This window comes from Hyperolius riggenbachi, chromosome 2, assembly GCF_040937935.1.
Source record: "Hyperolius riggenbachi isolate aHypRig1 chromosome 2, aHypRig1.pri, whole genome shotgun sequence".
NCBI classification, from domain to species: domain Eukaryota; kingdom Metazoa; phylum Chordata; class Amphibia; order Anura; family Hyperoliidae; genus Hyperolius; species Hyperolius riggenbachi.
Window position 1 is genome coordinate 232,303,762 of NC_090647.1, and position 144,179 is coordinate 232,447,940.

Here is a 144,179-nt window from a genome sequence, read left to right on the forward strand (position 1 = left end):
ACAGGACTCAGGAGGACCTTTTGCGGCCCTAATTGTCATGAATCAACTTTAAATCCTTTAACGGGAATCCGTTATGGGGGGCAAAGATGACACCACATTCCTTTCACGAGAATCATATGGAGGCGGGCAAGTCTGCCATTTGTGAGTGACCCCGGGTAATGGCCGGGGAATGAGGGATGGAATCCGGTGTGGAGCCTGAGCAACGGCTACCACTGCACATCCAAGGAGGGCAGCAGGCATGCGATACTTTGAGGCCCTAATTGTAATGAATCAACTTTAAATCCTTTTAACGGGAATCCGTTATGGAGGGCAAGTCTGCCATTGTCACCACGGGGAATGAAGGTTAGATTCCGGCCCGAAGTGGGAGCCTGCTGAGACCCATGCTGTAGCTGCCCTGACTGTGCTTTGCAGACCAGGCATCTGTGGTCAGATGGACCCTTGACCCAGCGGAAGACAAACCAAGTCGAAAGCATTTGCCAAGAATGTTTTACGGAGGGCAAGTTTTTTTGCCCATTTTTTAAATTGTTTGAAAATTATAGATAGTTGTATTTTTAAATTGTTTAAAAGTGTATCCATTCAAGTGCAAGTTATGCACTGACTGCCAGGTATAATGTGCAGTCACAGATGCAGTGAAAGGTATGCAGTGACTGCAAACAGCCGTTTGTGTAGTGACGGCCGTGCTGGACTGGTGCGCACCATGACGAGAGTGCAGGTGATGGTGGCTTTTAAGCCCATATGCTCGCCCGGCTGATGTAGCTGAATGACAGAACAGTGAATGTCCAGCTGATCAAATTTGGTCTGACCACAATGAAGCAACGACCTTATTATCTTTTGTGTGCCACCCCCACCCAAGACACTCAAATAGCCAGCGGTCATTGCTTCATTGTGATGCGCAAGCCCCTTCACCGCGGCAAGGTAATGATCACGAAGGGGGATGGGCACATGTACACGCACCAGAAAAATTAGTGTAGAGGCCGCTGCTAGCAGCGGCCTTAAAAATTCAGGAATCTGCCTAGAGTCCTGGACCCTGTTGGTGGTGGCGGAGAAGGCAGTCAAGCGGCCTGCAGGCAGAGATGCTGTGTGTGGGGACTGACTTAGTCTTCGGTCGTGCAGTAGCCCTCCGTGATCCATTCCTCATTCATTTTGATAAAGGTCAGGTACTGAACACTGTCGTGACTTAGGCGACTTCTCTTCTCAGTAACTATGCCTCCAGCTGCACTGAAGGTCCTTTCTGACAGGACGCTTGCGGCAGGGCAAGAGAGAAGTTGTATGGCAAATTGGGACAGCTCTGGCCACAGGTCAAGCCTGCGCAACCAGTAGTCCAAGGGTTCATCGTCGCTTTTGGCAGAGTCTACATCCACACTCAAGGCCAGGTAGTTGGCTACCTGCCGGTCCAGGCGTTGGTGGAGGGTGGATCCGGAAGGATTATGGCGAGGAGTTGGACTAAAGAACGTCCGCATGTCCGACATCACCCTGAGATCGCTGGAGCGTCCTGTCCTTGCCTGCGTGGACTTGGGAGGAGGAGGGTTACTGCCAGTGGTACCTTGATTGCGTTGTGCAGCCACATCACCCTTAAATGCATTGTAAAGCATCATCGACAGCTTGTTCTGCAAGTGCAGCATCCTTTCCGCCTTTTGTTGAGTTGGTAAGAGGTCCGCCACTTTGTGCCTGTACCGAGGGTCTAGTAGCGTGGCCACCCAGTACAGGTCATTCATCTTGAGTTTTTTGATACAGGGGTCCCTTAACAGGCTGGACAACATGAAAGAGGACATCTGCACAAAGCTGGATGCAGACGTACTCTCCATCTCCTCTTGCTCTTCCTCAGTGACGGGACGCAACTCCTCTTCCTCCCCCCAGCCAAGAACAATACCACGGGAACGTGGAGCAGCAGAAGCCCCCTGTGATGGCTGCCGCGGTTGTTCTCCTTTTGCCGCCTCTTCCTCCTCCACAGAAACACCTTCCTCATCATCACCATCATCAGAGTGTGACTCCTCCCCTTCCCCACACGACTCCTCTTCTTCCTCCTCCTCCCCCCTCTGTGCTGCCGAAGGTGTTGTGGAAACATCGGGTTCGTGTGTAAATGGCTCCCACGACTCCTGCTGCCCTAACTCTTCTTGTTCATGCTCCTCCACATCTGTATCCACCACTCTACGCACGGTACGCTCCAGGAAGTAGGCGTAGGGGATCAAGTCGCTGATGGTGCCCTCATCGCGACTCACCAGTTTGGTCACCTCCTCAAAGGGCTCCATGACCCTGCATGCATTTGGCATCAGTGTCCAGTTGTTGGGCCAGAACATCCCCATCCTCCCAGATTGTGTCCTTGTACTGTAATTGTACAGGTACTGGGTGACGGCTTTTTCCTGGTCTAGCAGGCGAGAGAACATCAGCAGAGTGGAATTCCAGCGAGTCGGGCTATCGCAAATCAGGCGTCTCACCGGCAAGTTGATTCTACGCTGAATCTCAGCAAAGCATGCCATGGCCTTGTAAGAGCGCCTGAAATGCCCACACAACTTCCTGGCCTGCTTCAGGACGTCCTCTAAGCCTGGGTACTTGGACACAAATCTTTGCACGACCAGATTAAGCACATGTGCCATGCAGGGTATGTGTGTCAGCTTTCCCAAAATAAACGCAGCAATGAGATTGCTGCCGTTGTCACACACCACGTTGCCGATCTCAAGCTTGTGCAGGGTCAGCCATTGCTCCACCTGTTTGTTAAGAGCAGCCAGGAGAGCTGCTCCAGTGTGACTCTCCGCTTTCAGGCAAGACATGTCTAACACTACGTGACACCGTCGTACCTGGCATGCAGCATAGGCCCTGGGGTGCTGGGGCTGTGTAGCTGGAGAGGAGATGGCGGCACCAGCCAAGGAGGAGGAGGAGGAGGATGACGACAGCGAAGTGGTGATAGCAAGTGGAGAGGAGGTGGCTGGAGGCCTGCCTGCAAGCCGTGGAGGTGTGACAAGTCGGTCCTCTGCGCAGCCACGTACTCCCTGCTTGCTGCCATCGGTCACCAGGTTGACCCAATCGGCTGTGTATGTAATGTAGTGGCCCTGCCCGTGCTTGGCAGACCAGACATCCGTGGTCAGGTGGACCCTTGACCCAACGCTGTGTGCCAGAGATGACACCACTTGCCTCTCAACTGCACGGTAGAGTTTGGGCATGGCCTTTTGTGAAAAATAATTGTGGCCTGGTATCTTCCACTGCGGTGTACCAATGGCCACAAACTTACGGAAAGCCTCCGACTCCACCAGCTTGTATGGTAATAGCTGGCGAGCTAATAGTTCCGCCACCCCAGCTGTCAGACGCCGGGCAAGAGGGTGACTGGCAGACATTTGCTTCTTCCGCTCAAATACTTCCTTCACGGACAGCTGGGTACTGCTGTGGGCAGAGGAGAAGGAACCGCTGAAGGAAAGTGGCGGTGTGGAGGAGGGTGGCTGTGAAGGTGCAAGGGAGAAAGTGGATGAAGACGATGCACCTGAAGGAGGAAGAGGAGAAGGCTTGTCTTTTGAGGGGTGCTGCTTTTCCTCAGGTGTTCTTGCCATAGCTGTTTGTGCCTTCTCTCCAGGTGCCTTCGTAAGGCACTTGTCCCTACTTGAGAGTTGGCCTTTCCACAGCTCAATTTTTGTTGGCAGAGACAACAGATGGCTTTGCTCCAATCTGAGACACACGTGAAAACATTTCCAAACCGCTGAGCCCCCCTGGGCTAATGGCGCTACGGTGGCATCAGCAGCTGACGTTGAAGGGCATGTTGGCTGGCTGGCCATAGCTGGCGATACATGGCGCCGGACACTGCCCCCAGCTGTTTCTGAGGATGAGCTCCCTCTGCTTCTATCATGGAGTCGTCTCCTCCTAGTCCTCTCTGACTCCTCCTCTGAACTACCCCCCTGGTCATCTCCTCTACCAGGAACATATGTGGTATCCGTATAATCGTCATCATAATCCTCCTGGCCAGCTGCACTTTCCTCAGACACCTCCTCAACTGCACCAACTTCAGGTGTTTCACCCCTCCTCCCACGTTACGTCCATACTATCGCCACCTAACTCAGACATAGGAGGTGGTGTACCTGCTCCTTCTTCTTGTTGTTGCAGTAGTGGCTGTGAATCGGTGATTTCACCACCACCACCAAATAACTCCTGCGAAGTGTCAAATGCAGCGGATGTGGTGCTTGTTGTAGCGCTGGTGGCTGCGGGAGATGAGGTGTTCTGTGTTAAATACTCAATCACCTCCTCATGATTTTGGGAAGTGATGGCACGTGCCTTCTTCTGAGCACTGTATTTTGGGCCAGGTCCGCACGAAATCACAGCAACACCACCTCGCACAGACCTGCCGGGTGCCTGGTGGCCTTCCTCTGGGTCTGCCTCTACCTCTACCTGGTTTGTCCATTTTGTCCATCTCAGGGGGATGCTAGGTATATGCAGTGAGCTGGGTTCACTGAACAGTAAAAGGTACTTGGATGCAGTGAGGTGGGTTCACTCAACACAACAGGTAGTATAATGCAGTGAGCTGGGTTCACTCAACACAACAGGTAGTAGGATGCAGCGAGCTGGGTTCACTGAACAGTAAAGGTACTTGGATGCAGTGAGGTGGGTTCACTCAACACAACAGGTAGTATAATGCAGCGAGCTGGGTTCACTCAACACAACAGGTAGTAGGATGCAGTGAGCTGGGTTCACTGAACAGTAAAGGTACTTGGATGCAGTGAGGTGGGTTCACTCAACACAACAGGTAGTATAATGCAGTGAGGTAGGTTCACTCAACACAACAGGTAGTAGGATGCAGTGAGCTGGGTTCACTGAACAGTAAAGGTACTAGGATGCAGTGAGCTGGGTTCACTGAACAATAAAGGTACTAGGATGCAGTGAGGTGGGTTCACTCAACACAACAGGTAGTAGGATGCAGTGAGCTGGGTTCACTGAACAGTAAAGGTACTAGGATGCAGTGAGGTGGGTTCACTCAACACAACAGGTAGTAGGATGCAGTGAGCTGGGTTCACTCAACACAACAGGTAGTAGGATGCAGTGAGCTGGGTTCACTCAACACAACAGGTAGTAGGATGCAGTGAGCTGGGTTCACTCAACACAAAGCTAGGTATATGCAGTGATGACGAGGTGGGTTAAGTCAACACAACAGGTAGTAGGTATATGCAGTGAGCTGGGTTTACTCAACACAACAGGTAGTTATGTGCAGTGATGAGGTGGGTTAAGTAAACACAACAGGTAGTAGGATGCAGTGAGCTGGGTTCACTCAACACAAAGCTAGGTATATGCAGTGATGACGAGGTGGGTTAAGTAAAAACAACAGGTAGTAGGTATATGCAGTGAGCTGAGTTCACTCAAGACAACAGGTAGTTATGTGCAGTGATGAGGTGGGTTAAGTAAACACAACAGGTAGTAAGATGCAGTGAGCTGGGTTCACTGAACAGTAAAGGTACTAGGATGCAGTGAGCTGGGTTCACTGAACAGTAAAGGTACTAGGATGCAGTGAGGTGGGTTCACTCAACACAACAGGTAGTAGGATGCAGTGAGCTGGGTTCACTGAACAGTAAAGGTACTAGGATGCAGTGAGGTGGGTTCACTCAACACAACAGGTAGTAGGATGCAGTGAGCTGGGTTTACTCAACACAACAGGTAGTAGGTATATGCAGTGAGCTGGGTTTACTCAACACAACAGGTAGTTATATGCAGTGATGAGGTGGGTTAAGGAAACACAACAGGTAGTAGGTATATGCAGTGAGCTGGGTTCACTCAACACAACAGGTAGTAGGTGTATGCAGTGAGCTGGGTTTACTCAACACAACAGGTAGGTATGTGCAGTGATGAGGTGGGTTAAGTAAACACAACAGGTAGTAGGTATATGCAGTGAGCTGGGTTCACTCAACACAACAGGTAGTAGGTATATGCAGTGAGCTGGGTTCACTCAACACAACATGTAGTAGGTATATGCAGTGAGCTGGGTTTACTCAATACTACAGGTAGTTATGTGCAGTGATGAGGTGGGTTAAGTAAACACAACAGGTAGTAGGTATATGCAGTGAGCTGGATTCACTCAACACAACAGGTAGTAGGTATATGCAGTGAGCTGGGTTCACTCAACATAACAGGTAGTTATGTGCAGTGAGGAGGTGGGTTTAGTAAACACAAAAGGTAGTAGTAGGATGCAGTGAGCTGGGTTCACTCAACACAAAGCTAGGTATATGCAGTGATGAGGTGGGTTAAGTAAACACAACAGGTACTGGGTATATGCAGTACTGGGTAGTACAATGTGCAGCTCCCTGTCACACACCCAGGTAGTCAGTCACTGAATGTGCTGGGCTGCTGGCAGTGGCACACACACACTATCAATTAGCAAGGCTGTGCATGCAACAAAAGTGTCAGTTTGAAACACAGTAAAAAAAATAAAGTACAGGATGAGCTCTGAAAAGAGCTAGGTTGCTATAAAAGCAATAACAATCAGCCAGGAGCAAACTAAGCAGCCAAGAACCTAACTAATCTGTCCCTAGAAGAACAAGTCTGCAGCAGCTCGCCCTAGTCTGTCTAATAGCAGGCACACGAGTGAGTGTAATGGCCAACGGACCCTGCCTTATATAAGGGGGGGTGGGGCTCCAGGGCTTACTGTAGCCTGAATGGCTACAATGTGCCTGCTGACTGTGATGCAGAGGGTCAAAGTTGACCCTCATAGTACATTATGGGGCAAATCGAACTTCTGAAAAGGTTCGCCTGGCCCAGGCGAACGCGAACCCCCAATGTTCGCCTGGAACCGTTCGCTACATCTCTACCCCTCACTTCAGCAAGGAGGAGTTAGGGCTCACACACCTCTTTGGAACATGAGATGTGCCAGCCCCTTCTCATGGACACAGGAATATATCTGAATCATGATAGGTATTCCATCTCCAAAACCGTACAGGTTATGTTAACCTCCCTAGCGTTCTGGACAAACTGAACTCGTCCAGAGACGCTGGAGGGTGCCGCCGAGGCCCCGCTGGGCCGATTTTAATAATGTTTTTTTTTTAAAACACGCAGCAAGCACTTTGCTTGCTGCGTGTCGGAGACGATCGCCGCCGATGCGCTGCTATCCGTCGCGTAACGAGCGCCCCCCCCCCCCCCCAAGACCCCGTGCGCTGCCTGGCCAATCAGTGCCAGGCAGCGCTGAGGGGTGGATCGGGTCTCCCTGTCGCCGACGTGCATCGCCATGGTGATGGGGGAAGCCCTCCAGTAAATCCCGTTCAGAACGGGATTTCCGGACGGGCCATTGCGCCGGCGGCGACCGAAGGGGAAGGAGGGATGCCGCACAGAGGGGACAATCATGTAGCTAGCGCTAGGCTAGCAACATGAAAGATAAAACAAAAAAAGTGCAAAAAACGTTCCCGCAGCCGCAGGGCCGTGGGAATCGGAATGCCAGGCAGGTTAAATCTAATAACATTTCTAGGTCGATCAGAATTTATTGATAACAATATCAAACTTGAGGGTTCAGACCCCTGAGGTATTAAACGGTTTCTATAAACCTTACGCTAGATCTGGGAGTCTGATTGGTAAGAAAACCTCTCAAAACCAGCATCCTGCGGAATCTCACAACCTGTGCAGATTTGATGGGCATAGAAATTTTGTATGCCTTGAATTATGAAGCAAATGTGTAGAAAATATGGATATTGGGGATTCCTGGGTCACAGGTCAGCTACTTCCAGGGAACCTTGATAAGATCTGTCCCTACTGCTGCTCTGAGTGAAAGTGTCAGAATTGCAGACACCATTCCCCCAGAAGCTTGGGCTTTACGATTTATGTCAGGCAGAAACTAGATTGATGGCATCATCACACAGCAGGGGGACTATGTCCTTCCAGGGCCTGATAAGGGACCAGGGCTGAATTAGCTGCTTCTGGCCTCTTTGTTGTAGTTTGAAAGCTACAAGTAAGGAAACATTTGCTAGCATTTGACTAGGAAGAGGGGAACTGTGTTAACCCCCAGCTGCCCTGCTCTTTCCTAAATGAAGCCTTTCTCCTATCTACTGTCACTTTTTAATACTGGCTACAGACAAAATTTTATAAGGCTCCAACTACTTTATTTGGACGAATAAACGTTTATTCGTCACAGCATAGGATTAAAAAAAGAAAAAACTTTTTTTCTCACAGCAAACGATTGAGGTCCGCACAATCAAGTAGTTTTCAAATCTTTATTATCAAAAAGTTAAAACATAATGCTATCAGTAGCTAGCTATTGATCGCATTATGTTTTAACTTTTTGATAATAAAGATTTGAAAACGACTTGAAGATTGTGCAGACCTCAATCGCTTGCTTGGCTATATATACTCTGGCGGTACCCAGAGGGAAGGTCCAGCACATCTAATCCCTTTTTAGGGATCTGGCCATTAGAGTGCGGTTCCACTACAAACAAGTGCCTCTTTTTCTCACAAACTCTATACCACACATTTAGGTATCAAAAACACATTTTAAAGAGGAGCTGTTAGGTATAAGGTCTCAGAGAAAATAAACACATATATCAGTAGCTAAAGATTGGCTGTACTTACATTACATATGCATTTCACTGTCCACGTTTGGATTTCACAGAATTTGTATATAGTATATGCAGAGATAGATGCTCCTGACAGCTCATGGCAGGCTCCATGTTTTTCTGTCAAATGTGTCGTCATGTCCTGCCTGCTTCCTGATCACAGATAAGCTCCTACTTGAACAACACAGTGTGCAGTGAATATTAATGAGCCATTTGGCTAGGAACAATAGCTGACTCCTGCAGAGTACTCTGCCCCGAGATTTATCAGTGCTACACAGCTAGACTGATTACAAGCTTCTGTAACGTCTCATTAGCAGCCGAGGGGAGGGCCCCAGAATGCTTTGCAGTTTAGCTGCGGCTTGCGTCTTTATGGGTCTATAACAGACTTGCTGATAAGCACACATCAAAGGTAACTGAGATTTTTATCTTCACTAATGGCTTTTGAGCTTCCTTCTAAACTGTTTAACACAGGAGAATAGAGGTTTAAATTAGCTTCTGCAGCCTGACAGTTACTCTTTAAAGAGAACCTGAGGTGGGTTTCTGCAATCAATATTAGGACACAGAGGCACATTCTGCATAAAATCACCAGCCTCTGTGTCTTTTTATTTTGCCTCCGGCCACCCCTCCATTATAAAAACCGCCAGGCTAGCCACACGCAGATTGTCACTAGTCTGCCGTTTACCTTCAGGCTGCCACTCACTGCTGCTCCCCTGCCTCCTGTATAGCGCGCCTGAGCCCTTCACTCCCTGCCTCTGTAAGCTTCCTCCAATCGGCTTACAAAGGTTGAAAGCTGTGCTATACAGGAGGCGGGGGAGCGGTGGTGAGGGGGGGGGGGGGTTGCGGGGTGGCTAGAGGCAGGATAAAAAGGACACAGAGGATGGTGATTGTATGCAGAATGTGCCCCTGTGTCCTAATATTGATTGCAGAAACCCACCTTCTCTTTAAAGAAAACCCCTAAACAATCTCAGGTGGAAAGCAGGGAAAACTGGTACAATCTGTAAGTCAATTTTATGACCAAAATTGGTTCCAGTTTGGCCATCTTGGTTCAGCTTCATCATACTGTGCATTTTAATGTAGAAAACCACCTATTGTATTTTTCATTAATTACAGGCAACTGATTTTGCCATGTGGCCAGCTAGAGCCAACCTTTGTCATCTAAAAGTGCCCATCAATATTACAATCTTGGCTGCCAATCTTACCAAATCTACGTAAACTGTGGGAGTACACTTTAGGTTAGAGGTGCCCACGCTATTACAGAATTTGAGCTACTTCAAAAATTAAGAATTGAAAATAATCTACCAGGTAGAATCTACTTACAGACAGGCGCGGCACTTCCATTAAGGCAAGGGAGGCAATTGCCCCAGGGTCCTTGCACGATAGTAGCATTGGTATCTCACCTGTTCCGGCAGCTGGTGTGCAGCTACGTTTGTTCATGCTCCCTGTCCTCATCCCGCTGTCTGCCTCTTGTGACCTCCGCATGTCATTACGCTTATGCATAACTTGCGCCACAACACAAGAATCAGGCAGCGGGAAGATGATAGAGTGCACCGCTCCAACAGGTGAGATACAATGCTGGTATTGCTCGGGGAGCACGTGAGAGTAATGGGGGTGGGGGGGGGGGGGGGGGATTGGAGGGTGGCAGCTGGCTCGGGGGATGAATTTGTAGTGCCAGGTTACCTTTGCCCTGGCACTGAAGGTGGCCATTAATGACACAATTCTCCAATTCAATGATAATATTGATCGAATTGATCTAGTTTTCAGATTGATTCCATTAATCTGATAGAATTGGATAGCATTCTGTTAATGGACCTGAATGATATCTCAATTGTATCATTAACGGCCACCTTAAGCTATTCAGGTCAACAGCATTCCCACGTGCACTGCAATACTATTTGGATTGCATCTTCTATGCATAGGAAGAAACAGATATCTGTGTCCTAGCTCAGTGACATACAGGGGGGCAACGGCTGGATAGTGTACTGGTTAAGGGCTCTGCCTTTGACATGGGAGACCAGGGTTCGAATCCTGGCTAGGTCAAGTACCTATTCAGTAAGGAGTTCAAGGCAAGACTCCCTAACACTGCAGGGTGGCCTCTTGAGCGCGTCCCAGTGGCTGCAGCTCTTGAGCGCTTTGAGTCCGACAGGAGAAAAGCGCTATACAAATGTTCAGATTATTATAAACTGCACAATATGGGAGCCCCCAAAAAAATCTTTGTGGCCCGCGTCTGCCATGTTCACTCCCCTATGATAATCCCTAGCATCAGGCATGCTATTCCTCTGAGAGCATAACAAAATGAGGTCTCCTCGACTTTCACCCATAACAGTGTCACCATCATGACTCCTCCGACAATCAAGATGAAGCACTCAGAGTTCTTTCAACTCTTATCAGCACAGACCTGAATTCTCCTCTCTTCTCCATAGCAGACTGACACATCCCACGAACATCTGCATTGCAACCACACTGTCCCCCTGCCACACAACAATGCCCCACATCACTTAAAGAGAATCTGTACTCTAAAATTCTTACAATAAAAAGCATACCATTCTCTTCATTATGTTCTCCTGGGCCCCTCTGTGCTGTTTCTGCCACTCCCTGCTGCAATCCTGGCTTGTGATTAACAGTTTTAGGCAGTGTTTACAAACAAAAGATATGGCTTCTATAGGCTGAGAACAGCTTACTGTGTGACTCATGCAGAGCTTGGAGAGGGTGTGTATAGCTTCTGCCAATGACAAGCAGTGCTGCACATTCCACACATTCCAGCCTCAGCCCGACAGAGGAAAGAAGATAAGATTTATTACAGAGACAGTGCAACTAGAAAATGCTGCAGTAAGACAGACCATATTAGAACAGGCATAGGAACTTATAGGATAGAAGAAATAAGGCTCAAAATTGTGTTACAGAGTCAGGGAAGGAAAGAGCTCAGTAGCTGTGATCAGCCATACCACCCCTTCAATTAACAGTGGAGGGGGAGGTAGTGGAGTGAACAACAGTAGGCTGGACTGCTGCAATTATGTACTTTAAAGGCTTGTAACCTTAACCCATCTCTCTGCTCCGAAAAAGCCAATTGTCTGTTGAAAGTGTAGAAGGGAGTGTGTGTGTTGAGCTGTTGTGCTGTGTTTATGGAGCATTACACTTATGTTTTTAGATGGTTTTAGTGTTGGTCTTACAATTTATTTGAATATAGATTGCACTTAGCTTAGACTATAATGATGTTGCTTCTTTTGTTCTGGCAGCCGGGTTTAAATGTGCCACACTGAACTTAGTATAATGAATACAAGGTTGCTGTATTTTGTTTTTAAACTCTGTGTACTGAGCAGATTGCTCTGCTTTTTTTTTTTTTTTTTTTTTTTTACTGGCACAAAGTTTTTTTTATTGACCTTTGGTGTCAACATGTCTTCTAATCCTTGTACATCCCCCTTTGTTGTGTCTCCATTTATTTTCTATTTTGAATGTTGTTTTCTAGTCCATATTTATAAGAATATTTACCATTAGTAAAAACTTTAAAATGATACCTGGAGCACATTAAGACCTATACTTATACATATCTAGTATATGTAACATTGTTACAATATTTCATACCATTGGACACAAAAAAAAAACCAACCTAAATACAGGCTATTGTGTTGCTATAAAGGGTAAAGACACTAAATAACAGTCCTAGCAAATTGGCTACACAACATGCTACTTGTAGTACACAAGTACAACAGAGGCTGTAAGCAGTGGATCGCTTCTCGGCCTTTTGGCTAAGATCAAGTGTAGTATCTGTTCTTGAAATTTTTGGGGGGACCTGGAGGGATGGCACTGTGGCAGGGTGTCCTTCCTGGTCGTAATTCCCAGGGACTGATAGAATGGATCTATACCATGGTCGAGGCTGAATGGCTGAGGGCTTTGCTTAGGCGTACTGCCCCTGGAAGTGGCGCTCCAGGTGCACCTGAAAAAACCTGAGATGTGGCAGGTCTCAGGCGGAAGTAGGGTGCTTTGGTCTGTACTGCCCATATGCATCGCTAACTAACGCAGCCCCCCGGCCTTTTGGCTAGGGAGAGTGTGGAATTTTTATCACTCCGGCCGCAAGGTCGGGGCCAGCTTGCTGGCACCGGGGACTTTGGTTCCCACCCGGCTCCCTCTCGAGGGAGCCACCCGGACCATGTGGGATGCCACATGGCCAGGCCCTTTGGGTAACCACTGGGCACAGTAGGGGTCCTCCTCGGAGGACTCCAGGATCCTTCAACCCCTCGGGTGTTGGAGGATGCCACCCCCTGAGCCGATGGCAAAGGGGGAAGGTTCCCTTCGGGAAACAACCGGAAGGGCCCTGCTGTATTGTGGGGCCCGTGGCTACTCGTGCACGTTTTGTGGGGGTGCTTTAGGGCACTCACGCTTTTTCCGTGCACGGGGCTAATAGCCTTGCTGACCGGGACTCCTGTTGCATGCAACAGGAGCCAAGACAAGCTAAAAAAAAAAAAAAAAATTGATTCCAGGATGGTTTGACCTTGAAGAACAAGGCAATAGAATGTTGCCCTTGCTTCAGGAAATGAATGTGTAGACATAATGTCACTAGACAATATAATAAAATAGTGCAACACAAAAAGCTATAAATTAGGTTTTCCTGGCTTGGTTCAACTAAAATGTTCTAAGGACTATGTACTTTCTATATGAATTCATATTAAATTGCAGAAATTGTTTATGGCGACAAATGCATAAAATAAAAGCATTCCTGTATGGCTACAGCTATGCAACTATAATATGGATTTTTTATGAAAAAGTTATATTAAATATTTACCAGTTGTACAGGCAGGTCAAAAAATTAGTCCATATATATTTGGACAGTGATACAATTAGCTTAATTTGGCTCTATATATATTACCACAATGGATTTGAAACAAGATAATTAAGATGTAATTGAACAGTGGATTTTTAGTTGTAAATGGAATAAAATAAGTATACATACAAGAGCCGTCTATGATTTGCAGAGGTTTTTATACATAGTGGCCCATATGCAATTTACTTTTTCACCTCCGTTTTTTCCTAGGTGATAATTTTAAACTTGTCAATAAAATGCCTTTCAAGCCACCAGAAAGCAAGAAAATACTCAAAATAATTTTGAAAGTACTTTTTCACCTACTTTTTGGTACTCTTTTAGTTGAAAAGTGCTGGAAAGATATTTTGAATCGAAGAAGAAAAATTATCTCCTAGGAGAAAACTCAGGTGAAAAAGTAAATTGCATATGGGTATGTTGATTTTCAGGGTTTAAAATTCCCTATTTAGTAACAGAATCCCCAGGTATGTATAAAAACAACACTTTTTTTTTTACTACATCTCTGGTACACTTCAATGTCAGCACACATTATACACGGATACTCTGTTAATGTGACATTAGCTCATAAAAACTGAATGTCATCCAGAACTCAAAAGAGCATATTCAATGATTCAACTCTGCTGCCTCAAAAAATAAATCTGGGAGTGTAGTAAAATGCAGTGCATCTGGCTTCTTTTCCTCTGCCTCCTTATATTCCCGCTGAGTCTACTCTTTTTTTTTTTTTTTACAACGCACATCCTCCTTTGGGACATTGGGAAGTTTAATTTCCTAATAAGCCACACAAGGAATGTTATACTATTTTATCATATACACCCATGGCTGAATTTGATCCACAGGCTTCAACAGAAGCTTGGAACACAACATGAAACACAACAAAAAGGAGGTGGGAGATCAGGCGAGTTTACACAGCCTGTGCCCCCCTCCCCCCCCCCCCACCACAATCTAGAACAGAAAGGCCTACACTTTTTCAGCTTGGGAGCTGCATAGAAAATTATGAATTGAAAATGATCTACCATATAGAATCTACCTACAGATGCAAGCCACAACTGCAGCACATGCACAGTGGCAGTTCATTAGTGATTACCACATGCCACCAGTCAGTTAGAGTCCTCCTCAGTAAGCCAAATAGACCAATGCTTGACCAAACAGTCTCAATATCATGCTCATTGTCCATCAAATCTGTAATCAGCATCTTCTACTACACTGCTGTGCATAACTGCGGGACAGCATATCACACTAAGCTCATCCAAGTCAAAGAGATTGAGCATGATGTGTACTTCACTCAGGTAGGTGGTGTGGGATCTACCAGTAGCTACCTAATGAGTACCCCTGCTCTAGAACAATTTAGCTTTTTCGCAAAATCATTCTCACTCATCCCAACTTAATAGAACTCATAAAATAATATTATACATTTTATTTAAATTAGAATATTTTAAAACGTATTGGATTACATGAGTATATACAGGTAGTCCCTGGTTAACGAATGAGATAGGACTGCAGGTCCGTTTTTAACCTGAATCTATCCATAAGTCAAAACACTGTGCTATCTATGTCCCCTGTACCGCCTCTGTTCCCCGTGCCTTCAGTGTCCCCATCTGCCCTCAGAGTACTGAAGAAAAATATTTTACCAGTTTTTTTTTTAAATTGACATTCTCAAAGACAAAGTTTTTTTTTTAAAAAACTCCCACAGAATCAAATTTCACATTTTCAGGCCGTATCAATGAGTCCTAATTCGGAGACTACCTATATAAGAAATACAGATGGCCAATGAAATGTAAATAATTCTGTTCAGCATGCAAATTGCATGCATCTTGGAATTGGGCCAATCAAAAATCAACAGGAAATTAATTCCACTAGTCCAATTTCAAATGACATACAACTTGCATAAAATTTGCACACAAACTGGAATTATTTGCATCTCATTGACTATCTCAAATTATAAATGATTTTGCCACTGACTGCAAGTATTAAAGAGAACCAGAGACGAAGCACCCTCATGTATTTTATTACATTTATCAGTGGGAATATGACAGTAAACACCTACCCTGCTTTTAGTTTCATTCTTATCTGCTTACTTAGTCTATTAGCAGCTGTGAGAAGAATCCCCGACTGGCTCAGTCTAGGTTAGACCTGGAATCATTACAGCTGAGTCACTCTTCAGTGGAGTCTTTTCAAGCCCAAGCCTTTCACCTCCTGGCTCATATTTCCTGCTTTGCATACTGAGAGCTGTAATGACATGGGAGGGGCTGCTCCTGCTGAGAGAGAAGCTCTGAACCAGACAAGTGTGGCTGCAATATGATCTCTGTGTGCACTAGATAATGATGATGACTGCAGTTTCATTCCTATGAGAGACACTTCCTACAGGCAGCTGCACATCATACCAAAATGAATGCACACAGATGAAAGGCTGCAGCAGCCTTTCTCATATAGCCTAGATAGCAGCCTAGTCAGCACATCCAGAACAACTCATAACCCGGAAGCAGAAGGGATATGAGCCGGCGGCCATATTTGATTTTTCCTGGAGCAATAATGGATAAAAACCACGAAAAATTGCACACCAGAGCGGCGAAATGATCAGGTAGAACATTTATTCTTTACAAGCTATCGACTGATATGTTTATTTTGTGTGAAACGTTTATCTCGGGTTCCCTTTAAGGCATTTCTTGCTAGCAACAGTTACATAGCACTGGCTCCTAAATAAGCTTAAAGAGGAACTCCAGTGAAAATAATGTAATAAAAAAGTGCTTCATTTTTAATCATAATTATGTATAACCAGTTCGGCCTATCTGGACGAGCTTCCTCGTCCAGATAGGCACTGGTGCTGCCGCCGGCTCGTGCGCGCGATCGGGCGCGCCCCCGCGCGCGCTCCCGCTGCCCGCCGCTAGCCCCCCGATCAGTGAATGGGAATATAATTCCCATTCACCGATCTAACTTCCCCGCAGAAATACCGACGCTTTCTCTCCAGAGAGCGCGGTATTTCTGCCCCCAGGAAACAACTCCTCAGCATTTTAGTTCCTAGATGCGAGCTGGTTCGCATCTAGGACTTTTTTCACTGTGGCCATCTTGTGGCCAAATAGTAAACTGCACCCACATACATTTTTGATTAAAAAAAACCATTATTTTACATTTAAAATTAGCAGTTTCCCTCCCACACCAAAAATTACCCACATACACTTTTTTTTATTTAAAAAAAAAAAAAAAACAATTAAAAAAAAAAAAAACAACAACATAAATAGTTACCCAAGGGTCTGAACTTTTTAAATATGCATGTCAAGAGAATATGTTATTATATTATTTAAAATTATAAGCTTATAAATAGTGATGGACGCAAATTGAAAAAATGCACCTTTATTTCTAAATGAAATATCGGCACCATAAATTGTGATAGGGACATCGTTTAAATGGTATAATAACCGGGACAGATGGGCAAATAAAATACATGCGTTTTAATTACGGTAGCATATATTAATTTCAAACTGTAATGGCCAAAAACTGAGAAATAATGAATTTCTTCCGTTTTTTTCTTATTCTTCCTGTTAAAATGCATTTACAGTAAAGTGGCTCTTAGCAAAATGTATCACCCACAGAAAGCCTAATTGGTGGCGGAAAAAACAAGCTATAGATCAATTCATTGTGATAAGTAGCAATAAAGTTATAGGCGAATGAATGGGAGGTGAACGTTGCTCGGATGCATGAGATTTTCGGACCGCGGCGCTGAACTGGATAAATGATTTAGTCAATGTTTGCTCATTGTAAAATCTTTCCTCTCCCAGATTCACATTCTGACATGTATTACATGGTGAAATGTTTACTGTGGGCAGGTTATGTACCTGTTTCTAGCTGTTCTGGCCTTGCAGACAGTTGTAAACAGCCATTTCCTGTCTGTGAACATTGTTACATTGTGGCAGTTTGCCCAGAGTACCGTACGGTACCAGAGCCTCTTGTGGGAGGGGTTTCAGCACAAAATCAGTCATACAGCGCCCCCTGATGGTCTGTTTGTGAAAATCATATTTCTCATGTAAAAGGGGGTATCAGCTACTGATTGGGATAAAGTTAAATTCTTGGTCGGAGTTTCTCTTTAAAGAGACTCTGTAACAAATTTTTCAGCCTTAGTTCTTCTATCCTATAAGTTCCTATGCCTGTTCTAATCTGCTCTGGCTTACTGCAGTCTTTTCTAACTGCACTGTCTCTGTAATAAATCAATGTATCTTTCCTCTGTCCTGTTTGTCGGGCTAAAGCTTGATTGTGTGGAATGTGCAGGGCTGCTTGTGATTGGTAGAAGCGATACACACCCTCTGCAGGCCCCCTGCATACTCTGAATGACTCACACACTATGCTTAGCTGAGCCTATTAGAAGCTGGTTAGTTTGTTTGTAAACACTGCCTAAAACTGTTAATTACAAGCCAGGATTGCAGCAGAGAGTGGCAGAAACAGCACAGAGGGGCACAGGAGAAAATAATGAATAGAATGGTATGCTTTTTATTGTAAGAATATTAGAGTACAGATTCTCTTTAAGTCTTCATTTACTTACAGACCCCAGAGTAAACCGCATGTTTAATCTCATAACAAAGATAACTTTATTTAAATAATGTGGCTTAGTTTATGATCCAGTTAAGGATCTCAGTTTTATCATGAAAAATAGTAAATAGTAGTAAAGGCTAGAAAACATTTTCCACTGAATAAGAAATGTAAATATTAGTAAAAAAAAAAAAAAATCTGGAATACATCAGGAAATATATTCATATAAAAAAAGGTATTTAAAAAAAAAAAACCGGGTCAGTAGTATAAAAAAAAAAAAAAAAAAAAAACCTGAGAAAAAAAAAAGGAAAAAGGCAACAAGACTGACAAAGTTCACCTGAACCTTTTATTTTTTGATAAAGTGGAAAAAGTTACAGGCTTACAGTCTTCCTGAATTGCGCTTTAGACAAAAAACCCAGCATTAGTTACCTGGTAACTTCCTTTTTAGTAACCTCCAGGACAGGTCCACCATGAGACGACATAGGCTCCTTCCAGGAACAGGAAACGTCCACTTAGAGCACTCTATAAATTTTAAACTAACACCTCTAAACCCCAGTAAAAAAAAAAAAAAAAAAAAAAAAAAAAACAAGAACTGTTTCAGGTATATATATAAAAAAAAAAAAAGTGGTGTTAACCATATACTCCCTGTATAAAAAAAAAAAAAGCGGTGTTAACCATATACTCCCTGTATAAAAAAAAAGTGGTGTTAACCATATACTCCCTGTATCAAATACAATCATAGTGTACATAAAAATTAGGGTGGGTTGCGGACCTGTCCTGGAAGTTACCAGGTAACTAACGCTGGGTTTTTCCAGTAACCTCCAGGACAGGTCAACCATGAGAAGATAAGCAAGAATCTTACCAATTTTAGGGTAGGCCGACTGCCTGCAACACTTTTCGTCTGAAGGATTGCTGTCTTGCAGACATCAGATTCAGACATCAGGAAGAGAAAAAAGAAACACCGGGCACCTTCCGTCCCGTTTCTTTATTGCAGCGTATACATCACAGGTTGCTTGACAATGGTGCGTCCATCATTCAAATCATACGATGGTGGTGTGATGAAGGTGGGGGGGGTGCCGGGCACCAGATGGGGCTTGTGACGGCCGTTTCTCGTCTCGCCGGACGCTTGGTCACGCTGCGCTCCAATAACCAACCAGGTTATTGGAGCGCGTTATTGGAGCGCAGCGTGACCAAGCGTCCGGCGTGACAAGAAACGGCCGTCACAAGCCCCATCTGGTGCCCGGCACCCCCCCACCTCCATCACACCACCACCGTATGATTTGAATAATGGATGCACCATTGTCAAGCAACTTGTCAAGCAACCTGTGATGTATACAATGCAATAAAGAAACGGGACAGAAGGTACCCGGTATTTATTTTCTCTTTCTCTTCCTGATGTCGGCATTCATAGTCTCTCTTCACCCAAGTCCGATGTGCACACGTCCCAGCAAGTGAATGCAGGAAGCTCCGGTGAATTGGTGAGAGTTTAATTGTCCTATCACTCACACTGCTCCTATAATTTGTAGGGAGTGCCACTCGGACTCTATTTCTACTGACTCATTAGACATCAGATTCACCCTGTAATGACTTGAGAAGGTGCTAAGGCTTGACCACGTCACCCAGGGGCGTTCCTAGGGTCCTTGAAGATTGGGGGCACCTGTGGGCACAAGGCGAGGGGGGCATGCGGCGCGCGCAGCGGCAAAAAAATGGGCGTGATCATACCGTGAGTGGGCGTGGCCAAATTTACATGAACTTAGCAGCGGTGTAAGCTACAGATAGCCGGCCTGCCCATCAAAATATTAGATGGAGCCCCATGTCCTTTATTTAAATAATTGACAATCAGTATAGGCATAAATCAAAGATGTATACGCACATACAATTTTGAATGGTCAATCACTGACCAATTTTACCAACCCCATGCAGTAAGTGGGCCAACAAACAATGAATTTGATGAACAGAGCTAAAATTGGCTAATCAAAATTGTATGTGTGTACCAGGCTTTACAGCTAATACTGTACATAATGAAAGTAGCAGGGATAAGCACACACTGCAGCTAGTTTACTATCAGTACAGGCACAGAGTAACAGCTTATACAGTACATACTGGAGGTAGCAGAGATCAGCACACTATGCAGCTAGTTTACTCTCAGTACAGGCACACAGTAACAGCTTATACAGTACATACTGGAGGTAGCAGAGATCAGCACACAATGCAGCTAGTTTACTATCAGTACAGGTACAGAGTAACAGCTTAAACTGTACATACTGGGGTAGCAGAGATCAGCACACACTGCAGCTATCAGTACAGGCACAGAGTAACAGCTTATACTGTACATGCTGGAGGCAGCAGAGATCAGCACACAGTGCAGCTAGTTTAGTATCAGTACAGGTACAGAGTAACGGCTTATACTGTACATACTGGAGGTAGCAGAGATCAGCACACTGCAGCTAGTTTAGTATCAGTACAGGTACAGAGTAACGGCTTATACTGTACATACTGGGGTAGCAGAGATCAGCACACACTGCAGCTATCAGTACAGGCACAGAGTAACGGCTTATACTGTACATACTGGAGGCAGCAGAGATCAGCACACACTGCAGCTAGTTTAGTATCAGTACAGGCACAGAGTAACAGCTTATACTATACATACTGGAGGTAGCAGAGACCAGCACACACTGCAGCTAGTTTAGTATCAGTACACAGGCACAGAGTAACGGCTTATACTGTACATACTGGAGGTAGCAGAGATCAGCACACACTGCAGCTAGTTTAGTATCAGTACAGGTACAGGTACAGAGTAACGGCTTATACTGTACATACTGGAGGCAGCAGAGATCAGCACACACTGCAGCTATCCGTACAGGCACATAGGAACAGCCTAGACTGTAATGGGACATGGAGGATGGGGCTCAGGCACAGACACACACAATGGGGCACAGACATACACACATACATACACAATGGGGCACAGAGGCTGGGGCACTGACAGACACACCACACACACACTGGCAGAGTAAACAGTACATTACTACCTCCTCCCTGGTCTGCAGTCTGCCACGCACGGGGTTATCTGCCGCCTCCGCGGCTGCATCCTGCCTGTGTCCGGAGTCCGACCTCCAGGCTGGCTCTGGCAGTTCTCCCCCTCACTCTCTGCAGCAGAGGCTTCTTCTTAGTCCCTCTTGGTGGCATGGCATGCGGAGGATCAGCAGAGGATCAGCGAGGGTCAGCGGGCACCGGCCGGGCAATTCAAAACTGCACTACACGTGCAGGGGGCGGAGCTACTCACGCTCTCTCCAGCCCCCTGCCTATTCATTCAATCTCACGCCCCCTGCCTGGTGCTCCTGATTGGGCAGGGGGCGGATGGACAAGGGGACCAGCAGTGCTTCTGAGCGGCGAGCACCGCCCACAACATGGCGGCCGCCGTATTGTGTAAACGGCGGCCGCGCAAAGTAAAAACATTCGTGGCACTCCCGTTGGGCACCCCAGAGCAGTCATTAGGGGCACCCCAAAGCCATATCCGTGGCACGTGCCACCGATGTGACGCTAGCGACGCGCCTGACGTCACCGCTCTGCAAATTTCTTCCGGCGTAGCACCCACTCTGTAAGCCCATGAAGTGGCTGCTACCCTAGTGGAATGGGCCCTTACTGTACCTAAGAGACTAGATCCTGTCATTCTATAAGCCTCTTCTATACATCTTGTTATCCATTTGGCTATTGTTCTCTGACATCTTCATGCCCTTATTGGACCCTGAAGAATTGATAAATAGAGCTCTAGATTTTCTAAACTCAGCAACTCTTTCTAAATAAGCTATCAGACATCTTCTGACATCCAACGCTGGTTCTGAATGATAAGAAGGTAACAATTTGTGTCCTGTGAAATTGTCACAACTTTAGGAAGGAATTCTTCACAATGTCTTTAGTATTACTTTATCATCAAATATGATACAGAATGGTTTGTCACAACGTAAGGCTTCCAATTCGCTTACTCTCCCTGCCGAGGTAACCGCTATAAAAAAAAAAAAAAATTGTCTTCATTGTCAATCTTAAGGGAACATCAGCTACAGGTTCAAATGGTTCTTTTAAACTTTTCAGTACTAATGATCAATCCCAAGTAGGAATCTTTTTACTCACAATCGGTTTCTTTCTCTCTATAGATTTGAAAAATTGAATAATAATGGGGTCCCTTGCTAACCTATTTAGAAAAGTCAATAATGCAGCTACTTGCACTTTTAAAGCAATCTTCTCCACATCTTCCTGTAGAAATTCCAGGACCGTTGGCAGTATCTCTCCTGAAAATCCTGATTGCTCCAGCCATAGGTTAAACGTTTTCCAATATTTCAAATATATTTTAAGTGTCACTTTCTTTCTACAGTCTATTAGTGTAGTGATGACTCTCAGAAAGACCTCTCTTCCTTAGGGTAGACCTCTCAGAAGCCAAGCAGACCGGTTTAGATTGGGTATGCAATCTAGCCTTTTTTCCGACTTCAGAGTTAGCAACTTCTTCTGTGGAATTCTCCATGGTCTGTCTAACCTCAGGTTTAGAAGAATTGGATACCAACTTCTTCCTGGCCAATCTGGAGTTATGATCAATATTGTTCTTGACTGCCTTAATTTTTGTAGTACCCGAGGTATTAGCTGAATTGGAGGGAACGCGTATGCGTTCTGGAAAGTCCAGTTCTGACTGAGTGCGTCCACTGCCTCCGCTCCTATGGGATTCAGGGAGTAAAACCTTCTGCATTTTGGGTTTGCCCTGTTTGCAAATAGGTCCATTTGCGGACAACCCCATTTCCTGACTTGACTTCTGAATATTTTGTCTGGAACTTCCAACTCTGAATTTGACAGTCTGTCTGCTCAGAAAGTCGGCCATGTTTAGCGATCCTTTCAGATGAACTGCTGATAATGATAGGAAGTATTCCTCCGCCAAAGATAATATCTCCATCATCAGTTCTAGACGTTTCCTTGATGATTTATGTATGCCACCGCTGTAGTATTGTCTGTTCTCACTTGAACCCCTGTATCAGGGATTCCTTTATTGCTCTCAGTTCTATGTAGTTTGAGGACTGACTTCTTACTATCTTTGGCCACAGACCCTGAAACATCTCTCCCTCTAGATGAGCTCCCCATCTGAGTAGGCTTGCGTCCGTCGTGAGGACTCTTGGGTTTGGAATACTTCACAGCCTGCCCTCTGTAGAAATTCTTTTCAACAGCCACCACTCCAGTGACCTTAGGACCGTGTCTGGGCATTTTAATAGTCTTTCCAGATCTTCCTGTGTTTTGTTCCAATTCTCCATCATCCAAAAATGAAGCTCCCTTGTGTGCAAAGCCCATTGTATCGCTGGAGATGTTGATGTTAGAAAACCTAACACTCTCACCACTTCTCTTATTGTTAGAACTGGATCCCTTAAGCATTCTGATATTATACTCTTTAATTTTGACACTTTCTCCTCTGTTAGGTATAGTCTTTCCATGTCTGAATATATCAGAACTCTGTGAAACTGTATCCTGGATGATGGTTGAAATACCGACTTGTCCCAATTTATTATCCATCCGAGGACCTGTAACTGTTCCAGAACCCTCTGGGTGTTGTCTTTTGCCTGTTGAAGGGAATCTGCTACTACCAGTAGGTTGTCCAGATACGGAATCACCAGAATTCCCTGAGTATTAAAGTTCTTTATCACTTCTCCCATCACCTTTGAGACCATACGTGGTGCTGAAGATATTCCGAAATGCTGAATCTATTTCTCTCTCTTTATTGTTAATCTTAGAAACTTCTGTGATGATTCTCTTATCGGAATGTGCCAGTAAGCATCCCTTGAGTCTATATTCTTTGTCACACATTTGGGGGGTTAACAAGTTTCTTACAGAGAATATAGATTCCATCCTAAATCTTAGATAAGATACAGAGGGGTTTAAAGGTTTGAGGTTGAGGATTAACCTGAACTTCCCCGACGGCTTTTTTACATGAAAATCGTTGCATAAAACCCGTTGCGTTCCTGATATGGAGGAACAGGAATCATCACATTCTCCTCCACCATACTGTTTATAGTTTCTTCCAAGGCTTCCTTTCTTTCTTTGTCTCTTGGTAGAGGAGTAGTGACGAACCCATTTCTCGGAAGAGCCTGAAACTGAATTTTGTACCCGTCTTACCAGATTGAGGATAAAATCGTTCCTGGATATTTTTGTCCACTGGGAATAAAATCCCGTTAGACGACCCCCCAACTTTTTCTCTGGCGTCATTTTTTCGCTTGTGTTTCTGGGTTACGAAAAAATTATTTTTCGCTCCCTCTCTATTAATAGCCCAAAGCTATCTCTTTTGTTGAGGTCTCTCTCTATTATCCTGTCTGTTTCTTCTGAAAAATCTTTTATCCTGAACAAAACTTCTTCTTTGGAAAACCCTTCCTATTAGAAGTTCTTTCCAATATTTCATGTAGTTGAGCCCCAAATAGTAATTCTCCATCAAATGGTATGTTACACACCCTTGCTTTTTTTTTTTGTAATAAAACTTTATTGAAATTTTTTTTTCCATACAAAAAACATATAGAATACAGACAAACAATCTGAACAACATTACATGGAATTGCATTACCTAAGATGTACCCTCTGGGGTCACTTATGGTTAAAAACCACGGAACCTAGGCACAACTTATAAGAGTGTTAACGGTATATGCATCTCTTTATGGTACAAGAACGGTAGTTCTTTCAGAGTAGGAAGAAGGGAAAGCAAGGAAAAGAAGAAGATAGGAAAGGGAGGGAAGGATAGGTCTAGACAGGAAAACCACATAGGACAGGGGAGGGACAGACATACTTGTCCATGTTCTTCAAACAATTCACTGATGTGATTACCGATAGTATAATATTATAGAGGAGGAACCTTACCAAGACCACCATTTGTACCGGTCTGAGGATCATCATTGAGGGGTTATTGATCTAGGGTTGATGTCACAGTTAGATAGCCACACCCTTGCTTTTGAGGCCTGACTGCCATCCCAGTTCTTTATCTACAAATTACATCTAGCAGTATTGATCAAGGCTGCTGTTCTGGCATTTACTCTTATATTCTCAGCTGCTGCATCAGTAATATAAGCTGTGGCCTTAGATACATCTAATAACCTACAAGATCTCCTTTTTAGATGCTCCTCAACATCTTCAACATTTTTCACCCATAATGCTAATACTCTCACCACATATGTAGTAGCTGCAGCCTGTCTAAAATTTGCACCTGCAGAGGATTAAGCTTTCTTTAAAGCAAATTCGTCTTTCTTATCTTGTGGATCCTAGGAGATACCCCAAACCTTCAAACGCAAGTTCGTTGTCTATTAACCTGTGAAAAATCTGCGTCTAATCTAGGGCAACGATCCCACGTCTTCACATCATTCGCAGTAAAAGGAAATCTTTTAATAAAACCCTTGGACATAACTTTCGGTCCGGATACTTCCACTGACTCAAAATCGTAATCTTAGTGGATTTGTGTACTGGAAACGTGAGAGGTTCAGATGGTTCCACTCCTTGATATAAACTTATCATGGATTGATAACTCCTCTGTTTTGTCAGGTTCAATTTTAAAAGTATTATTGATTGCTAGAATCAGCGGTTCTGTCTCATCAGCAGGTAATCTAAATCTCAAACTTTTCTTAGTATCCGACTGACTCTCCATACTTTTAACTGAAGAACCAGCATATATATATGTGACTCATCACATATATATATGCAGATTAACAAACCCTGAAATCAGATGCCAACCCATATACATATACAGAAAAATTGTCACTGCAGACTTTAGACAGACGCTGAAACAGGGATGCTGGAATACATGCCATATGTATAATATCTATCTCTATCTATCTAGCCAATAAAGATCAGACTTCAGCAAAGACGCGGCTCTGGCTCATACCATGTAGGTCCCCAAGCCACTAGCCCGTCCACTTACCTTTCCAGGCTCCTGTTTAGCGTCCATCCTGCTCCACTGATAAACGAAATGCCGAGCCATGCGGGTTTCCGGCGCCTCTTCACCTGCGCAACCGGAAGAGACATCACAAAGGGTGGAAGTGATCCGACGAGACACCGCAAGGGCGCCACCATTGTGGGCAAGTCCAGCCAACCCTCCGGAGGCTCTGGGACAACCCACTCGCCACTTCCGGCACGCTAACGGCCACGGCCTCAGCCTCTCGGGAATCATGGACGCCTAGCGCTCCTCCGGGATCCACCGCAACTAGGGCAGTCTTCTCAGCGCCAGGAGAAGGTAAAGACCACTTCTCCTGCCAGAACACAACACCTACTCCAGGCTGGTCCATCATGAGTCGCCAACCTAGTCCTTGGCACACCTGGCCTGACGGACCGGCGAGCAACAGAGCTCACTTGTTTCCCTGGAACAGGAAACGTCAACTGGGGTTTAGAGGTGTTTAAAATTTATAGAGTGCTCTAAGTGGACTTTTTCTGTTCCTGGGAGGAGCCTATGTCGTCTCATGGTGGACCTATCCTGGAGGTGACTGGAAAAATGGCAACTCTACAGTGAAGGCAGGTGTACCTAGGAAAGCTTTTCTTTTATTGGTCAGAAGAGGACAGTCCATTCACTACTATCTCTGGTGAAATCAAGGTCTGGGATTTGGAGACCTCAGCATAACTAGGACTGGAAAGTTAGAGAAAAACTCTACAATAGGGACACAGACTGCTGTAACAACTTAACAGAGGTTCTAACCCCTTCCTTCATTATTCAGAGTTGAGATGCTTGCAATGGATCTCCAGTTCTTCATGTTATGTTTTTGGATAGCATCAGTAAGGATTGGAACCTAAGCATGTACAGTGGAACAGTGGAACTGATGGAAAATTTCAAGCCAATTTTATGCTAGAGACACACCATACGATTTTCGGCAGATAGATAGCTCGATAGATAAGTTTCGTCATGTCATTATTTCTGATCGTTTTTGTGTTTGATTTCTCGTAGAAGTCACTGGAAGTTGATAAGAAAAAAAGAGAATCGAGCGGAAAATTGACGAACGGAAAATCGACCGAAAAAAAAAAAAAGTGTGTGCGTCTAGCATTAACCTACTTGCCGTTCTGATTCCCGCGGGTTTTTTTGCATTTTTTTTTTAATCATGTAGCTAGCCTAGCGCTAGCTACATAATGCCCCCCTCCCTGCGGTGTCCCTCCCACCCCTCCGATCGCCGCTGGCGCACTCGCACATAAGGAAATCCCGTTCTGAATGGGATTTCCTTTAGGGCTTCCCCCGTCGCCATGGCAACAATCGCGATGACATCATCGACACCGTGCCGTCAGCGGGAGTCCCGATCCACCCCTCAGCACTGCCTGGCACTGAGTGGCCAGGCTGCACATGGGGTCTCGGCAGGGGGGGGCCTCTAACGCGGCGGGTAGCAAACGAATCGGCGGCGAGCGAAGGTACGGGATTTAAAAAAAAAATTATGTAAATCGGCCCAGTAGGGCCAGAGCAATCCTCCGCGGCGGATTACCTAGAGTTCAGCTCGGGATAACCGGCAAGGAGGTTAAACAAGCCTATGCAGCTTGCAAATGGTCTAATGAAATGCAGTAGCGGATGATGTTCCATTTCTAAGCTGTGTCCATAAATGTAACAAACAAACATTGCTTTAACTTAAAAGGAACAAGAGAGCCATATTTATGTTCTTTTTAAACAATAGCGGTTGCCTGGTAGTCCTGCTGATCTCTTTTGTTAGTGCTGTCACACACATGAAACAAGAAATAATCTGCATGCCTGTTCAGGGTCTATGGCTGAAAGTATTAGAGGCAGAGGATCAGCAGGAAAGCCAGGCAATCTGCAATTTTTAAAAGGAAATAAATGTCAGACTCCATATCCCTCTCACTTCGGGATCTCTTTTAAAGGGAATCTGAAGTGAAAAACTTATGATATAAGGATTTGTATGTGTAGTATAGCTAAGAAATAAAACAATAGGAGCAGAGACATGAGTCTAATATTGTTTCCAGTACAGGAAGAGTTAAGAGACTCCAATCGATGCAAAAGAGCCACTTATCTCTGTGACTTTCAAAATCGCAGAGAGCTCTGTCTTCTGAAGTTTATTATCTCAACTGTCATTGTATTTTCTTTTTCTCTGCAGAGAAGGGTTCAATAGTTCACTAGCCTGCTCTGTAAAATCACTTAGAATGCGAATTGTAGTGTATAAACTGCAAATATTAGAGAATGATGCAAAGTTATATTTAAAGAAAAAAAAAACGATAAAATAAAAAAATATGAGAATATTTTCTTTGCTACTAATGTTTTAGTAATTATCCATACTACACAACTTATTCATTATATCATACATTTTTTTCACTTCAGTGTCTATTTAAATTCTTATCATCTAAGTGCCTGAGCACACTTACACTTTAGATTCACTTTTCAGAAACTGATCAATGCTAAAGACTGAAAAAAGTGGACAGATTAGCTCTAGTATGTATTGTTTGTATCACCAGCAGATCGATTTCCTTTAATTTCCTATAGACATTAAAATAAAACAAACTTTCAAAATGGGGGGGGGGGGGGAAATACATTTGATGTCAGTCACCAGAACCAGTCCCTATTGATCCTGCATCCCCAGCCCAGTCTAACAACAAAAAGGAGTTTGGAAATCTCTCCACTCTTTTGGTGCCAACTGTTGCAGTGCCAGAAGAACAGGAAATGAGGCAAAGACTTCCTAATATGGACAAAGAAAACAACAAAATCCGGCTCACCATCCTATACAAACCTAAAATTTGTAACTGGATTTCCACTTACCTACATCATGTTTATTCACAGAAAAAGATTAGCAAAATAAAAGAAAAACATTTCAAATATTGTATGAAAATAAAAAGATTTCTGAGGTAATTCATTTTTAAATACACTGGTAAAAAAAAAAAAAAAAAAAATATAGGCACATGTGAAAATAATGTGGAAATTCTAGGCAACATTAATTAAAAAAATGTGGTTAGGTTAATAGTGGTTAAACTGTAGTACAAGTATAGCCTTCATGTGATGAGACTAAAAAAATAGAAGCCATAAAATACAGTGCATTGTTCAGGTCTTACATACAATGCAGAGTACTGCACTTATCCAGAGAACAATTTCATCCTTACAGTCTCATGGGGAATAATATCCTATTTATATATTCTCAAGGAAAAACACAATTTAAAAGTCTGTCCAAAGGCAAAATTATATTGTGCTTAAAAAGTCTTCATTTGTAGTAAAAAGGAAAAAAAATTTAGAAAATCTAGATCATTTTATTTAGCACAGGTTGCCCCTCCATGGGGTATAGTGGCTACAGAGGCACAAGTGGCAATCTCTTCATACTGTGGAGGTGGCTCATTGGGACTTTGCTGAGGTTCACTGACTCTCACACCCCTCTCCCCAGTGGCCTCCTCATAGGAAGGGGGAAGATCGCAGTTCAAAGAAAATCCTGCTGACAGGGTATCTGAGCGCACATCGTAATCGATAAATCCACCGGGATTTCCAGACCTATCAAAAGCATCTTCCATCGTGCACAAGATGTTGGGATGCTGCTGAGAATGACTGGAAACTCCATCTCCTCTCTCGGCTGTATCTTCCCTGGCACCTCTGGGGGCATACGCAGTCCTCCAGCATGCTTTACTCTTAAACACACACTTCCATAAAAGCAGAAGAACCAGGATGACAATGAAGAAGACTGTGATTAGAGGAAAGGCCAGGTAAAATGGGTACCAGTTTGTGTCAGTGGCAGAGTCCCCATGTCCTCTGGTGTACTCCTTCCAAAACTCTTTCTAGAGGGGAAAAAAAAAATGTAAGCATTCAAAAGTACATATAAGACAACGCTGTGAATTAGGTGCAGACTAAAAAGCAGAACCAAGTATGAAACATCACAGAGAAGGAGGCCAAAATGAACCACAAATGTAACTATACTTATCGAGTGATATCACTGGAGTAAATGTGTCCTACACAATATAAAGCCAATGTCATGCCTAATGTAGACACCCAGAATATATTGAAAGTGCGCCTTTTTAATTTACAGAAATCACCAATAAATGGTATATTTACTTCAAGGTTATTACTTAAATTAATAGCTGGTACTGCTATAATTTGTCCAGTGAAAAAGCTTTTTCATAAAAAACGGCAAAGTGCCAGACTACCTTTCTCTGCCAACATTACAAGACTGTAAATACTTATGAGAAGAAATAATGGGAGGATCAGGTTCTAGCCTGAAAATCTACTAGGATGGCTGAGAACACTAAACTAGGATTTATTTAGCCCAGCTAGTGAGGATATTGTAAACCTTCAATGTATCTTCACTGTACAGGAACTCTGAAAAGACAGCTCTGGAGTTCATGAAAGTTCCTGTACCATGCTAATTTATTTACTCAGCAGGTACCTGCTGACATAATAGTGGATGGCTGTCGTCATCATCATCATCATCATCATCATCATCATCATCATCATCAAGGTTGTATGAATAGCTCAGATATAATGAACTATCAAACCTAGCACATGGGTTTTGTATTTGTTTTTTTAACCACCAACCCCTAAGTGTTTTTACCCTAACAGACCAGAGCAATTTTCACCTGTCAGCGCTCCTCCCTTTTATTTGCCAATAACTATCACTACCTGTAACAAGAAAACTATCTATACCTTGTTTTTTTTGCCACCAATTAGGCTTTCTTTGGGTGGTAAATTTGGAAGTGCAAGTTATTAATATTGTGTATGTATGTGCCTGTATGTGTAATTATACTTTTTGGCCACAAGATGGCGCTAGTGAACACTTTCCCGTTTGATAGGAAGTGTTTATTTTTATTTTTTTTACATTTAACTACACTGTGACTGCTTCCTGCTTCATGAATGGACATGGCTGCTGATCGCGGTCACGTCCATTCATTCCAGGCATTGAGATTGGGTAGAGGACTGCTCGGTCCTCTTCCCCAATCACTGAACACGGAATCCCGACAGAAACGGGGGTGGGAGCGGTGCACACACGTGCGAAGCAGAGGCGGGAACGAGCAATTTATTAAAAACGTCCTGTTAACAGGCCCAAACAGGATGTTTTAATAAGTCAGGGTGCCAATAACTGGTAAAAAGGTGAGGTTTTTTTTTCTAAAAAAATGATAATTATTACTCAACTGAAAATGTTCAGTCTAGTAACAATGTTATTTTATTACTACACCAAATACCCTTTACTGCTAAGAGGTTTCCTCTGAACCCCATCATACTGTGCACAGCTACTGGGTCATACTAAAGCAATGCTGACTGGGGATAGCCAATAAGATGCTTAGAATTGTGAGTACATGTAAATGCACAAAAGCAGTTTGGGAAATGGAGCAAACCATCTCCTGGAGCATCCCGGATGTTGCCCTCAAACAGGATTGGGCTGTGTTCTGTACACTTTGTTGCGAACCTTGGCTATGGTAAATGTACCTGTTCTATAATAAAGTGGATAGAAGCTAAGGTGTGAATGAACTCTTGTTCCTTTAGCAACAATTCATTCCTTATCTCCAGTTGTAGATGCTGGTACTGAAACTTTCTATCTCAAAATGTTTATTCAAAACTTAATTCCCTGAGGCCAGTTTCACACTAGAAACCAGCGTTATAGGTTTGGCGAGATCAGATGATCGCATCGCACCCAAACGTTAATAGCCTTTTGAGATTTCCAAGGCAATGTACCGTAATCTCTAATCTAGCTGCAAGCCATAAGCGAGGCTCTCTAGCGCTCACTTCCTGTGGCGGAAATACAAAGTGCACGAAAGTGTATTGAAAAATGACGTGACCGCCAGATTAAAATATCTGCGGGGCCATAGACTTATATGACTTCTGTCGCCGATGACGTGCTGTGGTCGTTGCCTTAAATCTGGTACTTACAGCACATCGCACCATGGGAGGTATGAAAAGCCCCATACGCTTTCACTGCTTTAGCGTTACCCTGAGGTAAAAAAAAAAAAAAAAAAAAACAGCAACGCAGTGAAAACGTTCCAGCGTCAAAGAGGCCCAAGTCTGAAAACATGGTACTGAAACTCTCAGTCCCAGATCAGATATTGCTATAGTACAAGGGTGGGACTTCCAGAGACAGTATATTTATGAACGGTTTCCTGAAGCAATTCAGCTGATATGAGCCAAGTACATCAAATTTTACTCTTTAGAAAATCAGGCAAAGTAGTTGGAAAATGCAGTTTTCATAGACGGTTAAAGGTCATTTGTTGAGCCCTATCTAGTAATGATACCTGAGCATATGAAATAACATATTACCTACATTTTAAGTGGAATTTAGTTAAACTCTAAATAATAAATGGAAAAAGTCACAGAGGCATCATATCAATTCTAAACACTGAATTCAGACTTGACATTGAAAATCACAATCTATGTAATGACCACAAGGTGGCATTCTGGTGAAAGAAGAATAAAACCTCCACAGCAAAACATAGCTGCTCAGATCCCAAGAATTGTTTTGCAGTGAAAAAAAAGAAAAAAAGAAAAAGAAAAGCTGAAAACATTGTTGGAGGCAGAAAAGTTATGCTGGGAATACACGGGTCGATTCTGGCGTTCCATTCTGTGCCCAATCGTTTTTGCTGCTCGATTCTGCGGCAGGGCCGGATTTCTACTTTTTACCGCCCTAGGCAAAATGTCAACCTCCGCTCCCCCCCCCCCTACTATACTAGGGGAGAGGAAAAGAAAGAGCATAAGATTGGAGAGTGGGGAGTGGAAAGATCGGAACACAGGATGGGGGAGGAAAACGCAGGGAACACAGGATGGGGGAGGAAAACGCAGGGAACACAGGATGGGGGAGGAAAACGCAGGGAACACAGGATGGGGGAGGAAAACGCAGGGAACACAGGATGGGGGAGGAAAACGCAGGGAACACAGGATGGGGGAGGAAAACGCAGGGAACACAGGATGGGGGAGGAAAACGCAGGGAACACAGGATGGGGGAGGAAAACGCAGGGAACACAGGATGGGGGAGGAAAACGCAGGGAACACAGGATGGGGGAGGAAAACGCAGGGAACACAGGATGGGGGAGGAAAACGCAGGGAACACAGGATGGGGGAGGAAAACGCAGGGAACACAGGATGGGGGAGGAAAACGCAGGGAACACAGGATGGGGGAGGAAAACGCAGGGAACACAGGATGGGGGAGGAAAACGCAGGGAACACAGGATGGGGGAGGAAAACGCAGGGAACACAGGATGGGGAGGAAAACGCAGGGAACACAGGATGGGGGAGGAAAACGCAGGGAACACAGGATGGGGGAGGAAACCGCAGGGAACACAGGATGGGGGAGGAAACCGCAGGGAACACAGGATGGGGGAGGAAAACGCAGGGAACACAGGATGGGGGAGGAAAACGCAGGGAACACAGGATGGGGGAGGAAAACGCAGGGAACACAGGATGGGGGAGGAAAACGCAGGGAACACAGGATGGGGGAGGAAAACGCAGGGAACACAGGATGGGGGAGGAAAACGCAGGGAACACAGGATGGGGGAGGAAAACGCAGGGAACACAGGATGGGGGAGGAAAACGCAGGGAACACAGGATGGGGGAGGAAAACGCAGGGAACACAGGATGGGGGAGGAAAACGCAGGGAACACAGGATGGAGAGGAAACGCAGGGAACACAGGATGGAGAGGAAACGCAGGGAACACAGGAAACACAGGATGGAGAGGAAACGCAGGGAACACAGGATGGGGAGGAAAACGCAGGGAAAACAGGATTTGGGGAGGAAAATACAGGGAACACAGGATGGGGGAGGAAACCACAGGGAACACAGGATTTGGGGAGGAAACGCAGGGAACACAGGATGGGGGAGGAAAATGCAGGGAACACAGGATGGGGAGGAAAATGCAGGGAACACAGGATGGGGAGGAAAACGCAGGGAACACAGGATGGGGAGGAAAACGCAGGGAACACAGGATGGGGGAGGAAAACGCAGGGAACGCAGGATGGGGGAGGAAAACGCAGGGAACACAGGATGGGGAGGAAAACGCAGGGAACACAGGATGGGGAGGAAAACGCAGGGAACACAGGATGGGGAGGAAAACGCAGGGAACACAGGATGGGGAGGGAAACGCAGGGAACACAGGATGGGGAGGGAAACGCAGGGAACACAGGATGGGGAGGAAAACGCAGGGAACACAGGATTTGGGGAGGGGACAAGAGGCATAAAGAGAGATGGGAAGAGAAAACAAGATAGGGAACAGGAAAAAAAGAAAGAAAAAGTACATAAAGTGGGACAAATAGGAGAGGAAAACAGAGTCATTAGGAATTAGCAGAAACGCTGAGACAGGACATTCCTGAGAAGGGGACAAGTCAGCTTATCTAAATTGCAGCTATCTGTCTGCAATTATTACTGCTTCCTTACTTGTACATTCACTTGTCCTCCGACTAGTCCCAAGCAAATGTTCCGTCCCCAGCAATAGCCCTTGAATCTCCCGGCAGTGAGGAACGTCACACAAGCAGCTCAGCAGGGAAGTAGAGGAGGCGGGCGGAGCACGTCGGGAGACTGTGAGATGAGCTGCAGCCAGGCAACACATGTGTAAGTTGCCCGCTGGCTCCTGGCTCTGCCCGGCCGACTTTTTATTCCATCATCACCGCTGCCTGACTCAGAAGCCAGACCCAGCCATCCATCCAGCCTGCTCGCTGCTATGAGCACACTTGCAGGGCGGCCGTGGATGGGTACTGCGTACTGCACTGGTGGAGGAGGAGGATTGCTTCTGAGGAGGCAAGAGAGTGTGCGGCTCAGCGGCTGGCAGACGGGCGGCAATGAATGGAAGCGCGGTCAGGGCTTTTCACGATCTACAGCCCAATAGGCTTACTGCCCCTCACCCGCCCTAAGAAAGTAGCATTTATCTGGCGCCCTAGTCCCCGGCCTCGTCTGCCTTGCCAGAAATCTGTCCCTGTTCTGCGGGCGATTCTCTTATCTTCCGCTCGTTTTTCTTATCTTTTTCCATTGTCCTCAATGCAGAATCAAGCACAGAATCGATCGGGCGGGCGATCGGACATGTCGGAAATTATCTATCGAGCCTTCTAAATGACTCAGAATCGAGCCGTGTATTCCCAGCATTAGTTTTAGGATTAATAAATTGTAAAAATGTCCGGTATTTATAAAAAAAAATAAAGTTTGGTGTCTTCATGATCTGTACTAGATGTTTATTTTACACTTCACAATACTTTCTATAGGCCCCATGCTGAAAATATTGGGATATGCTGTGCCAAACATTTACATTTTGGGATAGCTCAACACACTCTACATACCAGATACCATGAGAACTTCTTACCAGAAATTTTCTAAACCCCTTAAAGGACAACTGAAATGAGGGGGATATGGAGGCTGCCATATTTATTTCCATTCAAGCCATACCAGTTGCCTGGCTGTCCTGCTGATCCTCTGACTAATATGTTAAGCCACAGCCCCTGAACAAGCATGCAGCAGAACAGATGTTTGACAGTCAGATCTGACAAGATTAGCTGCATGCTTGTTTCTGGTGGTGTTCAGACACTTCTGCAGCCAAATAGATCAGCAAGGCTGCCAGGCAACTGGTATTGCTTAAAAGGAAATAAAAATGGCAGCCTCCATATTTGTCTCACTACAGTTGTCCTTTAATCAATACCACTTTCTGGTAAGCTGACTGCCAAGGTCAATTCACACATGGCACTCTTCTGGGGATTCTCAGCAATATATACATTTATGGGGCTCAAAATCTATGAAGGCCAGCAAAAAAAAAAAAAAAATTTTCTTTTTCTCCTTGTCACCTGAAATGATCAATTTTGGTGAAGTGTCCAGACACGAGACACCTTCAGAAACTACTTGACCAACTGCTTTTGCAGTCCAACTGGCCACCTCCTTCCCATCCATCTGGCTGTTCCATGGCTAAACCCTGTGATTCCTATAAGTTGTGCTGCTTCACACCAATAAGCTCACGTGTGTACTTACGGTTTTCTCGTCGTTCTCAAAGGCTTCCCTTGCCTCTTCGTAGTTGCAAAGCTCCTCCCTGCACTCACGCTCAATATTACCTTGCTTGATCTCTTCTAAGAAGCCATTAGCTCTGGGGAAACGCTTTAAAACAGTATTGGCCTGCTCTTCCGATAGAAACACTGAAAAACAAACAACATTTGGTAAGTAGAAGAAAAAAAAAAAAAAAAAAAAAAAAAAAGTGGTCTCTAAAAGGAAGGGAAAAGTGCTAAAAAAGGTAGCTTGATGAATGATCTTTGAACTCCTTATACAAAATAAAGATCTCATGCGGATATCTCAGAATAAATGGTACACAGTATTAAAAGATACCTGAAGCGAGGATATGAAGGCTGCCATATTTATTTACCTAAAGAAAAAAAAAAAAAAAAAAAAAACTAAACCTAAATTATAAATTACAGTTTAAAGTGAACCAAGCACCATTTTTAGAACCCAGGAAATCTCAATAGGACGACATTTCAGGCAGATAAGGACTGCTGTAATTATTTTATTACACACATTAGCAGAGAACGGCAGAGAACGAACAAAATCCTTCATCCGCGGGGGTGGAGGGTGGGGTGTTTGGAGAAAAGACTGAACACCATACTTTAAAGAATTTGTAAAAATAGCAACTGTGCCTTCTGTACTTTCCCCTGGATAAATAATGGGCAGCTAGAAGGGTAGGGAGGACCATGGCAGCTCCTACAGCTATTAGAAACCAGGACAAACTGCAGAAAAAAAAGTGGTGCCTGGTTCCCTTTAAACCTAATAAGTTGTCAATATATAGTAAAGTGTACATGAGATGAAAGACCTCTCAGGTACCATACTTACCTGGGGCTTCCTTAAGCCCCCTTAAGGCCACTCAGTCCTTCAGTCCCCTTGAGGATCATGTCCCCTGTAGTACGGCGCATTAGTCTGGCCAAGTGGTGCTTCGTTATGACCCAGCTGCACACACTCCGTCATGCTCCTGCGGCTGGGAGCATTCTGCACCCTCAGCCTGGACGCTCCTTGGTCAGGCTAACGTGCCATACTGCAGGGGACAGGGGACACCCAAGGTGATGGAGCGGCCTCAAGGGGGGCTCACGGAAGGCCTAAGTATAGAACCTGAGAGGTCTTTCATCTCAGGTTTACTTTAAAGAGAATCTGTATTGTTAAAAATCGCTCAAAAGTAAACATACCAGTGCGTTAGGGGACATCTCCTATTACCCTAATCTAATTTCGCCGCTCCTCACCGCATTAAAAGTGGTTAAAAACAGTTTTAAAAAGTTTGTTTGTAAACAGACAAAATGGCCACCAAAACAGGAAGTAAGTTGATGTACAGTATGTCCACACATAGAAAAATACATCCATACACAAGCAGGCTGTATACAGCATTCCTTTTGAATCTCAAGAGATCATTTGTGTGTTTCTTTCCCCCATGCACTGAAGTTTCAGGCTGCTCTTTTCTTCCTGCAAACAGCTTTGCCCTGGTTTGTAATTCCTCAGTATGTGAAAGCCCAGCCAGCTCAGAGGACGATTTATCCAGCTTGTAAAAGATAAGAGAGAAGAGAGAAGCTGCTCTAATCTAAATAACACACAGGCAGTGTGCAGAGAGGGGCCTGGAAGGGTGAGTTCATAGCAGAACCACAACACTGAAGAACTTGGCAGCCTTCCAGACACAGGCCGACAAGTCTGACAGGGGAAAGATACATTGATTTATTACAGAGACTGTGATAGCAGAAAGTGCTGCAGTTAGCCAGAACACATTAGAATAGCTTTTGGAACTTGTAGGATGATAAAAAACAGGATGCAATTTTTGTTACGGAGTCTCTTTAAGCATACATAATAAAGTATGATTTTCTCACCCACAGCGTCCGTATTCTACATATGGGCTTGAAACCCCAGCACCCAGCCATTCTGAAATGAGGCCCTGACAATTTTTGTTCTTTCCTGGCCATGGGCGCAAAGGATGCAGGGGGACCAATGTTGACTCCACCTCCTCCATGTCCTGCTCCCAGCTGACACCCACTGTAAAGAGATGTAATCTGATCCAGGCAGGCAGAAATCTGGGATAAGAATTATAGCATCTTGTCTCAGATCTCTTATCTTTATAATCACTCTGCTCTGCTTCTCACTCAGTCTCCTAGTGTTGTACCAAAACAAGCCTGGCTCTTATTTATTTATTGTACTTATAAAGCGCCAACATACTACGCAGCGCTGGACATTAGTTTAGGTTACAGACTATACCCTCTTTCCCTGAAAATAAGACCTACCCTGAAAATAAGCCCTAGCTGAAATTTTGTGCATGCTTGAAATATAAGCCCTACCCTGAAAATAAGCCCTAGCGGAAGTTGAAGAGGAGGATGAGGCAGCCAGTAAGTGGGGACACAGTGGTGCAGTGCCAATCCTGTCATCCCAGCACACAGCAAGGTTATCAGCTGTGTGCAGGGAAGACAGGGCAGGTGCCTGATCAGTACAGAAGCATACTTTCAAATCCATGAACATCACAGTACAAAAGGAACAGGAAGTGTTCTGCTGAGAGACACAAATAGAAAATAAGCCCTAGTATATCTTTTAGAGCAAAAATTAATATAAGACACTGTCTTATTTTCGGGGAAAGACGGTATTTAGGGGTGACATACAGCAAAATGGCAATACATGAATACAAGAAAGACCAGGTCACACAGCACAGTATGAGTACAAGGTAATGCTTAGTCAGTCACTGGATGGAGCATGGAGATTAGGCAAGTTAGGTTCACTCAGATGCATAGCATGGGTTCACAGTAATGGAGGTGCATGATCAGGTAAGGTCATCAGTCCAGCTCATAATCTGTACAGAGCATGTGCGGGATTTCTTTGGCATATTTGCATGACGGGGAGGGTACAAGGCGGGGGAGGACATAATCCTGGATGGGAGGACACAATGCTGATTCGTGTACTTGCAAGGCATCAGTAAGAGGAGAAAGATAGAGGTGCTACTACAAATAGAGGTGTGTCTATTCTAGACATTATGAAACTTCGTCTAACTGTACAGTGCATAAACATACATAAACATTATACGTATATATGTATTGGCATTCAACTTTCTATTTTTTTGAATGGAGGTCGTCTTTAAGCAATACCAGGTGTCTGGCTATCCTGCTGCCTCTAATACTTTTACCACAGACCCTGAACAAGCATGCAGCAGACCAGGAGTTTGTCATTTTTGTCAATACTGACAAGATAAGGTACATGCTTTTTCAGGTGTGTTATTCAGACACTACTGCAGCCAAATAGATCAGCAGGACTGCCTGGCAACTGATATTGTTTAAAATGAAATAATTTTATACATATAAGTAATGAACAGAGCTTTTAGACCAAAAGAAGGCAAAGAACTAGGATTTGTAGAAACCTATTCATATGACATTATATAGGGCTGACATTTTTCACAGCTGAAAACTGTATGTTCAGCAACGCAAGCTGAACAATTCATGTCACAAATGGTCTATTCACACCATTTTTCAGCATCCAGAAATGCATCAGAACTGACAGCCCATGCTTTGCTAGTCTACACTTATCAATTGAAAAAAAATGCATTGCGTTAATGGCCACAATAAAATGCACTGATTACAAACAAACACCCCCAATGGCCTCAATTCACTAACCTTAACTCCTGTCTTTAATAACTCTTCTGAGCTGTTTTACAGTTATCACAATTACATCACCATGGTGATAACTGTAAAACAGCTCAGAAGCGTTATTAAAGACAGGAGTTAACCACTTCACCCCTGAGGGGTTTTACCCCTTGAACACCAGAGCAATTTTCACCTTTCAGCGCTCCTTCCATTGGTAATTCGTCTATAACTTTATTATTACTTATCCCAATGAAATGAACTATATCTTGTTTTTTTCGCCACCAATTAGGCTTTCTTTAGGTGGGACATTATGCCAAGAATTATTTTATTCTAAATGTGTTTTAATGGGAAAATAGGAAAAAATGTGGGAAAAAATTACTACTTTTCAGTTTTTGGCCATTATCGTTTTTAAATAAAGCATGCTACTGTAATTAAAACCCATGAAATGTATTTAACCATTTATCCCGGTTATAAAACCATTTAAATTATGTCCCTATCACAATGTTTGGCGACAATATTTTAATTTGGAAATAAAGGTGCATTTTTTTCAGTTTTGCATCCATCCCTAATTACAAGCCCGCAGTTTATAAAGTAACAGTGTTATACCCTCTTGACATAAATATTTAAAAAGTTCAGTCCCTAAGGTAACCATTTATGGTTTTTTTTTATTGTATTTTTTTTTTTTTGAATTACAAAAAAAAATAAAAAAATTGGGGAGTGTGGGAGGTAATGAGTTAATTTATTGTGTAAATGTAATGTTTGTTTATGTAAAATGCTTTTAGGGTGTAGTTTACTATTTGGCCACAAGATGGCCACAGTGTGTTTGTTTACATGCGACCTGTAAGCGTCCTTCCGGACGCTTACAGGAAGCAGTAGGAGGCTGGAGAATCACAATGATCGCGCTGTTTCTAATAGAAGCAGCGCGATCATTGAGGGGGCTTAGATCAACGAACGGGAATGGATTTTCCCGTTCATTGATCTCCGTGCGAGCAGGCGGCGGCGTGCACGAGCGGCGGGTGCGCGCGCACGAGCGGCGGGAGCGCGGACAGCGGCGGTAGCGCGGAAGGTACGGATTTCTCCGTCCCTGGTTTTTTAGGGGGGAAAAAAGGGACGGAGAAATTCGTACCGCGGGGGTTTAAGTGGTTAAGGTTAGTGAGTTGAGGCCAAATGTCTGGAAAAATGATGACAGTTTTCTTTAACCATGATGGGTCAGGACCAAGGACCAATTAACCTACCACACAAACAAGGGGCGAAAGAACAAACTGCTTGCATAGAGTGTACGGTACTCATCCAGATTCAAATGTGGGACTTAAGCCATGAGCAGCTATCTTCTCAGAAATGATATGAAAATGACGTGAAAGCTAATAGGCTGTAGTGTACTATAAATCACTAAGACCTACTGCCTTTTCTTGCTTAACAAACCCACTGAAATAGCTAAGCGGATCCGAGATGAAAAACTAAATATAACAAGTGACTTGTCTATATATCTTATCTAAAGTTTAGATAGTTTACACAGCAAATCTATCTTCAAACCGCTTCAACAGTATATTTAATATTTTTTCCTGTGATACAATGGGAGCAGACATGTTTTCTGCTTGTCACTATTACACAATTACACACACAGGCAAGCTTATCTGTATCTAGGCATGCTAATCTGCATATTCTGTGAAAACTCCACTCTTATCTCCTCCATTACGCAGGCAACTGATCTGTATCTGCACTGCAGCTCTCAGATTGTGAAAACTCTGCCTCTGAAATCTATAGCTAGTAACACCTTTTTCACCTGCCCAGACTGAAATCCCACAATCCCTTGCAAGCGCCAAGGCACTCTGGAGAAGCTGTGGGTGTGGCTTGTTTAGTCTATAGGAAAATAGGGTATTAAAACAAAACAAGTATTTGGCTTGAGGAATGCCCTATAAACTATACGTAAGGAACACAATTATGCAAGGAGTAAAAGTTCATCTCGGATCCACTTTAAGGACAACTGAAGCGAGTGGGATATGGAGGCTGCCATATTTATTTCCTTTTAAAAAATACCCGAAGTGACATGTGACATGATGAGATAGACATGGGTATGTACAGTGTCAAGCACACTAATAACTATACGGTGTTCCTTTTTTTTCCCTTTCTCTGCCTGAAAGAGTTAAATATCAGGTATGTAAGTGGCTGACTCAGTCCTGACTCAGACAGGAAGTGACTACAGTGCGACCCTCACTGATAAGAAATTCCAACTATAAAACACTTTCCTAGCATAAAATGGCTTCTGAGAGCAGGAAAGAGATAAAAAGGGTCAAAAGTTCATAGATTTTAGCACTGGCATACTTCAATGAATGTGTCTATGAGCAAAAACAATAAAACAGTTAAAAAAAACTTAAAAAGTAGATTTAAATAAACTAACCTAAAATTTAAACAAATAAACTAAATAAAACTGTGGAATATCTTAAAAAGTCATGTTTAGGAGAAGGAAGATAGATAGAATTGTTTAGTAAATTTTTGCATTGGGTGCCCTTTAAGCAATACCAGTTGCCTGGCTACCCTGCTGATCCTCTGACTATAATGATTCTAGCCATATATCCTGAACAAGCATGCAACAGGTGCTTCTGGCAGGGCCGGCCCTAGACTTTTTGCCGCCTGAGGCAGACTTAGGGGGAAAAAAAAAAAAAAATTACCGCCCCCCCCCCCCCCCCCCCTCAAGCCGTGGGTGGGGGGCCACCGAGCTGGTGGGGGTAGCAGGCAGGAAGGAGGTATTGGGCAAAGCGGCGGGGAGGGGGGGGGGGGGGGGGTGTCGGTCCCCGCCTCCCTCGCCTGGGTCCCCCGATCTGCGCTCCCCCTCCAGCTTTAAAAAAGAAAAGTAGCAGCCGCTACTAGTAAGAGGCAACGGGCGGGGATCACTCACCTCTTCCGCGTTCCACTGTCGTCACTTCCTGCAACGTCGCCCACTGTATTGTAAGTGGACAGCGTTGCTGGAACACTGAAGAGGTGAGTGATCCCCGCCCGTTGCCTCTTACTAGTAGCGGCTGCTACTTAACTTTTTAAAGCTGGAGGGGGAGCGCAGATGGGGGACCCAGGTGAGGGAGGGAGGTCCGAGCCTGGCGGACTGACTTGACCAATCAATTGCTGAGAGCATTGTTCTTACCCGCTCTGTGTTGCTCCATCATGCACTACTCTGTGGGCACTCCTCCCCGCTACATAGCAACAGAACAGGCTCACATGTCTGTACAGCCCTGGCCTTGTGCTGCCACCCAAGAGATTGAGGACCAATTTTTGTATGGTGGGTGACAGTCCTAGTGCAGTGTATGAGGCTTTAGGGATGTATACACAATCCATGTATACAGAGAAGGTCTATAGCTGTACTGTACAGACATCTCAGGATCCTTTAATAAGGAAAATGTACCAATCTTTTCAATGTCTATTTCAAGGCAATTTGCAGAGACATAAAGGTTCCCAAGCGCATGTATGACAAACATGTAAAGTTAATGGCTGTAAAATTATCGAAGACCTTGCTGAAGAAAAAAAAAAACAAAACAAAAAAAAAAAACAACATCAAGCAGACACAGAAATGAGAAAGGGGGAAAAAAGGAAGCAGCAGCAGAGACAGAGCATATGAAAAGTTCATCTCCTGGAGCTGATACTAATTCCTACAGACAAAGGCTCTCCATCCCCAACACTGTGCATTCCACTACAGTGAAGTCTATCACCAGAGGCACACTGAGCTCACCAGAGGAAATTCCGCAGCTAAAAATAACACCACTGCACTCTCCTTTTGTGACATTTCTTGGCAGGAGGTAAAAGGGTGGTACGAGGACATTGCACAAATACGCTGCTACAATGGAACAATGGCCACAAAACATTTTAGCAAACTTTATCATAGCCTTTTTTTCCCTCCCTGGCAATTATTGCAAGGTAGGAGACTGCAGCAGGCTACTGAAAGAAAATAATAATGTACCATATGTCTGCATTGGATAAAAGTTTAGAAACATGCACTCTTGTTGAGCAGATGCTGTTGCCATGGTTGCAAGGCAGCATAATTTCATGCATTTGCCAAGTTCACACATCACTGCTGGTTACGGCTGAAATGTAAATATAAAACTTTTATTTCATGTGCCAATAGCATGCAGAGACAGAAGAATTTTGCATGTTCCAAAAACGGCGGACTTGGCTGAAATTATAGAAATCACATCAGCAAAAGTTTTTAATTTTCTTTTAATGAAGTGTAAAAAGGGGAAAAAGGGGCATGAAGAAAACACCCCTCTTCAGAATGGAACAGGAGTTGTTTTAGTCACATGGTGGGATTTCACTGCATAACAAAGGCTGAGGGCTTTTACAGTTCACTGAATGTACTCAACAATTCGGTGAACAAAAGAGGTTTTAGCACCTCAGCTCTTTGAGCCTTTGCAGTATTTTTAGCTCACGTTACACATCGAAAGCAATTCCTGCATCTTGATGTATTTAGGAAGCCATTCTATATATAATCACTTTGCAAATGAATATAAATGCTTTTCAGAAGAGAAGGCAAGTGTCCTTGGAAGATGTGTAGTGTAGAGGTGTTACACTGATTTCTCCAGACAGGCTTTTTTCCAAAGCATTATGTTACTAGTCTGCTAAATAAGGAAAACTTAAGGACACATTCAGAGGCCTGTCTGATCTCCCTAAATTGTACAGATATTCTCTATGCAGAACTCTATTATGGCTATTGTGTAGACTGCATGGTGATTGCATTGCATTCAATGGTTTTAATTATGTTTCATACACTGTATGTGCTAGTACAGTATTGGATATTAAAGCGGTTTTAAGTAAAAAGGAGTGGTGCTGGACAGACTTTTCTTCTGTCCTTTCACAAGAGAAACTCTGTAGCTGCGACAATTGAATTAGACCTAATGCTGAACAAGCCCTTCCAGCGCTAGCTAAATCATCTACGACCCAAGTCTGTGGAGTCGAGGAGGGGGATCCAGCCGCCTGTCTGTGGACAGGAGTAACAGGTGCAAGCGGGCCTAATCCGGCCAGCAGGCCATAGTTCTATGTTCTCCAAGCACATCAAGCTTTGTCTGATACAAAGTGCTGTGGCATTTTAAAGAGAACCCGAGGTGGGTTTGAAGAATATTATCTGCATACAGAGGCTGGATCTGCCTATACAGCCCAGCCTCTGTTGCTATCCCAAACCCCCCTAAGGTCCCCCTGTACTCTGCAATCCCTCATAAATCACAGCCACGCTGCTGACAAACAGCTTGTCAGAGCTGGCTGTGTTTATCTCTATAGTGTCAGTCTGCTGCTCTCCCCGCCTCCTGCAGAACTCCGGTCCCCGCCTGCATCCCTTCCCTCCCCGCTGATTGGAGGGAAGGGACGGGGGCGGGGACCAGAGCTATGCAGGAGGCGGGGGAGCAGCCGAGACTGACACTCCAGATGTAAACACAGCCTCACAGCATAGCTGTGATTTACGAGGGATTGCAGAGTGCAGGGGGACCTTAGTGGGGTTTGGGATAGCAACAGAGGCTGGGCTGTATAGGCAGATCCAGCCTCTGTATGCAGATAACATTCTTTAAACACACCTCGGGTTCTCTTTAAGTACTTGCAAACAGAAATCCAACACAGAGGATCATTGAAGCAGTTTGAAGCCTGTTTTATACCTGGGGATATACCTGGGGAAGGAGGGGGAAGCTTTGTGGTGTGATGCACCGTCCCCCCCCCCCTCGCATCGCCAAAAACGTGTGCTCCGAGAGGGTCATATGCATAGTGCCGCTCCCCCAGCACTCCCTTCGACACCCGCAACTACCCCTTGCGCAGGAAGCACGTCACTGGGAATCCTGGCCTCCCTGTCGTATTCATGTCTTCCGCACAACAAATTTAAAAATTATGCAATGGCCATAGACTTTATTCATTGCATTGGCGCATAATTTGCATGGTAACGCAAAGTTAACTCTGTGGCAGGTCGGCAGCAAATCTGATGCGTCCGGTGCAACGCGGTAAGTGTACTGGGCCCCATACACTTTCATTGCTGTTGCGTTACCCTGTGTGCAGAAAGAGTAACACAAAGAGCGTACAAGTGTAAAAGAAGCCTCAGTATACTGACATACAGATTACCCCCGTTATTCTGTATGCAGCACGGTGGCTTAGTGCTTAGCACTGGGTCCCCGGTTCGAATTCCAGCCAAGTCAACATCTGCAAGGAGTTGTATGTTCTCCCTGTGACTGTGTGGGTTTCCTCTGGGCACTCTGGTTTCCTCCCATATCGCAAGAACATACAGATTAGTTAACTGGCTTCCCCCTGAATTGGCCCTAAACCACTATACATACACTACACCAGGGGTCCCCAACCTTTTCCGGCCCGGGGACCACTCTGACCAAATTTTTCTCCGGGGACTGCGGGGGGTGTCCTAGAGGACAGTGTCGGATTACGGGGGGGGGGGGGGGGGGGGAATTGCGAGGGCTGGGGTGCGGCCGCATAGCTCTCATAGTTGCCCCAGGTACAGCTAGCATAGTGCCCCAGGTACAGCTAGCATAGTGCCCCAGGTACAGCTAGCATAGTGCCCCAGGTACAGCTAGCATAGTTGCCCACGTACAGCTAGCATAGTTGCCCACGTACAGCTAGCATAGTTGCCCACAGTATAGCTAGCATAGTTGCCCCAGTATAGCTAGCACAGTTGCCCCAGCATAGCTAGCACAGTTGCCCCAGCATAGCTAGCACAGTTGCCCCAGCATAGCTAGCACAGTTGCCCCAGCATAGCTAGCACAGTTGCCCAAGTATACAGAGAGTGCAGATTAGGCACGTTGTATTTTTGAGGAATCATTTTATTATTGAACAACCACCATGTTCTCAATGAACCCAAAAAACTCATTAAAGAGACACTGAAACGAAAAAAAAAAAATATATGATATAGTGAATTGGTTGTGTACTATGAATAATTACTAGAAGATTAGCAGCAAAGAAAATATCTTCATATTTTTATTTTCAGGTATATAGTGTTTTTTCTAACATTGCGTCATTCTCCAATATGTGCAGATTACACAACACTCAGCATTCAAAATGATTCTTTCAGAGCAGTCTGTGAACTAATGACCTCTCCTCTGGCAGGGAAAAAGTAATTAGTTCACTTACAGTTGAGATAATAAAAGTCAGATAACAGCCCACTCCACAACTTTGAAAGTCATAGAGATTAATGGCTTTTTTGCATAGAGATAACAACTAGAGTTTCTTAACTCTTGCTGTACTGGAAACAATTAGACTGATATATCTAATCTTAATGTTTTATTTCTTAGCTGTACTACACATACAAATCATATCAGTTTTTTTTCGCTTCAGTGTCTCTAATGTCAAAGCTGAATATTTTTGAAAGTAGTTTTTAGTTTGTTTTTAGTTTTAGCTATTTTAGGGGGATATCTGTGCAGTGTTCTCCCCAGAATATTTTTCCAGCCGGGTGGCATAAAAAAGTAGCCGGGTGGGGAGGGTCACACTGGGTTCAAGAGGGGGGGGGGGGGATAAGCTAGGTACTACTGGATGTGTGGGGGACAGGCCAGGATAAAAACAGACACACACACACACTGTACACACACACTGTACACACACACTGTACACACACACTGTACACACACACTGTACACACACTGTACACACACACACACTGTACACACACACACACTGTACACACACACACACTGTACACACACACACACTGTACACACACACTGTACACACACACACACACACACTGTACATACACACACACACACACTACACACACACTGTACACACACCCTGTACACACACACACACACACACACACACTACACACACCCTGTACACACACACACCCTGTACACACACACACACACACACTACACACACCCTGTACACACACACACACTGTACACACACACACAGTACACACACACACAGTACACACACACACACTGTACACACACACACACACACACACACACACTGTACACACACACACACACACATGGAAAACACACACACACACACTGTACACACACACACACCCTGTACACACACACACACACCCTGTACACACACACACACACACACACACACACTGTACACACACACACCCTGTACACACACACACCCTGTACACACACACACACACACACACACTGTACACACACACACACTGTACACACACACACAGTGTACACACACACACAGTGTACACACACACACATGGAAAACACACACACACACACACACACAGTACACACACACACACCCTGTACACACACACACACCCTATATACACACACACACCCTATATACACACACACACACTATATACACACACACACACTATATACACACACACACACTATATACACACACACACACTATATACACACACACACACTATATACACACACACACACTATATACACACACACACACTATATACACACACACACACACACACACACACACACACACACACACACACACACACACTCTCTCACACACACTCTCTCTCACACACACACACACTTTTAAGGGGGCCAATCATCCAGCATGAAAGTTCTCTGCTATGAATATTAGAGGGGAGGCTGCTGGATCATCTGCTTTGTAGTTTATAATGTAATAACTGCAAGCATTTTCCAAGTTTAGCTAAGATTGCACCTAAACTGCTTTTTTATTTTGTAGAAAGGAGGTCAGTAATGTCACCTTTTTTTATAATCTCAGCAGAAATCTGCTGCAACGTTACAGCTCTCCTCTCCACGTCTCACTAGTCATTAGGGAGGTCAGTACTGTGCAAGAGTGTGAAGCTAATCTAGTGCTGTCTGAATATAAAAGGCATTTAGCACAGCAACGGCTGCGAGACAGCCCCCCTCCCCCGTAATGACAGGAGACTTGCCGGTTGGAATGAATAGAGACAGGCGTCCAGCGGTACAACTTTATCTCTCCTGCTTAACTTCACAGGACCTTTCCCCGCCCCTCCATTACTCTACACTACGAAGGGAGCTGGGGAAGAGGGTGGAGAGAGCGTCCCTGACAGCGAGCTGGCTGCACAGACACAGCCGCTGCTGCTGTAATGATTCAAGAGGAGGAAGTAACTTTGCTACAGACCAGGGCAAGCGGCAGCCGGGCGGGAGGGCAGGGTCAGGTGGGCGCTCCGCCCAGCTGAAAGGCTCTGGGGAGAACACTGTCTGTGTGTGCAGGTGACTATTACTGTGCATAATTATTAGGCAACTTAAAAAACAAATATATACCCATTTCAATTATTTTTACCAGTGAAACCAATATAACATCTCAACATTCACAAATATACATTTCTGACATTCAAAAACAAAACAAAAACAAAATCAGTGACCAATATAGCCACCTTTCTTTGCAAGGACACTCAAAAGCTTGCCATCCATGGATTCTGTCAGTGTTTTGATCTGTTCACCATCAACATTGCACAGTGCCCCAGTATAGCTAGTATAGTCCCAGTATGGGTAGGTAGTGCCCCAGTATAGCTAGTATAGTGCCTAGTATGAGTAGGTAGTGCCCTAGTATAGCTAGTAAAGTACCCAGTATAGAGACAAAACAAACACTTATATAGCGCTTTTCTCCTGGCGCACTCAAAGTGCCAGAGCTGCAGCCACTAGGACGCACTCTATAGGCAGTAGCAGTGTTAGGGGGACTTGCTTAAGGTCTCCTACTGAATAGGTGCTGGCTTACTGAACAGGCAGAGCCAAGATTCGAACCTAGGTCTCCTGTGTCAGAGGCAGAGCCCTTAACCATTACACTTTCCAGCCACAGTATAGCTAGTATAGTGCCCAGTATGGGTAGGTACTAGCGCCCTAGTATAGCGCCCAGTATAGCTAGTATAGTGCTTAGTATGGGTAGGTAGTGCCCCAGTATAGCTAGTATAGTGCCCAGTAGGCGAAGGAAGTGCCCCAGTATAGCCATCCCCGCGGCTGCTGTGACAAGGCAGGAAGCAGGAGAGAGCACAGCTTCCTGTAGCGGCGATGTGTATCACCGTTACTATAGGAACCGCTCTCTCTCCTGCCTCATCACAGCAGCTGCGGGGCGCGCTGCTGTGAATCAGTTACACAGGCAGGAGAGGGGAATATAGAGGAAGCGGCCGGAGGGGGGGGGGGGGGATGGGTGTGGGCGACTTTTGTGCAAGAGGACAGTCCCGCAGCCCAACTACAAACGTCCCACGGACCAGCAGTGGGCCGCGGACCGGTGGTTGGGGATCCCTGCACTACACGATACATACATAGACATATTACTATGGTAAGCATTAGATTGTGAGCCCCTCTGAGGGACAGTTAGTGTCAAGATAATATACTCTGTACAGTACATAATACGTCGGCGCTATATAAATACTAAAAATAAATATTTATGTCCTGTAAAGAGCAAATGAAAGAATAAGGCACATTTTAGACAATGATCACTCCGAGAGAAAAAAGTTACATTGTAAAAGCTAAACAAATGTCTTGAAATACATACATACATACATACATACATACATTTTTTTTTTCAAAAATGAATAAAGGGGTGTCTATTTGTTCTGTTAATTTGTTTGAAAACTTTAGTTCTGCTTCAAAATGCAAATTTATCTTTTCCTTGAAATAGTCTCTCACTGTATTACTGTATTCAAACAACTAGCTGCTACACATGACTCTGAATGCAAACCATAAGGGGGAGGGGGAAGAAGTCTCAAAGAGGGTTATTTGTGTGGCACACTCCAATATTGTCACAGAGGTCCCAGTACAACACTCCCATTCACTGCTGGCATGAGTTGTTTTTTTGAAGCCCTCTGGCACATGAATCCCATTTTCTCTGGACAAAGATCCCCAGGGCTTATCACATCACATAGCAGAGGGTGATACAGCAGATTCTGTGCCAGCACACAAAGCCAGCACACAGCTCTGACAGCCTGCCATTGTGAGGGGAAATTGTTCAGCTGGGGGATTTTCTAGAGCAGATTACAAAAGTTCAGCCATTTCAAATAGAAAAAAAAAATCCCACCACAACAAACAGAAATCAAATGAAATAAATGCATAATGGTGAAGGAAAGTTTGTTTAGTGGATTCAATAATGTTTATTTTCAGGTACGCTAGTGATATACCTGATCATTGAATTTCACATAAGCAGAGACAACGTAACTTCAGATCACACCAGCTCAACAGGTTTTGAAATGAAATGCTTAGGTTTGGCTTCATTGCATAAAGTTAGCCATACATCTAGCAATTTTGCGTGGCGATTGACCATCCAATTCCATAATTTTACTAAATCAGAAGAGAATCAGTGCCGCAACAAGCATGGCTGTCCGATTTCAGGCCAAAATTAGTCAAATGCATTGATAGGACATGCGGATAGTAGAAAAAAGGTCTCTGTATCGTGTTAGCCAAACAAATTATGTAGGTAGGAAAAAAAAAAAAAAAAATAACAGTCTTGTAAAAGTAATACCTTTTAATGGCTAACTGATAAAGTTAAATGATGCAAGCTTTCTGGGATCTGGTCCCTTCTTCAGGCATATTTCCAGATGTTAACTGAAGTAAAAACACTGATGCAGGTAAGTAGTAAACACAAAGATGACAGATGTGCTGGTTACTGTTTAGCAGTTAACTGGCGTGAGAACAACATATGTGGCAACCCCCTGGCCATTGTCTCCCCAAGTGTAAAATACCCCCCCCTCATGTGCAGTGTAAATTCTCACCTGTCCCGCTGGCATGACTCCCAACCTCCTCTGCCCTCACCCCATGTGTCAGCAGATGTAGGTGACATCACGCACCACGGTGCTCGTGATAATGACACACAAGGGGATGATGGCAGATGAGTCCAGGAGCCGTCCCATCAGGACAGGTGAGAATGTGCACTGCACAGGCAATGTGCAGTGCAATAGAATGAGAATCACAGCGCAATCGCCCCACAAAATGCTGCATGTGTGAATTTATCCATAGGGATACATCGCTGGCGATCAGCAAAGCGCTGAAAGATCGCAGAAAGATAGATGGATAGATAGGTCTGTCTCATGGTCAGTCTGCCCATACATTGCTAGATGTATGGGTATCTTCATAGCTATGGGTGCACAAACTACAGGAGGGAAAAAAAACTACCACAGGACAACAGCACCACTTGGCTTTCTGGAGTTTAATGCCCTGGTTAGCCTCCCATTTTATTGCATATGATCAGAAATTTACATTAATGAGCAGTGGATATCTATTTTTTTTAAATCTATAATGTGCAGCTGTGCTGGTACACAGCTTCAGCAAGCATCTCTGAGGTGGATGGGGGTCAGGGAAGCCACAGCATCACCCACAGGCTTCTACTGGGGCAAGTATGGAATTTAATTTTTTTTTCCCGCCACAGGTTTGCTTGAACATTTTCTATTACCACACTGGGAAGGGTGTGGAAAGGGTAAATTCTGTATTACATACTGAGCAGAAAAAAGCATTAATATTATTAACTAGACCGCTATGATGAGACTGCTTCTAGCACTGCGACACTACATTTCTGCAGAGTCCGAATTCTTACAGACTGCTTAGCTGCACCCTTGCCTGGGAACACTGGGCGCCATTTAGTTGTTGTGAAATAACTTATTAAAAATGTCTTGCCATGTATAGATCTGAACGGAGTGGATTTTGTTTTTTGTAATTAACAAAAGCGGAATTTTACTTTAAAAAAGGGAAACTCCAGATATAAAAGAATAATTCTTTTGTTTAGTGTCCTAATATGTAGCCATCCATCACCTCACATTGCCGCACAACTTAAAATTCCAACCTGGCCTCCTATGCAGAACTTGTGTCTGCTTTCTGCCTAGGTCGCCTGGATCCAGCAAAAGTAACGTAAAAATCAAGGAAAATGAGGGGTTGGGTGGCATATGCAATAAATTCAACCAAACAAGTCTATTTATAAAAATACAAAAAAAACTTTAATTACTTTTTCAGAAAACATTTAAAAAATGTCACATGTAATGCAACCAGACACTCAGCACAACCACAACTCACATGTCCGCATACAGCCACTCCTAGCTGAGACCACCTAATGGTGGTGGATCCAGCAAAAGGTCTGATACAGCGAAGAAGGTAATTTGGGCGCAGGTGGTTCAGGGGTAAAAATGGGCAATGCATAGACTGCAATGTTAATGCGGCCTGCAGCATTTTCCGCGTCCCTAAAACACGATGTACTGGATATCATATGCTAATAGACATAGTGGCAGTTATTAGGAACCGACAGTAGTCGTTCACCACACCCATTTTCACAGGAAGAAATGGGAGAGAGGAATGTATCATTCTTCTGTTTGGTCTGTTCTGTCCCTGGCCTATGAAACTTAAAAAAAAAAAAAAAAAAACTGATGCAAAAAGGATGAAAATGCACTAGGACTGTGCATATTCTCATCCGGCATATGCGTGATCCCAGCCTTACTTTCCTTACCGCTCTGTAATCTTATATGCTCACCTTTAGTCATGTATAATTATTGTTTTACTGTTTTTATTAACAGGGTTAAACAGTTCCGTCAGCTGCTAAGCAACAACCATGTCACTAAAACAAAAAATGAAGTCACTAGACTAAACATAATAAAACATGAAAACATGCACAGCTTTGCTGAGCTCCCAAGCCTTATGACATCAGCAGAACAGACGGATTTCCAGCATAGACTCTGATGTGTACTGAAGGGACCTCAAGCAGCATCACCTTTAGGGCTCGTTTCCACTATCGCGAATCTGCATGCGTCCAACGCATGCAGATCCGCACATGTAATACAAGTGGATGGGCCTGTTTCCACTGTAGCGTTGTTGAGGTGCGTTTTTTTCAGCGTGAAAAAACGCACAAAAGAGCCAACGATTTCGCCTGCGTCGGGAATCCGTGCGAATCGCCGCTAATGTATTTAATAGTAAAAACGCATGCGTTTGTTACATGCGTTTTTACCCGCGATTTCGCGTGCGATTTCGCACCTTTTTCAATTTTATTTAGCCCTGGCAGTGTCATGGTTAATTTCGCATGGCACCCTGCCATGCGAAATCGCAGGCGAAATCGCGGGTAAAAACGCATGTGGAAACGCATCCGCATGCGTTTTTACAAGCGTCGGAATGCGGCCGAAATCGCGTCGCAACAGTGGGAACGAGCCCTTACTGAGAATCAGCTTCTCTCTGCGCTAAAGCAGAAGAAAATGTGTTTTTTTCAAATCACAAAATATTCTCCCACTACAACAGCAATACTCTCCATACAAGAGTCCTTTAAGACATGAAGTATGTGTATGTAAAATGTAATATTTCCAATTTACCACTTTCTACTACAAGGTAGAGTTTCTGAGCAACAAGTCTGGAAGAAGAGAGTTACTAGAAGGCATCAAAATATGCAAGTTGGGTTAAGGTTTTGGCTTTTATCAATAGTGACTGGTATGCACCTTGGCAGTGCACAACTCTGGTTAGCCTAATGCTGGAAATACACAGAGCGATCCAGTGGCTCGATTACCCGCCGGATCGACTCCCGCCGTGTCCCCGCGGCCGCCCGGATCGATTCCCGCTCGTCCCCATGGGCGCTTCCTTATCTTCCGCTCGATTTCCGCTATTGTCTGCCCGCGGGTATCGAGCAGGGAATCGATCCGGGCGGTGATCGGACCTGTCGGAAATTATCAACCGAGCCATCAGCGGCTCGATTGATAAAGAAAGATGAACCGTCTATGCCCAGCATAATGCCTAGTACACACTATACACTTTTCTGTAAGATTTTCCGTTAGATTTACCTGCCAGATAGATAATTTCCAACATGTTGGAAATTATCTAACCATCTATCTGCCTAGCAATTAAGCATTGTTCTACTCAGCAGGAGATAACCAGAAGACAATGCACCCGAGATAATGACCAGTCTCTACCAGTACTTTACAGAAAATAATCTAATTACAGAAAATCTTACAGAAAAAAAATCGTACAGAAAATTGTATGGTGTGTACTAGGCATAACAGAAGATGACCTATACAAATACTACTGTACCTTCTATGATATCCCATACCTCATGCAGTGATAGAGCTGCATCTATACAACACACAGCTGTAAGGGAACATATCACACCGATATCAAACATCACTATATTACAAGACCCAGAAGACCATGAACCCTTTCTGGAGAAAAAGACACACACACACACACACACACACACACACACACACACACACACACACACACACACACACACACACACACACACACACACACACACACACACACACACACACTTCTGAGCTCTATATACTGTAGTCAATTTCATGCAAATGAATTATATAACTGGGTGGACTATGAATGGTGTGCTATAGGTTTATATGGGAAACTGAGGTAAGACAGACATACATGAAGGCTTTTCCTTTTAAACAAAGCACTTTGTCTGGCTGTCCTGCTCATCAACCGCCTCTTATGCTAGGCATACACCTAGCCAATTATGCGCCGGATCGAGCCGCTGGCTCGATGCCGGAGCATCCCCGCGCGGATAGATCCCCGCTCGTCCCCACCGGTGCTGCACATCACCCGCTCGATTCCCCACTATTGTCTGCCAGCGGGGAACCTATCTGGCAGGTCATCGGACCTGTCGGATATTATCAATCGAGCCATCAGCGGCTCGATCGATAAGGGCTGAAATTGCCGTGTATGCCCGGCATAATACTTTTAGCCATAGACCCTAAACATACATATGCAGATCAGATGTTTCTGACATCCTTGTCAGATCTCACAAGATTAGCTGCATGCTTGTTTTAGGTGCAACTCAGACACTGCTGATCATAAAGATCAGCAGGATAGCCAGGCAACTGGCATTGTTTAAATAAAAAAATATAAATAAATATGGCAGCCTACATGTCTCGCATGGTTTCTTTTAAAGGGCAACTGAAGCAAGAGGGATATGGAGGCTGCCATATTTATTTCCTCTTAAGCAATACCAGTTGCCTGGCTATCCTGCTAATCCTCTACTTTTAGCCATAAACCCTGAACAAGCATGCTGCAGATTAGGCGTTTCTGACATTGTCAGATCTAAAAGATTAGCTGCATGCTTGTTTCTGGCATTATTCAGACACTACTGCATTCTAATAGACCAGTAGGACTGCCAGGCAACTGGTATTGTATAAAAGGAAATAAATATGGCAGCCTCCATATATTTCTCACTTCAGTTGTCGTTTAAAGGGAACCTTAAGTTAGAGTTATATGGAGGCTGCCATATTTATTTCCTTTTACACAATACCAGTTGCCTGGCTGTCCTGCTGATCCTCTGCCTCTACTACTTTTAGCCATAGACCCAGAACAAGCATGCAGCAGATCAAGTGTTTGACATTTTTGTCAGATCTGACAAGATTAGCTAAATGCTGGTTTCTGGTGTGATTCAGACACTACTGCAGCCAAATAGATCAGCAGGGCTCCAAGGCAAAATTGCGACGCAAAATTCCGATTTGGGTTTAGAGTGTGAACTAGCCCCAAGTAAAAATAGGTATGAGCAGGCCCGGGTTTAAATCACAGGAGCCTATAGGCCCAGATGTCCTGGCACCTTAGACTTTGCCCTCCATGAACCTACAAACACCCACCAAACCGCACATCAAGTGTGCTGGCTGGCCCAGCTGTCACTTCTCCCTTACTCGTCAGAGGTAGCTACAGGTGACCCTTAGTATTAGGTAGCCAAAGCTAAGCTCGGTAAGTATCCTAAATAGCCAGAGGTGCCCCGACAAAGGAGATCTGGCCAAGGGAATGCAGGGACCTGGGTGAGTGACCTCATTTACACTCCGCTCGGGAGTAAGGAAAGGTGGAAGGGAGGTACTTAGGGAGGGGAGTGAGCCGCCTTTCCATCATAAGGCGCCTGTAGACATCGGCCTACAGTGCCTTATGGTAAATCCAGCCCTAGGTATGAGGAACATAAACCTGCTAGATAGACAGTAGATATAATTTGGGTGACGGTTAATGCTAATATTTGATATCTTTATTTTACTTACCACTATCCATAGTTCCACAATTGCAGAATGAGGAGCCTAGAAAATGAAAAACAGAATGATTTATGAGAAAAAGAACATACAACTAGGGATATACAAATCAATACACATTTACTGCACATTTCAAGCAGAGGGATAAACCTATTATCACTGGAAGGGGGTTCTGTACAAGTGCAATGCTGTGAAAAGCCAGCAAAACAGCCAACACAAATGCAGTCACTTCCCTGAATTGAGCCTGACTTCCTTCTATTATTTCATGGTGAGAGATCACAGTGTGTTATCCAGTACCTTCTTCACCACTGCAGCAACAGCTTTTCTTCCAGACCCTAAACATATCCCAGCAGTCCAGGTGTCAGGGACATTTTCTGATTCAAATGTACAAAAAAAAAAAAACACTTTCATCCTCTCCAAAACAAGCCCATACATAGAAATACATATGCATGCCACATCTGAACACCTGCATATAAATGTGACAGCAGCAATGAAACAGAAGTAGGACAAGCATAATAGTTCTGTACACCCCTAGCTTCACGCCTCAGCTGCTACTGCTTAAAGAGGAGCTGTTAGGTATAGGGTCTCAGAGAAAATAAACACATATATCAGTAGCTAAAGATTGGCTGTACTTACATTACATATGCATTTCACTGTCCACGTTTGGATTTCACAGAATTTGTATATAGTATATGCAGAGATAGATGCTCCTGACAGCTCATGGCAGGTTCCATGTTTGTGAAGCCAAATGTGTCGTCATGTCCTGCCTGCTTCTGATCACAGATACACTCGTTCTTGAACAACACGGTGTGCAGTGAATATTAATGAGCCATGTGGCTAGGAACAATAGCTGACTCCTGCAGTGAAACTCTGCCCCGAGATTTATCAGTGCTAGCTCTGGACTGATTACACAAGCTGCTGTACCGTCTCATTAGCAGCCGAGGGGAGGGCCCCAGAATGCTTTGCAGTTTAGCTGCGGCTTGCGTCTTTATGGGTCTATAACAGAGGTTAAGATAAGAACACATCAAAGGTAACTGAAATGTTTATCTTCACTAATGGCTTTTGAGCTTCCTTCTAAACTGTTTAACACAGGAGAATAGAGGTTTAAATTAGCTTCTGCAGCCTGACAGTTACTCTTTAAGTGACTGCTCTCCCTCATCCAGCCAGTACAAATGGACACTGCTCATTGGAGAGATCAAACTAATAAAGCTTGTGTTTGCAAGAACTGTTTCGAGGGCAAAAAAATGACGTTTTACCGCTAATACTGCCAGTGTGTTAATCTATGGGCCTGCACTCATGTACACTTTTACGGTGTGTCGCAGTTGAAAGTGGTTACTTTAACAACCTAAATTGCTGCAACCCCAGCTGTGGCAATTTTTTCACAGCAAGTTGGACTTAATGGGCTTTATTCACAAAGCGGTGCTAACCCAGTAAAAGACTTTAGGCGTGATATCCATTGCACCACGCTGGTGAAAAGCCAGTTTAGGCGTGATAAGTTTAGATCGCGCGCAAAGTCCCGCACGCAAAGCAGCACCATTAAACTCTATGCGAAGTGCACCAGACTTTGCTAGCGCAAAACTTTTGATCAGCTGTGCACTGTGGTGCTAACCCAGTGGGTGCTTAAAGAGACACTGAAGCGAAAAAAAAAATATATGATATAGTGAATTGGTTGTGTACTACGAATAATTACTAGAAGATTAGCAGCAAAGAAAATATTCTCATACTTTTATTTTCAGGTATATAGTGTTTTTCTAACATTACATCATTCTATAATATGTGCAGATTACACAACACTCAGCATTCAAAATGAGTCTTTCAGAGCAGTCTATGAACTAATGACCTCTCCTCTAGCAGAGGAAAAGTAAATAGTCCAGGAACAGTTGAGATAATAAAAGTCAGATAACAGCCCTCTCCACGACTTAGTCGGAGAGCTTAATGGATTGTTTGCATAGAGATAACAACTGGAGTTTCTCAACTCTACCTGTACTGGAAACAATTACACTGATGTATCTGATCTTAATGTTTTATTTCTTAGCTGTGCTACACATACAAATCATATCATCATTTTGTTTTCGCTTCAGTGTCTCTTTAAACTTATCACGCCTAAACTTATCACGCCTAAACTGAGTTTAGGCATGATCAGGGGCTTTTCACCAGGGTGCTAACTGTTAGCACCGCTTTGTGAATAAAGCCTAAAGTTTAATGTGACAGTAATACAGAAATATCTGGGCTTCCTCCAGCCCCAGAAGCACATGCGAGCCCCTCGCCATCCTCCCGTGGTCTGCCGTTCAGCCGCAATCAGCCCTGGTAACTGGCTCAGTCTGGGTCGTCTCCACATGCGCGAGGGATTCAGACACGCTTATGGGGCTGAAGGAAGCCCCGGGTAAGTATCAAATCTTTAGCTATCGCAGTCTTTGGTTTACTTTAAAGGGGAACTGAAGAGAGAGGTATATGGAGGCTGTCATGTTTATTTCCTTTTAGACAATACCAGTTGCCTGGCAGCCCTGCTGATCCTCTGCCTCTAATACTATTAGCCATAGCCCCTGAACAAGCATGCAGCAGATCAGGTGTTTCAGTGGTTCAGACTTATAAGTCTGATCTGACAAGACTAGCTGCATGCTTGTTTCTGGTTTTAATCAGATACTACTGCAGAGAAATAGACCAGCAGGGCTGCCAGGCAACTGGTATTGATTAACCTCTTGCCGACCGCGTCACGCCAGTAGGCGTGGCCGCGGCGGCAGCCCCAGGACCGCCTAACGCCAATTGGCGTAAAGTCCTGGGGCTCTGTTTTGCAGGAGATCGCGCGCAGGCTGCGCGCGCATCTCCTGCTTGGGGGGCGGAGCTCCGCCCCGCCTTCAGTCTCCGAGCGGCTATTGCCGCTCGGGAGACCGGTAGACGGCGTGATCGCCGTCTATTTACTTTGTGCAGCGCTGCAATCAGCAGCAGCGCTGCACTGGGGACAGCCGTGTGACACGGCTGTCCCCCTGGGGGACAAGAGAGCGATCGGCTCTCATAGGCAGAAGCCTATGACAGCCGATCGCCGTAATTGGCCGGCTGTGGGGAGGGAGGGAGCGAGGGAGGGAAGGGGTTTAAAGGAAGAGGGTTTTTTTTTAAAAAAAAAGGCAACAATAATATTTATTAAAACAAAAATAAACATGGGGGGAGCGATCAGACCCCACCAACAGAGAGCTCTGTTGGTGGGGAGAAAAGGGGGGGGGAATCACTCGTGTGCTATTTTGTGCGGCCCTGCAGCTTGGCCTTAAAGCTGCAGTGGCCTTTTAAACTAAAAATTGCCTGGTCACTAGGGGGGTTTAGCCCTGCAGTCCTCAAGAGGTTAAAAGGAAATAAACATGACAGCCTCCATATACCTCTCTTCAGTTCCCCTTTAAAGCAAACTTGAGCGGTAATAAACTTAAAAGGTAACCTTAAGTCAAAAATAAAAAATGAGTTTTACTCACCTGGGGCTTCCCTTAGCCCCCTGCAGCTGATCGGTGCACTTGCAGCCTCGCTCTGATGCTCCTGGACCCGCTGGCGGCTACTTCCGGTTTCGCCGTCACCGGCCGTCAGACTGGGAACGCGAGTGATTCTTCGCGTTCCCAGCTACAATAGCACCCCCTATACTGCCATTGCGGCCTTCCTTGCCGCAATAACTGCATAGAGGGTGCTATTGTAGCTGGGCCCCAAGGGCCCATCTGAACCAAGCCTAAAGGCGCGTACACACGCCATACTTCAGCAAACGACGGGTCCGTCAGACGCTCCCGCTGGGCGGACGGTCTGCCGACAGTAGGACGTGTGTACACGCTGTCGGCAGACTGATAAGACCGTTTCTGAAAGATCCGCTGAGCAGATCTTATCAGTCTGCTGACAGCGTGTACACACGTCCTACTGTCAACAGACCGTCCACCCAGCGGGAGGGTCTAACGGACCCGTCGTTTTCTGAAGTATGGCGTGTGTACGCGCCTTAAGTGATCATCCGGAACAACAAATATTGTCCATCGTTACATAGCTGAATGAAGCATGCAGGTAATATCTGATCAGAGTGATAACGAGAAAAGCTAGGTTTTCATTGGAAGATATATCACTGGATGCATCTTCCAGCGTCGCTATGGGCAGCACGGTGGCATAGTGATTAGCGCTCTCGGCTTGCAGTGCCGGGCCCCCGGTTCGAATCCCAGTCAGGTCAACATCTGCAAGGAGTTTGTATGTTCTCCCCGTGTCTGTGTGGGTTTCCTCCGGGCACCCTGGTTTCCTCCTACATCCCAAAAGCATACAGATAAGTTAATTGGCTTCCCCCCTAAATTGGCCCTAGACTACAATACATACACTACACAATATGGACATATGACCATGGTAGGGACTAGATTGTGAGCTCCTTTGAGGGACAGTTAGTGACAAGACTATATATATATACTCTGTACAGCGTTGCAGACGATGTCAGCGCTATATAAATACTAAATAATAATAATAATTATCTTAAGTGTACCTGACATGGGGTAAAAAGTTCTAGTTTACTTACCTGCAGATCCTTCCTGCCCTCATAACCTCAGATCCTGCTGGTCTGCCCCTCTGAAAGCTCAGGGATTGAACCAGTTGCAGGCTACTGCATCTTCGATCGAGTTCACATGCCACGCTAGCTCTCAAGGTAGGTAAAAGTTTATACAGGCATGCCTTTACTTTTGATCCTGGAGTATTACTTAAATAAGATATATTGTTGAATAGCCAAGTAAGTTAAAAAAGCATAGCAGCATCAAACAGCCAGTTATAGAATTTGGTGCTCATGAAATATCACTAAAATCATCAAAAATAACCTTTTGAGTACTTTGGTGCTATTCCATGATTGTGTCAATCTTTACTAACACTGTTGATCCATTTTGGTCTAGTATATTTGCATGACCTTTATAAGGGGATTCATTTTTAACATATACCTTTATAGTGCGCTTGAAAAGTCGTGTACTCTCTTCTGTTTACTGCAGGACTGTCAGTGTCTCATAGTTTATAAAAATGTATTTTATGGATATTCATTTAAAATAGTGAAGGTGCAGGAAAGCAACATACCTTTAGTGCTTGTTCACACTATGAGCGTTGCGTATATTTTTAAGTGCTGACGATTTCTGAAATCACCCTAAAAGCGCTTGTGCAATGATTTCCTATGTGAGTGTTCACATGTGCGCGTTGCAATTGCGTTCCGCTCCCCAAAGCGTTACCTGTACCATTGTCTGGGCAATTTGGCTATAATGGAAGGCAGTGTTCTCCCCAGGCTCTTTTACCTGCATGCTCCACATGGCTAGTTTTGGTGAACACCAGCTGTCATCGGCTCACCTCCATCTCCATTGTAAGCAGAGTTGTGCAGAAAAGCTCCGGCCTTCCATTCTTATCTCACCCCACCCGACTACTTTTTCATGCAACCGGTCTGGATAAAATTTCTGGGGAGAACACTGGAAGGTATACGGAAATCGCAAAGCACTTACAAAAGTGTTTTGTATAGCGCTTTCCTGAACGCTTTCCTGAATAAATGCATAGTATTTATTCATTTATGGGTGAAAGCGTTCACTTCCTGACAGTGAAAAAAAGAATCGCTCCGCAAAAGCGCTTGGAAAAAAGTGCTTAGAAAGCTTAGGGAAAGGCAATTAGAAGAAAAAAAAAAAAAAACACAATAAATCACTCAGTGCTTGAAATAGCGCTGGCGATTTATAATGTAAACATATCCTAAAAGGATACATCCGGGGTAAATCTTCAAGCCCCTAGAAGACTATTAGGTCACACGCCGTACTTCCGTTACGAGACAGGCCTCCGCTCTCCCCTCCGGAGCATCGTGTCCCTCTGCGCATGTGTGGACGCACCGCTCACGATCCCATCGCTTGGAGCACTCTGCACTTGCAATACTGACGGGACAGGACTAGACCGGAAATGTATGACACATTGGCAACAGATGCAAACTGTCAAAAACCGACAGTATTTTAAATCTGCGCACGGTGATTATTTTTAACACATTTTGAATCACTGACCCAGAACAGCATAAGAAAAATTAGTGAGGAGATGGGAAGGGCACCAGCTCAACTTTCTCTCTGGGAAGAGAACAGCTCCTGTGCTTCATACAATGTTGCAGGGGAAGCAGACAGGAGAATGGCAATATCCCAGTGCTGAGGAAACAACTCTCACTGTCCTAACAGTTCTATACTTTGTGCAGTTATCTGGGTCATGTGACTGGCCTTTCCAAAAGAGATCTCCGGAAAAGCTGCATCAAGTAGGAAAATTGTGCGCCCATTAACACCCTTAAGCCCCATCTACACGATACGCTTCTTTGTGCGTTTCGATTGCAATTCTATTTACGATCCGATTAAATCCGACATGTCGGATCGGGATTTGATTCAATGTAATTCGATTTGCCATTGTTTTACAATAGCAAATTAAATTGAATCCCTGTCGGATTTAATCGGATCGTAAATAGAATCGTAATCGAATCGCACAAAGAATCGTATCGTGTAAGGGCTTGTTCACACTATCAGCGTTTGATTTTTTTTTTTTAAGTGCTGTGATTATGCAAATCGCTCTAAAAGCGCTTGTGTAATGATTTCCTATGACATTGTTCACATGCAAGTGATTCGGTTTTATTGAAGTCACAAACACGCTACATGTACCATTTTCTGAGCGCTTTAGCTCAATGGAAGGTATAGGGAAAAAGCGCTTTGTATAGATTTCCCGAGCGCTTTTATGAATAAACACATTGGCCTCAATTTACTAAGCTTTATGAAACACTTTATCAAAGGTTTGATAATTTACCTCATGGCTAAAATCTAATTTTGAATTCACTAAAGTGATATAGATAGATAGAATGTTTTATCGATAAAACGTTCAATAAATCTATAACACCTTAGTGAACTCAAAATTAGATTTTACCCATGAAGTAAGTTATCAAACGTTTGATAAAGCTTAGTCAATTGAGGCCATAGTATTTATTAATTTCCGGGTTAAACAGTTCACTTCCTGACTGATGTCAGGAAGTGAAAAAAAAAATCATCGCTGAGCAAAACCGCTTATAAAAGCACTGCTGGCGATTTAAAATGTGAACAAGGCCTTACAAACAATGAGGCTGCAGAAGGGCTACAGTCCACCCTCCACATTCCTCAGTGCAGGTTTCCTTTAAATTTACCTGACCTGCCTGATAAATGTCTAGTGTGTGCACATATTAACAGGGTTTGTCAAATAATATTTACAAAGGGCTGTTTGAACTATGTCAACACTGAGTAACCTGCAGTAAATAGGGCCAGGCAAGCCTTCCGTTATGTTTAACATATAATTGTCAAACTGCCTTAAAGGGACTCTGAGCACCTCTCATGGCTATGCCTTTAAAGAGACTCCGACCAGTACTACAAAGTACTTAAAGTGGACCCAAACCAAACTTTTTTTTATTCAAAATATTTAGTTGCACCACTGACACATACAAAGATAAATAAACAACTCCTTCAAGCCTATGAGCACTTCAGTGCATGCTTTTCAACCTCTTTTCATAACTAGGGTTATACAGGTGGCAGCCATTAGCAATTCCTCCTTTGCTGGACACCACCTACTCCACCAGTTTGCCAGATTCTGTCCCGGCAATATGAAAGGAAGGGAGGGGTTCCTCCAATAAATGTAAAATATGTTATATTTGTCATCATGCAGCTGAAAAAAAGGCTGCTATTATAATTTAGAAAATAGATTTTATTTCTGAAATCTTGTATTTTTAATTTGGGTCCACTTTAAGCCCCATCTACACCATACAATTTTTTTGTCCTATTCGATTCATTGATTCAATCCGACATGGCCGATCGGGATTCAATTCGATTCAATTAGCCATTGCAAAACAATGGCAAATTGAATCGAACTGAATCAATGAATCGAATAGGACAAAAAAATTGTATGGCGTAGATGGGGCTTAGTATGCCTTAAAGAGACACTGAAGCGAGACTAAATCTCGCTTCAGCTCTCATATATAGCAGGGGCACGAATGCCCCTGCTAAAACGCCGCTATCCCGCGGCTGCACGAGGGTCCCTGACCCCCCAACCCACCCCCCGCATACCTTGGTCGTAAAACTTGGTCGCAGATTAGCCCTTCCTAGAGGCAGGGCTAACGGCTGCAGCCCTGCCTCACAGCGCGTCTATCAGACGCACATCGCCGCCTCTCCCCCGCCCCTCTCAGTGAAGGAAGACTGAGAGGGGCGGAGGAGAGGCGGAGATACGCGTCTGACAGACGCGCATGGGGCAGGGCTGCGCCGGTTAGCCCTGCCCTAATGCGGAAGCGCTCCCCCGCATTACGGAGGGGGTTTGGGGGGACAGGGACCCCCCTTAAGCCGCGGGATAGCGGCGTTTTAGCAGGGGCACACGTGCCCCTGCTATATATGAGGTCTGAAGCGAGATCTATTCTCGCTTCAGACTCTCTTTAAGGGCATACCCATGAGGTGCTCAGAGTCCCTTTAATGTTAGGAACCGGAGAAGGTAGGCTAGGCATACATGTAAAAATGGCATCAGGAAATGTAAGCGCAGGATGTAGCAGCTCACCCTGCACCTGCAAAAGTCCTGGTGGCTTTCATCACTATTCCCCCTCCAGGCCACCATGGACAGTGGGGAAAGATGTAATTCGCGGCCGAATTACGGCGTTTTAAAAGTAAGCAGAGGAGAGGGGAGGTGAGGGTCAGGCAGAGGAGAGGGGAGGTGAGGGTTAAAGGACGGGTGTTCGCATCAGCTGGGCCTTTTCACACCACAAACTGCAATAACTAATGCTTAGTGCAGGGCTGTGGAGTCGGTACAAAAATCTTCCGACTCCAACTCCTCAGTTTATGAAATCACTGACCCCAACTCCGGGTACCCAAAATTGCTCCGATTCCAACTCCATCTCCACAGCCCTGGCTTAGCAATCACATTTTTTTGGTAATTGCATTTGTGATTCTTGTTCTGGGAATGAGTGCATTCATTCCTGAAGTGCTTTTGCGTTTGCAACATGACTGCAATGCTGCAGTGTGAATGCTCCCATAGAGAGACAGTGTAATAGTGATTTGCTGAATGCCAGCAATCAGCAATCACAGAGCGAACATCCCCCACCAGTGCGAACACAGCACTTTCAGTGGTGATTTATGTTTTCTATGAATCCTGGCAATTCCTATAGAGCTTTGTTACTAAAAGCCTATGGGAGCCCACATGAGCGTTGCAATCACAGGGCAATGGCAAAAGTGCTGCATGCAGCATTTTTACAATTGCCCTGGAGCAACTGCATTTACGCCAATAGTGGCAAAATTGTAATCACTCTGGAATTGCACGGTACTTCAGAAAATCGAGAAATCGCTAGTTATTACTGAATCGCTGGGAATCGTGAATGATGCTGCAAGTGTAACCTGGCTTAAGTGTTTGTCTTTGGGGATCAAAGGTTGATGGGCTAATACGTATGTACCTAGAAATGCCGTACAGCCCACCAACTCCCTCCCATAAATAGTACATCGGTAGCACCAATCAGCAAACAGGTGGCGATTCTGGTGCCTTTCAGCTGTCTGTATTGAAAAGCCCTAAGCCTAGAAAACCTAAAAGGCCTCAAAAAGTCACCATCTACGAGGCCTCATGGAAGAAGGGACCTAGACTAAGGGCCCATTCACACTAGGGCAATTAGCGGCCATTTGGCGCTAATCGCAAAAATGCTTTTTAAAGCACTAGTGCAATAGTAACTATATGGCAGTGATCTCACTGCCGCAGATCGTGGGCATTTCACGATTAGCGGCAAACATGTTACATGCAGCATTTTGACGATTCGTGAGCATGCTATAGAAGCACTAATTGTGATCACTCATCTAACGCGGATTTGTACAGTAATTTTACCGAGGTAATCGCAGTAAAATCACCCACACAAAACGCTGGCGCTTGCCGCACTTGGCTTTTTCAAGTGTGAAAGGGCCCTAAGGGTGCTTTCACATTGACACATTGCAATAAAACGGCATAGCAACCACAATGTGATTATATTGCAATGGTACATTCACAGTGCAGCAGAGTTTGTTAATTACCTAGGAAGAGGGACGCTTCTGGATAGTCGAGAGACCCCCTAGCTTCACCTCAACCCCATCGTTGCTGTGCATTGACCCTCTAAACGTGTCTGACAAGAGCTTGAGGCCACACTCCCCCGTAGTCCAGGGAGCAGCTGCGTGCTACTGCGCAAGCGCAATTATTCAGGTAGAGTAGTCGCGCTCATGCAGGAAGAGGAACAGGGCTGTGAACTGTCAGGCCTCTTTCAGATGAAAGGCTGAACTGCAGACTTGTCAAGCAGCTCAGCGTCCCATCTGCCGGCCAAGATGCAATTCTGGTGCCAAATGGCAGCAGTTGTAACACTGTGTGTGTGTCAGTGCTCGATTCTTGCTTCAGGTGTACTTCAAAGGGACTCAGAGGTCTTAAATGAAAAAGATTTCCTGCAGCAGGAAGCCCCAGGTATGTATACAATCTTTTTAATTTAAGAGCTCTGGTATACTTTTAAGAGGTCTAAAAAAAAATATGTTTAACTATCACATTTGAGTACCTGTATAGGTTTATTCAAGTCCTCAATCTTATATTTTGTTTCAACAATTCACTTCACTTTAAAGGAATATAATCCTCCTATTACATGGGATATCAGGCAGTACAATGGTGACATTAATGACATTAGTTTATGTTTCTCAGCCGTATGGGATTTATACACTGCACGCATGAGAAAATGACAGCTAAAGTAAGGCCTGGTTCACATGGGCTTCTATCGGTGTTGTAAAAGAGCAAAAAAAAAAAAAAAAAAAAAAAAATGCATTTGGCATTGGTTCCCATCGTTCATTAACACAGGCACATAGAAGCACAGATGGGAAAAGCCGGCGCAGAAGTAAAAAAAAAAAAAAAAAAAAAAAAAAGCGATGTTCATTCATTTGAATGGACAGCACTTGAGTGACAAGGGCCATGACCCTTGTTTATCTCTGGTTTAATGCCCCTGTGAACTGGCCATAATGGAGAGATCAAAACTCAGCAAACTTACACAAGGTAAGTGTGTCTCTTTATTTGGTATCCCCCTACCTCCTGGTATCTCCCTACCTCCATTAGTTAAGGTGGCCATACATCTGTCGAACCGGGTAAAGATCGGTGCCCCCAAGAGCATGTCCAATTGACGATTTGACCAATTTTGGGCCAAAATTGGTTGAATGCATCAACTGGACATGGGGAAATCTTCGGCCAATGTGGACTATAGGGTGCGCAGAGGTAACAGCAAGCAGTAATCACAGACTAGTGCAGTGAAAACCCCAAGCACCACCCCCAAGTATTAGATGTACCCCCCGATGGCAGTGCATTTATACTTCACCTGTCACACCGTCCCCCAAGTGTCCACTGCTGTGTCCACAAGGTACTTCCTCATTGGTGCCCCACTTGGTTAAGAGCGTTAAAGCACGTGGAGCGTATGTGTAAAGAGGCGGCATCACAAGGCAGATTCCCAATCGGCCTGCTGTTTATTGCAGCCAACAGATCTCTCTCTCATTGAATCTGATTGGAGATAGATCTGTCAGTTGGCCGCCAAAATTGCTAGATGTATGGCCACTTTTAGGACTAGTGTACATTAGGGCTGCACGATTTTGGGTAAAAATTGAAATTGCGATTTTTCTGTCAAAAATTGTGATTTCGATTTTTTTCACAATTTTTTTCCAAAGCTTTAGCACTAAATGCACAATGTACCCCTGAGCTTGAACAATAGTGTGTGGACTGTGGGATCCGGCAGGGGTCCCCAACCTTTTCCTGCCCAGGGACCACTTTCTGACCAAGTTTTTTCTCTGGGGACCGGGGGGGGGGGGGGGGGGGGTGGCATCCTAGTGTAGTGTACAGTGCCGTGCACATCGGGTTTTGGGGGGAGGGGGGGGGGCTTGGGTGTGGCGGCATAGCTAGCACAGTTGCCCCAGTACAGCTAGCACAGTTGCCCCAGTACAGCTAGCACAGTTGCCCCAGTACAGCTAGCACAGTTGCCCCAGTACAGCTAGCACAGTTGCCCCAGTACAGCTAGCACAGTTGCCCCAGTACAGCTAGCACAGTTGCCCCAGTACAGCTAGCACAGTTGCCCCAGTACAGCTAGCACAGTTGCCCCAGTACAGCTAGCACAGTTGCCCCAGTACAGCTAGCACAGTTGCCCCAGTACAGCTAGCACAGTTGCCCCAGTACAGCTAGCACAGTTGCCCCAGTACAGCTAGCACAGTTGCCCCAGTACAGCTAGCACAGTTGCCCCAGTACAGCTAGCACAGTTGCCCCAGTACAGCTAGCACAGTTGCCCCAGTACAGCTAGCACAGTTGCCCCAGTACAGCTAGCACAGTTGCCCCAGTACAGCTAGCACAGTTGCCCCAGTACAGCTAGCACAGTTGCCCCAGTACAGCTAGCACAGTTGCCCCAGTACAGCTAGCACAGTTGCCCCAGTACAGCTAGCACAGTTGCCCCAGTACAGCTAGCACAGTTGCCCCAGTACAGCTAGCACAGTTGCCCCAGTACAGCTAGCACAGTTGCCCCAGTACAGCTAGCACAGTTGCCCCAGTACAGCTAGCACAGTTGCCCCAGTACAGCTAGCACAGTTGCCCCAGTACAGCTAGCACAGTTGCCCCAGTACAGCTAGCACAGTTGCCCCAGTACAGCTAGCACAGTTGCCCCAGTACAGCTAGCACAGTTGCCCCAGTACAGCTAGCACAGTTGCCCCAGTACAGCTAGCACAGTTGCCCCAGTATAGCTAGCACAGTTGCCCCAGTATAGCTAGCACAGTTGCCCCAGTATAGCTAGCACAGTTGCCCCAGTATAGCTAGTATAGTGCCCCAGTATAGTGCCCCAGTATAGCTAGTATAGTGCCCCAGTATAGTGCCCCAGTATAGCTAGTATAGTGCCCCAGTATAGCTAGTATAGTGCCCCAGCATAGCTAGTATAGTGCCCCAGCATAGCTAGTATAGTGCCCCAGCATAGCTAGTATAGTGCCCCAGCATAGCTAGTATAGTGCCCCAGCATAGCTAGTATAGTGCCCCAGCATAGCTAGTATAGTGCCCCAGCATAGCTAGTATAGTGCCCCAGCATAGCTAGTATAGTGCCCCAGCATAGCTAGTATAGTGCCCCAGCATAGCTAGTATAGTGCCCCAGCATAGCTAGTATAGTGCCCCAGCATAGCTAGTATAGTGCCCCAGCATAGCTAGTATAGTGCCCCAGCATAGCTAGTATAGTGCCCCAGCATAGCTAGTATAGTGCCCCAGCATAGCTAGTATAGTGCCCCAGCATAGCTAGTATAGTGCCCCAGCATAGCTAGTATAGTGCCCCAGCATAGCTAGTATAGTGCCCCAGCATAGCTAGTATAGTGCCCCAGCATAGCTAGTATAGTGCCCCAGCATAGCTAGTATAGTGCCCCAGCATAGCTAGTATAGTGCCCCAGCATAGCTAGTATAGTGCCCCAGCATAGCTAGTATAGTGCCCCAGCATAGCTAGTATAGTGCCCCAGTATAGCTAGTATAGTGCCCCAGTATAGCTAGTATAGTGCCCCAGTATAGCTAGTATAGTGCCCCAGCATAGCTAGTATAGTGCCCCAGCATAGCTAGTATAGTGCCCCAGCATAGCTAGTATAGTGCCCCAGCATAGCTAGTATAGTGCCCCAGCATAGCTAGTATAGTGCCCCAGCATAGCTAGTATAGTGCCCCAGTATAGCTAGTATAGTGCCCCAGCATAGCTAGTATAGTGCCCCAGCATAGCTAGTATAGTGCCCCAGCATAGCTAGTATAGTGCCCCAGCATAGCTAGTATAGTGCCCCAGCATAGCTAGTATAGTGCCCCAGCATAGCTAGTATAGTGCCCCAGCATAGCTAGTATAGTGCCCCAGCATAGCTAGTATAGTGCCCCAGTATAGCTAGTATAGTGCCCCAGCATAGCTAGTATAGTGCCCCAGCATAGCTAGTATAGTGCCCCAGCATAGCTAGTATAGTGCCCCAGCATAGCTAGTATAGTGCCCCAGCATAGCTAGTATAGTGCCCCAGCATAGCTAGTATAGTGCCCCAGTATAGCTAGTATAGTGCCCCAGTATAGCTAGTATAGTGCCCCAGTATAGCTAGTATAGTGCCCCAGCATAGCTAGTATAGTGCCCCAGCATAGCTAGTATAGTGCCCCAGCATAGCTAGTATAGTGCCCCAGCATAGCTAGTATAGTGCCCCAGCATAGCTAGTATAGTGCCCCAGCATAGCTAGTATAGTGCCCCAGTATAGCTAGTATAGTGCCCCAGTATAGCTAGTATAGTGCCCCAGCATAGCTAGTATAGTGCCCCAGTATAGTGTCCAGTATAGCTAGTATAGTGCCCAGTATGAATAGGTAGTAGTGCCCCAGTATAGCTAATAAAGTGCCCAGTATAGGTAGGTACGCCGTACGGGACTCGGGGGGCGGATACAGTGGCAGAAGCAGTGTATATATATATGATGCTAATGAGCCGGGCAGCGGAGAAAGGCGAGTCCAGTCCGGAGCGGCGCTTCACACACAGCTTCTCCAATCGCTGGATAGCGATGGTATGGCGGCAGCGGTAGGCGGAGCTGTACTAGAGCGTACAGCTCCGCCTACCGCCTCCGTCATTCTATTGCTATCTAGCGATTCGAGAAGCTGTGTGTGAAGCGCCGCTCCGGACTGGACTCTCCTCCCTCCGCTGCCCGGCTCATTAGCATCATAAATATGCACTGCTTCTTCCACTGGATCCGCCCATCGAGTCCCGTACGGCGTACCTACCTAGAACTGTGTGCCGCTGTGCACTGGACGCGCCTTTCCCGCCCCCGCTCATTTAAAACCGAAAACCGCTGGATACAGACGATCCCCAGATCGTCTTCACAGGAACCGCGGTTTCGGTTTAAAACCGAGAAATCGTGCAGCCCTAGTGTACATGGACCATAGTGAAAATACACTTCAGCATGCAAAACAATGGCTTTCATATGGTCCAGAATAATAAAAAACAAAATGCTGGCACACACATTAAATTCTAATTGGATTGGCCAATTTTACCACTGCCATTTAGTATGAGAGCTAACCTACACAATTTGTTCATAAACTAGTATTCAGAGGGCTCTATTCATAAAACCTTACCGCAAGTTTTCCGCTCAAAACAGCGGATTTTCCCGTCCATTTAGCAAAGTGGGCATTCATAAAAGCTGTTCCCGCATGAAAATCTACAATCCCCCAGCAGAGCGAGAAATTTCCGCCTTCTCCAGTGTTTTTCTAGATTTATCTAGAAAAAAGTAACAAAATGGCCATTCATGAAGTTTAGAGGAAGCGGTATGTGGACGGGAAATACCGCTTCCTCTGATTTTGCGGATTACATACAAGTGAATGGGACAGACCTCCCAGAGAGAGCAGCGCACGGAGGGACTCTGCCGGCTGAAGTGTTTCCGCATGCCTTCCGACAGCTTACCGCCAGCCTTCAGCGGGAGATCTCCGCACTTGCATCGCAGCTTTCAAGATTTCTTTGAATGACCACCCAGAAGTGTGAAATACCGCTGCGGTATTTTCCCTCCAGGAGTTTTCTCGCAACAACTTTTTTATGAATAGAGCCCAGAATCTTTTAGCCCTCACACTTCATGGAATGGGTAAAATTAGGCAATCATTTACCAATCAAGATCAGATGCGTGTAAATGAGGGGCACCTTAACTGAAGGCAGGGTGCCCCCATCCCAAGTTTGTTAAATACCTGTGTGCATGACCAATGCCAGATCCAATTAAGTGGTTACAGAAAACTGACACTATACAAATCCGACTTTATTTCAACTTCGTAAAAGCTTAAAAAGGTGCATCGCAGACAATTGTGAAAAAGGCAGTGAGGGAAGAGGAAGGCAACAAGCTAAAGCCTGGTTTACGCATCCAATTTTGACTGGTCAATTTTACAGACTGTGCAGGTAAGCTCTCATACTACATGCAAGTGATAACGTTTAACGCGTGTTCTGGCCTAACAGCTGTTTCGCAGGGCAACCGCTTCATCAGAGCACAAATGCAAATAAAGAAGTTGTGCACAAGCGGCTTTGTTGTACTGGGAATATGCTTGCTCATACAGAGTAGCCATGAGTGCATAGCTATTCGGAATCGAAATTTAAATTAGCCAGCATTCAACACAGGAGACGGGCTTTTACTTACCCATGCCGCTGCCTGCATCCGATGCGCTCTCCTTGCATTCCACATCACACCCACACTTCCGGAGCGTGGGAGTGATGTGGAATGTAATGTGGAACACAAGTGGAGCGCATCAGATCCATGTGGTGGCATTGGTAAGTAACCCCCCTCCTGCGGTCAGCGCTGGTTAATCTAAATTCTGATTCCGAGTTGCTATGTACCGGTAGCTACCCAGTATGAGCAAGCCTAACTGGGAATGCACGGACCATACTCGCAAATTTGCAGTATAGAGAAGCTCATCCTCAGAAAGGAACGCGGCCCCCAGAGCGTATAGTCCTTGTCAGACATGTTCAGTAGGACCTAGCCCAGGAACGGAGGGCTCAAGCAGTATTGGAGAAGCCTATGAACTATCCAGAGGCTTCCTACAGCTGAGGTTAAGTATCTTATATTTATTTCCATTTTTCCCTTGAGGATCATTATGAAATAGTGGTAACGCCAGTAATGCAAGCATATTGCATCATTGATCAGGACACCATCATCTTAAAGGGAACCTAAACTTAGAGGGATATGGATGTTTCCTTTTAATCAATACCAGTTGCCTGGCAGTCCTGCTGATCTCTTTGGCTGCAGTAATGGCTGAATCACACACCTGAAACAAGCATGCAGCTAATCCAGTCTGACTTCAGTCAGAGCACCTGATCTGCATGCTTGTTAGAGAGACAAGATCAGCAGGAGAGTCAGGCAACTGGTATTATTTTATAAGGAAAAATCCATATGCTTCTCAGTTTAGGTTCTCTTTAACCACTTCAGGACTCAGCCTTTACCCCCCCCCCCCCCCCCCCCCTTAAGGACCAGCGCTGATTTCGCTGATCTGTGCTGGGTGGGCTCTACAGCCCCCAGCACAGATCAAATACCAGGCAGAGCGACCAGATCCCCCCCTTTTTTCTCCACTAGGGGATGATGTGCTGGGGGGTCTGATCGCTCCTGCCTGCGTGTGGCTGGCGGGGGGGGGGGCACCTCAAAGCCCCCTCCACCGCAGGATTCCCCCTCTCCCCCCTCCCTGTCCCAGAGATCGGAGGCTGCACAGGAACGGATCTGTCCTGTGCAGCCTCTAACAGGCTCCTGCCTGTCATGTGACAGTGATCCCTGGCCGCTGATTGGCCGGGGATCGCTGATCTAGTACAACGCTGCTACTGTTAGCAGCGTTGTACAAATGTAAACAAAGCGGATTATTTCCGCTTGTGTTTACATTTAGCCTGCGAGCTGCGATCGGCAGCCCGCAGGCTATTCACGGAGCCCCCCGCCGTGAATTGACAGGAAGCTAATTAGCCTGCAGCCGGCGACGCAGATGTGCGTCGCTGGTCCTGCAGCTACCACTTTGCCGACGCACGTTATGAGTGCGCGGTCGGCAAGTGGTTAAAAAGACTCTGAAGAGAGTTAAAAAATGGCTTTTTAGCTTATAAACATGGGCTTGCCCCAGCTAAAACGCCGCTATCCCACGGCAGAATGAGGGGTCTTTACCCCCCAAATCCCCCCTGCAAAATCCACTACCAACTTGGTCGTAGATTTTGCTGCTCATGAGGCAGGGCTAATGGCTGTAGCCCTGCCTCCATGCGCATCTGTCAGCGGCGGATCTCTGCCTTTCCCCGCCCCTCTCAGTGAAGGAAGACAGAGGGGTGGGGAGAGGCGGCGATCAGCGCTGATAGACACGCTGAGAGGCAGGGCTATAGCCGTTAGCCCTGCCTCCAGCAGGAAGCGATCCCCGCACAGTACAGAGGGGATTTGGGTGGTAAAGACCCCCGTTCTGCCGCCGGATAGTGGCATTTTAGCTGGGGCAAGCATGCCCATGTTGATTATAAGCTTAAAAGCAATTTTTTTTAACTCACTTCAGACTCTCTTTAAAAAGAGATTAACACACCTGCACCTTGCTTACGTCTGGTACACAACATGCACTTTCCCGTCAGATAGAGGGGGTCAAATTCATTATTTCCGAAAAGAAGAATCTGATTTCCATTTGTTTTTCTTAATGATTTTGTATAGAAGTGATCAGAAAATTGTCAAAGTGCTAGTGCTATTTTACCCTATGCCAGTGATCTCACTGCCGCGATTGGCACCGATCACGGGCGTTTTGCAATTAGCACCAATCACAAAACACGTGACATGCAGCATTTTGCCCTAACTCTGGAGCAATTGTGGTACAGTGCTTATAAAGCGCTGACCACAATCTCACTGAATCCTGGAAGTGTGAGCAGTGATTTTACCACGCTAATCGTGGCAAAACCATCCGCACAAAAACAGCACTAAGCGCTACCGTTTCGCGATTTATAGTGTGAATGGGTCCAACAGTTTGCAAAACTCAAATCTCTATATCTTTTCTTTAGTAAAGACGCTCATACATTACTTGATTTGCAGCATCAATATCCAGCAGATTCAATGCCGCAATGTGGCTGCCGATCATAATTTTGGTTCGATTTCTTGCCAAAAATTGAGCCAAACTATTGATCTGACATGCTGGAAAGATATCGCTTGAAAGGACTCAGTCAGCAGCATTCAATTTCCCAATGACAGACAGACCCCTGGTCAGTCTCACCCCATGTGTAACCCCCCCCCCAAGCAATGTAATGGGTGCTAGTCTGCTAGAGCAGGGCTTTTCAACCCTGTCCTCAAGTACAACCAACAGTGCATGTTTTGCAGAAAACCACCAACATTCACAGGTGAGGTAATTAGTGTCTCAGCAGAGCTGATTAACTGCCTCTGTGGATTTCCACAAAACATGCACTGTTGGTGGTACTTGAGGACAGGGTTGAAAAGCCCTATGCTAGAGGACCCAGCAGGAAACCTCATAAAGGAATGGTTCTCCAATCACAGCACAATACATTCTGATTGGCTAAATAGTGTGAGTGTAGTTTACTAACCACCTATTGGAAATCAGTTTGAGAGGGTGACGTCCACCTATTCACATTGGGTGATTTTCCTATGAGGTTTCCTGCTGAGTCCCCTAAAGTATACTAACTCCATGTAATGTGTACACCCCAGGCTCCCCTATCCGCCAACGCATCTCCTCCAGTGTCGTGATTATTCTCTATTTCACTGCAGTGCCACAGGGTACAGACACCAAATTGCACTGACAGACGATTTAGGACATCGGAAGGGAGGAACTGGGGACCCAACAAGCAGCGGCATTTCCAATAGATTTCATGCTGAAATCCGTGTGTGGACAGGTAATTAATCCTTCTGATCAGATTCAATCAGAGAGGGATCTATCAGATGGCCATCGAGTAATGTATGGCCATTTTAACTCAGGCACACTACCTTTAAAGAAAACATCTAATGGTACAGTACACACTATGCAATTTCCCAACAGATTAAGTTGCATCATGAGTACATGTCCAAACTGTTCCCAATTAAGAACAGGATCTATTTTTAGATCATTACTTCACAAAGCGATCGGGAGCAGATCACACAAGTCGGGATTATTCTGTGCAACTAGTCAATCTAGCGGGAAGTTACACCATGTGCACCTAGCATAAAGTCTAATACAAAATTGTTGCAAACAATGATAAGCAGATACAGCTATATTTGTAGTTTTGTTTCTAAAATATAAAGTCCGTTTTGCCAACGTAAACTAAAAGCTGAAAGCAGCACCATGTGACTTCAGTGCAATTAAACAGAAAAGGAGTCTCCACAAAATTGTTAAAATATTTATGTTGATATAAAAACAGGCGTTTAAAACAAGAGCCATTAGCAGACAGGATCCCAGGGATTTGCTTGCCTAGTTATGTCCGGCTATGGAACAACACTGCATCCACCCAACCGTGTCATCTCACAACACCACATGAACAACACAATTAATTAACTGTTTAGTAGGACATCCCTATCTGAATGACTGCAGCATAGGTTTATTAGCACAATGTATCCATAATACGCTTCTTATATAATACAGGAGGGAGACAGCAGCAGCCTTGTGTCCCCATGTTGTTTTGCTATATGTTTAGATGTATAGCTGGAGGGGGATTAAATACTTCTACAAAACCATCAGAATATACTGGATTAATTGGTATGGCATAATCCCGCCACTTACATAATGTATAACATTTTTTCATCAATAATTTTAATTATATTAATTATTTAGCTTTTGTAATTAAAAGTAAATAGCTAAATATTGCATACAGGAGGCATTCCACATATCCCCACGAGCTGGTTATCAGTGTGGGAGGCGATCACTGCTGCCATCAGAATACCTGAACGGGCCTCTGTCTCCCGGCTAGCGGATCACACAGTTCAGCTCGGGCTCCGGACTCTTCCCTCTGCTGCTGCTCCGTCCATGAGCCGAATCCCAAACTGATGCTGCTTCTACTGCTGGGAGGAGGGGGCTGAAACTACAAATCCCAGCACCCCCTGCGGTGAGCAACAGCCTTCAATCGCAAGAAACTTTATTATACAAATGTTAGTGAGTTACTTGCTGGGAAAAGGATGTAGAGCTGGAAGCTTTGTACTCTACTTGTTGAATGGATACTTGTAATAGCAGAGCAGTTCAGGGGTTGTGTCCAGTGATAGCAACTGTCAAAACATTCAGTCAAGAAAGAGATTTATTTCCAGTCACTGGTTCTATGAAAAGAAACTCCTTGCAGCAACGCTCTGCTACAGAATACTTCCCTCCCTTCAGCTAGTAGTATGATCCCAAACCTCCCCCTCCTTTTTATCCCACCAACATACAGGCTGTGTGGGCTGCAATGACCAGTGACTTGTTCACACAGGAACAGCCTGCTTGCAGGGAAGGGTTGAAGCCTTGAAACGTTTCTTCTATGACAGCATCATAATAATCTGAACATTTGTATTATTACGCTTTTCTCCTGTTGGACTCAAAGCGCTCAAGAGCCACAGCCACTCAGGGCGTGCACAAGAAGCCACTTTGCAGTGTTAGGGCCCTTTTCCACTTACAGCGATTGCAATGCTGAATCGCAAAACCGCACTTTTTTTAATCGCTAGGGTTGGCACTTCAACATTTGAATTGCAGTAGGTTTTTTCCAGTACCACGATTCGAATTTTACGAAAGCGCAATCGGGTCTCGGATCGATTTTTACCGTGATTTGCAAAATCGCGATCACTTTAAAAATTAGTGACAAGGCGCAATCGCTAGAGTTTAGCCATTGTGATTGCTAGCCGAAAAGGGCCCTTTGGGAGTCTTGCCTTGAACTCCTAACTGAATAGGTACTGACCCTAGCCAGGATTCGACCCCTGGTCTCCCATGTCAAAGGTGGCGCCCTTATCCATCATTTGCACAATCTGCTCTGCTTTGAGTTTTGTTTGTGATGTTTACAATTGTCTCCTGTCATTGCAGAAATAATGAATGCCATACACTGGCAGATATTCTCCTGACATGCTTGTCTTATCAGAGCTAGATCTGTCAAATGGAGAAGGTCGGGACTCTGTGTTTTTTCCCATGTAGAAGCTGGCCCTATTTTTAACAATAGAATCTGCTTCCCGTGTTTCTTGGAGCTGCAAAAAAACAAAAAAAACCAAACAAAAAAAAAAACATAAGAGCGCGAGGGGTACCACCAGGGGCGTAGCTAGAAATGACTGGGCCCCATAGCAAAACATTTTTAGGCCCCCCCCAACCTTCCAATCCCACAAAGCATATAAGTTAACCAGACATGGGCGCCACTGCACCCCCAGCATATAGGTTAGCCAGACATGGGTTCCACTGCCGCCCCAGCATATAGGTTAGCCAGACATGGGTGCCACTGCCCCCCCAGCATCTAGGTTAGTCAGACATGGGTGCCACTGCCCCCCCAGCATATATTTTAGCCAGACATGGGTGCCACTGCCCCCCAGCATATAGGTTAGCCAGACATGGGTGCCACTGCTCCCCCCAGCATATAGGTTAGCCAGACATGGGTGCCAATCCCCCCCCCCCCAGCATATAGGTTAGCCAGACATGGGTGCCACTGCCCCCCAAGCATATAGGTTAGCCAGACGTGTGCCACGGCCCCCCAGCATACAGGTTAGCCTAGGGTGACCATATTTTGATTTCCAAAACTGAGGACGATCACAACAGCATGTGGGCATGGTCATGGGTGGGGCCAAATATACAAGACCTTAGCAGTGTGCTGTCCAACTTTGCGGGCATGGAGGGCCATTTTTTTTTCCAGACCACATGGTGGAGGGCCGGCCGACCACAAAATGCAATCTTATTGGCAGCAGATTTCCCCACAAAATGCAATCTTATTGGCAGCATATTTCCCCACAAAATGCAATCTTATTGGCAGCAGATTTCCCCACAAAATGCAATCTTATTGGCAGCAGATTTCCCCACAAAATGCTATCTTATTGGCAGCAGATTTCCCCACAAATGCAATCTTATTGGCAGCAGATTTCCCCACAAAATGCAATCTTATTGGCAACAGATTTCCCCACAAAATGCAATCTTATTGGCAGCAGATTTCCCCGCCCAGCCCCCATCGGCCCCCTCGCACCTCCGTCCACAGACCACAGCAGCCATACTTACACAGTCCTGCAGCTTGCCTAGTGTGGTCGGGTCGCTCCACTCCTCCTCGGGTGACGCACAGATGACGGGTCCAATCCAGGCCTCCGGCTCCAGGGCACGCTCCTCCACTCCAGCTCCAGTCGCACTCGCAGCACAATCTGAAGCAGCTAGTCCGCGGTCCGCTCCCTCTCCGTCGCAATGTCACTCCCCCTTCTTCCTCCCTGGCTGGCTGGAAGCCCGGAACTATAGAGTAATTGTCGAGCTGGCCACCAGGGAGTATCAATGCATTCTGGCTGGAAGTAGTCCCCCTCCTCACACCAGTCAGTCACCAGCCACTTTAAGAGATGAGGGGGGCTGGGGGGGGGGCGCTCTTTTATAATTATCAGGGGGGAAAGGCCCCGCGCCGCCGGTGCGGCATTATAATAATTTTTTAAAAAAAGTCCTTTGAGCTACGGGCCCCCTGTGACGTAGGGCTGCCGCGGGCCCCATAGCAAACGCTATGGCTGCTATAGTGATTGCTACGCCCCTAGGTACCACTAGACACCAGGTACGCTGTATGGGGAGCAGGGCCACTAGATACCAGGTACACTGTATGGGGGAGCAGGGCCACTAGACACCAGGTACGCAGTATGGGGGAGCAGGGCCACTAGACACCAACTACAAGGTATGGGGGAGAAGGCCACTAGACACCAGGTATGCGGTATGGGGGAGCCGGACCACTGGACACCAAGTACAAGGTATGGGGGAGCAGGGCCACTAGACACCAGGTACGCGGTATGGGGAAATAGGGCCACTAGTTATCAGGTGCGCTGTATGGGGGAGCAGGGCCACGAGACACCAGGTATGCTGTATGGGGGAGCAGGGCCACGAGACACCAGAGGACACCGCCGCTCTGCACAACTTTGCTGTTGCCTCCAGCCGCTTCCAGCTAAACCCCATTGGTAAAGGAACTTATTTCCGGAACGCCGCGCCGTCTGGGTAATATAGTAGTGCCTCCTCTTGTCACTGTGATTTTTATGGACTGATGTTTGCTGCATTTACGCTGTACATTGCTTTAGATTTGTACAGCCAGTAGATGATGCTTTCCTTATTGTTCATGTATCATTAACAGTATGTTATTATAGCATGTGCTATACATCATTGTACCTGTGATTACATATCATACATTTGGCTGTACACTGATGTTGCACATAGTTTGTACAGACCACTTTTCATGTCTTTTTGTATGACTTGCCAGTATCTTTAATACAAACTTTTTTGCATCGAATATACAAGGTGTGCATGTTCTTTTACTTCCTACTGGAACAGGGCCACCAGACACCAGGTACATGGTATGGGGGAGCAGGGCCACTAGATACCCGGTACACGGTATGGGGGAGCAGGGCCACTAGACACCAAGTACATGGTATGGAGGAGCAGGACCACTAGACACCAAGTACATGTTATGGAGGAGCAGGGCCACTTGGTACCAGGTACACTGTATGGGGGAGCAGGGCTACTAGACACCAGGTACGCTGTATGGGGGAGCAGGGCCACTAGACACCAGGTACGCTGTATGGGGGAGCAGGGCCACTAAACACCAGGTACACTGTATGGTGGAGCAGGGCCACTAGACACCAAGTACGCTGTATGGGGCAGCAGGGCCACGAGACACCAGGTATGCTGTATGGGGAGCAGGGCCACTAGACACCAGGTACGCTGTATGGGGGAGCAGGGCCACTAGACACCAGGTACACTGTATGGGGGAGCAGGGCCACTAGACACCAGGTACGCTGTATGGGGGAGCAGGGCCACTAGACACCAGGTACACTGTATGGGGGAGCAGGGCCACTAGACACCAGGTACGTTGTATGGGGGGAGGTCACGAGACACCAGGTATGCTATATGGGGGAGCAGGGCCACTAGACACCAGGTACGCTGTATGGGGGAGGCCATGAGACACCAGGTACGCTGTATAGGAGAGGGAGGCCATGAGACACCAGGTATGGTGTATGGGGGGAGGCCAGTAGACACCAAGTACGCTGTATGGGGGGAGGCCACTAGACACCAGGTAAGCTGTATGGGGGAGCAGGGCCACAAGACACCAGGTACGCTGTATGGGGGAGGCCATGAGACACCAGTTACGCTGTATAGGGGAGGTCATGAGACACCAGTTACGCTGTATAGGGGAGGAAGGCCATGAGACACCAGGTATGCTGTATGGGGGAGCAGGGCCACTAGACACCAGGTACGCTTTATGGGGGAGGCCACGAGACACCAGGTACGCTGTATAGGGGAGGGAGGCCACGAGACACCAGGTATGCTGTATAGGGAAGCAGGGCCACTAGACTCCAGGTACGCTTTATGGGGGGGGGAGGCCACGAGTCACCAGGTATGCTGTATGGGGGAGCAGGGCCACTAGATACCAGGTACGCTGTATGGGGGAGCAGGGCCACTAGACACCAAGTATGGGGAAGGAAGGCCACGAGACACCAGATACGCTGGTGCCACTGGAGCAGGGCCACCCGACACCAGGTATGCTGTATGGGGGAGCAGAGACACTAGACACCAGGGGGGTTGCAGTGGACCAGGTCTTTTCAGCGCAGCTAGATTTGGGCGCAGCCGGCGCCACCATAGAGTGTGATAGGAATTAAATCTATAGCGGCGCTCAGTGAGTAACGTCTGCACCGTCAGACGACGGAGCCGAAGTTGCTTTTAAAACACAATAATTCGGCCTCCAGCAATCGCTGGAAGACGAATTATATCATTCCCCACTGTCCATGGCAGCCTAGAGAGCACCCCCCAGCGTGAACTGACTTTCGGTGTCTAATAGACGCCGTGTCAGTTCACCACAGCAGCAGCGGCAGAGCAGGGCTACGGTAAAATGGCGTCCGTAGCCCTGCTCTGGAGACTTTGAGTCTGCAGTGCAGGGCTTTCGGGTGCCACTTTCCCGTAGACCTGCTCTCAGCGCGGGAGTTTCAGTTGCTGGCTGCAGAGGATCGTGGGAGCTGCGTGCCGGACGGAGGCCAGGACAGGAGCTCTGCTTCAGGTGAGTACATTTTTTTTTTTATTTATATTAGCAGGTGTCAGTGGTGTATGTTCTGGCCAGGTCTGCTACATAATTGCACATATTTTCTGGCCAGGTCTGCCACATGATTGCATGTATTTTCTGGTCAAATCTTTCACATGCTTGCATGTATTTTCTGGTCAAATCTGCCGACATGATTGCATGTATTTTCTGGGCAAATCTGCAGACAAGATTGCATGTATTTTCTGGGCAAATCTGCCAACATGATTGCACGTATTTTCTAGTCAAATCTGCTGACATGATTGAACTATTTTCTGGGCAAATCTGCCACATGACTGCACGTATTTTCTGGTCAAATCTTCCACATGATTGCACATATTTTCTGGTCAAATCTGCCACATGATTGCACGTATTTTCTGGTCAAATCTGCCGACATGATTGCATGTATTTTCTGGTCAAATCTGCTGACATGATTGCATGTATTTTCTGTGCAAATCTGCCGACATGATTGCATGTATTTTCTGCTCAAATCTGCCACATGATTCCACATATTTTCTGGTCAAATCTGCCACATGATTGAATGTATTTTCTGGTCAAATCTGCCGACATGATTGAGCATGTTTTCTGGTCAAATTTGCCGACGTGATTGAACGTATTTTCTGGGCAAATCTGCTCACATTACGTGTATTTTCTTGAGAAAACCTGCACAATTATGTGAATTTGCTGGGGAAAGGGTCACCAAAACTTGGGCCCACTGTCTTTGCGTTTGCACTTTTAAAGGGAACCCGAGGTGAGAATAATATTGAGGCTGCCATATTTATCTCCTTTTAAGCAATACCAGTTGCCTTGCTGCTGTGTTGGTCCTCTGCCTCTAATTCTTTCAACCATAGACCCTGAACAAGCATGCAGCAGGTCAGGGGTTTCTGACAATATTGTCAGAACTGACAAGATTAGCTGCATGCTTGTTTCTGGTGTAATTCAGTTCACTACTGCAGCCACATAGAACAGCAGGGCTGCCAGGCAACTAGTATTGTTTAAAAGGAAATAAATATGGCAGCCTCCATATCACTCTCACTCCGGGTTCACTTTAAATTACAGTTAGCTCCGCCCTCATCCGGTCATGGCCACGCCCATTTTGCAGCGGCGCGCAAATTATAGCTACACCCATCTTTTTGCTATGGCACGCAAATTATAGCCACACCCATTTTTTCCCGCGGCACGCAAATTATAGCCACACCCATTTTTTGCCACGCTGCGTGAATCATAGCCACACCCATTTTTACCACGACGCTAATTGTAGCCACACCCATTTTTCTGCGGAGCGCTTAGCGCGCCACGGGTCATCAGCACCTGCATAGCACCTGCCCAAAAAAATCCAGGAGCCGTCAATGCTGGAGGGGGAATAGTAATTAACACCGCCGGTAACTTGTGCAGGAGCAGGAGCAACCATATACCGGCTGTATCCTACTCTCAAGTCTACCGGCACAAATTTCAAATGAATGAGGGGGCAGGGCCTCTAGACACCAAGTATGCTGTATGGGGGAGGAAGACCACTAGACACCAGGTATGCTGGTGCCATCGGAGCAGGGCCACTAGACACCAGGTACACTGTATGGGGGAGCATGGCCACTAGGCACCAGGTACATTGTATGGGGGAGCAGGGCCACTAGATACCAGGTACACTGTATGGGGGAGCAGGGCCACTAGATACCAGGTATGCTGTATGGGGGAGCAGGGCCACTAGACACCAGGTACACTGTATGGGGGAGCAGGGCCACTAGACACCAGGTACATTGTATGGGGGAGCAGGGCCACTAGACACCAGGTACACTGTATGGGGGAGCAGGGCCACTAGATACCAGGTACGCTGTATGGGGGAGCAGGGCCACTAGACAGCAGGTACACTGTATGGGGGAGCAGGGCCACTAGATACCAGGTACGCTGTATGGGGGAGCAGGGCCACTAGACACCAGGTACACTGTATGGAGGAGCATGGCCACTAGGCACCAGGTACATTGTATGGGGGAGCAGGGCCACTAGATACCAGGTACACTGTATGGGGGAGCAGGGCCACTAGATACCAGGTATGCTGTATGGGGGAGCAGGGCCACTAGACACCAGGTACGCTGTATGGGGGAGCAGAGCCACTAGACACCAGGTACATTTTATGGGGGAGCAGGGCCACTAGACACCAGGTACACTGTATAGGGGAGCAGGGCCACTAGACACCAGGTACACTGTATGGGGGAGCAGGGCCACTAGACACCAGGTACACTGTATAGGGGAGCAGGGCCACTAGACACCAGGTAATCTGTATGAGGGAGCAGGGCCACTAGACACCAGGTAATCTGTATGCGGGAGCAGGGCCACTAGATGCCAGGTACGCTGCATGGGGGAGGGGACCTCTAGACACCAGGTACGCCATTCATGTTTTTAGAAGTACCTCATTGACCAACCCTAGTGAATTCCTTTTGAGGAACAAAAAATAAAAAAATGTGTCAAAGCCTGGAATATGCACTCACCTCTACACAACAGCTTCTGACTGCCATTCAAGGGGCACAAGATTAGGAAGGTACTGACTAGTACCAGCACGAATGAGTAATCAGCTGTAAGGTAATTGATCATTACTTTCTGAATCTGGTTAGTCCCATGCAAAGCTTGAATTCTGCCCAGGTGAGCTCCACTTCCTGTGGATCAAGAAAATCGGCTAACGTTACACTGTCAGCTAATCCCTACACATTGCAACAGATTTCAAAAATGAGTGGCTTCTGAAAATGGTCTCCATTCACTAAAGGCAGTTCGGTAAAATCACTTAGGTTGGTAAAATACCGCATTTAGTATTTTACATTTTTTTTTCCCTAAAATTCACTATAGATTTTCTGCATGCGGTAGAAGTTCGGAAATTTATGGAACAAACATGGTTGAGGGCTGATGCACACCTAAAAGTGCTAGCGTAATTGCCAAAGTTCAGCGTTTTTAGAAGTGATTTTTCTAAGCGATTCTAGGCATGTGCCAAGCAATTTTCTAGTCAGGGCTGCTGGCGTGTTGCTAGCATGGTCCCTGCCTCGTGACCTCCCGTCCACATGCCCTCCATCCCCACTCCCTGCCGGCTTGCCTGGTCTCTCTCCAGCTCCTGGGTGCCTATCGAATTGACAACAGCCTAGCCTGCGGCGTTCAAGTCGGGCAGATTGCTGCAATTACAACAAACTGCATGAGTCATCTCTTCAGCCATACCTAGCAGCACACACGCATGGACCTACTGATATGGGATCTCTGGACACTCCTCAAGCTGTGAGCTTCAACTAAGGGGTTGAGATACCTGCAAACTTATCAGCCAGGAGCTAACTGGACTCCATTCAAGCTGCATCTGGAGTGGGTACAGTATGGTTTTATTCTGTGCTCATATGCTTATATGCTTCTGCTGCAACCTCCTTTCTTTAATTGATCTGGGCTTCGCTTGCTAATCGCTTTAACTGGACTGTCCGTTTTTGTGTGCTGCTTCATCTGGATTTTTCATGCACTTTTGGAACATTGACAGTTTGCTGTTTGGCATAGCTGTTTGGAGGACACTCTGTATAGGAGCTTTCCCAGGCCTACATCTGAAAGTTTTTGGGATCCCTGATCACATTAGGTGATCCTAGGTAGTGGTATGTTTGTATGGTTGGATGCATGTGGAGTGAGGCCCTTTGACAGTGTGTACCGGTGCTTTTTTAAAACTTGTTCAAATGACATTAATAAATTTTGTATTTTTTCACTTAATTTAGTTGGTGTTGATTTATGACTTATGCTCCCCAAACCCCCTTTTTCCTTTACTTCTACGTTTCAATTTTCTAGTTATGCCTAGCAATATTTGGAGCGTTTTGTGTAGGAAATTTTAATTTTTTTACAGCTTTTGTATAAAGAAAAAAAAACTTGGAGCATCACTCTGTTGTAGTGCTTTTTAGAGCGATTTTACGCTTTCCATTGAGGCTGAATTGAGGCTGAATCGCCTCAGAAATGCTGCAGGACCCACATTTGCGTTTGGGAAAAAAAATCACATCGCTCTAGTGTGATCCATCCCATTCAAATACATTATCCAAGCGCTTTTTAAAGCGTTAGCATTCACAAGCCCTGCTCAGTAAGTAAGTCTCACTTACCAGCTGTGGAGCAGGTGGGCAGTTAGGGTCCGTTCTCACTTGATTCTCGCTCAAGGCAAACCGCTAGCGTTTTTTAAAAACCGCTAGCACATGTAACACTATGGTTAACGTGTTACATGCAGCGGTTTGCCTGCGATTAGTGATTAGCGATCGCGATTAGCATGCATAGCACCGCTAATCGCGACCGCTCCCAAACCGCTGCAGTGTCCAATGATTTTTCCATGTTAATCACAGAAAAATCACTCCCGCAGAACGCTGGCGGTAATTGCCAGCGTTTTGCGGTTTTAGATGTGAACGGACCTTCAGGCAGGAAGCTGTGAGTCAGGGTTTACTATCCAGTGCATCCTGACATCCCTTTAGATGTGCTTCAGCCACCAGGGGGAGTTCTTCTGTATAACAGTATACATATTTTCACATTTAAAAGGATGCAGAAAAGCCTCAAAAAATGTCTACTTCATCTGCTCTGCCAGAGTGAAATCCCCCCTTCCCGGGTCTTGGACCAAACCAGGATGAGAAGCAGGACTGTGTGGCTTTCCCTGTTGGCTGCCCTGCATTCCCTGTTGGCTGTCTGTCAATGTTACTGCATGCAGAGAGTGAGTTATCAGCTGGTCAAAGCTGCAGAAAAATACTGAACCCTTTTGCTTGATTTACCGAATGCGTTATTCCTTGTGAAGATGTGACATTTTTAGAGGTATTTACCTCAGTAGTCAGTAATTTTCATTTTCTATGCCGTAATAGGTTTTTTTTTTTTTTAAAGAGAATTTTTATAAATTTTTTAAGCAAGTAACAAATCATGTCATTTCAGAAGGTTTAGTAATTCAGCTGGCTTACATAAATGCATTATAATTACTGTGACATCAATCAGAGCAGTGACTAAACTATCTAGATACATTCAATAGTTATTGAAGAGATATGTCTAAGGAAAGATTTACATAAATCAGAGGTATATTGATTATAGAATCAGTATTTGATGCGTTTCCAGCATAAGTATCACCATAATTAAGCTTGTATAAGGTCCTGTACAGTGGCTGTGATGTTAAGATTCGGGATAATGGAGTCTGTTGCTTTTACCCATCTATTCCATACTTTGTCAAATTTTTGAAACTGGTTACGTGATTGATATGTGAGTTTGTATAGTGGTAAAGCATCATTAATCAACTTTTTCCAGTTGGTTAGGGAAGGTGGCACAGAAAGTTTCCAATTAAGTATTATTAATTTCCTAGCGTAGTATAGGAGTATGCGGATTAAGGACAATTGATGTTTATTACATGGAATATCTCCTATAATCCCCAGTAGGCATAATTTTAGGTCCAAAGTAATTGGTAGATTTAAGGAGTCCCCCATGAAGTGCAATACTGACTTCCAGTATTGATTGACCATTGGACAGGACCATACACAATGTATGAAATCTGCATTACTCAGTTTACATTGAAAGCATCCACTACTCGACATAGGTTGCATTTTAGAAAGTCTCAATGGGGAGAGATATGCCTGGTGGAACCATTTGGTATTTATTAGTTTGTCCTGGGAAGCAATAACTGTTTTAGTATAAAAATCCATATGTTCCTCCCAGTGTTCTGTTGTTATCGTAGGATCAGCTATTAGCCATTTTTCTCTAGTAGCATATGGTTTACAGGCGGTATTATTTGTTATCAGGAAACTATAAAAGGTAGAAATCTGCTTGGATTTGTCTTTGTTTAAAAGTAGTTTCTCTAATTCTGATGGGGATAGTGTTACATTTACTAGACCAAGTTGCGTTTTCAGGGCATGTCATAGTTGGATCTAAGAGTTAAAAAGCTTTTGAATACACCCTTTGCGTATAATTGTGAGAGGTATTTAATGTCATATTTGTACCAAAAGGCAATATCTGGGATGGTGGATAATTCAGGTAGGTTTTCACTGCCCCAGAGAGGGGAACTAAGAGATACATACTTCACTGGTTCACCAAGCAGTTTTCTAGTTCTCTTATATATCTTGATGGTGTTAAAAATTAAGGTTGTGCCTATATTCTTATTTGGAATGTTATATCTGTATATTGCAGCACATAAGGCCACATATGATCCTGCTATGTCCGCTTCTGTCGCCATACTGGAGTCCGATCTATCTCCACTAAGCCATCCCTGGATAGGGAGTAATTGTGACGCTAAGAAGTATATATAGAAATTTGGTATTGCAAGGCCTCCCAGGCATGTAGGAAGTTGTAATTTAGATAGAGAGATTCGGGGTACAGAGCCTGACCATATAAAGGTTGTCATAATGGAATCGATTCATTTAAATATAGATTGCGGAATCCAGGTTGGCGACATCTGCAGCACATAGAGGATTTTTGGAGCCATAACCGTTTTGATCACGCAGATTCTTCCAATTGTGTTTAAGGGGAGTGAAGCCCATTTTTTAAGTTTTATTTCAATTGAGTCTATTAGTGGTAGAACATTGGATTGAATAAAGGACACTGGAGGGGGGTGCACCGATATGCCCAAATATTTAAAGTTTGTTACTATCTGGAGCTGTGAGTTCTTTGTGGTCATTTGCGAATCAAGGGTGTCTATAGGGAATAAATAGGATTTGGACCAATTTATAGATAATCCCGATATATGTTTAAATTTGTCATATATCTCTAAGGTGGCCTCCAAAGATGGCCCCGGGTCGGCAAGATAGATTAACATGTCATCCGCGTAAAGAGATATGCGCTCCTCTATCTGATTAATTTTTAATCCTCGAATGTTAGGAGAGATACGGATGGCTTGGGCAAGGGGTTATTGCTATAGCAAAGAGAAGTGGGGAGAGGGGACAACCTTGTCTTGTTCCTCTAGTAATATGAAAGGAATTAGAGAGGGCTGCATTAATTTTGATTTTAGCTGTGGGTCTATGGTATAGTATCCGGAACCATCTTTGGAACCCCTCACCAAATCCAAATTGTTGTAAGACTGCATTCACATATGGCCATTCTATTGAGTCGAATGCCTTGTTGGCATCTAAAGATAGTATGACTCTTGACTTGGAGTTCTTATGGGGACAGTTGAGATTTGAGAAAAGGCGTCGGATGTTCAGTTTGGTGGAACAACCTGGTATGAAGCCCGTTTGGTCTGGGTGAATTATAGAGGTGATGCAGGAGTTAAGTCTAATAGCTAGAATTTTTGTGAGAATTTTTATGTCAGTATGAATTGCGGTAATAGGTTTAGCAAATTGGAATTTGGAAAGGTGATTGGTAAAATCAGCTTTTTTCAGCATTACTGAATGCAGTGATGCTTAGTGAATTACGGCCAATGTGTGAGTCGCAATGCATGGGACTGCATTGCCATTCATTCGTAACATGGGGGTAACGTGCGTGTTGTCTGGTAGCACATGGATTGGCTTACACTATTATGATGGAATCCAGCACACCAGGGAGCTACCATGCACCAATGTGAATGGAACCATTGCAAAGGATTTCTGTGTGGTTGTAAGAAACCGCTAGCAAAATCAATAGTGTTTTGCAGAAGGGTTTTGTTTTTTGTTTTTTCTTACGTTTGAACCATGATCACTCCAAAATCATAGAAAAGCACTGCATGCATAGCATTTTTGTTTTCTGCAAATTGCTTTAAAATCGCTGCAGAGCTGTGCAGTGATTCCTATGGCGAATGCACTTGCGTTTCCCTGACGCTTGGAAGCGCTCTACAGTAATCTGTACTGCACTTCTGATTTGGGATTCATGGTGTTTATTATATATATACAACTTCATTATACTCCCCAGGCATCCTTCTTCCGTCCATATTCCTGCCCCTGCCCCCTAAAGGAAGAGGTCACAGGTGCTTCTCTGACCAATCAGAGAAGCGCCTGTGAGCTCTTCCTTTAGGAGGCGGGGCATACGGATGGAAGAAGGAAATACAGAGACCCGGTAAGTATAATAACATTTTATTAAAAGGTGATTGCTCAGCCCCTAAAGCTCTGTATAATCACTTTGATAAGAAATTTATGCAGCGCTTATATACTATGCATTGAGCGCAAACGCACTCAAATGTGCTGCATGTCCTGCGATTGCCATTACCCCTAACCACAATAATGGGTTCCCCCTCACTTACTTACATTGGCAAAGCGTTTTTGGAAATTGTCGGCGATCCCAAAAAAGCTGCCAAAAACACTCTAGTGGATTCCTACCCTAAGTTCAGTCTGTAGCCCCACCCCCTAAAGGAAGATGTCACAGGTGCTTCTCTGATTGGTTATAGAGAAGCACCTATGACCTCTTTAGAGAGCGGGGCTACAGACGGAAAAAAAAAGTTAAAGAAAAAAACTTGAATAGCAAATCAGAAGCACTGTACAGCTCCTCAAAGCGTCAGGGAATTATAAGCACAATCGCCCTAGGAATCGCTGCACACAGCACTGTGGTGATTTTAAAGCGATGCAGCAATTCCTAGTGGGTTGGAGACCTAAGGATGTATTCACACTATGCATGTTGCCTAGGATAATAATAGTGCATGTGAACTCACTGCCCTTACAACTGTATGGACTTATTTACCTCAACATAAATGCAAAGATGTGAACATGCACTTAAAATTGTATGGCCAGCGAGTCATGTGCTGTTATTGTGAAAGGCAACGAGCATAGTGGGAATGCACTCTAACTCACATTATAATGCACCGCAACGTACATAATGGGGACACACCATAACGCTACTTTTATGTTCTGCACATCGTGACAAATAGGACTGCAGCGCAATGATGTGGCAATGCATACAGTACATAAAAATATTTGACTGCTCACTTCGCCTGGTAAAGGCACAGCATGCTGCACGCCATTTGCTTGGCGATCAACAAATGCAGTGTGAAAGTGGTCTAAGGCCTAAGAAACACTGCAGAGCACTTTACAGGCCATCAGCGCTGTGCCTGCAGCTTTTAAAAAAAGCTCCCATTAATTTTCATTGAAATTGCTGTAAAAATCGCAGCCATTTTTATGCAAGTTAATGGGAGAATCTTAAGAATGCAAACACAGCGCTGACGGTCAGCAAAGCCCTTTCCAGTGTGTCTCAAGCCTAAGGGTGCATACACACCTCCAATTCTGATTGGCCAGATTTACCAATTCCATGTAGTATGAAGGCAAAAAGATTTTGAGTACTGACTAGATTGTGTAGGGAAGCTTTCATCTTACATAAGTGTGGTAGAATTGTCCAATCAAAATTGGTAGTGTGTGCTCACCTTAAGGCTAGTTTCAAAGTTGGATGTTGTGTTGTGATGTGATGCAACATTAAAGTTGCAATGCAAAATTACAACGCAACGCGCATTAACGCTTAACATTGCATACATTACCATTGCATACATTATTAGATACAGTGAAGAATACAAGCAATGAAAAGTATGCTTCCCTGTATCTGTTAACGTCTGCGTTTAGAGGTAATGCACGCATTAACGCAACATTTACAACGCGACATTAACTTCGCACTGTGAACGGCACATAGCCTTAACATTGCAGTGCGGTAAACTGCATTATAAGACTTTATAACACAGGACAATAATGTCCCACTGTAAACCTAGTCTTAAAGCCTTGTACACAATTTCATTTATGGTTGGCCAATCACTGACCAATGTTACCACCTCCATGTAGCGTGAGGGTTTAACTACACAATCTACTCATAGTATTCAATATCTGTTGGTCGTCATGCTACATGGAGGTGGTAAAATTGGTCAGTGATTGGCCAATCCTAATTGAAAGTGTACAGCAGGCTTTATTTAGTCTTTGATCTTCTTTTCCCAAAGTTTCTTGGCTGTCTTTTTTTTTTTTTTTTATTGTGAATTGCAATACCACTGACATTTTCTGCAGCTCTTTAGTGAGTATACTAAATAATTCATGTCACTAACTGTCTCTCAGGGAAAGTGCAGGAAAGATTCCTGAAAACAATTCTGAGAAATGAGATGTAGGCAACCAAGACAGTCTAGTGTAGTATATTTAGTAACGTGAGTTACCATAACAACGCTTGCAGCACTCGAGTACTGTGGGTCGCACTAATTGCGTACTCGCGGTTCACTGCTGGCGGTACTACCACTAAGATTGCCGTGTCCGCACAGTAATATTACCACTAGTTAGTGCATCAGGCCCCTTGTGTCCTATTATCAGTATATTTGTTTCCAACTAGCAAATAAGTGCATGCTGGGCTCGGCACAGATAGGTGAGTGGGAAAAGTTGTGCAGGCAGACGCTGGGGATTGGAAGATAGGCTTGTGGGCAAAGAATGTGGGTGTGGTTGGGTGGAGTTAATCTACAGCATGTTTTTTTTTTCTTTATTGAGATATAGAAATGACCATAGCAATTTCACTGCCATGGACTGTTTGTCACACATTGCAGAAGGGTTAACTGACACTGTGCTTTAATGATTGCTTGAAGGCCTCTGGTATTTTTAATCTAATGCTCATCTTAACAATGACTTTATCAGCCAGGCAAAATTTCCTTTTAAAGCAGCTATTGATTGTGCTAAAATTACACAGCATGTCCTTTTGCATTTAGCAGTGACTGTTCATTATTTTCTCATCTAGAGTTACATACTGAGTCTAGAAAATAGTATAATCATATCTTTTCAGTGTGGCAGATTATTTACATCCATTTGGTCTAATCATAATTTCTTTAAAGTGATCCTAGGGTGCATATGCATAAGTACTGCCAGGACTTAATCACTCAGGCAACAGTTCAGGGTTGAGGGCTGTACAGATGTGTCACTAGCCTACAAGCTGGCAATGCATTTTGTTGCTATGAAGAAGGCTGGACGGATGGCACATGTCAGAGTGGGAGGGATAGAGGTTTTTAGGCCACCATAGTTTGTTTTATTTCTGCAGGACATTAGGCTGAATTATAGCATGGCTTTTGTTTTTACAACCTAAAGTCATAGAACAAGGTATATATTCAGGGAAACAGCAGTGTGGTGCTTACAGAAATTTCACTTTGATTGGGCAGAATGGTTAGCCTATTGTTCCTAGGGGACACCCCCTCAGTGTCAATGAACCTTCTTGCAGGTATAACTTTAGCTCCTTGTGGCCCATATGCAATATTTTTTTTTCTCCTGAGTGATATCTTAGGAGATAATTTTCTTATATTTAGTTAAAATAACTTTTCAGCGTTTTACAATTAAAGTACCCAAAAGTTGGTGAAAAAGTACTATCACAATTATTCTGAGTATTTTCTTGCTTGCTGTTGATGTAAATGGCATTTTATGACAAAATAAGAAAATATCACCTCCTAGGAGAAAACTCAGGAGAAAAAGTGATGTGCATATGGGCCTGTACCTCTACATATCAAAAACATACAGGGAATATGACAGGTGCATTATATTGTGAGCCCATTTTGAGGGACAGTGAGTATTGTGCATTATTAAATGTATTTGGCAATTTGCTGCATAATATTAACATTAGTAAATGCAGGAAATAAAAATAAAAACATAATACATAGCTACAGTTATACATATATACCCACAGGGATTTACAGGAAACCAAAGGAGTGTCTTCATTACACTGCTGACCATTACTTTTTCTCCCACTCCTTTAGCAGGGAAAGAGGCATAGCTTTTACTGCAAATCTGTTTATAAGTCATGTACTAAAGACATTCTATTATTTACATTCCAGTAATAAAATACATTTCCATGGAGACTGCCTCATGAATTCTGTCTGGTTTAAAATTCTTTTTCTTTAAAGGAATACTGTAGGGGGTCGGGGGAAAATGAGTTGAACTTACCCGGGGCTTCTAATGGTCCCCCGCAGACATCCTGTGCCCGCGCAGCCACTCACCGATGCTCCGGCTCCGCCTCCGGTTTTCTTCTGGAATTTCAGACTTTAAAGTCTGAAAACCACTGCGCCTGCGTTGCCATGTCCACGTTCCCGCTGATGTCACTAGGAGTGTAATGTGCAGGCCCAGTATGGTCTGTGCCTGCGCAGTATGTTCCTGGTGACATTAGCGGGATCGAGGACACGGCAACGCAGGCGCAGTGGTTTTCAGACTTTAAGGTCTGCAATTCCAGAAGTAAACTGGAGGCGGGGCCGGAGCATCGGTGAGTGGCTGCGTGGGCACAGGATGTCTGCGGGGGACCATTAGAAGCCCCATGTAAGTTCAACTCATTTTCCCTCGACCCCCTACAGTATTCCTTTAAAGCTAATGGAAATTTTAAAGAACACCTCCACCCATAGTTGTAAGTCTTGGTAAGATGATGAAATGTGGATTCATCCATGACCCCTACTGGATAGACTTTTTGAAGATCTTGCTGCCCTCAGCATTTGACAGCTGTAATTGTAATAGATTGCAGCTTTGGAGTGCGCCCTCTAAGCCTCTAAGGTAGGGATGTCAAACTCACGTCCTCAGGGGCTAATCTCCTCATACATTTTAATTGATAAGACCTGGAATCTACTACCATCACTTTTTTTATTATTGATTTATAAAGTGCCAGCATATTCTGTGGTGCTGTACAAAGTAAAAAAACAAACATGGATACACATAATACAGACAATCACAACTCACCCCTCATTGGTTCTGAAGTAGCGTCCTGCCCCCAGAGCCGGTCCAAGCAAGAAGAAGGGGTCGGTCCAAGCAAGAAGAAGAAGTAGCGCCCTCCCCCCAGGGCCGGTCCAAGCAAGCAGAAGGGGCCGGTCAAAGCAAGAAGAAGAAGTAGCGCCCTGCCCCCAGGGGCGGTCCTAGACTTGCCGCCGAGCTGGAGGGGGTAGCGGGCAGGAAGGGGGTATTGAGCACAGCGGCAGGGAGGGGGGTCAGACCCCCCCTCCCTCACCTGGGTCCCCCATCTGCGCTCCCCCTCTAGCTTAAGTTCAGCAGCAGCCGCCGCTATTAGTAAGAGGCGGGGATGACTCACCTCTTCCGCATTCCAGCGTGCATTCCATTGCCGTCACTTCCTGCAATGCTGTCCACTTACAATACAGTGGGTGGCATTGCAGGAAGTGACGACAGTGGAACGCACGCTGGAACGCGGAAGAGGTGAGTCATCCCCGCCCGCTGCCTCTTACTAATAGCGGCGACTGCTGCTGCTGAGCTTAAGCTGGAGGGGGAGCGCAGATGGGGTACCCAGTTGAGGGAAGGGGGCGTCCGACCCCCCTCCCCGCCGCTTAAGCTGGAGGGGGAGCGCAGATGGGGGACCCAGGTGAGGGACCTCCCCGCGACTGTGCCCAATACCCCCTTCCTGCCCTCTTATGCTATGCCGCAGGTCCGCTAGAGTGTGTGTGTGTGTGTGTATATATATATATATATATATATATATATATATATATATATATATATATATATATATATATATATATATTATTTATAAAGCACCAACATATTCCATGGCGCTGTACAATGTAAGAAAATAAACAAGGGATACATAATGATACAGACAATGATATACATCACATATGAACACTGATACAAAATACAGCACTGCTGATTACAATTGCAAATTTAACATGATGACTAAAATGTATAAATGTCTAACAGAGTGCAGCAATTAAATTAATAACATTCCATGACACAAAAGGGTGAGAGCCCTGCCCTTGCGAGCTTACAATCTAAAATTATAACATAATTTTTTTTAGATGTGACGTGGTAAACTTAATTGGCTGGCACATTCAAGAGCCACCTGAGCCTCCCAAAAATGGGGGGAATACAGACTAGGGCCCTTATCCAATTAACTTTTTCTGCTGAGTTTGCTCCCAGGAGATACGTTTTCATCTTATCTAAAGGTGGCCCTATACTTATAGATTTGCAGCAGATTCGACCATCAGATTTCTGTCAGATGCCTGTCAAGTCGAATCTGACAGGAATCTATCTGATGTGTGCCACACACTAGGAACAGATTTCCAGTAGATTTCAGAATGAAATCTATTGGAAATCTATCTAAATTAGATTAGATCCAATGCTACTCTATGGGCCATCGATCTGCTGCCAGCTGCAGATCGACCTAGATTTTCCATCCTGTCAGATAGATCCCATCGATCGAATTCGGCTGCAAATCAGTCGATCAATAGATTTGATAGAATCGATTTCTGATCGATCAATTCCATAGAATCGATCAATTGATCGAAGGCTGAAATCGACCAGTGTATGGGCCCCTTAAAAGTAACTTAACAGCACTTAGCAATTGAATAAGTAGATAAAAAGAAATAAACTTAAGGGGCCCATACACTGGTCGATTTCAGCCATTGATCGGTCGATTTGCGGCCAATTTTGATGAATTTGATCTATCTGACAGGATGGAAGATCTAGGTCTATCTGCTGCTGGTAGCAGATCCATGGCCCATAGAGTTGCATTCGATCTAATGGTCCAATTATGCATTTAGATCGATTTCCAATACATTTCATTCTGAAATGTATTGGAAATCTGTTCCTAGTGTGTGGCACACATCAGTTAGATTCCAGTCAGACTCAACTTGACAGGCATCTGACAGAAATATACTGTATCTGATGGTCGAATCTGCTGAAAATCTATAAGTGTACGGCCACCTTTATTTTGACTATTTTCTTGCATGTCACCTTAAAGGGGACCCGAGACGAAGCTCTGGTTCAGAGAGAGGGAAGCCTCAGGATTCTACTGAGGCTTCCCTCTGTATCCTCTATTCTCCCAGTGCCAAGTGTGGACACATCAGAGCCACGCCCTTTTTCTGTATGCCCGTCACAATGGAGGAGCACGGCCCGATAAGATTGGTGACTATTTGTTGTTGGCAATCTTCTGGGGGGTCCTAGCTAGGGGAGACAGTAGAACGCAGAGGGTAAGCCTCAATTAAATCATGAGGCTTCCCTCTCTTTAGGCAAGTATCTTTTTTTATACCCAAGCTTTGGCTTAGCTGCACTTTAAAGATATTTTATTGGTGAGGTTTGAAAACATTTCCTTGGAGAAAACTCAGGAGTAAAAAGTTAAAAGGATATGGGTTTATGTGTTGAGAACATAGGATCTACATCACACCATTATCTAATTAAAGGACCAGTTTCGCAAAAAAAAAAGGCAGTTAAAATCCGACAGTCCATCTCATCATGGGGGATTTTCCAGGTTTTCTTTGTTTTCAACAGCATTTCCTGAAAAGCAGTTTAATTGCCAAAATAGTAAGACACCACTAGCCCAAAACCTGTCAGTTCTGTCAGATTTTAACTGCCTAATTTTTTTGCAATAGTGGTCCTTTAAAGTATCCCTGACCTCGTTTTTTGTTAAAATTAGTTGAATGCTTTTTTCATTATCTGTGCTGTTTAATAAGAGTCACAGCTCAATCCTCCCCCTTTATTGCCCCCCCGTCCCCGTCCCCCCTGCTTTGCTCAGCCGCAATGCAGAGTTGAAGCATGGGCGGGGAGGAAGTGTCAGTACTTCCTCTTCTCTGCTCGTCATTAGCAACACCCCCTGTACTTGCCACTATTAGTTCCTATCCACACAGCGCACTGCAAAACTGCGCTGTGTGCTGTCCTGAGATAATTCAGCTCAGAACGATAGTGTACTAATACAGCTATTAGTACATTATTATTCTGAGCTAAATTACCTCAGGACCGCACATTCAGCGCTGCTTTTCAGTGCGCTGTGCGGATAGGAACTAATAGCAGCGAGTACAGGGCGTTACTGATGACGGGCAGAGAGGAAGAAGTACTGACACTTCATCTCAACCCATCCTCAAAGTTCTGCTCCATTCAAAGATTTCTCCTGAGTAGAATGGGGGATGGGGGGGCGCTAAAGGGGCAGGAAGGCGCAGCAAATAAAAAAAATCCAATAAATCAAATAAAACTATGCTGTTTTAAAGGAGGGTCAGTGGTATTTTCTAATGACATTAAGAGTAACTTATTTTTCCCGGACTGTTGCAAGGAGTAAAATTTAATGCAAACAGTGAATCATGCTGAAAGTAAGGACTGATTCCAGTCAAAACATTTATGTAGCCGGTGTTGCCTATTTTGGTAGCATGATGAAGGGTTTGAACCTCCTTAAAGAGAACCTGAACTGAAAATTAAATGTCAAAATAAACAAACAAGTCATTCTTACCTCCTGTGTAGTCTACCGTACTCATCAATCTCTTTCTCCTCTCCTGATTCCTGTGTGTCCACTGTGATGAATGGAATTCTACGTCCTCCATTTTGAAAATGGCCATTAGCCCTAACAGCTTCCTGGACAGCACACTGCTAAACTGTAATATAGTCCACTTGAGCCATAGGGAAACATGGAAATTCCCTTGCACATTCAGTTGTAACTGACAGCAGCTGATATATAACTGACAGCAACTGGTATATATCAGTTCTGACAAAATAATGTCACAACTGGAAGGGATCACTGTAAGAAGCAAATGGTGAGCTTCTGAGAGGAACTGGCGGTGAGGTTAGTATGTAATATTCATTTGCAGCTACATCGTGTGTTTATTTTAAACAATTTTATTCAGTTCAGGTTCCCTTTAATGTTTAACTGCCATTTCCCATCCAGAGGAGCAGCAGAGTGAAAGCCCTGAAGGTTCTCCAGACACGATGTAGGAGAGAATCTCCCTAACACAAACTGTTTTAAAAGCTCCAAAGAATCTCTAAGGCAGGGAACACACTTAGTAGGATTGCATATGTTTTCCATTATATGCTAAAGGGAAAATGCATGTGATTCTGCTAAACGTGTTCCATGCCTAACCATTTTCTACACTATTAAAATGAATTGTATTTTTCTTTGGATAATGAAATTTAAACATTTTCTTTCCAGAAAAATTGAAATTCCCTGGTCCTAAACTCTGCACATCCTCAGGGTTAGAAGTGCTACCAGTGAAGAAGATGCCAGGTACCCCCTACTTTGCTCTCCTTCACATTCCTCACCACTCTCTACACAGTACTGCAGGATTAGGACATGTCAGGAATCGATATTGCTACATTGTATATGTAATAGATGTAATATAGTATATGTAATAGAGCTCTAAGGTCCGGTTCACATTAGCGTTCGCTGTCCGGATTCGCCTGATCGGATCCGGACCGTATACTGTACAAACGGAACGGACATTCGGCATAGCAATGCAAAGTCTATGCGGACGTACACATGCGTCCATTCTGTACAGAACGGAGCCAGATCGGATCCGGACCGTATACTGTACAAACGGAACGGACATTCCGCATAGCAATGCAAAGTCTATGCGGCCGTTCACATGCGTCTGTTCCGTACGGAATGGAGCCAGATCGGATCCGGACACTTTTCCAACATGTTCTATTTTTTGGGTCCGGATCATCCGGCCGACGCACCCGGACCGGAGCCTGACTGCACCATCCGGAAATAGAAACCAATGGGAAACGGAAAGCACAGAACACACTGGCTATAAAAACCTGACATTCTACCCCACTTCCTATGCGTTTTCTAGCGGCCATTTTGGATGGGGACACATGGGCCCAGCATTTCTGGAGTGGAGCAGCAGTGACTTTGTGCTGGAGCTGTTTGGCAGTATGTCGGACGTGGAGGTGAGGCCCTACACAGCGGAGGACCTGATTCTACAGGTGCACCTTCTGCTGACCTCCCAGACCCCAACAATATTATATAGTTTGTTATCTCTTTTACCAAACGGATCCGGATCGCAGCCGTATTCATACCTGATGAATACATATGCAAACGGACCGGATCCGGATCGGAACAGTACGGTTCCGATCCGGATCCAATCCGATCCGGTCCGTTCTTTACAGAAACACAAGTGAGAACGGGGCCTTACAGAATCTGTACTGCTTTGTTCAAGAACTGCTTTTTTTAATGTTTCCTCATATAACTGTTACCAACGATGTCTCGATTATAACTGAGTTCCAAATGGTGAAATAAATGCAAAATGTAGTCAGGGGATCGCAAGCAATAAAAGAGTCACTCCACTCCTGTTCAAATATCAATGCAAATAGCTGAGCTTCCACATCCAATCAACCAAACCATGGTTGCTATATGCAACTTATTTATTTTCAGGGAATTTTTTTCCTCTGTGGTTTGGCTGATTGGATGTGGAAGCACAGCTATTTGCATTCATATAACTGTTGTATAAACCATAATGATGATGGCATAGTGGCGTAGTGAATAGCACTCTCGCCTTGCAGCACTGGGTAACCTATCTGCATCCCAGCAAGGGCACTATCTGCACAGAGTTGGTATGTTCTCCCTGTGTCTGTGTGGGTTTCCTCTGGGCACTCTGGTTTCCTCCCACATCCCAAAAAACATACAGATACGTTAATTGACTTCCCCCTAAATTGGCCCTAGACTTTAATGGACACGACTATGGTAGGAATTAGATTGTGAGCTCCTCTGAGGGACAGTTAGTGACAAGACAATATATACTCTGTACAGCACTACGGAAGATGTCAGCACTATATAAATACTAAATAATAATATCTCTACGTGTTCTCTTTTTTTTCCCCACAAACTAACTGGAACAACATTTAGCATGGAGCAATGCTGCCTCCCTGTGGCAATATTTGTGGCCCGCGCTGGCAAAAGCAAAAGAGACACGGAAGCAAACTATTTTACCTTATAGTTCGCTTCAGTGCTCCCAAGTAATCCGCCATATCCCCGCCGCTAAACGAGGGCTGCAGAGCCCCCAAATCCCCCGGGCAAACATCCACGACTGCGCTGAGGGACAGAGCTTCCAGCTGTAGCTCTGCCCCTCCTGATGTCAATCGCCGCACGGATCGCCGCCTCTCCCCGCCCCTCTCTGTGAAGGAAGAGTGAGAGGGGCGGGCAGAGGTGGCGATCCGCTGCGATTGGTGTCAGGAGGGGCAGAGCTGAAGCTGAAAGCTCTGCCCCTTCCAGGAAATGCTGGCGGATTACCCCCTTACCCCCCGGGCGATTTGGGGGCTCTGCAGCCCTCGTTTTGCAGCGTGGACACGGCGGATTACTTGTAATGGGAGCACTGAAGCGAACTATAAGGTAGGACACTTCATGTTCAGAAGAAGTAATTAAAACTGTTAATAATGACATTTGAGGACTTTTTTGTGAAATCCCTGAGGCCTGGAACACACTGAAAACCGCAAACGCAAAACGCAACCGCTAGCATTTTGTCTGAGCGGTTTGCAAGCGGATTCATGCACGTTTTCGGTCGCGTTTTGCAACAGTGTATTTTTTTGCTCAGCGGTTGTGTAGCGTTTTGCGTTTTTATCCTGATTGGTCCTGTGAATTATTTTTAATTTTGTTACAGTGTGCTGAACCGCAAAACGCTAGCAAAACCGCTCAGTTTAGGTTTTGCTGAGCGTTTCTGCTAGCGTTTCAATACTTTACATTGAAGCGCTAACGCTCCCAAAATGCTGCAGGTCCTGCGTTTGCGTTTCTGGGAAACGCAAACGCTCCTGTGGAAGTTGCCCCATCCATTATCAGCTGAGCGTTTTGGGAAAACGCTAGCGTATCGCAGCGCTGCCAAAATGCTCAAAAAAACGCTCTTGTGGGTTCCAGCCCTTATGTGGCCTAGCCTCATCCTGACTTTGCCTCCTGCGGCCCCCGGGTAAATTGAGTTTGAGACCCCTGATCTAGATCCTTTATGTCTGGTCTCAAAAAACAGACAAAGCAGTAGTAGCATATCCACCATACAACCATGTCCTTGTGGCAAATTATTAGTTACTGGAAACCTATAGGTGAAAGAAGGAGAACTTGAAGAAATGCTCCTTTACAAACAGAAACAAAAAGACTGTTGAAGGTAAACTTTCTCCAGGAACTCCATGCAATTTGCATGTTATAGTCAAAACCTGATCTCCTAATTATGTACTGTCCAGACTACCCAATTATGCTTGGGAGAGCACCCTCTGCCTATTTATTGTTTGGGACTAAACATTATCTTATGTTTGGGAGGTACATACTGCCTAAATATATTTCCGTTCATGTCAGCATACTACAGGGGTTAATCCCGCCCCTTAACCCCTCCAGGACCTGTCATTATAAATTTTGAGCCCTCCCCTGCACCAGTGCTTTTTTTTCTTGTCCTCCTCAAGGACTGTCACTTTTTGCTTTTATCCTATTTTTTTTATTTTTTGTCTTTTTTTTATTTCCTCGTTTTTTGTTTGCCCTACCTGCTACTCTCTTGGTAGCCAGCCATACAGCTTCCTCCCTGTATGAAGTTCCTGCCGTTTCACCTTAAATAGGTGTAAGCGGAGAGTTCCCCTCTTTCTGGGACTTGTGTGCAGACCGTTATGCGCTGTAAAGCAGCGCTGGATTGAGTGGGCAGCACTGGACACTCTGTGCGCCTCAGCCCGGAACACAGGACGTGTCCGCCGGTAGTGATGTCATTTCCGCCTTTAGGAGTGGCGAGGCAGAGCGCTTTTAAACTCTCGGTGTTCTGCCGAGAACGACAGATGCACGGAGCGCGGCGGGGAACGGAGGGTTCAGCCTGCTAGGCTCCCAGGAGACAGATCGGAACTCCACGGCCATATCTGCGGAGCAGGTGAGAGATGTAATCCGGCGGGTTACATCACTGGGTTCTGGGTTTTTTTTTTACTTTTTTATGCACTCTGACACTGTCTAGTTTATTGTGCATCGGTGCATCTGTCGCAGGTTTAGTGAGCCATTTTTTGGATTGTCAGGCACACTTCTGTAAGCATCCTACAGGTGTGTATAGTGGGTTTTGTAGCGTTATGTTGCTCTTCTTGGTAGGATACACACTTATATTTGATTGTTTTTTCTCCTTTAGCCTGTGTACCCTCAGAGCTATTATGGAGTCGGCTTCAGCTGCCCAAGAAACAGACCAGCCAGATAATTATAGGTAGGGCACGGCTTGTTATATTTTCATTTTTGTTTAAGAAGTTAATATATTCTTAACTTCTCTTTTGTGAGGATAGTGTCCACATACTAACAGAAATAAATATTTAAGTTTTTTCTCCCAACCGAAAGATAACCCATCCAAGTCCAGGGGCAAATCATGTTCCAGATCGAGTAAATCTCGCTCAAATGGAGGCTCTCAAGGGCAAACTAAGGGACATAAGGAACAGAAAAAATGCTGGGCCTGTGGACAGGACTGTATGCCACAAAAACTAGTCTGTTCCGACTGCTTCTATTCCATTCCCATGGAAGCGGAGCCTGTAGGAGACAAAAAAACCATAGTCAAAGAGAAGAACAAGGCCTAACGAAAGGAGAACCTTTAAGGTAGATTCAAAGACTTTAGATCCTCAAGAAATGGCCAGTCCTTTCGTAAAAACTGGCAGGGAATCCAATCAAATCTGGTAAGGTTTAGTAAGCAACGAGGCTCTACTACCAGTACGCAACCACCAAAATCATTCTGAAGGTGCGCCCGCCCACCTGGAGCTGGTAGGAGGTCGACTCCAGAGGTTCATATATCAGTGGGCGTCAGAAATACAGGATCCATGGGTAACAAGTACTATAACATGGGGACATTCAAGAAGAGCCACTATTGCTTCATTTGAAGCCAACGTCTCTACCCACAGCACCTCAAAAGTTACAGATTCTACACCAGTATGTTCAAGAATTGTTAGACAAGAGAGCGATAGTAGAGGTGGAACCGACAGAAAGATTCTTAGACCTTTATTCCCTCTTGTTCTTTGTGACAAAAAAACCGGGTCAACTCAGGCCAGTATTAGACCTACGGTTTTTAAACGACCATATTCAACAAGAGAGATTCAAGATGGAAACATTACAGACAATTATCCCAACTATTCAGTTAAACGATTGGATGCTAGCAGTGATTCTTGCAGATGCATATCTGCATGTCCCAATCAAAAGGTCATTCCAGAAGTACCTCAGGTTCTCTGTGGAGGATGCACATTATCAGTTCCAGGTCTTACCCTTTGGCATCTGCACTGCGCCAAGAACTTTCTCAAAAATATTGATCACGATTATTGCGCTACTCAGATCCCGGGGCCTTCATTAACATCATTACTTGGACGACATCCTACTATGGTGTTGATTCAGCACAGAAAGATCCTGAAAGAGACGCTGGAGAGGTTTGGCTGGCTCATCAACTTGCAGAAGAGCAAACAACAACCAACTCAGAAAATTCTGTTTCTGGATGCGGAACTAAATACAAGAACGAATGCAGTAAGATTACCAGAAAACAAGATGCAATCAATTATTCAAAATGTCTCGACATTACAGATGACCACCTCTATCTCAGCCAGAGAATGCCTCGCAATACTGGGGACATTTACAGCTACCATTCCGATGATCAAATGGGCAAGGTGGAACATGCTCAGTTTTCAAAAAGGGTTACTCGACCAATGGAACAGTGTAGAATATCAACAGCAGATTCTCAAACTTCCCACAATGAGACAAGAACTAAGTTGGTGGTCGAACAAAGCCAATCTCCTGAATCATCAGAAATTGGTTCAATCAAAGCCGATTGTTATAACAACAGATGCAAGTCGATGGGGTTGGGGAGCACATCTCAATCACAGCTATACGCAGGGCAGGTGGCCCACGGATCCAGGGGATACTCCGGCAAATATCCTAGAGATGAGGGCCGCACTCAGGGCATTGAGCCACTTTGCTCCTCAGTTCAGACACAAGGGAATACTCTTAAAGATGGACAATACCACTGCAGTGGCATACCTACAAAATCAGGGGGGTACTCGAAGTCATACTCTACTAAGAGATGTGGAACCAATTATGAGCTGGTCAGCAAAACCTCGGTATACAGAGGCGCCAGAGTAGAGTAAAACGTTTTAAAAACCACTTAAAAGGAGAGGGGGATGTTAAGGTGGACTCACCTCCCTCTTACAAAAAAAGAAAACTCACTTGAATCTCAATAAAACAGAATTGTCAAATAATTTATTCAACTCCACAAATGCAACGCGTTTCGCATGCGTGACCCCGCTTCCTCAGGCAAAAATGGGAGCACAACTGGAATAAAAACAAAATATACACAAAATAACTACCCACAGAATTGCAACAATTGGCGCAGCAGATAATTGGTAGAGAACATAAAATAATTGCTACATAAAGCATTGCTACAAAAAAACATTTTCCGCCCACATAAACACAGGGCCAGGCAAACAAGCTTAGATATCAGAAATCAAATAGCTAAGGCTTAATGCTCACAGATTAGAGGGTTCATATTGTGTGTCTCAAAGTTAAACAGTTACATGGTAGAGCTGGGTATAGGCCATGGTCTATTCCCAGATAGCATATAGAGCTTTATATGGACACAAAAAAGAATTAAAATAAACTGCAAGCATAAAGTATAAGGTAACTTACCTCAGTGGGTCAAGCAATAGGTTTGAGCGCCTCTGTGTCAGTATGAAGTGAGGCTTGCTTTAAATGGGAAGAGAGGTTAAACTGACAGGACTGAAGTCCAATCAGGAAATGTTTGGTAACAGGAAGTATTTGGTAACAAGAGGTGTGGCTAACTTTGCACAGGAAGTGAATCTCTCCAGTGGGATAGTTACGAAACTGAACAGAGCTGATTACCTAGAAGAGGCATACCGACTACTTAAAGAGAAACTCCAACCTAGAATTTAACTTTATCCCAATCAGTAGCTGATACCCCCTTTTACATGAGAAATATAATGATTTTCACAAACAGACCATCAGGGGGCGCTGTATGACTGATTTTGTGCTGAAACCCCTCCCACAAGAAGCTCTGGGTACCGCGGTACCCTGGGCAAACTGCCACAATGTAACAATGTTCACAGACAGGAAATGGCTGTTTACAGCTGTCTGTAAAGCCAGAACAGCTAGAAACAGCTACATAACCTGCCCACAGTAACAATGTCACCATGTAATACATGTCAGAATGTGAATCTGGGAGAGGAAAGATTTTACAATGAGCAAACACTGACTAAATCATTTATACATAATTATGATAAAAAATGAAGCACTTTTTTTACTACATTACTTTCACTGGAGTTCCTCTTTAACAACACTGATCACTACTCTCCGCTAGATCATGAACCCACTTTCGAATTTAACAATAAACTTAAAACATTCATCAATACGGCTTTTCTCAACGGTATCTTAACAAAAAACGAACGTTCTTTTATTATAAATCAGCACCCCAAAACACCCTTTTTTTACTTTCTCCCTTAAATCCACAAAACACTCATAAAACCACTCATACAACCACCAGGCCGACCAATTATTTCCGGAATTGAATCTACAACCAGCAATTTATCTCGTTTACCTCAGATAGACCTCATGGCAACCCCGAGGAACACCAAGTGCAGCCTATCCTTTTCGAGGTTCAAGTATCACCAGCCTTCGGGCTGGAATGCCTTGTCGATGCCATGGAATTTCAACCTAGCGTATATATTCCCACCTGTTCCAATGATCCACAGGGTTCTAAAAAAGATACAGCAGGAGAAAATAATAGTACTGACAGTGCTGCCATACTGGCTACGCAGACCGTGGTTTCCACTGCTACAGAAGCTATCAACACCTTCAATAACTCTACCTTGTGTTCCGGATCTACTATCTCAAAACAGTATTCTCCATCCACACTCAGAACGCCTCAATTTAACAGTATGGAGACTGAGAGGAACAGATTGAGAACCTTGGGCTGTACCCCAGACGTTATAGAAACACTGTTAAAAGCAAGGAAAGGTACAACCAATTTTTCTTATCATAGAACTTGGAATAGGTTCCTAGACTTTATTGTTCAAAAGGGAATTCAGATGGAGGCACTCCAGGTTACCACAGTGCTGGAATTTCTGCAGAAGGGATTAGACCTAGGTTTAAGTCTGAGTAACATAAAGACACAAATATCTGCAATTTCTGCTTTTAACGCACAAGAAATGGGCAACGGAACTGCTTGTAGTCCAGTTTATTAAAGCAGTAACGAAGATAAGACCTCCTAAGAAACTGGTACCCTCAGTGGGATCTACCTCTACTTAAACAGCCGTTTATACCATTGGAGCAATGTACATTAACCAACCTTACTTTTAAAGGTGTTTTTTCTAACAGCAATTACGTCAGCTAGACAAATTTCGGAGCTATAGGTTGTGATCCACCTCACACGCAATTCTTTCCAGAGTATCACTAAGACCAATAGATCAGCTTATTCCTAAAGTTGCTAGTGCATATCACTTTAATCAGGAATGGAGCCTACCTTCGTTTCAAGACACTACTTGCCTGACGCACTAAATATACCAGACATTCTAAAGAGATACATAGAACTAACGCAGGAATTCCGCAAGACAAGGAGATTGTTTGTAATTCCTGAAGGGTACAGGAAAGGAGAAGCAGCTACAATTACGACTTTAGCTACATGGTTGGTGAGGACTATAAAGATGGCGTACAAATCGATGGGCAAAACACCTCCAGAGAAGGTGTCAGCACATTCAACAAGATCCATCGCATTATCATGGGCGGCCCTGGTGAAAGTATCACCGGATATAATTTGTTGTGCTGCGAACTGGTCTTCGCTAAATACATTTATTACACACTACAAAGTGGACCCAGGATATTTGTCCACACTACGGTTTGGGAAACAAGTGTTATCTGCAGTCAAGATTAATACTTCCTAATTTCTTCTTTCTTTTTTGTATTCTTATTTTGTGCTGTATTATGCATTATTCCTATGTTCAACTGATGGATAATAAAGCCTGTATGTTCTTGCACATATGTGTCCCTCCCTTTTTCTGATGTATAGTTAAATCCCCGTAGTATGCCGACATGGACATGGATGGAAAACTGAATATTGTATACTTACCTTTCAGTAATTTTCCTTTCATGTCCATGGCAGCATACGGAGCACCCACCCGTTCGTTCAATCTATTTTGGGACTAGTAAAAAAAGCACTGGTGCAGGTGAGGGCTCAAAATTTATGATGACAGGTCCTGTAGGGGTTAAGGGGCGGGATTAACCCCCGTAGTATGCTGCCATGGACATGAAAGTAAAATTACCGAAAGGTAAGTATACAATTTTCCGTTTTCATGGTGTTTTAAACCTATTTGTTATTTAGTTAGTACACACTGTTGAATTAAGTTTGAAAAAGGAGTGGGCATGCTGATTTTGTTTTGGGGTTATGTTGTCTACGTAGTTTAGATGTACACCCTAATTACATATTTTGAGGGAGCGCTGTGCCTGATTTATATTAATTTTGGAGAACTATATTGTTTGGGGAGGGAGGAATGATCCCTAATTACCGTATATTATCTTGAAGAATATGCTGCTAATTATGATACTTGGGGGTACATATCTAATTATGATGTTTAGGGGGACAGTACCTAGTTATTTTGTTAGGTGAGGGAATATGTTGTCTAATTGTTGTGTAGTAGTTATACCTGGTTAGTTATGATCGAAGATGTGATTTTATGGAAAACCGTGAACAGCAGCTTATCTTAGGAACGCACACACATTTGGTTCTGGATTGTCTTGCCGGCTTATGAGTGGTGGTGTGCTTGGTTAGTTGGATGGTGGTGTGATGTGATGGGGTGACCATCCCATGTGCCCCCCCTCCCCCACTTCAAATTTTATTTAAGTTTTCCTAAGAACCATGTGCCTTTTTAAATTCCAATTTTTATATCTACTTGATTAATACATTTTGATATTATTTTGCATTTAGATCAGAGTGGTTTGACTATATTATTATACAACCTTCTGGTACGCATGTCCTACCGCACCTTGTCCACTTGCCATAAAACGTGTGAATTTATCGTAAGAAGGCCTCAAAACAAGTTGTGTAGACGAGCAGTTTGATGCTGTTGTGGAAAACAGTACACATGCTGTTTATTATGTCTTCTTTGGCTTCTTGTATGGTTGTTTTTAAGGAGAGGGGGTATCATCTAAAGATTTTGATTACAAATCCTCCCTTCATTGGTGCCCCAAAGTGCTCCATATTTTCTGGGATCCTTGCAACACCCCTGAGAAATATAACAAAGCAAAAACCAAAATAATATAAAACATATGAATAATTATAACTGTACTCCCTAAGATTTCTTAGGACACCTAAGCATGGTAGTAGGATTCCACTTTCTATGCGAAATATAATTTTGCTGCCTTAAAACAGTAAGTCTTTGCAGTTATTCATCTTGCATGAGCAAGAAGGTGCTCTCACAGTGCTGGCAAAATTATATTTAGCATAGCTTTTTCAGTGGTGGGCCATTTAAGTTTCTTTTGACCTCTTGTCCAATCCAATAGGTTCCTTTTCACTGGGTACTCTGTGGAATTTCTATTGCTGTTATTAGTAAAGGAACAGCTGTTCAGCTGTCAAAACACAGTAAGCTACTTTGCCTGCTAATAAAAAACAAAGGCAAGTCCATGCATTGTACATGGGACTGAAAGGAAAACAGCAGAGCAGCCAGCACCTTTTCTGCTCTGTACCTGAAGCAGATTAAAGTGTACCAGAGACCTCATTAACTAAAGATGTGATACTTACCCGGGGCTTCCTTCAGCCCCATAAACACGTCTGAGCTGTGATCAGCCCCAGTAACTGGCTCAGTCGGGTCCAGTCTGGATCTGCATTGGCAGAAGACCCGGAATGACGCAGCTGAACCAGTTACCGGGGCTGTTTATGGGGTGGGAGGAAGCCCCAGGTAAGTATCAAATCTTAAGTTAATGAGGTCTCTGTTCTCCACCTCCGTGTGTTTTGCGATCTGATTCTGATCACTAACAGATCCCAAAATGCAGGGTACAATAAAACGAATGGAAACAGCAGCGCCATTTCCATTAGCGCGACCTGATTGCGTTCTGCCGTGATTTGGATGCAGTTGAGCTCCTAAACGGAATATAGTAGTAGTAGCTCAATCATGATCACATTCGTGAAAATTCGTTTGAAATGCCATTGCAGCGCAGTTGCAATCATGTTTCATAATGGCAAAGAGCTCAAACTGTCAATTTCTGTTTATCCCTGCTACACATATTCCTATTCGTCCCATTCACTACACTATAGCCCCAGACTCCCCCTATCTGACTACAGTAATGTGTAAATAGGGGGAGTCTGGGGCTTCAGCTAAAACTATTTGCTGAATTAAACAAACAAAAGAAAGGTAATGCACACGTCTATTGAAACCCTGCTAGTTTTAATTAAGCTTTCATTGAACTAAAAAAAAATTAAAAAAGAAAAAAAATCAGCATAGAGGTCTTAAAGGGAACTAAGCACATTTTCTTTCACTGGAATTTCTTCTAGCATAGAAGCTGCCATGTTCCCCTCTCCCCTTCTCACAGTCCTTATTTATACTGTACAAGTCAGAGATGCTATCTTGACACATTGACACACACACACACACACAATGTCTTTGAATAAACTGTCCTAATTACCCACCCCCTCTGTTGATGAAAAGGTATTGTTTACTTCTTCGCAATGACCCCAATAAAGCAATTAGCTTCCTGAAATCTTTGAGGATGGAAGGGCAGGCCTACTGAAGTAGTCTAATAAAACTACTTTGAATGTAAAATGCAAGTTTATTTTAATAATGAGACATATTGGGCTCTATTCATAAATCATTCCCGCATGCGGTAATGCTCAAAACAGCTGACTTTACCGACCACTTAGCAAAATGTCAACTCATAAAAGCTGTTACCACATGAAAAGCTGACATTCCTGAGCAGTGTGGGAAATTACTGCCTTATGCGGTGATTATCTCAACACGTCACTTCATGTCAATTTATAAAGATTAGAGCAGGCGGAATTGGGACAGAGAATACCCTCTGTTTAGAAAAGGTGATAAGGATGTGGATAACAGCAAAGCTAATGGGGACAGATCTCCCAGGCAGCAGCAGAGAGGAGGGAACAAAAAAGGCTTTCCTGAATACCCAGGCTGTGTTTTTTTTAACCTCTTGGGTACCTGTTTTTAGATAAATTTCACATTAGAAAGCCTGCATGTGTAACATTTCTTGAAGTTCTTCTAAGCTGTGGCAATTAACCTCCCCGGCGTTCTATTGAGATCGCCAGGGAGGCTGCGGGAGGGTTTTTTTTAATTAAAAAAAAACTATTTCATGCAGCCAACTGAAAGTTGGCTGCATGAAAGCCCACTAGAGGGCGCTCCGGAGGCGTTCTTCCGATCGCCTCCGGCGCCCAGAATAAACAAGGAAGGCCGCAATGAGCAGCCTTCCTTGTTTGGCTTTCCTCGTCGCCATGGCGACGAGCGGAGTGACGTCATGGACGTCAGCCGACGTCCTGACGTCAGCCGCCTCCGATCCAGCCCTTAGCGCTGGCCGGAACTGATTGGTCCGGCTGCGCAGGGCTCGGGCGGCTGGGGGGACCCTCTTTCGCCGCTGCTCGCGGCGGATCGCCGCAGAGCGGCGGCGATCAGGCAGCACACGCGGCTGGCAAAGTGCCGGCTGCGTGTGCTGCTTTTTATTTGAAGAAAATCGGCCCAGCAGGGCCTGAGCGGCAGCCTCCGGCGGTGATGGACGAGCTGAGCTCGTCCATACCGCTCAGGAAGTTAAATAGATTGTTTAAAAAGACAATAGACAGATTCAGGGCAAGGAGAGGCAGTTTAAAAAAAAAATGCACATCTAAAGGGAAGTTGGGGCTGCCTCTTTTATTGTAAGGCTGTCTCTGCATGGAGAAAATGTATCAAATCAGGCAGCTTCTCATGTTAAGCCAGCCTAGTTCGGGAAATCCCCGACCTTTTATCACAACTGTAAACTTTTTTATGAATTGGCACACAAAAGTCTAAAATACCGATGCAGTATTTTCCCTCCAACATTTTTTTACTGCAAAGCCTTTTATGAATAGAGCTCATTGTTGGCATGTATTTTTAATGTGCTATTGAGATGTCCTGGGTGCTAAAAATGGTGCTCGGTTCACTTTAAGCTGGTGTATTACTGTTGTGCTACAAAAATGCAGCAAACTAACTACAGTGCCATGCAAAAGTATTCCTCTTCCCCTTGAATCAGACCAGTTTCCCAGTCTCTGCTGCTGAAAAACATCCCCACAGCATGATGCTGCTTGCCACCACCTTGTTTCACTGTAGCGATGGTGTTCTTGGGGTGATGAGATGTGTTGGGTTTGCACTAGACCTAGCATTTTCCCCAGGGGGAGTGAATACTTTTGCAAGGCACTGTATGTAGGAATAATTTTTAACGATGTAGTTATGTTTAGGTATGCATCCTGACCATACCAAGCCATATTTCTAGATCAAAGTAAAAACTTCAGCGGTTTATACAGTTGAGTCTCAATTATACAACACTGACGATGGGGATCAGCTGATGCTTTCTGGTTGTCTAAAACCCAATGTTAAAAATTTGTATTGAATCCAATATAAAAAGTGTAAAAACAGACAAACAAAAAAAACCTGTGTGCAGCACTACTGCCCATAGCAAAAGTTAAAAGTATAAAAATTAAAAAAGGGCCTTTTTTTATATTGTATGCATGCTTGTGGACAACTTGCAAGACTGCAACCACAAAAAATGCTTCCAATATAAAGGTCTTAAAAAAAATTGTACCGCTTTTGTTATAAAAATTGCAGGGAAAATAAACGCCAGGGCATAGCAGAGCCCATAAACTGCCTAAGAAGTTGGCCTTCATCACTGTGAGTGCCAATGACAATTTGTTAGTTGGTTGGTTGAGACTGCCGTAAATCGAGTTAGAATTGAGACCATGAGGCCAGGGGTTTTATAACTGATATAGATTTGTATTGTTGTATTAACAATGACTGAGGCCTCATTCAGAGTAGAATGTGGCATTGTAATGTATGTTAAAGTCACAACGCAGCATTACAACGCAACGCAAAAAAAGGTGGTAATGCACAATAACGCTGCGTTACTGTCGCCTCTAGTAGTTACAGGAAAGCATACAGGCAATGAAAAGTAGGCTTTCCTGTACCTGGTAACGTGTGCGGTTAGAGGTAACGCACTGCAGCAGTGCGTTACCATAACGCTACACCTTATAATGCGACACTAACATCGCACTGTGAATGTCCAATAGGATTAGCATTGCAGTGCGGTAAGCTGCGTTATAAGAGTTTACAACGCAGCACCGCAATGTACCACTGTGAATTCAGCCTAAAATGGGATAGAGTGAAGGAAACCTAAAAAAAAAAACATATACTGTAGATATACTGTAGATCTATTCATACTCGCACATAACAATTGGGGATGCACTCGAGCAAATTGAACAAATTAAATATGTGAATATGCCTACTGTAGTTTGGACCAGGAAATACTAGTGTTGCACTGAAAGAACACTAGATGGTGCCAAACATGTATGCCCAATTACAACTAAGAAATAGAGGAATACAGGATTAGCATCTTTATCACTCAAGAGACTCAGACCAGATTCTATTGAAATTTAGTTTTTATGGTGACAATCTCACTTTAAAGCCAACCTATGAGAACCCTGTGCTGAAACAATAGTCCACAGAGTGATCGGGGAACCCTCTGGACTATCCAGTGGCTTCTCAATGCTGAGACAATTTTTTTTTCTAATTTATGCCTGCTTCAGGCACATTTTAAACATGTACAGTACCTTCAGAGATGTTTTTATCTCCTTATGTGGGGAATTGAAATGCTTGATTGATAAACATTAAAATCCTATATAACTAAACTTATTAAGGACAACTGAAGCTAGAGGGATATGGAGGCTGCCATATTTATTTCCTTTTCTAGCAATACCAGTTTCATGGCTGTCCTGCTGATCCTCTGTCTCCAATACATTTAGCCATGGACCCTGAACAAGCATGCAGCAGATCAGATGTTTCAGACGTTGTCAGATCTGACAAGATTATCTGCATGCTTCTTTCTGGTGTGATTCAGACACTACAACAGCCAAATAGATTAGCAGGGTTGCCAGGCAACTGGTATTGTTTAAAAGAAAATAAATATGCCAGCCACCATATTCTTCTCACTCAATTTGTCCTTTAAGCTCAAATTGTCTCCCCTGTTGTCCGCGATAACACAGAGAGGGTGAGGAGCTAGCGCCCATATAAAAACTCCCATCTGCCCTGGAACCCAGCCCCTGGAGTTGGTTTTATGCTGTGTTGGCGATTTTTCTTGAAATGATGAACAAAGCATCTACCCATAAACCGTGCCTGGAAGTGGAATTGTGTGTACTACACTCCAAGAGCTACCTATGATTTGGGAAGCATATTGTGCTGGGAGTGGTGGAGCTTTTCTGTCCCAGGCTATTTGAAAAACTCTGTAAGCTGCGAGCCCATAAAGAAATGTAAAACATTTTCTTGGTATGTACCCCTTTTAAAACCCTGAACTCACCACGTATCCCGTAGCATAGTACACATTATAACAAGTACCCCTTGACAAAAATATATTTCATTGTTGTACATAATTGGTTCTTAACCACTTTACAAGCATTTGCTATTGCTTTTAATTAGCTAAAATACTTAGTTGGTGTTGTTCAAACAAGATTTATCATCTTCTAAAACTCTAAATTTGTTATTCTATGTTAAGTATATCAAGCCTGAGTACCCACTGGAACCATCAGAAGTACCCCTGGGGTACCCGTACCACACGTTGAAAACCTAGGGGCTAAGGTATCCTTTAGGGCCCGTTTCCACTAGTGCGGCGTGCGTCTCGCAGACGCACACCGCACTGAGCCGGTGGGCGGGATCGCAGGCGAATCCCATGAGCCGTGCCATGCACGGCTATGGGATTCGCAGCCTCCGTGGCGAAATCTGCGGGGGGTTCCGGGCGAATCGCTCCCGCAAGCGATTCCGCCGCGGTGCCGTCATCCCCATGGCAGAGTTTCCCCGTGTGAATGATGTGCGGGGAAACTCTGCCGAATCGCCGGAGAAACCGCCCTAGTGGAAACGGGCCCTTAGGCTGGTTTCACACCAGGACGTTGCGTTTTAGGGGACGTTATGGTCGCATAACGTGCCCCTAATGCAACGCCTGGTGCTCCCTGCTTTGGACGTCAGAGTGAGCCGCGTTGTGCAGCTCACTCTGGCGTCCGTGATGCCGTGATGCGTACTCTTGTGCGCATGCGGCATCACGTGGTCCCGCCGGCCAATCGCTGCACAGAGCGGCCGCTTCAGGAAGTAAACACTGCACGTCACTGAGTGCAGTGAATATTAATTAGCCATGTGCCTGGCCGCTCTCCGCTCCTCCCCAACGTTACTGAGCATGTGCAAGCAGTCTAACGCGGCTCTGCCGCTTAGAAATTACTGCATGCAGTACATTGTCTGGTGGCGCAGCGTTACTATGTAACGCAACGTGGGCACTGTGAACAGCCCATTGATTTTTCATTGCTGTGCGGTGGGGTGCGTTACAGGCTGCTCTAACGTGCGCCTGTAACGTCCCACTGTGAAACCAGCCTTAAAGAGACTCCGTAACAAAAATTGCATCCTGTTTTTTATCATCCTACAAGTTCAAAAAGCTATTCTAATGTGTTCTGGCTTACTGCAGCACTTTATACTATCACTGTCTCTGTAATAAATCAATGTATCTTTCCCCTGTCAGACTTGTCAGCCTGTGTCTGGAAGGCTGCCAAGTTCTTCAGTGTTGTGGTTCTGCTATGAACTCCCCCTTCCAGGCCCCTCTATGCACACTGCCTGTGTGTTATTTAGGATTAGAGCAGCTTCTCTCTTCTCTCTTATCTTTTACAAGCTGGATAAATCGTCCTCTGAGCTGGCTGGGCTTTCACATACTGAAGAATTACAGACAAGGGCAAAGCTGTTTGCAGGAAGAAACAAGCAGCCTGAAACTTCAGTGCATGAGAACAGGGGGAAAGAAACACACAAATGATCTCTTGAGATTCAAAAGGAAGGCTGTATACAGCCTGCTTGTGTATGGATGTATTTTCTATGTGTGGACATAATGTACATCAACCTACTTCCTGTTTTGGTGGCCATTTTGTTTGTTTATAAACAAACTTTTTAAAACTGTTTTTAACCACTTTTAATGCGGCGAGGAGCGGCGAAATTGTGTCAGAGGGTAATAGAAGATGCCCCCTAACGCACTGGTATGTTTACTTTTGTGCGATTTAAAACAATACAGATTCTCTTTAAGGAGATAAAATAAAAGGAGCAAGGGCTGTTTCTTGGGCAGGGCGACCACCCTGGGTGCAGACCGGCAAGTAGAAGGGCGGCGCAGCCAGAAAGACATAACCGATAGGGAGCTGGTGATGCGTGATACAGCCAAATGGAAGAAGAAAGATTACCAGCGTGATCACCTTCCTTTACTCCTTTTGGGCTGCCTGCATCCGACGTCAAGTCATCATCACGTCTGATGATGATGGGTGATGACGCCTGATGTCCTGTAGTGGTACTGCAGGCTGTCAGTGCGCGGCGCCCATGGAGGAGTCTGCTTTCTGGGCTCTCTGACTTCACCTGTGTGTTCTCCTGGTCCCTGCTTCCTTCTGGGTGAGCGGCTGGTCACTAGTAAATAGGCATATCTACTTGTGACCTGTGGCTGCATGACCGTCCCTAAAGAGTAAGGGTTCGCAAGTCCAGGGGGGTGGGGGGCAAAGGGGCGCAATTTTTACACCATCACCCTGGAAGCAATTTAGCCTAGAAACACCAATCTAGCAAAGTACATAGTATTACAGAGTATATAGTAAAGTCCCTGATGCAGGGTTCACACTTAACAAAAATTGTGTGGAAATTTCTAATTTGCAAAAACCTGATTGCTTCACATGGAATGGAAGTCAAAGGAGATTCACATTTCTGGCTATGCTAAAGTATCCCTTTGGGTACATGTACCATGTGTTGAGAACCTAGACCATAGTCATTACCTTACGTTCCTATTGTAGTCTAGTTGGAAGCAACTGTGTAAGTTAAATGAAGCAGCATAAATTGGCATTTCTGGCATTAATATGTGACATCAACGGTGGGTGCTAAGCAGTTGTTAGTAACCCACATCTTGTTTATTTTTTTAAAAAGTGAGTCGATTGACATTATCAGTGACAAGATTGTGTCACACAGCCTTCTCACAAGCTCAGCCTGTCATATGGTTTTGTCAGCCAGAGATTTCCAATCACAAAGCTACTCTGAATGGCTGTCTCCTGAAGAAACTGTGGAAAAGCAGTCCAATACCAGTGCAGTAATAATGGTGTCATGGAAACAGTGGCGGCCCATCAATTAATGGGCTGCCAGAACAAGGATGTGCCTGCAAGTTTATTAATCTATGATATGCTGATGCAAATAATTCTGAGTTGATGCAGAATTATTTAAATTATGTATGTATTTCGAAAATAAATGGACCAATCAAATTAGTTTGGTCCATTTTCAAGCTGCATATTGTGCATCAGTTGTGAATTATTTGCATCTTCTTGAACATCCCTAGTGGTAGGTGATAAGAACTGCATAGACAAAGGTTAGTGGTTAATGAATGCTTACGGTAATTCCATTCAGTTATATACTGCAGTCATGAAGTATTCCACAGAGCTGTGCAGAGATTACTGATCCATCCACATAATTATCTGCACCAGAGGGGCTTAGGGCTGGTTCACACTTGAGCGCTTTTTTTGATCGCTGGTGATCAGCAAAGCGCTGCTGCTAATGTATCCCTATGGGGTCATTATCACTCAGCCTTTGCAATTTGTATAAATCGCAAAAGCGCTGCATGCAGCACCTTGTTCTGTTGAACGGGAATCAGAATGCAAGTCGTGGCAAAATCGTGATTGCGATTTGCGTTTTGAGGGTGACCAGGTCCTAATACTCCCAGTCCAACTTTATTAGAATACATTAACCAAAGGACTCTTTATCTAACAAAAATACAATGGAATACCTTCAGAGCAAACAACTAAGCCATTACAAAGCAGCTGCTTCGGCTTCCCCATTCTCGTCCCACGTGGCTGCCGCATATAGCAAGTGGCACATGTGTAACGTCTAGGGATGGTTTTTGGCAGCGTTTTGGGATCGCTTTCAATCGCTAGTGATTTCCCAAAACACTTTCCAAACACACAAATGGAGAAACTCACTCCCAAACAGTTCTCTGCTGCTTTATAAAGCCTGCAGGCTGCTTATAAGCCAATGAGAAGTGCACACATATGTTACACCTAGCTTGCAGTGATTAATCAAACAGAAGCTGAGCAAGTCAGCCAGTCGTTGGAGAGGGCTTCAGTTGCATATAGACAATGGCTATATGACCAGCAGGTGGCACCAGCGTGCAGGATATTCCTTCTCATCTGCCCCCCTCCTAACTAAACTGCATGGGATACTACAATAAAATTAAAAACAATGGTGCATGAGCCAGCCTGGGGCCCCGGGAACTCTCACTGCCCGGGGCCCCAGAACCAGCAACTAACACCATATGTGAGCGCAGCCAAACCCTTGGAGCTGCCACCCCCAAGGCCTGTCTCCAACTGCTCTAAAACTTACCAAACACACAAATGGAGAAACTCACTCCCAAACAGTTCTCTGCTGCTTTATAAAGCCTGCAGGCTGCTTATAAGCCAATGAGAAGTGCACACATATGTTACACCTAGCTTGCAGTGATTAAAACACTTTGCCAATGTAAGTGGATGGAGCAGATCCCACTGGAGCGATTGTGAATAGGAAAATTACAATCGCAGGACATGCAGCATTTTGGGAGTGTTTCCATTCTAATGTGTAGGAGCAGGGAAATCACTTACAAAGCGCTACCACACATCACTAGCAATTGCGATAGCACTTTGTAGTGGGTCCTAGGCCTAAGTGCCCAGTTGGTGCAGCAGCGCTTTTTTAAGTGCTTGTGCATTGTAAAGCTCTTGCTCATGTAATGCTATTGGTAATTTTTAGAAAATCCCAACGCTCAAGTGGGTTCACACACATAGCATTACATTAGCAACAGCTTTTTAACCACCCTGGCGTTCTATTAAGATTGCCAGGGCGGCTGCGGGAGGGTTTTTTTTAAATAAAAAAAAAACTATTACATGCAGCCAACTGAAAGTTGGCTGCATGAAAGCCCGCTAGAGGCCGCTCCTGAAGCGTAATTCCGATGGCCTCTGGCGATCAGAATTAACAAGGAAGGCTGCAATGAGCAGCCTTCCTTGTTTTGCTTGCCTCGTCGCCATGGCGACGAGCGGAGTGACGTCATGGACGTCAGCCAACGTCCTGATGTCAGCCGCCTCCGATCCAGCCCTTAGCGCTGGCCGGAACTATTTGTTTCGGCTGCGCTGGGCTCCGGCGGCTGGGGGGACCCTCTTTCGCCGCTGCACGCGGCGGATCGCCGCGCTGCGGCGGCGATCAGGTAGCACACGCGGCTGGCAAAGTGCCAGCTGCGTGTGCTGCTTTTTATTTGAGGAAAATCGCGGCAGCCTCCGGCGGTAATGGACGAGCTGAGCTCGTCCATACCGCCAGGATGGTTAAATCACAAGCCATCAGAAAATCACTGCTAGTGGGTCCCAGGCCTGGACTGTTTAGAAGGCATGTATGATATAGGATTATGATTTCTTTTATAGATCATCTCCTTGAATGCCTATCAGCAAGTTTCTTAAAGCGGACCCAAACCAAACATTTTTTTAATTCAAAATATTTAGTTGCACCACTCTGACACATACAAAGATAAATAAACACTCCTTCAAGCCTATGAGCATTTCAGTGCATGCTTTTCACCCTTCTCTTTCCATAACAAGGGTTATACAGGTGGCAGCTATTAGCAATTCCTCCTTTGCTGGACACCATCTACTTCACCAGTTTGCCGGATTCTGTCCCGGCAATATGAAAGGAAGGGAGGGGTTCCTCCAATAAATGTAAACTATTTTATATTTGTCATCATGCAGCTGAAAAAAGGCTTCTATTTATTATTATAATTTAGAAAATAGATTTTATTTCTGAAATCTTGTATTTTTAAAGGGAAGGTCCAAGCAAAAAAAAAAAAAATGAGTTTTACTTACCTGGGGCTTCTACCAGCCCCATGTAGCCATCCTGTGCCCTTGTAGTCACTCTCTGCTGCTCCAGTCCCCCGCTGGCAGCTTTCTGACCTCGGAGGTCAGGGCCACATTGCATACATTTTTACGCATTCCAGCTAGTGCAGGAACAAAAATTTACTCGTTGCACCACTAACGCGTAAAAATGTATGCGTTAATGTTCCTGCACTAGCGGGAATGTGTAAAAATGTACGCAATTCGGCCCTGACCTCCGAGGTCAGAAAGCTGCCAGCGGGGGACTGGAGCAGCAGTGAGTGACTACGAGGGCACAGGATGGCTGCATGGGGCTGGTAGAAGCCCCAGGTAAGTGAAACTCATTTTTTTTTTTGCTTGGACCTTCCCTTTAATTTGGGTCCACTTTAACAATCTTGAATTTTAACAGAAAGTTCTCAAAAGGTTCATACACATGCTCAACCAAACTGCCTGATTGTCGTCTGCTTTGGGTCTGTTTGATGACAAACAGGCGTGTGTACGTGTGGCAAACAAGATGAGCCAAAGATAGCAGGCGGTTTGCCTGATCAATCCGGGAGGTCTACTCACAGGACTGTTGGGTGGATATTGTGCAATTGGTCACTTGTGTACAACGTCGTTTGAACGATGCAGTGGTTTTGAATGTAGCAATGCTGTGCAGTCCGTTTTGCTAGCATGCTCAGTATGTAAATGAGTTGGCTGTTCAGTTGGTTGGTGCACAGAAAACACAAGTTATGTAAACAGTTTGTCACGGTGTCATGTCATGGTGTTGGTCGTGCACTTTGTTAGACATATGTACGTACCTAAATACTGTCTTCATTGTAATACATGATAATAAGGTCCTAAACACCAGGGTCCATATGCAATTCACTTTTTCCCCTAAGTTTTCTACTAGGAGATAATTTTTCATCTTTTTTTAAAATATCTTTTTTGACATTTTACAGTTGAAAAAGTACCAAAATGTAGGTGAAAAAGTAGTATCAAGATTTTTTTTTGAGTATTTTCTTGCTTACTGGTGATCTAAAGGGCATTTTACTGACAAGATGTGATATATATATCACCTAGGATATTAATATCACCTAGGAGAAAACTCAGGAGAAAAAGTTAATTGCATATGGACCCATGTGTTATTAAGGCTAATTTCACACCAGGACGTTGCGTTAGAGGGGGCGTTAAGGTCGCATAACGTCCCCCTAACGGAACGCCTGTTGGTGCTAGATCTGGACGTCAGAGTGAGCCGCGTTGTGCAGCTCACTCTGGCGTCAGTGATGCCGTGATGCGCACTCTTGTGCGCTTGCGGCATCACGTGGTCCCGCCGGCCAATCGCCGCACAGAGCGGCTGCTCCAGGAAGTAAACACTGCACGTCATAACGTGCAGTGCATATTAATTAGCCATGTGCCTGGCCGCTCTCCGCTCCTCCCCAACATTTCTGAGCATGTGCAAGCAGTCTAACGCGGCTCAGCCGCGTCCAAAGTACTGCATGCAGTACGTTGTCTTGTGACGCAGCGTTACAATGTAACGCAACGTCCGCACTGTGAACAGCCCCATTGATTTTTCATTACTGTGCGGTGGGCTGCGTTACAGGCTGCTCTAACGTGCGCCTGTAACGTCCCACTGTGAAACCAGCCTTAACCTGGGGGTGCCAGGTACTTCATATATAAAGACATAAGCTTTGCATATGTAAAGACATAAGCTTTGCATAAGATTTACGAGGTACATGTGCACTATTCAGACTGCCAGTCTGGTTTGTCACAGGCAACAGTGTCATTGTAACCGACAAAAATGCTCTGTAGCTTTTACACTGCATTTAAAATTAAGAGCCTCCCTACTGATGCGCTCCATGCCCCGTACTGAAAAAAAAATGTACTGTATCTGCAAGATGTTCCTTTATATCAGAGTAAAATACACTATAAATTACTTCTCTGTCACTTGCTGTTGGAAGGAAAAATTTGACAGATAGGCCTGGTGCACACCAAAAACCGCTAGCAGATCCGCAAACTGCTAGCAGATTTTGAAACGCTTTTTCTTATTTTTCTGTAGCGTTTCACCTAGCATTTTGCGGTTTTTGGAAGCGTTTTTGGTGTAGTAGATTTCATATATTGTTACAGTAAAGCTGTTACTGAACAGCTTCTGTAACAAAAACGCCTGCAAAACCGCTCTAAACTGCCATTTTTCAGAGCGGTTTGCGGTTTTCCTATACTTTACATTGGAGGCAGAAACGCCTCCGCAATCCAAAATCTGCAGCAGCCCGGGAGTATGTGTTTCTGCAAAACGCCTCCCGCTCTGGTGTGCACCAGCCCATTGAAATACATTACCCAAGCGTTTCTACATCCGCAAGCGGATCGAAAAACGCTGCCGAACCTCTCTGGTGTGCACTAGGCCATAGTGAGTGTCTACAGCCTCTATGCTGGGTAATGCTTATGTAAGGTCACTTGACTATGCTGACCACATGCAAAGTGCTGCAGACATGGATACATCATACAGCAATTCAGTAATTCACACTCCCTCCCGACTGCCTAACGCCCATTGGCGGTGGGAGGGTGGCAGCTACAGGACCTGTAGGCGGAGATTAGCGGGGATCGCAAATCCCCGCTGAGCTGCGGTGTTCCACTCTGTAAACAGCCTGCCAACAGAAAGTTGGGGGGGGGGGGGGGAGGTGTAAGCCTGTGGTCCTCAAGTGATTCAAGTGTACCCGTTAAGGGAGAAAAAAGTTCTGATTTACCTACCTGGGGCTTCTTCCAGCCACGTGACGATTTACAGGTCCCCCGGTTTCCTCCTGTTGCACACTGTTGATCAGCTGAGCCCCTCCAAAAGTTTGTCAACTCACCAGTTAGGAGCTACTGCGCATATGCGGTCCCAGGAGTGCGTGCTTCTCGCCCATGCTCCCAATGGGTCAATGGGCCACATTAAAAAAAGGCCTGACGAAGCACCCATTTGCAGGGTGCGAAACAGCTGTCGACCACTTCGCATGCTGACCCCTCTCTCTCCTGCTGCACTGTTTGCTGTGGTTGCTACTTTTTTAAATTGGATACAATAAAGGTTTTTTTACTGGATGTGCCCAGCCGCTTATGTCTATACTGTTACTGGCCACATTAAAAAAAGGCATCTGTTTGCGTTCTGCAATGTGCGTTTTTTCAAATGCATGTTTTGTTGCATATTTTTCCAAAACGCATCTAAAACGCACATAATGAAAGTCAATAACGCGCAGTGATATTGCGTTTTATTGCGTACCAAGTTTGGTGATGTATTTCCGCTACCTGTTGACTTCCTAGTGATTTGCATAAAACGCATTAAAAAAAACACATGCAAAACGCATTAAACCGCACGGAAAATGCAAGAAAAACGCACGTGTGGGAAAAAACGCAGAGGCACGGAAAACACACTAAAAATGTACAAATGCATATGCTGCGAAACTTGACCTTTCCCGCACTGCCTAGTGTGTTCCCAGCCTGTAGTGGAAGACCCGAGAAGAGTGGGGATTGTGTGCAAGGTCCATATCCATTGCTCAGGTAAAGAGCACCAATGTTATTGATTGATGTGCGGTAGCCAAGGGGTGACACTGCATGTGTGATTTTTACGCGTTGGGCGGAGCCTAAGGACATGGACTACAGCTGGCTAATGGATTTGATATGCTTTTTTTAAATCGGATCATGTGAGTGCACTACTTTTAATTTTTATATTAAAGTAATGGTTTTACTCTATGAAGGCTCCCGTCAGTTATTAGGTTAACTTCTGGTGGAGCAGAAGCGTTTTGGGAATGGTGTATTAAATCTGGATGTTTGGGAAGATGCAATAAGCCTGGATGATATCAAACGCTGTTATAGCTGTCTTATAATCTGGCAGCATTTAGATAAGGTGAGAGGCCAGGTTTCCTGGTGTGTTGCAGCTTTTGTGGTGTAGGAAGCATGAAATGAATGAGTTCAATCACTGGTGATAAAGTGTGTGAGCTGTCCGTGATTTGACAGTCACTGCAGAGGATGAGGAGCTCTGAATTCTGGTTGTTTGGCGGGTTCACACAGGATTTAAGGATACACGTGGTGGTGTGAAACATAATCATACAGAGTCACGCTATGTTTTGTTTTTCTTTTCGTTTTATATGTATGACGGAGTATATAAAGACATAGAAATTTGGAAGCTTGCGGATATTTCTAATGAGAGCGCAGTATCCATGGGATTGAATAATGTGTGATTTTTAGCAGGGAAAGGCAATAAAGTTTTGTATCACACTATTGCACAGATTACATATGCTTGAGCCAAAAGGAATATATTATAGTACTAGTGACCTAAGTCCGTTTTAAAAACGGGCTCCAGGTCTGTCGCCACTTACACACCCAACCGCCGCGCAAACACACGCACCCGACCACCGCGCACACACATCCGCCCGCTCGCCTCCTGGCCCCTGCGTCATGTCCCAACTGCTGTGTGCAGAACATGCACAGTAGCGCAAAATCACTGACACACGGACATGGGACGCAATGTAGATTTTCCATATGTGTCAATGGCAGCACGGTCGGGTTAAGTCCCGCCCACTTGACCCCCATAGGACCCTCCCTATAAATCTCTCCCTTCAGCTCCCCCCCTTTGTAATCTTTTTGTCCTCGTTCATCACCTGACTTCATGGACCAGACTGCATGCTGAACTACTATCAATACTTTCACCTTCCTACCTTACCATCCAGGTCTGGCCCGCCTGTATGAAGTTCCCTGCACAGAGTTTAAATAACTCATCGCACGGGGAGATCCGCTTCTGGCCGCGGATTGGGGAAACAGCATTAAGGTAAACCCTTCTTGTATCCCCGTACCTGTAAACAGCTAAACGCTGTCGGCATCCTGCTCCCTCTCCTGCCTCTGTCTGCTCGGAGAGGCGCGGCGTGCGTTCCAGATGCGCCCCATCTGAGTTCCGCATACGTCACTTCCGCCTCCGCCTCTCTCTAAGCCTATGCGTAGCTTGGTTCGCATGCCAGGCGTAATGACGTAGGCGGCGGGGGGCGGCGATGCGCGATTGGAGAATCAGCTGGGGGAGGCTTATTTAAACCAGCGGTCGGCAGTCTGGCGTGTTCCTGTACGATGGAGGACACGCTGCCAGGCTATCCAGCCGACTTTCTTCTGGGAGGCCAGGTTTCCCTATTTTCTTTACCAGGTTAGGTTCTGTATCTTTTGCCTTCCCTCACCTAGTCACACTACAGTATTAGGTCTGACACTTCTTATCTTTTCCTCTTACAGCAGAAGCTGTAACTATGGAGCAGGACCTGCCACATATAAATGACCAGCCTAGAGCTATTAGGTAGGAAGGAAAGGGGGGAAGCCTGTAAGTATTTTTCTTTCAGGAAGAGTGCTGAAACTGACGCTTATGTTTATGTCTCTACAGCCCAATTAAAGAGACAGAGCGCAGATCAAGCGGACCTGAACGCAGACAATCAAGATCTCGTTCTCGTCAACGCAAGGAGACTAGGAAGACGCATTCAAGGTCACGTAGCAGGTCACGCTCTAGGAGACGTTCACCTTCAAGACGACATCACTACACTAGATCTCCTACCAGACATCGCTCATCTAGGAAGAAATGTTGGGCATGTGGTGATTATGCAATCCCTGGAAAATTGGTCTGCCAGTCTTGTTTTCAGACAATGGCAAGAGACCAGGAACAATCAAAGGATATATCAACTATGATTAAAGAGGCAGTCCAGGAATCGATGAATACCTATATTGCATCTCTTCCTGCAAATCAGCCATCTCACACCATACCGTCTAACGTCTTACCCGGCCAATCTCAGGAGGGAACTGCCTCAGATACTGAAACGGAAATACCAGATGTAGGATTCAACTTTAACTTGGTTCAGCCCTTTATCGCGGCAGTTAGGGAAGCCATAGAGTGGCAGGAGGACTCGCCCCAGGAGCCATCAACCAGTTCTCAGAGAGAATATTATGCACATCTCAAAAAATCTACGAAGCCTTTTCCTCTGATGGACACAATTCATGAATTGATGCAAGAGGAGTGGAAGAAGACAGAGAAAAAGACACTTTTCACTAATAGGTTTAATAAACTTTATCCCATGGAGGAGAAAAAGATGAAGACATTAGACGAACCACCTAAAGTAGATGCCTCGGTGGTAGGTCTAGCCAAGCACATAACTTTACCTCGAGATGACGCAGTATCCTTCAAGGATCCACTTGAAAGGAAGATAGATGCAGAGTTCAAAAGATCGTATTTAGCTTCTGGTAGTGCATGTAAGCCAGCGATAGCTCTGACTTCCGTCTCTGAGGCCTTAAGAACATGGATACAGAACATCGAAGATGCGCTGAGATCAGACACAGATAGAGAAGCAATAATAGCGGCATTGGACGACGTGAAATTAACGGCAGACTTCGTGGGCGAAGCAGCGGTAGATGTGTTAAGATGTTCGACCCGATCGATGCTGCACGCAGTCATAGCAAAGAGAGCGTTATGGCTTAAGAGTTGGTCTGCAGATGCCACATCCAAACAAGACTGGTGCAGGATTCCGTATGACGGAACGAATCTGTTTGGGGAGGAAATGGATACTGCAATCCGCAGAGTCACCGGTGGAAAATCGGGACTAATCCCTCAGGATCGAAAGACAAGAAGACCTACATTCCAAAGAAATTCCTAATAATCAAGATATAGAAATAATGTATCCTACAGGCCTACCCGAGATTTCAAAAAGAACTGGCAGAGCTCACAATCTTCTTTACTAAAATTGAATAGGCAGAAGAAGACAGGCCAGACGTCTGCCTCCCAGAAGTCGTTTTGATGGCCTGTCCGTCCAGATGTTGCCGGTAGGTGGCAGACTTCAGGCCTTCGGCAATGTCTGGGCGGGGGAGATCGGCGACAGATGGGTAACGCAGACAATATCCCTGGGTCATCAGTGGACATTCAAGAAATTACCACCCGATATGTTCATACCAACCAGCATACCAGTAAATATGGAAAAGAGAGACATCCTGAACAAATATGTAAAGGAGCTGATTACAAAACAAGCAGTAACAGAAGTACCACTCAACGAGAGGGGGTTAGGTGTCTACTCACCCCTCTTCTTTGTAAAGAAAAAGACTGGAGATCTAAGGCCAGTTATGGACCTCAGAAATCTCAACTCGTACATTGTGACGGAGCATTTCAAGATGGAAACACTCCAAACCATAGTGAAGGTACTACTGATCAAAGACTGGGCAATCTCCATCGACCTGGAGGATGCATATCTGCACATTCTGATCCATCCGAATTACCAGAAATATCTCCGCTTTGCAATCGGCAACCTACACCTTCAGTTCCGATGTTTGCCGTTTGGGATATCCACGGCCCCCAGGACGTTTTCAAAGATCCTTCTTGCAATGATAGAAACACTCAGAATAAAGGGTCTCAGACTACACCATTATTTGGACGACCTGTTACTGCTACACCAAGATCAACAATTAATATGTCAACACAAACAAATACTTTTATCAGAGCTGGAGAGGTTCGGCTGGAGAATAAATTTCTCCAAGAGTCAGTTGCAGCCAACAAGAGACATTGTGTTTCTAGGGGCACGTCTCCAGACCGAATACAATATCATCACTCTGCCGCAACACAAACAGGTACAGATCCGGAAACTCATACAGAACATATTGAAGAAACCCGTGATATCAGCAAGACAATGTCTCAGTCTATTGGGATCACTAACATCCACCATCCCAATGGTACGCTGGGCACAGTGGCACACCAGGCAGTGGCAGTTCGGATTTCTCCACCAATGGCAAACAAATCATTGGAACCAGCCAATACTGATAACCCAACAAATGAGAAACAGTTTACTGTGGTGGTTAGACGACAGAAATCTAACAAGACCGTTACAAATTCAGACCCCGATGAAGACCATACTGACCACCGACGCCAGCCAGATTGGCTGGGGGGCACATCTACAATCTCAGACAATCCAAGGAACATGGTCAAAGGGCCCACTACGAATACCAGCAAATATACTGGAGATCAGGGCAGCCTTTCTAGCTCTCGACCACTTCAAACAACAGCTCCAGGGTCAAGATGTAATACTACGCATGGACAATCTAACAGCAGTAGCCTATGTAAAGAGACAGGGTGGCACGAGATCGAAAAAACTACTGGAAGAGGTGGCACCAATATTCAACTTAGCAGAGAATTATTTCAGGAGCCTATCTGCAATACACATACCAGGAGTGCAGAATGTGACGGCAGACTACCTAAGCAGGTCAAGGTTGGACAACAACGAATGGTCATTGAACATCAGCAACTTCCACTGGATCTGCAGGAAATTGGGAAATCCGGAACTAGACTTAATGGCAACGAGATTCAACAACAAATGCGAGAGATTCATCTCAAGATGGCAGACGCCCACTTCAGAAACTGTGGATGCGCTAACCGCTCCCTGGGATTTCAACACAGCATATGTGTTTCCCCCACTTCCATTAATTCAACGGCTACTCCAGAGACTTTCTCAGGAAACAGTAGTATTGATTGCGGTGATACCATTTTGGCCAAGGAGGCCGTGGTTTCCCCTTCTATGGCAACTAAAGGAACAAGAGCCTCTGCTTCTACCAGCACTACCAGACCTACTGACTCAGGGTCCAGTCTGTCACTCCAACCCAGCCAAACTAAACTTGGCAGCATGGAGATTGAGAGGAGGAAATTGGAAGTACTAGGTTGCTCAACTGAAGTGATTCAAACCATCTTAAAAGCTAGAAAACCAACAACAAACGCATCATACCAGAGAATTTGGTCTAGGTTCCAGGACTTCTCTACTCAACTTAACATTAATCCTCTCAAACCAGTTGTCACTGACATATTACAATTTCTTCAAACTGGATTGGACAAGGGACTGGGATATCATACACTCAAAGTCCAAATTACAGCTTTATCGGCCTTGACAGACCACAGATGGGCATTCCATCCACTCGTCATCCAATTTCTTAAAGGAGTAATGAAACAGAAACCACCTATTAAGACCTTCTTTCCAAAATGGGACCTTCCTTTGGTTTTGGAAGCACTATCAAAGCCGCCTTATAATAACTTGAAGGACTGTTCACTCATTCAATTAACCCATAAAGCAATATTTCTAGTAGCTATGGCATCTGCCAGGAGAATTTCAGAGCTACAAGCATTGGGCTATCAAGAGCCTGCATTAACATTTTATACCGATAGAGTAATCTTAAGACCAGTACAGCACTTCGTACCAAAGGTGGCGTCGGTCTACCATTTCAACCAGGAGTGGACTCTGCCAACTCTATACGATGAATCTAATCCTATACCACATCCATTAGATGTTGGGAACATACTGAAGATCTACATAGAAAGAACCAAGGACTTACGCAAGACAGACAGACTGTTTATCATACCGTCAGGTTATAGGTCCGGTCAACCAGCTTCATCAAGGACTATAGCCAATTGGCTAATGAAAATTATTCAGGAGGCATACAAACTTAGTGGTTTAACACCCCCTCAACAAGTAACTGCTCATTCAACCAGGGGTATGGCAGCTTCTTGGGCTGCTTTCTGTAAAGTATCCCCTGAGAAAATATGTCAAGCTGCGAACTGGACATCCCTAAATACATTTATGAAACACTATAGAGTAGACCCTGCGGTCAATTCTACTTTACAGTTTGGATCGACTGTATTAACTGCTATCTAAGTTTAATTAAAAAATTTATGTTCAGCATTGCACCTCATCCCTCCCTGTCATTTATTGCTAGTTATCTCCCGACCGTGCTGCCATTGACACATATGGAATACGGAAAATTGAATACTTACCTAACGGTAATTTTCCTTTCCATGTGTGTCCATGGCAGCACGGGGCTCCCTCCCTAGATTCGGTGATTCCGAGTCCAAGATTACAAAGGGGGGGAGCTGAAGGGAGAGATTTATAGGGAGGGTCCTATGGGGGTCAAGTGGGCGGGACTTAACCCGACCGTGCTGCCATGGACACACATGGAAAGGAAAATTACCGTTAGGTAAGTATTCAATTTTCCGTAATTAGGTAGGATACCTGCGCCAATAAAAAAAAAAATCCAAAACCGCTCTCCTCCGTCGCCCTCTGTTTCCCTGCACATGACCCCTCCCATGCGACTAGCATCCCTGATTGTGCGAAGGTTCTGTGCATGCGCACTACATAGTTGTGATGCAGAGCGCTTCTGACTGCAGGATCAACGACACATGTCGCCAGGCAGCGCATGAGGAGAGCACACCACACATGCCTGCCCACCCTCCCCCTGTTTTGCATTTCTTTTATGGGCTAAGGGATCCTTTAAAGCCATGAGAAGTTGAGGAAAATTTGGCTATCTGCTGGAGAGACATATAAACTGATAGCAACTTAGCCACCCAAACCTCATTGAACCAATGAGACTACGTTTATGGTGGGAGTTGTGTTGCGTTCTTTGTAAAGACAGGAATGCAACGGAATGGAAAAGTCACACCACGCATTATATGACCGTTGTGTCGCATACAGGGGTGTATCTAGCCATTTTGTCACTCCAGGCGAGAAATACTGTTGCGCCCCCCCCCCCCCCCCGTGATTGCCCCCCAGTCCCATACCCCCACCCCTCGTGGTGAACACCACTCCTGTGGTGAACCCCACCCCCAAGACCCCCGAAAATTATAATGCAGCAGGGTTTCACCAGAAAATACACTTATCGCGGCATGGGTTCACCAGAAAATAGTTGTAATGTAGCAGACCGTTTCACCATAAAATATACTTATTGCGGCATGCACTCACACACACCACACACAGTACACACACACACACACACACACACACACACACACACACACACTATACACGCACACAACATACACACTATACACAGTACACACACACACACACTTTAGACACGCACAGTACACACACTATACACACACACACACACACACACACACTACACTGTACACACACACACACACAGAGCACTATACAAAGCACACAGTAGACATACACTATACACACACACACACACACACTACACTACCTACACACACACACACACACACACACACACACACACACACACACACACACACACACACACACTATGCTGCTACCAGGGGAGGACTGGGACCTTCTGGCCTGGGGGGAAACACAGACTAGAGGCCCGTTATTATGGCAGCCTCAGCCCAAATTATGTCACACACTCACCCCATGTCGTATATGCCATTAGTCACGTGGAGCGCCAATGCAGAAATACAGCAAGGACACTCTGTGAACAGTGTGACAGGAAAAGTACAGGCATCAGGGGGGCACAATACATTTTGAGGGACAACGGCCAGGGTTTCCGTCAGTGGCGTAGCTAAGGATCAGTGGGCCCCGATGCAAGTTTCACAATGGGGCCCCCCTAGTACTCTATACACACAATTGATACGGCGCACCAAAACCTGCCAATGGCAATTACAGTGTCAGAGGTGCAAGAAGGGGATGGGGAACAGTTTGTTAATGATTACCACTATTCAAAGTATCTATTAAAGTGATTATTATGATCACAGGACCAATAGAGAGCTAATACTGTAGTTGAGGGAGGGCCCTTCGGGGCCCCTCTGGCCCATGGGCCCCGATGCGGCCGCTACCCCTGCAACCCCTATTGCTACGCCCCTGGTTTCCGTCTTGTCTATAATTCGTGGTTATCGCACTCCATGATTATCGCACCTGACAACCACATTGGCCTAAGATTTCCACCCAAATTTTTTTATCCGATTTGCTAATATCAACACGGTTGGTCAATCGGCTGTCAAGTCAACAGAAGTATGGCCACTGTAATTCCCTCAAGGCCAATCCCCCCACATACACCTACCTATGTCCTCCCCTTCACCACCATCTCTACTAATCCCGGTTTTCCCTACCTTATAGTGTGTCTGATCCCTTATGAAAAGAAATAATGAGGAGAGAAAAGCTGAAAGAGATGGAAGAAGATATTTGCCTCACCATGATTGCACTTTTATTTAGCTTTCCTGTATGACAAGAAGACACAGCCAGCCAGCACTAGGGAAAGAGGGAAACAAAGGTGAATGAAGGAGGCTGGTGCACACCAAGGGCCTGATTCACAAAGCGGTGCAAAGTGTTTGCACGCGAGTGAAAACCCCTTTATCACGCCTAAACTCAGTTTAGGCATGATAAGAAGAAACTCGCGCGAATTTTCCACGAGCGCGCAGGCGCGCGCGCAGCACCCGGCGCTTCGCGCGAAGCTCCCATTAAGCCCTATGGGACTTTGCGCGTGCACTTACGCGCGTACGCGCGGTAGCTTCGCGCGAGTTAGAGCACAAAGCGGTGATAACTTTGCTAGTGCAAAGGTTATCACGCCTAAAGTCTTTTAGGCGTGATAACTGAGTTATCACCGCTTTGTGAATCAGGCCCCAAGAGTGCTTCAAAGCGCTTTTCAAATTTACAGCGATTTGAAAAGCGCTGGGCTAATGATACCCTATGAGGGTGTTCCCACAGCAGTGTTGTGACTTTTAAAATCACAAACATGCTGCAGGTAGCATTTATTGGAGCGATTCTTTCAAAAATCGCTTCACAAAGTTGCGAATTGCTAGCGATTGCTATTGCGATTTTGTTGAGCACTAGCCCAGAGATAGGAGGAGTGGAGTGAGACTGAGAATAGCCTGAGATGGAGCAGAGAGCTTATCTGTATTGCAGTCCCACATTACACAGAGACTAGTTGCTGGTAATAGGACTGCTGTCCCTGCCAGTCTCCCACACAAGTCAGCAAGCAGCCCTCCTGGAGTCTAGGGACTGTCAAAACTTTTCAACCTTTTTAACACCTTATCTGCACATGCAGTCATTTTAACAATGGGAAGAGACCAGACAGATTTTTTCCCACGGACCCTCCTCTGCATCATGCTGTGTATATTTACCAGCTTGCCTGCCCTCTAATTGCACTTTTATCAGCTAGCCTAGTGTTTTACAATGCCTTACATCAACAAACATGAATACAGCAAACACAGGACCAACCCGAAATCACTGAATGAAAGGTGGCCTGGGGGGCAGTCAATGCCTGGCTGCTACTCAGTCTCTACATCCACACAGTTACCAGTAGCAGAGAGAGAGGGACTGAATGAATCTCAGGATTTAGGAGCTGATGCTGTACTCGGATCCCTGACTAGGATGAGTGCCTTCTCTCACTGACTCATTCATTGCTGTGGTTCTTTGAATCATTGAGCTGAAGGAAATGAATGAATCAGTCAGTGAATCAGTTATGACGAGTCAGGCGCTGCTGTTGCTGCTGTGTAACCTGATACCTGAGTGATCTGAGAGGCATTTCTTCTCTCACTACTCAGTGCAGAAGTTCCCTTCCCTCCTCCTGTCACCCTAGGCAAGAATTTATAGCTGCCTAATGGCTCAGACGCCTCTGGTCGCATACAGGCAATGAAAAGCATGCTCCACTGTCACTGTTAATGGATGTGTTACGCGGTAATGCACTTCATGCATTAGAATGATGCACTCCGTTAGATCACACCGGATACACTGTGAATATCGCATAGGTTTTATGCTGCACCGCAACAAACCGCTGAATGTAGCCTGAGGCCTGCACCCCACTAGGAATCGCTGCAGCACTTTAACCACTTCATGACCGTAGCATACACCCACCTAGTGACCAAGCTATTTTTTACAATTCAGGCCACTGCAGCTTTAAGCTCGCTATAGGGCCGTACAACTCGGCACACAAGTGACACCCCCCCCTTTCTGCTCACCAACAGAGCTTTCTGTTGGTGAGCTCTGATTGCCGCTGCAATGTTTATTTATTTATTTCTAATAAATTTCCCTATTTTTTCCCCCCTCCCTCCCTCCCTCCCTCCCTACCTCCCTACCCTGCCAGTCAATCAGCCTGTAAGAGCCGATCACTCCTGAGCCTCCAGAGGGGACAGCCGAGTGACACGGCTGTCCCTAGTACAGCGCTGCCATAGACTACAGCGCTGTATGATGTAAATAGATGGTGATCGCTGCTGGGAGACTGATGACGGGGATGCATGCACATCCTTCTTCCATCCGTAGCCTTGTCCCTAAAGGAAGAGATCATAGGTGCTTCTCTAGGACCAATCAGAGAAGTGTCTGTGACCTCTTCCTTTAGGGGGCGGAGCTACAGATGGAAGAAGCAAATCAAGACACCAGGTATTTTAAAGTTTTATTTAAACCGCGACCGCTCGCCCCCGGCCCTCCTCCCCTGTAGCGCTGCATAATCGCTTTGATAAGCGATTTCTGCAGTGCTTATATACTTAGCATTGAGCACAAATGCGCTCAAAATGCTGCATAGCCTATTATTGTCATTACCCCTAACCGCAATCGCTCTAATGGTTCTCATCCCCCCACTCACTTTCTTTGGCAAAGCATTTTTGGGAATTGCCAGAGATCTCAAAACGCTGCCAAAAACGCTCTAGTGGGTTCCTACCCTCATAGTTTGGTGGCTTGCGGTCTGTTTAGTTGCTGAGAGCACAGTGTATAGATGGAAGAAAGCACCACAGTTTTGGAATGGAATACTGTGACCTTTTACACCAGCTGAACTGTGATAACTCCTAGTTATTTAATAAGGACTCGTGCTTGGTGCCACACGGGGGTGAAGGTGGATAATGGCGGGAGTCGCTGCAGTGGGACAGGTGAGATTTTACACTGTATGGGCACCGGGGTGGGGAGACATTTACACTGGGGGCAGCCAGCAACCGCTGTGTTCAACGGTCGCCACAATATCAAACACCATTACCAACAAAGGCTAACAGATTTTGAATACTTTGAACAGATTGTGTAGGTAAGCTCTCATACTTACTTTGTACAGTGCCACAGAATATGCTGGCGCTTTACAAATCAATAATAATTTTACATGGAAATGGTAAAATTGACCAATCAAGATTGGATGTGTGTATGCACTGAGAGAGTGCTCCATGTTTTCAGAGCTTGACTGATTTATTAATCTGCCAGGTAGTTTATTATTAGTTTCCAAATCTGTTTAGCTTCTTAGAAAGTTCTGGTTCTGCTCAGGTGAATTCCACTTTACCTTGGGAAAAAATCAAGTACAGTGATCCCTAATTCACTTCCTGGGCTGTAACTAACTTTCCTGAACAAAAGTCAATGTTTACCTTTTGTCTTTTTTACAAGGGCCCTATAACTTTGCATATGAGGTAGCTGCCAGCCACAGGTATTCACACAAAACAAAGAAAAACACCTGGTGTTTAACACCTTTACCACGCATTCCAAATAAGACAGTCTCCAGAAATAAATCCTGCATTGTATGCAAACTTGCTAATTGGCATAACTCTTTGCATTCAAAAAACAAAGCATTCTTACATAGCCCAGCCAGTTGTTTTTTTTTTTTTCAAATATCTTACTTACAACCAATCAAAAGTCTCTTCATGTTACTGAATGGAAATGGGCAGTATATTAGGAGACGAGACCAATGCCAGGGAAACTGAGCAGAGCAACTCTTCAAAAGGCTACTCCGAGATCTTACCACAAAGGTAACTATCCTTACATTGACTGTTTTTTTTTTTTTTTTTTAATACTGGGGTGTTGAGGGGGATGTTTTATGGTGCAGGAGGTTCAATTTTGAAGGCAATTTCCAGGGACATTGCTTTGGGGAGGGATCACATTATATAGTTTATGTCTTTCTTGAAATCATATGTAATTATTTTCTATGAGGCTGCTGCGTTTTCAGGAGCCACCTGCGATTCTGTATAGCAGTATTGACAAAAAAGTTACTACCTGCACTATTTTACTGCTCAATGCATGTGTTTCATCATTGGAAACACTGGCTACTGTAAACCAAAACTACTGCATGATATGTGTTTTGTGTCTGTTTTTAACCACTTACTGCATCTTGAGCAGTTTATCAACACCCTGGAGGACTTCATGTGAAGTCCTAGGGATGTAGATATTCACACTCCCCCCCCCCCCCCCCCCCCAATCCTCCATATGTGCAGTGCAAGTCTCACTTTTCCAGCATGACTTCTGGCCTCCACCTGTGTCTGCCATCACCACAAGCACCTGGCCACATGGTACAGGAGCTGACCTGGTGTGTGCTCATCATCATATTGGACATGATTCACAAAGCTTTTCCACCTGTTTTCATCTTATCTATGTTACACTTTTAAGCTCCCAAAGAGCAAAAATATAAAATAATTAAGGTAAGGAAAGTAATATTTCAATGAAGTTAATCAGGAACAACTTACTTTGAGTGATTATTTTGCTTGAAAATGTGCTGAAAGGTAATTTTTATCACTTAGGGGATGAATAAGTCACTTATGAGAAGTTTTGTGAATAGAGCCCATTGTTTTCATATGCCCCTTATGCCTAAACTTAGTGTTCCCACTCTGTAACATGTTCCTTGGGGGTGGGGACAGGGCATTGCAGAAAGGGGGCACTCTAGCAAATATTAGGAAGATATTAAATGGTTATTACATCTACTATGTGCATGCCCAGAATTTGCTGACACAAGCCAATGTCTACAGCCTTTTACACATGTACAGTACAAGGCAAAACTTAAAGGGAACCTGAGGTGAGGGATATGGAGGCTGCTTCTAATATTTGAAGCTATAGGCCCTGAACAAGCATGCAGATCAGATGTTTCTGACTGAAGTTTGACTGGATTAGCTGCATGCTTCTTTCAGGTGTGTGATTTAGACACTGCTGCAGCCAGAATGATCCGCAGGACTGCCAGGAAACTGGTATTGTTTAAAAGGAAATAAATATAGCACCTTTCATTTACCTCTCAATCCAGATTCCCTATAAAGGAGCACTATCACAAAAACCGTAAAATTTAAAATGCATATGTATAAAAATGTCATTGCTTTTTTTTTAGTTCTAGAGTAAAATACACTGTAAATTACTTTTTCCGATGTCACCTGCAGTAGTTAGTAAAAATTGAACAGATCTGACAAGCTATCGATTCTCAGGGGTTTTTTTATTAAAGAGACTCTGTAACTAAAAAAAGTTTACCTGGGGGCTACTCACTTTGGTAGGGGGAAGCCTCTGGATCCAAATCGAGGCATCCCCCGTCCTCCTGTGTCCCACGGCGGTCTCGCTGCAGCCCAGGGGACCAGTGGCGTAGCTAAGGAGCTGCAGGCCCCGATGCAAGTTTTACATTGGGGCCCCCCAAGCACTCTATACATAACAATTGATTCCGCACAACAAAACCTGCCAATGGCAACTACAGTGGCAGAGGTGCAAGAAGGGGATGGGGAGAAGGTGGTTTATGATTACCATTATTCAAAGTATCTATAGAAGTAATTATTATGGTCACAGGACCAAAAGAGAGCTAATACTGTAATTGAGGGAGGGCCCTTCGGGGCCCCTTTGGCCCAAGGGCCCCGATGCGGTCGCTACCTCTGCACCCCCTATTGCTACGCCCCTGCAGGGGACGCACAGCTGACAATTTGTCAGGCTGTGCAATATTTACCTTTTCTGGCTCCAGCGGGAGCACTGTTGCGGCTCTCCACTCAGAAATATGCGGAAATAGCCGATCTCTGACGGGTCCACTATACTACACAGGCGCAGGAGACTTGCACCTGCCCAGTAGAGAAGACCGTCAGAGATCGGCTATTTCCGCCTGTCTCCGAGCGGAGAGCCGATACTGCACCTGCGCTGGAGCTGGGAAGGTAAATATTTACATCCCCGCTGTTCGGGGAGCTTTATCGCCGCCGCTGTGGGACAGAGGAGGATGGGGGGAGCCTCAATAGGATCCGGAGGCTTCTCACACCGGAGGTGAGTACCCCCCAGGGGGAACTTTTTTAGTTACAGATTTTCTTTAACCAATTGATGACCCAGCCTTTACCCCCCCTTAAGGACCAGCGCTGTATTTGCTGATCTGCGCTGGGTGGGCTCTACAGCCCCCAGCACAGATCAAACACCAGGCAGAGCGGCCAGATCGCACCCCTTTTTTCCCCACTAGGGGGGATGATGTGCTGGGGGGTCTGATCGCTCCTGCCTGCGTGTGTCTGGCGGGGGGGGGGGGCAACTCAAAGCCCCCTCCACCACAGGATTCCCCCTCTCCCTCTCCCTTCCCCGGAGATCCGAGGCTGCACAGGAACGAATCTGTCCTGTGCAGCCTCTAACAGGCTCCTGCCTGTCATGTGACAGCGATCCCCGGCCGCTTATTGGCCGGGGATCGCTGATCCAGTACAACACTGCTACTGTTAGCAGCGTTGTACAAATGTAAACAAAGCGGATTATTTCCGCTTGTGTTTACATTTAGCCTGTTTACAATAGCGGCTCGCAGGCTATTCACGGAGCCCCCCACCGTGAATTGACAGGAAGCAGCCGCTCGCGCGAGCGGCTGCTTCATGATTAATTAGCCTGCAGCCGGCGACGCAAATGTGCGTCGCTGGTCCTGCAGCTGCCACTTTGCCGACGCGCGGTATGAGTGCGCGGTCGGCAAGTGGTTAAAGCACAAAGGTTATGTTCACAGTGAAGCATTGAGGTGCATTGTAACGCGGCTTGCTGCACTGCCATGCACCACCTATGCGACCTTCACAGTGTGGTGGGTGCATTGTGGTATAATGGCACCCGGCCTCATAATGGATTGCATACAGTGTGTTAACTGTGAAGCATACTTGACTGTATGCAATGATTGGATAAAGTGCAGCGCCACTTTACTGTTTGCAACGCAACTCCCACTGTGAACCTAGCCTTGCTGAATGGCAGTTGCTCAGTCCAACTGCCAACATCGTGTGCAAGCAAGTAGGGAGGCCAGCCAGCATCCTTATATAGGGGCTTTCTAAAGAATAAAGGAAATGCTGAAAATGCCCTGTGAGAAGATGGCCTAGTCCAAAATCAGTCAGATGCAGAGCCGGGACATGGTCCTCCAGCACCCAAGGCTGAGACTCCAAAGTGCGCCCCTCCATCCCTGCCACCCCAGCCATCACACACTGATTGCTATTAGACTAAGAGGCACCACAGGGCCCACAACCTCCCCAACACCTTAATATCTAGTTATATGGCTTGCAGTCACTGCCATGTATCCCCTTTTCTTATTTCTTTCTGCTTCAAACACAATTAGGAATGACAGCTGAATGAATTCTGCGCCCCCTCCTACACTGCGCCCTGAGGCTGGAGCCTCTCCAGCCTATGCCTCGGCCCGGCCCTGGTCAGATGTAAACTGTATACTGTAAGTGACGACAACAATTTAATTTATAGTGCACTTCCAAATATGTATTTTAATATTTACAATTTTGTACGCTCTTGATCATTTAAAGTGATCCAGAGCAGAAGAGATACTTCCCTGAACAGATGGAGGCCCTAGTCTACTTTAGGGGACCACCGCAAATCCCCATAGACACTTTCAGCTGGGCTGCAAAACGGAACAAATGTCTTCCGTTTGCTTGTTTAAACCCCCACAAGCCTTATATCCCTGGGTAGCTAAGCATGTCCTGTAATGAATTGTGTGGGTTTCGGTAAAAGAAAAGTTTGAACTGACTGTATAGGAGCCGCGGAACGGCCGCAATTTCGGGTCCGTCGGCCATCTTGGTTCTGCTCTGCAGGTCGTTTCTTCCTCCTCATTGGAGGGATTGTTAGGAGGGGGCGTGCCAGCTAACAAACCCTCCAATGAGGAGGAAGAAAAGACCTGCACAGCACAATGAAGATGGGCGACAGAACCGAGATTTAGGCCGTTTGGTGGCTCCTACACGGCCAATTTCAACTTTTTGTTACCGAAAACCTCCAAATTCGTTAGAGGACATGCTTACCTATTCATGGGTATATGGCTTGTGGGGGTTTAACCACCCTGGCGTTCTGATTAAATCGCCAGGGTGGCTGCGGGAGGGTTTTTTTTAAATAAAAAAAAAACTATTTCATGCAGCCAACTGAAAGTTGGCTGCATGAAAGCCCACTAGAGGGCGCTCCGGAGGCGATCTTCCGATCGCCTCCGGCGGCAAGAGATAACACGGAAGGCCGCAATGAGCGGCCCTCCGTGTTTCGCTTCCCTCGTCGCCATGGCGACGAGCGGAGTGACGTCATGGACGTCAGCCGACGTCTTGACGTCAGCCGCCTCCGATCCAGCCCTTAGCGCTGGCCGGAACTGTTTGTTCCGGCTACGCTGGGCTCGGGCGGCTGGGGGGACCCTCTTTCGCCGCTGCACGCGGCGGATCGCCGCGCTGCAGCGGCGATCAGGCAGCACACGCGGCTGGCAAAGTGCCGGCTGCGTGTGCTGCTTTTTATTTGGTGCAAATCGGCCCAGCAGGGCCTGAGCGGCAGCCTCTGGCGGTGTTGGACGAGCTGAGCTCGTCCAGACCGCTCAGCAGGTTAAACAAGCAAACGGAAGACATTTGTTCCGTTTTGCAGCCCAGCTGAAAGTGTCTATGGGGATTTGCGGTGGGTCCCCTAAAGTAGACTAGCACCCAGATGGAAGCCTCAGGATCCCATTGAGGCTTCCCTCGGTGTTCTAATTCCCCCCCCCCCCCCCCCCAAGCAACAGAACTTGTCACTATCCTGCAGGCTAGCTATGTGTGTGTACATCCTGCAATGTCGCCCAAAGGGTAGAGGCCTGATCCCCACCAGGCAACATGCCTTGTACATATGCTGTACACATGTACAATGCATGTGTGTTTGTAGCATGCAAGTAGGTGAGAAGTCATTTGAAAATGTGTGTGTCCTTCCATTAATAGCTACAGCAGAAGAGACCTGAGAGACATATGGAGGTTGCGATATTTACCGGTATTTCCTTTTAAACAACACCAGTTGCCCGGTATCCAGAGGATATTTCATGCATCAGTGGTGTCTGTTGTCCTTTAAGATACAGTAGAACTTGCTCATATGTATAATATGACTTTTGGAGATTTTTATGCATTTTATCTCTTGCTTCTAGAAAATGTTGGGAGACGCATACTTGTGCATTATCCAATCCCAGTATGAGTACGGCACATCCACAGACACGAAAGAACTGGCTGGAGCATACAATGGGGACTCTGGAGTTGTATATGAAACAGACAGCAGGAGAAAGAAGAAATCTGATCCTGAATCGGGAAATCCAGCAACACAAGAAATAAATGAAGCTCAAATAGTCATAGACAAATTTATAGGTCAAGAAGATGAAGATTTTGGGGATGAATTCAAGCTAGCACCAGCCACTGTACGTGAAGGTGTAAAGTGTAATAAAGACACCTGTTCAGCACAGCAGTGCACACCTGCCTGCAAGAATCCTGGTGACTTACATGAAGCCAAGCAGAAAAAGGGGTTTGGCTGTAAATTGTCCTGACTTTAGTTCCAGCAGAAGTTCTGGAGATTGTGAAGGCACTTTTTTCTTCAGAACTGTCACACTCTCAAAGCTATGAACTCAGCAAGCAGTGACCTAAAACACCTAAAGAGTATTATGAACCAGGAAGAACCGCTATTTTAAGAGTTTTTATCCTGTATTTATAAACTGTAGACATTTTTATGTATTCTTACAGATCTTGGATTGTATGTATGTGTGTGCTATATTAAATGCGACTTTAGTATACATTTCTTACTTCTTTGTCTTGCCTTTTCTTGCTGAAACTTTTCGAGGGAATATACAGATTCCTTTCCTATTAAGGTGTGTCTTTAGGGATTTTTTTTTTTTTACCCCAAATGGATAGTTGCGTCAGTAGAGAGAAGCCTCTGCATAATTTCCCAGCTTTAACACTGCAGCTACTGTTGAGGAGTGGCTGCAACTATTTAAAGTGGACCTGAACTCTTGCACAGGACAGAAGGAAAACGGAGAAATGCACCCTGTATGTACTTAGACAGTTTAGCCTGTTTAATTCCCCTTCATTTATGTCTAATCACAAGTTGTAATTTGATCTCTTCCCTGTGTCACATGACTGCCACGGCAGATAAGCTCATTTGAAAGCACAGGATGTTAACGATGAAAGCAGGAAGTAGACACACAGATTTATTGCAGGATGTGTATCAGCTGTAACAAATAAATGTTTTTCTTTAAAGGTTATGATGCTGTTATCTTGTAGAGCAGAGAGGAAGTTCTGAGTTCAGGTCTGCTTTAAGTAGAACTGTATAGCAGTGGTGCTCAAATACCCCTTTTAAAAATTCGAATTTGGTCGAATTCGAATAGTAAATTATTCGAGGTCAGTCGAATATTCGAGTCGAATATTTTTTACTATTCGATTCGACCTCGGACTTCGAGCTCACTATTCGAGTCGGTATTCGAGCTCACTATTCGAGCTGACTATTCGAATTGGCCCAAAATAGCTTCCAACACTTGTTTTGAGGGTGAATGATGCAAGAAACATCTTTTTTTCCAAGTAACAACAGCAAGTGATTATGTGGGGATGTTCCTTTAAAAAAAAATGTGGAAAGAGAAGTTGTGTCCTTAATTTGGTTCAGTAGTGTAGTGTTACTGTATATACTTGTTCTTCTTCTTCTTTATCTTTCTTAATCTTCTTCTAGATCTTCTTCTTCTTCTTCTTCTTCTTCTTCATCATCTTCTTCTTCTTCTTCATCTTCATCTTCTTCATCTTCTTCTTCATCTTCTTCTTCTTCTTCTTCATCTTCTTCTTCTTCTTCATCTTCTTCATCTTCTTCATCTTCATCTTCTTCATCTTCATCTTCTTCATCTTCATCTTCTTCTTCATCTTCTTCATCTTCTTCATCTTCTTCATCTTCTTCTTCTTCTTCTTCATCTTCTTCTTCTTCTTCTTCATCTTCTTCATCTTCTTCTTCTTCTTCTTCATCTTCTTCATCATCTTCTTCTTCTTCTTCATCTTCATCTTCTTCATCTTCTTCTTCATCTTCTTCATCTTCTTCTTCATCTTCTTCTTCTTCATCTTCTTCTTCTTCATCTTCTTCTTCTTCTTCTTCATCTTCTTCATCATCTTCTTCTTCTTCTTCATCTTCATCTTCTTCATCTTCTTCTTCATCTTCTTCTTCTTCATCTTCTTCTTCTTCTTCATCTTCATCTTCTTCATCTTCATCTTCTTCTTCTTCATCTTCTTCTTCATCTTCTTCTTCATCTTCTCCTTCTCCTTCTTTTTCAATATCGTCTTCTTCTTCTTCTTCACGTATTTCTCTTTTCAAATTTTTTTTTAAAGAAATGCAGCTATTTTTGAGCGTAACAAATAGCTGGTGGGCGCACGCATGTTGGAAGCGCCATTGTATGTGCTCCCTGGCAGTGGAAACACAAAGACAGCAGGAGGTAAATTCAGCAGCAGGAGGAGGAGGATGAGTGTGTGGCAGCAGGCAGTCAATGAGGCAGGCAGCTCGCCGTGACATAATAGCCCTGGTACCTAGCGGTGATACCAGGGCTGTAAATAAACACAACAGGAGGTCCCAGACAGCGGTCGTGCAGCCCACATTGTGTCCAATACACAACTGGGACAACACAGTTTTCAACCCGGGCACCTCAGAAAAATTAAACCTTTTTTTTTTTTTATTGGTTTTTTTTGGTTTTGGTTTTACAACCAATATAGCTATTGTTTTGACGTAATAGCTGGTGGCAGAGTGGCAGCAGAAGGTAATTCTGTGTACCCTGGCAGTGGGAAACACAGACAGACAGCAGCAGCAGGAGGAATGGAGGAGCAGTGTGAGCAGCTATTGTTGTGACGTAATAGCTGGTGGCAGAGTGGCAGCAGACGGTAATTCTGTGTACCCTGGCAGTGGGAAACACAGACAGACAGCAGCAGCAGGAGGAATGGAGGAGCAGTGTGAGTGTGGCAGCAGGTAGGCAGCGTGACATAATAGCCCTGGTACCTAGCGGTGATACCAGGGCTGTAAATAAACACAACAGGAGGTCCCAGACAGCGGTCGTGCAGCCCACATTGTGTCCAATACACAACTGGGACAACACAGTTTTCAACCCGGGCACCTCAGAAAAATTAAACCTTTTTTTTTTTTTATTGGTTTTTTTTGGTTTTGGTTTTACAACCAATATAGCTATTGTTTTGACGTAATAGCTGGTGGCAGAGTGGCAGCAGAAGGTAATTCTGTGTACCCTGGCAGTGGGAAACACAGACAGACAGCAGCAGCAGGAGGAATGGAGGAGCAGTGTGAGCAGCTATTGTTGTGACGTAATAGCTGGTGGCAGAGTGGCAGCAGACGGTAATTCTGTGTACCCTGGCAGTGGGAAACACAGACAGACAGCAGCAGCAGGAGGAATGGAGGAGCAGTGTGAGTGTGGCAGCAGGTAGGCAGCGTGACATAATAGCCCTGGTACCTAGCGGTGATACCAGGGCTGTAAATAAACACAACAGGAGGTCCCAGACAGCGGTCGTGCAGCCCACATTGTGTCCAATACACAACTGGGACAACACAGTTTTCAACCCGGGCACCTCAGAAAAATTAAACCTTTTTTTTTTTTTATTGGTTTTTTTTGGTTTTGGTTTTACAACCAATATAGCTATTGTTTTGACGTAATAGCTGGTGGCAGAGTGGCAGCAGAAGGTAATTCTGTGTACCCTGGCAGTGGGAAACACAGACAGACAGCAGCAGCAGGAGGAATGGAGGAGCAGTGTGAGCAGCTATTGTTGTGACGTAATAGCTGGTGGCAGAGTGGCAGCAGACGGTAATTCTGTGTACCCTGGCAGTGGGAAACACAGACAGACAGCAGAAGGGCAGTACACAGCAGCAGCCCACTGTAGGTGTGAAATGTGTGGCTGCAGGCGACGTAATAGTCAAAGTGAACCAGGCTGGCTTAGTGAGCAGGAGCCAGGAGGTGGTAAAGGGTGGTAAGGCACATTAACGATGGTACTAAGTTCCGGCAGCCAGTTCATGTCCCC

The 144,179-nt window shown here is 45.0% G+C and overlaps 1 protein-coding gene and 1 pseudogene across 2 annotated transcripts; one reads left to right on the top strand and one right to left on the bottom strand.

Moving 5' to 3' along the window:
• The first annotated feature begins 12,224 nt into the window (after positions 1 to 12,224).
• LOC137554794 (U2 spliceosomal RNA) lies at positions 12,225 to 12,356 on the top strand (annotated as a pseudogene).
• A 16,679-nt stretch (positions 12,357 to 29,035) lies between these two features.
• On the bottom strand, positions 29,036 to 76,700 carry PRRG1 (proline rich and Gla domain 1). 2 transcript variants are annotated; one of them, XM_068268312.1, is made up of 5 exons: positions 76,570 to 76,700; positions 60,736 to 60,912; positions 56,232 to 56,267; positions 35,718 to 35,878; positions 29,036 to 29,571 (listed from the first exon to the last, which is right to left on the bottom strand). In XM_068268312.1, the coding sequence occupies exons 3-5, from the start codon at positions 56,239 to 56,241 to the stop codon at positions 29,056 to 29,058; spliced, it is 687 nt and encodes a 228-aa protein (XP_068124413.1). In that variant the 5' UTR covers positions 56,242 to 56,267; positions 60,736 to 60,912; positions 76,570 to 76,700; the 3' UTR covers positions 29,036 to 29,055. The 2 variants fall into 2 exon arrangements, with proteins under 2 accessions (XP_068124413.1, XP_068124411.1); XM_068268310.1 differs by lacking the exon at positions 60,736 to 60,912.
• Positions 76,701 to 144,179: the final 67,479 nt, after the last annotated feature.

Excerpts from the sequence above, each read along its gene's own strand:
- PRRG1 (XM_068268310.1), bottom strand. Across the intron at positions 29,572-35,717 it reads TTGAGAACGACGAGAAAACC|AAAGAGTTTTGGAAGGAGTA; the intron begins GTAAGTACACAC and ends TTTCCCCTCTAG.